The following is a 142,390-nucleotide window of genomic DNA, read 5'->3' as shown; positions in this document are numbered from 1 at the left end:
GTTTGGTTTCAAGAATTTGCTCTGTGACCCTTCTCCATTTCTTTGATTAAATCTCCTATTGTAAAAGGAACATTTTATTCTGCAGTCCTTCCCCACCCTGAGACAAATGTCCTGTAAGTCACAGCTTTGCTCTCCCCCAGGCAATTCTGGAACAGATCCAGTTCTCTGTAACTGTGGAGAGAGAACCTAATTCCTACAAATATTATTTATTTGGAGATGTTAAGTGATGGACCAAGAGGGCACTTGCCTTTTCCACTGAATATAGTTCTTCTGAGTTGCCACCAACTACTGGGCCTCATCTTTGAAGGAAGAAGTTTTGATGCAAAGTGAGATTGTCTCTAATATCCCAGCTGTGAGGCCAAATTGATTGCTTGAAGATAGGATCTTGGGCTCTATCAGTCATGTCTGTTTCCATTCAAGCAGTTGGTTTTGACACTATTGTTACTGTAATGGATTAAATTTGAGATTAAAAGGCAAATCTGTAAAGGGAACATTAAATAAATGCTTAAATGCAGACTAAACCCAAGTCATGCAAAAAACAAAGGGAACAAATAAATAGTGTAGGCATTAAACAATTAATTTTTAACCCTAGTCAGCTGAAGATCTATTCTTCTTTGTGTATGAGGAATATAAAACAACAAAATGCAACTTCCTGTAGCAAGCAAGAGGTGTTTGCTCCAAACTAGGTCCACCTCTGATAGAAATTTTGTGTATGCTGGGATAGTCCTTGTGGACCTCAGATACAGACTCTACTGGTACCTGTCAAAACAAAGAAAACAGTCAAAAGAAAAGCTAGAAGATGATAAACAGACAGTGTGGAAGATTCACAGCCCTAAAAACAGGCTTGTGATCTGAGCCCATCAGCAACTTGCTCATTCCCAAGAGCTTTGTTTTGGATTATTACTACCACATCAGTGCTTGGCAGCTGAAAACAGTGATGGTTCTTACAATATGTGCCATAAGCACTGATAAGTCACTTCACATTGTTCACTTGGAGAATCCAAGGCATTAGAAATGGTGGTAGAGCTGCCAGCTGTGTTTTTACATCCAAAGGGTAGAGATCAGCAATCAGAGTTGGTAGTGTGTGGGGATCAGGCTACTTCATTTGTCCTATGTACTGTCCTGCCCTTTCCCACTACTTCCTGTTTTCCTTTGGCATCTTCTTACCTTGCATGGACCCTCCTCGATGATACGAGGCCCCTCAGGCACGGAATATCTTCTTGTTTTGCTCATTGGGAAGAGCTGAGCACAGAGGATCCTGCATGCTGCCTTTTACCTCTGTTGTTCATCTGCAGGAGATCACCCAAGCCTTTGAGAATACATTTCAGGAACATTCCCTGCCAACACTGCAGGAAGATGGCACCTTTGTCAAAGGCAAAACTTTCCATCACTTGCAGAAAAGGGGGTTGCATGGAAGTGAGAGAGACTCTGACTTGTGGTTTTGCTCTAAATCAGCTGCATTTTTAACATTCAGAAGCCAACAAAGATGAAAGACTCCTGGTCAACCTCTCTAGTCCCTTGGGAAAAAAGTAAAAAGACTTGATAAATATTTTGCATTAATAAATTCCATTTGTCTTATAAAACAAAGTTTGCCAGCTACCAAAGCAGGAAAAATATTTTACATAACTCTGAGTGCAACGTCTAAAAGGTTGCTATGAGCCTGGATTGAACAACTCTTTCCACAACCCAGAATGTGAAGGAATGCTAAGCTTCACCCAAGCTAGGACCGAGCTTTCTGTGTGTGTCTGTGTGTTGGTCTGACCCTGGCTGGGTGCCAGGTGCTCACCAAAGCTGCTCAGCTCAACTTGGGGAAATTAGTTTAATTTATTGCCAATCAAATCAGTATGGGGCAATGAGAAAATGAAAACCAAATCTCAAAACACCTTTCCCCCACCCCTCCCCTCTTCCAGGGACACAGCTTCACTCCTGATCTTCTCTCCCTCTTCCATGGCCTCAGGGGCACAGCTGCTTCACCATGGTCTTCACTGTGGGCTGCAGGGGAACCTCAGCTCCAGTGCCTGGAGCACCTCCTCCCTCTCCTCCTGCACTGTCCTGGGTGTCTGCACCGTTGCTCCTCTCACATGTTCTCATTCTTCACTCTGACTGCAATTGCTGTTGTTTAGTAATTTCTTTCCCCTTCTTAAATCTGTTATCCCAGAGGTGCTACCACTGTCACTGATGGGTGGGTCCATCTTGGAGCTGGCTGGCACTGGCTTTTTTGGGCACAGGGGAAGCTTCAGGCAGCTTCTCACAGAAGCCAGCCCTGTAACTCCCCTGCTACCAAAACCTTGCCATGTAAGCCCAGTACCTGGGTGTACTTTTCTGCCAGATGGTTGGTTTATAGCAGCAGAAGCAGCAGGCTGGCTGCCTTCTGGTGAGTGGGGTCCAGCAGGTAAGAGGTGAGCCAAGGAAAAAGAGATAAAGACATGAGCACATCCCAGAAGCTGTTTGTGAACCCAAAACAGTGTCCCTCACTGTGCTGTTGAGAATGTTGCTTTAAAAGGCAGGAAAAGCACATCTGTCTACTATTATTGTTTTGTTATTAGATTCTAAGTACAATGTTTATTAATCAGTGGAGCAGATTCCCCAGGGATGCTTCTTGGTCTGGACTACTGACACTTTCTGATTCTCAGAGCAGGGACGAGCACTGACTAACCCTGACAGGGTCTATGTGATGGTTTGCATCACCCTGCTCTGATTTCATGTCAGGCTGTGGAGTGTCGGAGATCAGCCACAGCATCCAGGGGAGCTGCAGAAGGCTGTTCCTGCCTTTTGCAAACCCGCACCCTGGATCATGGTTAGCACTCCCTGGCACACAGCAATATGAATTGTTGTGAGTGGTAGAAGGAGAGGACACCCAAGCCTGAGATAAGCAGGGTGCAGTTGAGGTCTGCCTTCAAATGACAGTCTCAAGACCACTTTAGGCTTTGGCACTCAGACCATTCCAAGCCAAGCATGCTTTTTTGGTTTTGTAGGATGCATGTCATTGCAGCTGACCAACCTCCCTCCACCCTTCCCATCAGTCTTCTCCTAGATTATCGGCTTGGCTTGCAGCAGCTGGGGTTGTTTCTCTATGCAGCTGAAGTTTCCTGGTCACCTGTACCTACCTCCCCAAAGATGAACTGGCTGCAGCTTTTTAAATGCTTACACTTCCCTTCTAGTGTCCCTTCGCCTTGGGCCATCTAGCACAAGACAATCTTTTGAAAGGGAGGACCAAAGGCTCCCAAGTCTCTCTCAGTGCCAAGGCCAGGAAATGCTGTGACTTAAAACACAAAGAAAATGAGGGATGCAGCAGCTCTGGGGACACAAGCATCATCTGGAGCTTGGCTCCTACAAGCACTGAAGCCCCCCAGCTCTGCTGCCTGAGATACACGTGCAGGAAGATAGGCCATGGTGAGCCACATGGGAAGTGACCATTCCCTCTTGGGAAGGTATCTGAAACAGTTGGCTAAGGATTTATCCTGCACTAGGGTGAAAATTTATTTGTGAATCCCAAACAATGTCTCCTGTGGAGCTGTGGGAATGTTGCTATAAAAGGCATGAAAGGCCCAGCTGTCTACGATTATTGTTTTGTTGTTAATTTTTAACAATGAGGGCAATTACCCATTGGAACAGATCCCCCTTGGGATGTTTGTTGGTCTTGAGTATTTAAACTATGAGGTCCTGTGAGCAGAGACGTGTCTAGGGCAAAGTGTATGTACAGCACTGAAAACCTCAGCGCCTTCAGCCACAGCTTGTGCAAACCTACTCTTGTTGTGTTGCAGCAGTTTGGGAGGGTGCATGGGGCCAGACATGCTGTCTCAGTAGAGGGGTGTCCTCTCCTGCTCGGGTGGCAGTAAGTCTTAGGAAAACTTGGAGAACAGGGTAGCCTGGAGCACCTGAAATCTTTCTCAGTTTTGTCAGACTGATATTTTACAGCAGAATGTCTTTGTTCAGACTATTTATAGCCAGCTCCTAGCTTAGAACAATTAGTATTTGTTTTAACAGCAACTGAGGCTCTTTGGAAAGAGTTTCAACAACTAAAGGATCAGTCCTTGGTCACCAAGGGTGGGGTGTTTTTTTGGTTTTCTCCTCCCCCTCTCCCCCCTCAGGAGACTCTGCAAGTGTCTTCTCTTTTAGGAATCAGTTCTGGAGCAAATAGAGACTCACCACTAAATTATATCTCTGGGCAGAAAAGCAATGCCAAGCCATTCCATTGATTTTGTAATGTAGGACACAGCCCCCCCCTTGCCCTGCGTGCAGTCATGCACAGACTCCTTGGCAGCTAATTAATAATTTGCAGTTAAGCGGCGGCTGCTTCCTTGCATCATTTCAACGTGGTTGCCAAGTGGAAAATTGAAAAGCAAGAGAGAGCCAAAGAAAGGACGACGACAACAACAACAACAACAACAACAACAACAACAAAGGTTTAAAGTTCTAGGAAATTTCACTATGTGAGGTCAAAATTCCTTGTGTGTTCAGGGGCTGGGCTGTTGGCTGGCAGGCGCCTCAAGCTAACATGGCAAGGCCCTTTCTTTTCAAAGTCTAGTTCTCCTAAAGCACCTCCTGTTTGACAGGAGTTTCTCACATGTACATGTGTTTGGAGAAGGGAAGGATGTGGGGAGTATGCAGAGCTAGGGCAGGCTGAAGGTAAATTGAGTGGGGGTTTTTCTCATGGTTGGGAAGATGAGAAATGCTCTGAGGGATGGGGACAAGCAAGGAAGGATGGTGAAGCAGACCCCCCAGGACAGGGCTGGGAAGAGTGGTGGCACCACTAAGGGATTTCAAGAGCAGAGACTACCTAAGAGTGGGCCTACAGGCAAGAGAGACCTGGTCCTAGCTTTTCTGGATCCTGGGGAAGACATCTTGCCATGTGCCTCTTCTCCCAGTCTGCTGGTAGAGAGCTGGACTGTGCTTGGCCTCTTTCATGGCACAAAAGGGCCTTCCTCTGGGTGGAGGATTTTCAGCACGTTCCAGTTTGAAAACAATAACAGTATTGTCTCGTGAGTTAGGTTTTCCACTCTTTTATGCTGCTAGCCCTGGGGAGAAGCTGGGGCATGCGACATTGTTGGCACAGCAAGAAGTACAACAGCTGAACTGAGCTCTTGGGGGTTTTATACATCTTCATACTTGAGGTTGTTGGAGATGTGAGGAGAAGGGGCCCAAGGGAAGGCTAGTTTTCAAAGCATGTGATGAGCTGCTTTTGCTTTGCCTGCCTTTCTTCTGTCTTCTTCTCTCCATGGAGGAAGCCATGTTTTCCTGACTCTTCCCATTTACAGTCACAGTAGTCTTCATGAGTTTGGCAGCTCCAGGACCTGTGTGGTTGGACACTAGCAATTGTCTGCGGGAGACAGACATAAAAGTTCATCAGTCTCAAAAACATAACCTGTAAGGAAAAGCTGAAAGTTCCGAAGAAGCAAAACCTTTTTGAAAACCTTTTTTTTAAGTACACAAAAGATTTTGCTCCTCCATTTCTGCTTGGAGGAGACTTGAGGCTTATAGACACCTGACATGAGAAAAGATGAGGAAATGGGGGAGGCTGAATCGTTTCATTAAGAAAAAGGTTGTTTTCCCATGTTCACTTTCTGAGTTTGGGGGTTTTCTGTAGAAGGAAGGAACCAATGGTGTGGATGACTCATGGCTCTTTTCTAAGAAGCCCAGTAATGGTGGGCTGAATCACCGGGCGAACACGGGCAGAGCTGCAAATACCCAGAAGTCTTGGCCTTGTTCTGCTGCTCACATTTCATGATTTTTTAACTAAATCTAAACCTGGGGCTCACAGTCCTTTCCAGGGAGGTAAGTTTAACAGCATACATGTATCTTCAGCCACATCTCTTCCTCTTTGCCCTGAGCCTTTGTACATAAAGCAATGATGGGGGGCTTGTAGCTTCTTGCAGTTTCTTGTTCCTGTGGGATTCACGTGGGCTGAGCGTGACTGCATGGCTGCGGTCCTGTGGATGAGAAATGCCTCACACCCTGCTGGCATCCAGAAAGGATTACTGTTCCCCTGCTTAATGCGTTTGTTTAATGCCCATTCCATGGGGCTGTTTCTCAGGCTGTTTTCCTTGCAGGATATGTCTCTGTGTGTGCAATTAGCTAAGAGACATTAGTTTAATGACTTGTGTGTGTCTGAGTTAGGCCCGGCCCTATCTCGGGTGGCTGCCTTTCTCCTGTCTGGAGACTTAATTCTCTGCAGCACAAACTGCTCTGTCATGCTCATCCCAGGCACTGGATGCAGACAGTGGCTCTTGCAGGTCCCCAGCCAAAGGAACCCTGCTATCACACATAATTACCTCCTTGACTCATCATGACTTTTATTGCCCCCCCCCTTCCTTTTTTTTGTTTTGTTTTGTAAGTTTGATTTGTTCTTTCAAAGCTATTGTTTCCATCCCTGTATTCCCAGTGGCTCCAGAGGACTGCAGTGTATTCATGCAGGAATTACTGGGGCGGGCTCTGTGGTCTGTTTTGTGTAAGAGTTCAGACTGAGTGATTGTTTTGGTCTCTTCTGGCTGGTTTCTGAGCTTATGGGTTAGGCAGAGGGAGAGTTATATCTGAACAGCACGCTGCATTGTTCAGGAGCCTGGTGCTGAAGCAGAATCCTTCACCAAAATGTAGATCATCATTTCTTTTAATGAACTGATGAACTAATGAACTGTCTTGGTCATCTCAAGTAGTCCACAGCAGCTCACTGAGCAGTGGCTCAGGTAAGATGACACTGATCATCCAGTCTCCTGAATAGTTCTAGTGCTAGAAATTTTCAGAACCACCTTCCACCTTTTTTTCTCAGTCTTTTCTTTCCCATATACTTCAGCCCCAGCTTCAAAATTCAGCCCAACAAATGTGTCTGCAGAGGGCACTGGTAAAAGACAGTCTCTTCTTTCTCCATTCCTGCCTGGACTAAAACTTTTGCCAGCTCAGCTAGATGGCTTCTCCTCTAGGCACAAATGGATTAAGTTTCCAGAACCATCACTGTGAAAACTGTTTGAAGAGATTGGTCCTGCACAACAACATTTATGGGAAGAAGGGCAAGTAGATATAGGTATCTTGTGGGCTTGATGATAGGTATAACCATGGCCAGATAGTGTTTTTGAACCAGACATTGTCTGCCTAATGCAACCTCTGGTCCTTTCCTTAGAAGTGAGGGCAGGAGGAGTGCTGTACATTTTGGATATAAACAAGACAGTTTCTGTACATCTCTGGCCTTGTGAAAAGTTTCACTGGGCCTGCAGAAGTGTCTATATTCTTTCCAGTTCCTCCGTCCTTGAGCTACTACCCATAGGTAAGGTTTTTGAAGTCATCACCTGCAGCTCTCACTCAGGAGGAGCCTATACTTGCTCCCTTGGTGGAAGCTGAGGAAAAAAAGGGGTGTTTGGGTGGACCATGTTGGATGACTTCCTTCAAGGATTTCTCCTTGGGTACGATGTGTGTGCCACGGAGGCAGCTGTTCTGGAGTAGGTGGTTTGAGATACCGTCTGGAGCAACAGGAAAGTAAGTGGCAAGTTCATATCTTTCATTGCTTTTCCTCACCAATTTGCATTTCTATAGTAGATTTGGCAAGGCATCAGCATCAGACTTGGCACCAGGAGGAACAACTGAATTAATTTACCTTATCTCTACTTTAAAAATTCCAAGATCTATCAGTTTATTGTCATCCAGGAAAGCACTGTGACATTTCTCTTATTGCTGACTACATTGTTCAGGTTAAAAAGTGTCACTCATGATGGTTTTGGATGCAGATGGAAATAAATCAAACACATTCCTTTCATTGATGCAATTAATGAGCTGAAGGCATGGGGCAATTGTTAAGCTGATGAATACTGAAAATTAAGGCCTTCAAGAAAAACAACAAACCCATGTCTATAATAGAAAGGGCAAAGCCATGTCAATCTTGTTTAGTTACCTGGTTATAGGATTCAAGTTCCTTTACTGACAGTTTCAAAAAGACTGTGATCCAGTAGCTCCTACTGAACCAAACTCATATGAACTCTTTCATCAGACGTGCTTTTATTTTCTTACAGAAATTGTTTTTCTACAATGAAAACCAGTCCTTTTTGTGAAGCTAAGTATTTCAAGAGGGCACATCTCTCTCTGAGGATTTTTTCCTAGATTTTTTTATGGGAAACTGACCAAATAACCCCAACTACGAGATTTTTGACTTTTAAATAAAATTTATGGGCCTTTGCTGAAAGCCTCACAGGTTTTTTGTTTCTTCATCTGAAACCTGAGAAACATCTTACAAAGAGGTCAAGAATAATGACATTTTTTAGCATGAAAAAACAACATTTTAACAACCTTTCTTCTGACCAGCCTGGCTAAGTGTTCATTCAAATACCATCAAAAGACTTGAAGAGGAACAAAACCTCCATTTCTTAGGTGGTACCAAACCCAGCTACGTGGAAGGCCCCTCTCAAAGAGCCTGGTAACAGTACCAAAACATTGCCAGTCCCAGCTGGCCAGCCTGACTCATTTAGTTTCCAACTCCCATGATCCAAGGCTTGGGGTTTTGGCCCCAGCAGGTTTCTTTTGCAAAGAGATGAGACCCCCCAGATTGCACATAAGCTCCATAATTTTCACACCTCCAAGGTGATTCCAAGCGAAAGGGGACAAGGACATCTGTCCTAGGGGATGGTCAGGGAAGCCACCAGGAGTTCATGGTGCAGGGACTGGACTCTGGTCCTTGGCTGCTTTGTGCATCTTCCTCCCACAGAAGGCATTGAAGGTCATGCCCACTTTTCAAGGCTTGGCTTTTGTTAAGCACATAGGTTTGGGTTTGCTGTCTCTGGCTCTTCCTGATCCCTGGACCAAGCTACTTCTGAAAAGAAAAATCCTATGAAAAGGACTCTTGGGTCTTTCCCCTTTTAGACCTTGAAGACAAAGCTCCATGTGGGCCTGTGGCCTTCTTTAAATAGAATTGCATCAAAAGATGAGTTTATCCCTTCATTTGTTGGACAGAACAGCCTCATCTCCCTGTCATTCAGGTCTTGCTAAAGCTTCACAAGTGTTGGATGTAGCTGGCTGAGCCAGTGTTCTGCCTGGCCTCACTGCTGCCATGATGTTTTGGGGTTATCCGTGAAGAAGTCAGAACCTTGGATGCAGACGGATGCACTCATGCGCAGGTAATTCCCACTCACACAGACACCACAGGCCAAGCTCCCTTGCTGCCAGTAGGATTTCTCTGTTGGGCTTAGAGGGATGGAAAGGGTAAAAGGGGTGCCCAGGCTGCAGCAAGACAGGGATGGATGCCAGCTGTCCCATGCACAAGTCTCCAGGGTTTTAACCTCCAGACCACAGTGCTCAGCTTCTTCTGAAAAAGGACAAGGCTGTACAGCAAAACTGTGGAACCGGGAGGCTTGCGGGCTGAAACGAGTCCAAAAGACATATTAACAGGCATGAGAGGCCTGTGATGAAATAGCTAAGGTATTAATGCAGCCAGAGGCTGGTAATGAATACAAGAAATGCCCACATTTACCCAAGAGGTCCCAAAGGTCTCTTGCCCAGAACATTGTGATCCCTAAAGAAATCTCTTTAGAAAGTTAAACCACAGGGTTAGGGCTCCAGGACAAAATCTGGACTAGTGTGGTCTCTCAGCTGTTCTGACCTCTTGTCTGATGAAACTCTATTTAGCAGTTTGTGGTTTTTAAAGAGCATGGATATTATCCTCTGGGAATTGTCATCCAGAATCTTGTCAGATGACCATGCCCTCTTGCCCCTAGGGATGGCCTGAGTCTCCCACTGTGCCCCATGGCTGTGATGCAGATAGCAAAGCTTCTCATTTTTTTCAGATGAGATTCTGTCCCCTGGTGACAGGGGAAATCCTGAACACCCAGGTACTACATGTGGTGTACAAAATGCTCTTCTAGTACTTTGCTTTCTCTCCCCATCTCTCAGCTGCTGAAGGAAACCTATGAGGTGCAGAGCACAGGTCAGTGAGGCTAAACTGCCATCATCACAATCTGACCTTCACTACTTTCTGCTTGTTGGCTTGTCCCATTACTTCTTTAATGTGTGGAAAGCCTGGAAGTGGTCTATTGGTGCAGAACAAAGCTGGGCTGCAAGGAGAAGATGGGACCTGGAGGCTGATGTGAGCAGACAGTTGCATGGCTAAGCATCTCCAGTGCTGGATATGATGCAAACACCATAGAAAAGAGGAAACCAAAGCAGGTTTGATGGATCTTCCTCTAAAGTTGATTCCAAACTAGTGCTCATCTGACCTCCTTTTGGAGGGTGGAACCCACCTTTCAGCACTCATGCACAGCAGTCAGGCACCTTTCTGACCCTTACATGGGAGACAGTCCCACCACTGGTGTGGGCAGCTCCTGCCTGTCCCCACGGCTGTACCCACTGCTCAGCCTACACCTGTGTGTCCTTTAGCCTCTCTGTCCTTGCGAATTTGTTCTTCTTTTGTATATGTGGTTTCCCATTCAGGGTGCCCCAATGAGGAAGGGCTGGTGAGTGGAGGTCTTGCTGTATGGTACTGTCGTGGCCCTTGGCACAAAAACACAACCGATGCTGTATTTATTTTGTGCACCTGATGTGAGAGTCCTTACAGCCATTCTTTGCTTCAACCATTTACAAGGCCTGATTTTAGTCCAAAATAAGCTTTCTTGAAATAAAATAGTCATTTTCCAGTCTTCCTGTAGAAGCCAAAAGTATTTTAAGTTGGACTGGACTGGCCTAAACACAGGGTGGGGAGGGAGTCAGTAGGTTGGGGACATTTTAATAATGAAGAGAAGAATGTGAAAGGAAGGATTAAACATGGTGTTTTATGTGTATTTATTGAGTCAATTTATAAGGTGCCTTTTGCAAAATATCTTGAGCACTGCACGAAAAACCACAATGCAAAATATTTGAAAAATTTGCACACGAAGCCAGCGTGTCCCAGCATACAGCCAGGCAGCGGAAGAGAACCTGGCACTGGGAGCACCTCTCTAATCACCAGGCCCCAGCAAAAGGAGATCTGTGTCTGTAAGGCGAGGTGAGCTATCCAGGGAAAGATCTGTTCCCTGTGCACCAGCCAGCCACGGGTGTGTCTCTGTGGGCAGCCTGGAAGATGGGGTGGCTCAGCCCATCAGATCTCCTCCAAGCAGAGAGCCCTGGGCTCACAGACCTCAGTGGAGACAGGGTGACCCTGGCTGATCTGGGAGGACTGAAGGTGACTCATTGCAAGCCCAGCTGGTGAACACACAGTCCACAGGAGCAGGACTGCCTGGATGGGGGAGCACATTGGGGAGTGCAACCACTGCTCCTTCTGTACTGCACAGTCCCCAGCACTGCTGCCCCTGGACCGTCCTCAGGTAGAGGCCAATTAGTAGCCCATTACAGTAATTTCACCCGGCCAAGGCAAGAGCACAGATGTTTGTGGCATGATTTCTGTTATGGGATTTTCTTGCTTGGAACTGAAGGCCAGCAGGATTCTTGACTTTGGCATGCTGCCATGCTGATGGATTTTTCCTGTGAGATGTCCAGAGCTGCCCCTCCAGCTGTGGGGCTCTCCCTAACCCTGCAGAGGGGCTGCCAAATGCTGCCACAGTGTGACTGCCTCCCCCAAACCTCTGGGAAGTCCATGACACACCTATCTATTGAGGAATTCTATAAAGAAAGCACTTAACAAGAGTGCTTTGAAGTCACAGGTAGCTTGGTAACCTCTTGACTTCTTTTGGACGAGTATGTGGAAAAATATTCTGTTGAGGATTTAACTGAATTAAAGAGCAAGTAGAGACCTCAGGGCGAAATTGCAACACCTCTATTATACACCTTTCTCAATCGTTTTTAAGGGTGGTAAGGAACTGAAAATGGGTAAAGTAGAAAAATGACCATGATGATTGCTTTGAGCCATACAAGATGCATTTTTTAGCACCTGTAGCACAGTTAATTTCCTGACACAGTATTTTTCCTGAAAATAGTTTGCTATAATAAAAATGAAGGAACACCAAGCCCAGGGCACAGGAATTAATCTGTACACAAGGACATTTCTTCAGAGAAGGAAGCATATCTACAAGAGGAGGTTTCATTGCAGGAAATACTGCTCACCAAAACGCTTAATTATGCATATTTGAAGAGATAACTTTGTCTTGCAAATCTAGCTTGTGCAGTTTTTGCTGTGGCTTAGACTGGGGAAAATGAGTGAGGTCAATAAATGTTGTGAGTGGGGTGGCCTTCATCAGGTTGACTTCCCTACAGTCAGCCACTTGCTTCTCTTCAAATAACGAAGGAGGGTGCAATACATAAAAAAACCCCAAACCAAACCAAACAAAAAACCCAACAAGAAAACCAGCTCATAAAACTGTATCTGTTGGCAGTGACGCCTAAGACAGCATTTCACTCTGGTTTTAGCTCTTGCATTTGTCAACTGACTGAAGCTCAATCCACAAAGTAGCTCTTTGATTGGTTGGGACATTTACCACATATATTAAAGCTCTGGGCAGTCTCTGTTGGGAAGGGGGTTAGGTGTCCCTTGAGATGGCCCAGGGTGTTTTGGTTGGCTTCTCAGTGGGATGAAGCCATGGTGAAGAGTCAGAGATGCTCTAAACGTGACTGATATATGAGTAGGTTGTCCATCTCCCTGTCTCAGTCAAGAACTATGAAACCCAAGCCTTCTACTGGGATCCTGAATGAGAAGCATGGACTGATACACCTGCATCTTGCTGTGAGAAAGGCAGCATCACCTGGCTTTCTGTCTCATGGTTTTCAGGTATTATTTGGACACTGCCCTTACTTGGAGGAGTTTACCAGCTAGAAGCAGAACTGATTCACAGTCTGATATTTTTCAAAAATAACTATGTGCCTAAAGCAGAGGGGTGCTTGTGTGGAAAATGTTAGAATAGGGGCTGATACTTGGAACTGCTGCAAAGCTTTGCTGGGGGATCTGGCTTGCAGAGGGATTTGACCTTGACCTTTCTCCTGCAGTTCAAGCCGACATCCTCTACCCCTAGGCCTGAAAAATGTTCCTCCCCCTTGTTTTAAAAATACATTTGTTATGTCTAATGTTGCTGGCCAGAGCAATGGCACAGACTTTTACCCGCAGAGCTATGCGGGTCAGGGGTGGGAGGTGATGTGATACGTGAGTGGCTTTAGCTTGGCTGACTGAAGTCCTCAGTGCAGTTACATCAATAGAACTGTTCTCTTATGGGAATGGTTTAATGTCATCCCAGGGGGTGGTGGCTTTATTGTCCCAGTGGGAAGTACAGCCCTGCTACTCTTCCTGGGCTCACACTCAGCTGCAGCAGACACAAGCTCGCTGTGACATCCATGCTGCCAGTTCCAGAGTTGGTTTGAAGGCAGATACCCAAAGCTCTGACCTGCTCATGTTCAAAGGACCTGCCCAAGGGCTCAGGCTCTGGGTGTCTTGGAGCAGTGTCTCTGATCGTCCAGAGCATGTGAGCCAAGTCTTGGATCGTGGCTGCAGAGCTCCAGGCCTTGCATGGGGCATGTGTCGGTGTGGGAGTAATGTGGCTGGCAGAAGAGTCCCATTTCAGGGACAAGTTCAGGTAGAGTGGTCGTGTCCCCTGTGATTCCAAGAGTTAGGGGCAGAGCAGTGATGGAACATGTTTGTCTGCTCCAAGCACAGATGTTACAGCCAGACTGCATGCTCCCCAGCCAGAGCACCAAAGCACCCACGTCCAGCTCCAGAGTGGTTCTCCTAGGAATCACACACACAGCTTCCTCCACCCAAGCTGCTGGGGAGAAGGGAGGCCACTGCCATGCTGCCAGGTGCTGCATGACTCACGGAGCACATGCCCCCCCGCCCTCGCCCCCAAGTCAGTCTAGACACAGGGGAGTCTAGCTGCCTGCAAACACCGTCCCATCAGCTTCCTGGCCAAGCAGCGGTCTCCTGGCTGGCTTGGGTAATTTGGAAGGACTCCAGTGGAGGATTTGGCAGACTGATCTCTCACAATTCTTCCCAGTTCAGACCACTGTGGTGAACTGGTTTACCAAGCACTTCATACTGTTCACTGTGCATTTGCCCTTCTTCGAGTAATGACTGTGTTTATGGGCAAAATGTCAATGTCCATGAGGTGACAACCCTTGCCCTCATGTGAGAGGTTACTGTCATGCCGGGGTGGGAGCATCTACTTGCTTTTGCAGGAGAAAAGCAGGTCTGGAGGGCAACACAGTGATTTTACAAGCAGCACTGTTGGGTACAGGAAGCTGCACAGTTGAGTCCCACCTCTGCCACACCAGGGTGGATTTTCCAGTGAATTCGCAGAAGTGAAGGATCTTCATGATGTCCTAAGAAAGACTCTACCTGCCTGGGAGGATGAAGGCAATATCATGGTGGCATGCGGATCATACTAAACTTGCTGTCAAACCTCTCCAGGTGCTTATCACTGCGGTTGATTTTTTTGATGTGAATAGTTTGTGTAAAGAAGCTGATGTTTTCCAACAGATCATGATTTAAACCTCGTGGCAGCTCATGTGCAGGCTGCTGGAGGTGTGGGTATACAGGAATCCTGGCTGTCTTCCATGCAGCTACCTGCCCTGCCCTGTTCCTTGAAATTAGGAGATGCAGAAGCTGTCTCCTAGGAGATCTTTTGTGTTTATGCTCTGCTGGGTCAGACTGGCCCACAAAAGCCATGAGGCTGGGGTTGTTTATGCATCAGCTAAATGGCTGGAGGAGTTTGAAAGCTGGACATCTCCTTTTAACTGGCTGTGTCCCCATCACCTCTCTACGGAGCAGGGTGATCCTGCTTGGACAGAAGGATAGCAGTATACTCCTGATGTGCTCTTCTAGGCACATTAGTGCAGCACTAGAAAGCAGTGTTAATGTCCTTCAGGGAGCCAGATGCACAAATCTTGAGAACCTGAGCTAGGAAAACTTTGTTTCATCGAGGCATTGGGCAATTCAAAGAGGCACAAGTGGTAAGAGTTATGTTTCCCTGTAATGTTTCCTTTTCTTTTTTTTTTTTTTCTTTTAACTCACCCTCCTTCACTTTCTCTATCCACTCCAGCTCTGTGTTCAGCTTTTCCCTGCCCATTCCCCTTGCATTTCCAGTACATGCAGCCCTGCAGAAATGCAGCACTGGACTGTAAAGAGCTGTCTTGTACCCAGGAGCTGGGCTCATCAAGCTCCTGGCATCCGGCAGAGGGCAAGCGAGCTAAGACAGCAATCCTGTCCCTGCAATCCCTCCTACACTGCGCACACCTCAGGGAAGAGTTTTTGGGATTATTCTGGGCTCTCTGCAGACAAGATCCAACCCCCTTTTTCTCCTCTTCACCTGGCTGCATCTTGCCATTTCTCCTGGCAGCAACACCATATTTTATTCTTTTCTAAATTGGTGTCCTGATTGGTACAGGCATGATCTTATATTCAGAACTTTTAGCTCTTTTTCAGTCTGACAAGATACAGGAAGTAATTTTTTGTATGTTTTTTGTTTCCTCTGTTTATTTCCTGCAGTTTTGGAAGACATCTTCCTCTTTTTTGGTCCACTTTGGAGCACAGGCCCTGGGATCTTGAAAGCTGCTGTTTTCCCAACCTGCCTGCTATAAGCAAGGAGCAGTTCTGCCCAAAGTGTGCACTAACATTACTCAAACTGTGCCTGCTGCTCTTTACAGCTATAGTATATCCATACATTCATGCTGTTACCTGTTGCTGTTCCAGCTGGCAGCTATATAGACCCATTTTCTGCAGGACGGAATCTTCCTAATCAAGTCCCCTTCTTTCTGGGACAGTGCACTGTTCACCCTTACACCTGGCTGAGGTTTAAGATTTAATCAGATAATTAAAAAAATTTAAAAAGCAAGTTTGAAGTGAAGCAGATATTTCTGTCCTCTTTTTTTGGGGAGGCTCTCTCTTTGTTCTAAGGACAAATTAATGTGTGTGCATCCCCAAAGCGAATTAAAGTGTGGTTCAACTCTCAAAAGACACTGCAGAAAACCAGCACCACTTGTTGTGCATTTGCTTCCTGTAAAATGTCAGCACTGGGCTGTACTTGCTGAAAGCTGGGAGAGTTAAAAACGCTGAGGGAAATCATGTACTCATTTCCCTTTGAATGCTTGTAAGCACAGGCTCCTGGTTCTCTTAACCTCTTCTGGAAAATCCCAGCAATGAAGATAAGTAGGCTTTACTTCAGCTCACAGGTGTTCTGGAAGGTAAAAAAGTGAGTAACTAGTTTATTGCCTTCGATAAGGGTGTGTTTGCTCTTGCCTGCTCTCCATTCCCCCCTGCAGCCACACCAGCAGTGCCTGACAGGACAGAGTGACAGGAAGGAGAGGTGGATGCTGGAGAAGGATGGATCCAGCACGGGCAAGAAAACAGATTAGCAGGGTCTGGTTGGGTGGATATCCCAAAAGCCAGGGTGTTGCACAGGTTTGGGGAGGTAGGTTTGGACTCTCTTTTTTAGAGCTGGTGGGTGAGGGAGGAGAACCTGTGCTTGCAGAAGACTCATTAGAAAACAGCTCTCTCTGGTGGGGTAGGTTTCATCTGGAGTCTGCAAGAGACAATAAACAGGATGTCCCACGATGACATTTTTATAGAGCTGCTTTTCAGAGTGGGGCTGCACTTAAAATCCAAATTTAGTTTATTTGAGTGGGAGCATCCTCAGCTTTAATGTCTGCTTGCTTTCAAAGCAATATGATAAAGCTTGGCTCATGCAGCTCTTCTGTCCAGGCAAATCTGTGATCTGTCCCTGGTCTTCCACTGGGCTATGCTGATGCTCATGCTTTGAGATCTTAGCTGTAATGATTTTGTGAAGGGTTAACTAGCAAGCTGTGCTCTGCAACAGAGATTACTTCATTTTAAGGTTTAAGCATCTTTGTACATCAGGCCAGTAAAGTATTCTTGGAAATAGACACAGAGCTATAAACCTAAAATTGTGCTCTACTGCTGAGTGAGATACCAGAATCTTTAATAAAAGGTCTGGTTAATTACTAGCATGTGATGGCAAGTGATGAGGAGAGGCTGCGGGCTGTGTTTGTTCAACCTGGAGAAGAGAGGGCAAGAGCTAATTGCTGTATTTGACTTTCCAAAGGGAGGGTTCAGAGAGGATGGAGCAGGTCTCTTCTAAGAGTGGCACCACAAAAGGACAAGAAGTAACAGGGACAAGTTGCTGTGAGGGAAGTTCTGTTTAGCCCAGAGAGGCTCCATCCCTGGAGATACTCAAAACTGGATTAGAACAGATCCTGACAACATTTTCCAGCTCTGAAAGGGAACTCTGGAGATCTCTAGCTGAACCCTCTGCTTTGCACAGCACCTCTTTGCTTGAGGTGGGGGGCTCCAGGAGGTATTGGTTTGTGGGGTCACCAGGGGATCTTTTCTTTGGGTGAAAGGAATATACAGCCTTGGGCAGTGGTGCCTCACCCTTCTTACTTTTGTCATGCCTTTTCTTTGGCAGGGTGTGCATGTCAGCAAGAAAGAGAAGAGCTTGTTAGTCCAGCTCCTTCTGTGTCACAGTGAGGGTCCAGAGAAGCAAGCCAGAAACCAGCAGTGATGCTTGGACAGAAGGTCACAAAACGGGTCTTGCTTGTGGGCTGCCTGTCACTGCTTGTGTTCACAGGCTGGTGCATATAAACATACTGAAGAAATGGAAAGACTTGCTGCTGTAGGAGTGTCCTGCAAGGGGAAACCCGCCTATCAGAGTGCCTGGCTGTCTCAGAAGGGCTACACCAGTGCAGGAGGGCTCACTATTACCTTGGAGTGAGATCATCCAAATTACCCCTCCCACGCATGTCTTGACAGGTCGTGTGCCTTAAAGCATATGATTAAACATTGTGAGTTGAGGCTCTCTGATTTTCTGTTGGCTCCTTGGTTAAGGACCGTTATTGGTTGAAAGGCCATGATGCTCTTGAGAAATGTTCCTGTGTAGCTGAGAGCAGGAAAGGACACTTTTATTCGGGGTTGGTTCCTCAGCCTTCCATGCTGTTGCTGAGAAGGGCAAGGGGTTTTGTCTGGAGGCAGAAGGGCAGAGTTGGTGTTGCCCCAAGGTGGCCTACAAGTGGTCTCTGCCTTTGCTACTGAGCAGGGTCAGAGCTGGGACAGAGCTTATCTGAGGCCAGGGGAGCTGTAGGATGAGGACCTGTTTCTGCAAGATGCTCTGTCCCCTCAGCTCTTGGCTCCATCTCCCTCTGCCTTGGCCACATCTCCAGAAATGAGTCAGACCCAAGAGGGGTGCAGACACAAGGCCAGGGAAATGGTCCTGGAGAAATTCTTGTTTCAGGAGTTGGTAGGGAGTCAAAGGCAGCACAGCCCTCCGTGCTACCTAGTCCTGGATATCTCCTGTTCTTAAATAGCCAGGAGATTGTGAGAGTCTGGGGTTTCCTTTGTGCTAGAGGTGAATGCACCTTCTCTTGCCCTAGGAGAGCTCTGTGCTCTGAGCTAAGATCTGAATGGCCTGTCTTGCCTCAGCCAAAACAAGACTGTTCCCTGTATTTCTTCCAGTACTTGTTTTATATTGTCCCATGAGACGAATAAAGTTACATCCCCGAGGAGGCTTTGACATAGGCAGCTAGAGACCAGCAGTTGGAGTTTTTAATAATATGTAGTCGCACCACACTTTCCTTTCCTTCATCCTGTTCCATCCAAGCACTTTCCGTGGACTCGTGTAAGCAATCCCTGCTCCCCCTGGGGCTGCAGCCCCTTTCCACTCCATTCCTGCATGCAATGTTGTTACTCAAAGCAGTATCCCAGCATGGTGCCTTGAAAAGAACTGTTTTCTCTCCTGAGTTGGTTCTCCAAAGCTGTTATTACTTTTCCAACAGCAAACACAAAGCAAGTGTAAATGTTGGCTGATGCTGCTAACAAAATTCTTAAGCATCTATGTGTGCTTTTAAATGCTTTCATCCTGCTGCCTTGCTCAAAGGGTACCAGGCACTGAGGGAAAGCCTGTCAGTGTAAATGTCAAAGGGACCTTTAGGTTCTCATATCTGTTAGGGGAATCCTGCCCAGTTGCTATTCCAGAGGCTGGGAGGCTGTCCCAGCCCTCTCCAAGAAGCTGGACCCTCTAGCATCTGGACTTACTGAAACAAAGGGATTTTTAATCTAGTTTTTGTCTGGGGATCTAAATCCCCACAGAAACCAAGGAGCATATTGGAAGACTCGGTAGGTGTATGCAATGTGGTGGCTTTTATGCCACCATGAATTTGCTGGAGCCCTTCTACAACTGAAGGGAAATCATGGTTAAATGGCCTGAAGAGGGAAGGTCTCTGGGGCCAAAAGAACAGGTCCTCAGGTAAGAAGCTTGGGCTGTTAGTCACCAAATATGGACAGTATTAATCCCCACTCCCTATAGGTTAGGGCTGGGATTTTGTGATGTCTGTAAAACTGCTGAGGTTTTAGGTTCTTTGCAAACAAGCCACCTTCTGCTAATATCCTGAGGACTGCCACTGGGAAATGGTAATAAAGAAGCTGTGGATAGTACCAGGTCCTTAAGCCACCCAAGGCCCACTTCAAACAGAGATTTATTTAAAGTAGGAATATCTCTGCAAAGATGTGCTGCTATCTTGGGCTGAGATAAAGGCTCTTCACGCCCCTTCCTCAGCCACATCTCCTAAATCGGCTTGCCAGGTCCTCTTTCAGTAGAAATTAACCCTAGCACCTGCTGAAATCAAGGACAGTCTTCACACAGATCCTCTCTGCTCTTGTTTTATCATCCCTATATCGAGTCACTGTACCTGACCAGCCTCGGCCAATAGTGAACCCTTTTTCCATCGCCTCCTCCTGGTCAGCTGCTTGGTTTCAAACTGCTTTGTACACCTGAGACTAATGAGGGCATCTTTGATGGATGCTTCAGAATGAGTAAGGAGTTTGACTACTGGGGTGTCCAAATACACAAGCCTCTGCTATGTATGGCAACTGCAGACCAGAAAAACTTGTGACATTCTGCCCCCCTGCCCCTGCACCCCCGCTGGAAGGCAGCAATGCCTGGGAGATGGGCAAATATGGAGCACCTGGCCCCTGAGCCTGAGAACCACCACTGCTTTATGCCTTTCAGCTAATGGGTGGTTTTAGCTCTGCTAATCTCTAATCAGTGCTGGAGAAACCTAAACAAACTAGCCTGGACCACTCCAAAGCATTTGTAATTACTGGATCAGGCTCATAGATAATGCATTTAGGGCTGCTCTAAAAACATCTCAGATAGGGTAAATGTAAATAAAGTGGTCTGTAATTGACCCTTCTGCTGACATCTGAACTCTGGCTGGGCTGATGCACCTGGGGAAAACAATGTATGGATGGAGAGGGGTGCCTGGGGCATCAGGCAGGTTCAGACCTACCTCTGAGTGTGACCTGTGGAGCAGCAGAGCTAAGGGTGCAGATCAGAGCTGCAGGAGCTTGCAGAGTATCTGTGCTCCTTGCACAGGAGCCAGCCAAGCTCCGGAGAACAAGAGCTGATGGAAGTATGACACATGCTGATGAGTTTTAGGTGGGGGCAAGTACAAGAGGTCGAGGTGTAACCACAGGTGTAACCCTGGCAGTGCAGGTAAGGTTTGCAGCGAACCTCTGGGCACCTAACCCTGAGAAAGAAGACGATGTGATGCTGGCAACTCATTTCTGGTCTGTTCTTTTATTTCCTCAAAAGCTTGCTGTTTTCACCATGATTGCCTTGAGGAGCAGCTAGCACTGTGGGCAGGATGGAACAAGTGGGTCTCGCAGTGCCTCTCTCCTCCCTGCAGTTCTCTGCTCACCTCACTCCCACCACACCAATTTGGTGGGAAAAGCAACTGAACTGAGGTGTCTGAAGGCAGGTTAAGTTTCATGGGGCAAGGCAGCATGGGGCTGGAGCATCGGGGACCTACAGTCCTGAGGAGTTTGCAGGGAGGGCAAGAGAATTCCCTGGCATCCAATAGCCTGGATTGGAAGGATATTTTGTTCCTTTTGAGGGGGAGTAAGGGTTCCCCCTTCAGAGGACAGGGATCAGGGCAGAGCTTCTTCTGCCCTGATGCTGGCTCACTCTGGCCTTGGGCATGTCCCACCCCCTGGGAAGGGATGGGGGCAAGGGAAGGAAGACCCTTTGTCATCCCACTCTGATGTGCTTCGCTGTGAATCAATGGCAATTCATAGGATCCAGCACCTTGACAAACCTTCTTCTCATGGAAGAAGTTTGCTGAATCTCCAGGCAGAAAGCAGGATGCTGGCCACCAAGTACATCAGTCCCAGCCTTCCTCCTTGCAGCCTCCCCTTCCTCATCACCTGCCTCTCACCATGCCAGCTCTGGGACACAGGAGACTTCCTCCAGCACTCCCATAAAGCACTTTGAGTCAGTCTATTGAAAAGGAGGACTTTAAAAATAATAAGACTGTTTTAATCTTCTTGACTCTTTTCTTTCTTTTCTCTTTCTCTCTTTCCCTTTCTTTCTCTCTTTCCCTTTCTTTCTTTCTCTCTTTCCCTTTCTTTCTCTCTTTCCCTTTCTTTCTTTCTCTTTCCCTTTCTTTCTTTCTCTCTTTCCCTTTCTTTCTTTCTTTCTTTCTCTCTTTCCCTTTCTTTCTTTCTCTCTCCCCCCTGTCCCCCATTACCCATGAAGCAAAAATAGGGGAAAGAAAAAGGCAGAAGGATACTTTGTTTTCTCCCCCCACACACTCAGAGTTGTAAAATACTTCTTAATCATTGTGAGCAAGAGGATCTCCGTGCTGGGCCTCCACTTTTTGTTTGTGAGTTTATTTTTCCTAATTCATCCTTGACAAAGGACAGAGCCATAAAAGAATCAACCAGCACGTCTGTGGGAAAAAACTGCCCTGAAAAGGGTCGGAGGAATACTGTAGCATTTCCAAACAATTCCAAGGGCTAAAGCCTCTGTGAGATGCAGCTTCATCTATAACTTGCCTTTCTAGGAACAAGCCTACATCTGTTTGGCAATGCCATATTTTGCAGGGTAAAATAAACCCTTGAGAACAAACAGGCCAGCTTATCCAGAGGGGTAAATGCCTGGGAACAGAGCTCACTTGTTAATCCTAAAACTGTCAGCAAAGACCCACTGGAGAAATTATAGCTGGCCACGGGCACTCAAGCTGTTTTCCCTCTGCCTCCTCGCCTCCCCCCATCCCCACAACAGCTGTAAAATCTTCTTTATTGTTCTGCTGGAGTTGGAGAGCAGCACAGAGAGGTCTCCCAGCTCAGGCCTGCAGCAGCAGTGGCAGGGGGAACATCTGATCCATTGTATCTGCACCGGTGTTATTGCTTCGGTGGCGGACAAAGAAAATGACGGCGATAAGAGAAGGAGAACAGCCTGAGCACCTACTAAAGAGGCATATGAACAGGAAATCCTGGCTCGTTCCCACATCTGAGCTGCGTACGGTTTCTTTCCCTACAGGATCATTATGTTTAATGTCCTCCTGCAATTCAGGCAGCTGAGCCGACAGAGCCCCCTCCCTCCCCCTCCTCTCTACCTTCCTCTCATCAGATTTCGAGCCCTCCCTGTGGAAAAATGATTTTTGCACAAGCAGCCTACACAACGGTGCTTATAAAGAATTTGCCCCTGCCAGGAGTTATTAATGGCACCCCAGTAAATGCCCCCAGCAAAATGGGCCACTGCAAGCATCAAGTGCCTGTTGAAAAATCGGGTTTAAATCGCCCCTTGGGGAATGACCTATTGGCCACCTAAAAAATGCAGGATTGGTTTGCTGTATAATTAAGTTCAGGCCATCTCTTGTGCTTACGCCTGCAGAAACCCAGATGTCAGCTTGGTACGAGTCAAAGTGCTGGGCTGCTTTTAAAGCACAAGAAGACAGACCGTGAGGGCATAACATTTGCCACGGGAAGAAAACCTACTTTGAATACTTGGAATATTTAACTGACTGCAACAGATAATTAGCCAAACCCTCTTACGCCTCCAAATATAGATTCATTACTCATATAAAAATATCTCATTGGAACCAAATGTGAGTCATTAGTGAAGTCAACAGCAGATCATAAAAAAGGTACCGAGAGCCTCCTTCCTGCTATCCCCGAGAAGTTGTGAGTGTGCAGTGAAAACAGTTCACTCCATTTTCTATTGAACATCTGCTGGCAAGTCTGTTTTAAAGGGAGGCTTTTGAGGGGCTGCTGCTGTGCAGGGCTGTGCATCCCATTTTTCCACTTTGAGATTTGTGGAAGTAATGATTGCAAATTCTGTACTGGGCTTTTTTTTTTTTTTTTCTTTTTTTTTTTCTTTTCTTGGAGACTTCCTTGAGTCACGCAGGCTCTGTAATATAAAATAGAATATGAAGGGAAATAAATGTGAATGTGAAGGGAAATAGAAGTTTCTTTGCTATTTGTTTGTAATTTCAAGGAGACATTTTTGTTGGCTTGGAGTAATGAGTGCTGCTGCCACAGGGACCCCAAAACTAACTGGATTCTTTCCAAAGTGAAATGGGGATGATTAAAATCAGTGCCCAGCTTAAGCAATGTGCAGAAAGCAATGGTGTGTTTTAAAAAGTAAATCAAGGGGGTAGCTCCTCTATGACGAGGTATCTGCAGCATGATGGGCAGCCAGAAAAAAGCACCATGCTTAATTAAACTCTTGTAAAACCCGAATTATTGTTTGGAATGACCCAGGGACTGGGGTGGGATTGCATACTAGGTTCCAGGATGTATCACAGGGATTTCACAGAGCATACTGAATGCTGCAGTCCATCATCCCACCCTGCACTCGTGGATGCCACAAACAAATATGTTGTTGTATAACTCCAAAGCCATGAGTAATCCTGTGCCGAAAGTTGTGTCGCGCGAGTAGTCAACAGCTGCACTTCGCAGTTTTCCTAATTTGAAAAAAAAAACAAAAAAACAACAAACCCAAAACAACAAAAAATTACAGCAGCAAATTTTAATTGCCCCCAAGCTGACATTCCCATGGCTGAGGGAACTCAGGCTGCTGAGCTCAGTGCCTGACTTTAACCATACACCCCACAAAGATATTAACCGCATTTTCCAGCTTCATTAGCATTCCCTTGGCTTTGTTGTTAGTATTTTTTAATTAGGGAAAAAAGTCACCTCTATGTAATATCCCTTGTACTTAAAATCCTCTGCGTAGACTGTGACGGTCAGGCAGCAGGGAGAGTAGTGAAAGGGTTTGAAATGGGTGTTTTGCACCAAAACCCCAAAGCCTGGAGAGCTCTGTCTCTGTGCCTCTGGTTGTACCCCAGTTTTTGGGCACTCTCATGGGGCAGTGCCACAGGGCATGTGCTGAATCAGCTGCAGACAGCTTTTATCAGGAGGTGAAATGCCCTGTGGGCAGCCCTATGGACATGGAGCTCTGGATCTCCAAGGGGTCTTACCCAGCCTCAGGGTCCTGCTCCCATGGAGGCAGGGTGGCTCCCAGGCTCAACGTTTTGTGGGTGACTGGATGTTGGGACTACCCCTGAGCCCAGGTTTTGGCCTCCATCACCATGGTGGGACCTGGGCTGAAATCAGTTTACTCATGCCAGGCCTGGCACTTCTGAGGCAGTGGGGTGAGAGGTGGCACTTGCATACCCTCCAGTTACCCTTCATCTCTCTTTGAGGATGTGGAAATCACCCAGTTCCCCCTCTCTCAGCACTGGGTGTTCCTGTGGGACACGACCCCAGCCCCCTTGTGGAGTGGGATCTCCATCACCCTGGTACTAGATGTCTCTGTAGGGCAGGTCTTGATTACCTCTGTGCTTGGCCCCACTGTATTCAGCGGGGCAGACTCCAACACCATTGCGAGGCAGATCCGCATCCCCCGTGGGGAGACCTTGTCTCCATTACCGCAGGCCCTCGCCTCGTGTTGGTCAGACTCCCCATTTCCTCTTTGGGCCAACTCCAATCTCCTGTGCGGCAGCCCCCAGCCCACTGTGGGTCTGATCCCCGACCCCCTCCGGGCGGGGCAGCCCCGACCCCCGCGGGGGAAGGGGGGCGGGAGCGGGGGCGGCTCTAGGACCCGGCGGCGCCGCGGCGCGCCCGGCCCCGCTCAGCTCCGCTCATCCCCGCTCAGCCCCGCTCAGCCCGCTCCGCTCCGCTCCGCGCCGAGCCGTGCCCAGCCGAGCCGAGCCGAGCCCAGCCGTGCCGTGCCGTGCCCTGCTGTGCCGGGCCGTGCCGCCCGGTTCCGCTGCTCTCCGCCCCGCGCCGCCCCTCCGGGGGGCCGAGCGGCGCGTCCACCTGCCGGCCCCGCCACCCGTCAGTCCCGCCATGGCGCTCGGCGGGGTCGGTCGCGGCGCGGCGCGGGCAGCCTGGCCGCGGCTGCTGCTGGCGGCGGCGGCGGCGGCGCTGGCGCTGGCGGGGCCGGCGCTGCCCGAGGTGCTGTTCCGCTGCCCGCCCTGCACGGCGGAGCGCCTGGCCGCCTGCCCCCGGCCGCCCGCCCGCCCTGCCCCGAGCTGGTGCGGGAGCCGGGCTGCGGCTGCTGCCCGGTGTGCGCCCGCCTGGAGGCCGAAGCGTGCGGCGTCTACACTCCGCGCTGCGCCGCCGGCTTGCGCTGCTACCCCGATCCCGGCGCCGAGCTGCCCCTGCAAGCCCTGGTGCAGGGACAGGGCACCTGCGCCCGCCGCCGCGACACGGCCGAGTACGGCGCCAGCGCCGAGCGCCCCGCAGGTGAGCAGCGCCCGGCCGCGGGCACCGCGGGTCCGGCACGGCGCGCCCAGAGCCGCGCACCGGGCACGGGGCACGGAGCGCCCGGCACCGCGCTCCGGCCACCGCGGACCTGGGGCTGGGGACCGCCCTCCGGGCTTCGGGCACTGGGGACAGTGCCTCGGGCACCGGGTACTGGGGACAGTGTATCGAGCACCGGGTACCGGCAGCTGGGGACAGTGCATCGAGCACCGGGCATGGGGCGCGGGGCATCGCACACTTGGGACTGACTGCCGGGGGCAGCGCCGGGGCGGCGGGGCACCGAAGGGTCCGGGAGACAAAGGAATCTTAACGGGTGACCTAAAGGGGGTCCTCCTGGGGAAGAGAGACCCCGCGTGAGGGCAGGGAAGGGGAATCCCTGCGGGAAAGGAGCGAGAGAGTCCAGGGAAGGACAAAGGGGCCGGAATGAGAAGGGTGCTGGAGAGGGGATGAAGCATGAGCACGTCCCAGGGGGTGTGGGGAATATGGAGTATTTGGGGGTGAAGTTACCCCGGGGGTTAGAGAGGTTTCCTTGTCACGGGACAGGAACTCCAGGGGTGACCTGTAACGGAGGGGAGGATGCAGGGACTGCTCTGGGAGGCAGGCTGGAGGTTAGAGTCTTCTAGTGAAAAAAAAAAAAAACCTCATGGGGACAGATAAGGGTGAAGACTGGGGAGATGCAACTGAGGGGCAGGGGAGTCCTTTGGGGAGCAGAGGGAAGTGGACTTTCAGATTTGAGTTTAGTGGAGGAGTAGAATCCCCCTGAAGGGTGATGGATGCCCCAGAGATGCAGGGAGAGGCAGAGTGGGAGGACCATGTGCTGCCTAGTGGGAAGGGGGTGGCTGAGGGACTGCGGGAGCCCTGCTATGTGAGGAACCCCTTTCCTATGGCTACCCTCCCAGCAGAGCCCACCTTGGAGCTGAGGTGTGCTCTACCAGCTCCCCTGGGGGTCCTGGTGTCCTCAGGCCTTCACTGGTCCAGGCACTGGGTGCAGGGGGAAAAGGAGCATCTCCCGAGGGCACAGCCCTGGGGACGGGGACGCCAACAGGCGTCTGACCTGTTGCTGTGATTGCTGTGGGAGGAAGCGCTCCCGGGATTGCCAATGCAGCAGAGCTTGGTTGTATTAATGCCTACTGTTCCCTGCGATCGGCTGCAAGCTCTTTCCTTTTCCGAGGGATGTTGAAAATTGACAAATCAAGTCTGGAAATAGAAACGACCACTTTCTCCTTTGTAATCACCCCTCGTTGACTTCTGCTTCCTTGCTGGTTTTGCTCCCCTAGCTATGACTGGGGCTCTGACCCTGTTTGCATAACTAGTTCAGCAGCACGACTTTAAATTCCCTCCCTCCCCTCTTGAGGCTTTATTTAAAAGTGCTCTGAACCGGCCTGTATCTCTTAGCTTCCCTTCCCATGAGGATGGGAATATAGCCAGGTACCTGTGCACACTGCTTCGGATACCTGCTCACGCTGCTCTGCTCAAGAAGGAGAGATGGAGAGAGGGGAGTGAAAACACACCAGCATCAGGGAAAACTTTGCACGTTGCAACCTGCTGCTTCATGCACCCAGGCTGCGGCTGCTTCAGTCCTGACTCCTGTCCCTGCTCCTGTCCCTGCTCCTTTGCCCAGCTGAGAAGGGCTATGGAGAACCAGGAGTCTGGAGAACACGTTGATGAGAAATATTCCTTGACTATGGAATATGAGTGTCAAGGGAGTGAATTTTACACTCTCCAGAAGAAGCCAAGGGCATTTAGATTTAAGGAATCTGGCACTGGCTTCCAGGCTTATGCTTTTACAAGAAGTTGGGGGGTGGAGGGCATTGCAGTGATGGACTGAGAGGTGATTTTCTGAGTTAATGCTGCCTTTTTTTTTTAATGGACTTTATTGCAGAATTATGTTACCTTCAGGTGGTATTTTTCTCGATTTTATTATCTTTATTCCTTTACAATAGGTGTGATTTATTTGACCATATCTCTGTGTGTAATACACACAGACATAAACAGCACAGTTTAAGAACACTTTAATGTATGCAGTGCTCTGTAATATCCATAGGGGGTGAGTAATAAAAATACTGGCACATCCCTAACCAGCGTGATGTGAAACATGCAGCTGGAATATTCACAGTTGAGCATGTCTTGGCAGAGGAGTTTGGACATCCAGAAAAGGTTTTGCTCTCTTCAGATTACAAAACTTTTAACAGGTTGTTGTAGCCATTAGGAAAAAAAAAACAACCAAACCAAACCAAAACAACCAAATCCACAACAAAAACAAAGTCGGAACCTGCCAGTTTCACTTGATACTCTTCAGACTCACATCTGCATTGTGCTTGCTAAACGTATAGGAGGGACTCTGAGTTTGCTTTTCGTTTTAAGCAGTGACAGGGAAAGCACTCTGGCACCCAAAAGAGCAGGGACTGGAATTTGCTTTCAAATGCTGATGTTAAGCCAGTTTCAAGAGTGCCCCAAGAGCAGGTTTTTGCCTGCAAAAGGCAGGTGTTGAGGGTTTTTTGGTGTGGTTTGTTTTGTGGTGCCTTTTTTTTTTTTTTTTTTATTTAATGTGCTTAAAGGTATTTACCCTTTTTCCCCTTTCCAGCTTGAAAAGGCTCCTTTGGCTGATTCAGGACTGGAATGCAGAGCTCGTGCTATTCCTAAATTAAGAGGTTGGCAAGTTTTTTTGTCTCTGATGAGAGGCAGAAGGATTGCCCAAATGAAACAAGGAATAAAACTCTGCAAATTCTCCTGCTATGGCTCCAGCATTGTTTAGTCTTCCACTTAGGTCTGTAAAGCCAATCCTGAAATGGTTGTAGGCGGAAAGTAACATAAACCACCATGTAGCAAGGAAGCTGGGGATGTTGTTCATTGCACAAGAGGCTTTGGGTATTTTGGAGATGTTGGGAATGTTGGAACAAAATAGCAGCAGTCTGTGGAAATCAGTCTGAGAACTTCTACCCCCGCCCCTGGGGAGGTGAGTGCATCAACTCCCACCAGTGGTGAGGGCTAGACAGAGGCTCAGCATCTCCAGGGATCAGGGCCTCTCAAATAGTCTCGTATGCCACTGCACCACACTCCTGCACAGTTTGTTTCAGGTCATGGTGTAACAAAGTGACGTACTGCTGCTGACTGGAACCGCCTGACCTGGGGACAGAGTGCTGTTACTGTGCACGCAAAGCTCACAGCGCTCATGCCAGTCTCGAGTGTGTTTATTCTCCAGCACCTCAGCCAGATTGTCAGGCCGTTTTGCAGATGGACTAAATGATGTGACTGAGGTCCTTCAGGACACAGGGAGCAGAGTGAGAGCTGTCTTTTCATCGTGTTAGCAGTCTGTGTCCTGACAGATGATGTCCCAGTCCCTACAGCCATCTTCTATTCAAACAGGTCTAGGGTGACCTAGGACCAAATGGGTCCTGGAGACACCGTGTGCTTTCAGAGGCATTTTAGGTACCACTGGGTCTTTCAACCTCTCCAGTCTCAGCCAAAGGGTAGAGATGCTGCCTTCTATTTTAGCCATGATGAACTAGAATCAGGGGCTTGTGTGATGTTGTCCAGCTCTCAGCTGCCATAACCTTCTGCTGGATTCAGCTCTCACCTTCTGTCAGAGTAAGTTGGTTCAGAAGCTAGTCCTGCAGCAAGCCAGCTCCAGAAAACAGGTGTCAGATCAATGACCTAAACTGGCTCAAGGTGCAAGCAGGGTGCCCAGCAGGGTGACAAGTGCTGCTCTAACGTGGGAACTTATGCTAAGGGGTGAAGCAGGGCAGATCTTAATGATCTCAGCAGATGTCCTAAATATTCTTGCTCAAGTTATGAGAATAGCTGAAGAACATCCATCTTCTCCTCATGGAGAAAAGATCCTAGGAATAAAACTTGTTCCACTCTGAAAAAAAAAGGTTTTTAAGCCACTGTTAAAAGCTGACCAGTTCAGGGAATTTGTTTCCCCTTTGACAGTGCAGTTCAGTTGTGTTTGTAGTACTGTTTATTTTGTTGTTGGGACACTTGTACCATTTCAGTGGGATCTGCCTCAGAACTCACTACTAGCTATTGAGTCCTGCTTTGGAATCTCATTTATTTATTGAAACAAATGTGGTTTTTTTAGTCCATGCCAGTGCAAAGTAACCTTTCCAAAGCAAAAGAGAGCTGTGCAAAGAATGTAACTGCAAGCAAACTTGAACTTGGAGGGCTGGGGTTGCCTTGTTCACCTGATCACTTTGAAATCCCATGACACAAAAGAAGCATCAAAATAGTTAACTTAAAAACACAGCTTCTTTTAGCATCCAACTAAAATCCTTATTTGGGTAGCTCCAAATGCCACACATCCTTCCTTACGGGTCAGATGTCAAAACCTTCATTTCCCTTTGGCATGCAGCTGCTAAAAGACAAGTTTAATGTATTGCTCCAAAACACAGAAGACTCTGAGGTTGAAGGTAGCATAATGTAAGTGGAATTTTAACAGCAACTTGAAAACCATGCCAGTAATGCTATGAATGCATTTTTCATGTCCACTGAATTGCTGGGAAGACTTCTGCTTTTCTACTGATTTTATAAGGAAATGAAGCCTCGGTCATGATCTGCATGTGCATGTGGGTATCTGTCCTTCTGCTCCCACAACTTCTGACCCTGTCAGTCAAGTTGGTGGACCGAATGCAGCAGTGGATGGCCCTGAAGGCACTGTGTTGCTAAAAAGTGGTCCAGGGGTAGAGGAGAGCCAGGCTCATCCTGTGCTAGATGCCTTTTGAGACAGAAGCACAGGAGCAAGAGGGAGTTTAGTTACAAGTGCAGCAACCAAGTGTTCAATCTGGCTTATGCAAGGTTGGGCATCACCAGATGCCAAAGAAACCAACTGCAAGAACCAAATCCACCGTAGTGTGTTAATATGTCCACAGCCACTTGAAGCGTCTCTTCCCAGGATAAGCTGAATGCCTGCAGAGATCCTTGCCTTGGAAGAAATTATTTAAAGTGAAATGCAATTAGTAACAGGATAAGTAAGGATGATAAGTGAATGAGAAAACCACTCAGCTCATCTGTCCTCGCTGCCTCTGGGGCTTTGCCGGTAGGTGGACCAGGTCTCCACGTTCCTTTGTGGTAGCTGTGTCTGGTCAAGAGCTCACCTGGTTGGGCTCTGTCATCTTTTAAGACAATAAATAACATTAATGTTATTTATAATAACATTAATAACATTAATGTTATTTATAATGTTATTATGTTATTATTATGTTATTATTATTTATAAATAACATTAATGTTACTTAATAAATAACATTAATGTTATTTATTGTGAAGCAGCTTCTTGAAAATAATGCTACCCCCTGCCTCAGTGGCACTGGTGTTTGCTGTGCTGGGAGTGATGCTGGTGTGAAAATGGTGTTTTGGAGGGAGAGGGAAGCCTGGGAAGATTTCAAGGCTCTGACCCAAAGCAGAAATGTGTTTTCGTGCTGTCCCTTGGCAAATGATCTGTTTCCTTCTTGCCCTTTGCAGTTGTTTCCTTTCCTCTGGATTTCAGGCTCATACTCCCTGAGTATGGTATTTGTCAAGGGAACAGCAAGAAGCCCTGTCTGTGAGAAAGTCCATGTCGTTTGTTTTATCCACATCCAGGAATTGAGCCGAGATAAACAATTCAGAAGGCAAAACAGTGAAAACTGGAATGTGAGAGGTGTCTTTGTGTGTGGCTCTGTACTAGACCTGGCTGCAGTATCAGCTGGGGCTAATTTATCTGCCCAATGGGCAGCTGTCGCTGTTACCCACAAACACAACTGGATTTGTGAAGGCAGTGTTTCATCGTAGTGGCCAGCAGCACTCCAGTACCTGCTTTTCCTGGTCACATGTTCTTCTCCAAGGAGCTAGGAGGAGGAGTAGTTTCCCTGGTGGATTTTTTGCATTTCTACTTGAATTGGACAATTCCTGCTTTCTGAGTGTGGTCAAATTGGCCTTCCCTGCTGGGATTGCGATTCCTTCAGGGAGGATCCTTCGCTTTAGGCAGACAGAGTAAGAGGAAGGCCAAGGTAGAATGTCAAGATACTTTGTTACAGAGCATTTCTGTTACAGAAGGAATCCGGCTGAGCTGGGTGGTGTACTGAGTTTGCAGGCATAAGAATTCCTGTTTTCTTTCATTGAATCAGGGTGAAATACGTAACTGTGATCCTGTGGCTACTTAGCAGGCCCCTTCTGTTAGAGCGATGCAAAGCCATTGCCATTGCATATGCTTCCACTATCACTTCCACCCGTCTTCATCCCAGCTCTCCCTTGGGGAGGTCCTTTAGGACACCCATATGAGGGTGTCCTTTAGCAGCACATACTGAACACAGTGGGCTTGGCTTTCCGACTCGTCCTCGCTGACTGTTTCCATCTTCCAAAAGGGGCAGGTTTTCCAGCGTTAGTGCCCCACGTCTTCCCATGGGAGGGAGCTGTGTCCCACGTGCACCAGTGCAGCAGTGTGGTGCCTCGTGTGCCTTGTGTGCTGTGGGATTCCGAGGCTAACCATGGTGCATGGTCCTGCTGGGGACTCGTGAGAGAAGGAAAAATCCTTGCTAGTGGTCCTGACATATTCTTGGTTGTGTTTCATCCCTGCTGAGCTGATGTCATGGCAGTTGTGCCCCACTCCCTCCCTGTCCTGGTACACATCCTCATCTTTTGTTGTACAGGTCTTGGATTTTGTTTGGACCCCAGCTGAGCAACCATAGGGAGTTAACCCAACCAAATCTTCACTTTTCTGGAAGGATGAGTTTTCTGCCAATTTATCAGATTGCAAATGTAGTATTATTACTATTTCCACAAAGACAAACTACCTTCAGCAGACTGAGTCTGACTGAAAAATTTTTTCCTACTTTCAGAAGTCACTACCAGCAAGCTGGGAGGTGTTTCTCATTCACAAACTGGCCAAGAGTGACCTCATTAAACGGCAAGTTGACACCTAATTACAAGAACACGTGATGTGGTGGCTATCCTAGGCAAAAGCTTAAGAGATAGGGTTTAGGGCTCAGTTATTGGAGCTTTGCAGCCCAGCATTTGACAGCTTTTTGTAACTGCATTATTGATTGATTTCTGCTCAGTGTTTTTCCCCACACGTGGGAAGATAAAGTCTCCTGCTGCATCAGCTTACAGTAGAAATAAATTGTTTAATCATGTACCTTTCTTATGGACTGAAATGCTGGGAAACATCAGGTCACTTATAAGCCTTAAACTATCCTTTGACATTGCAGCTTTTATTCTGAAGAAAGCTGCACTGTGCCTCTTGGCTGGTAAGGGAACAAGTTTGCTGCCTGGTGCTCTCTGTAGTCAAAGATCCCATTAATTCTGCCGGCTGTGAGGAACGATTTCTTGGTATTTCATTCTGGACTGTAATTGAGAGTGACACAAAGCACTGGTGGGAATTGGGCTGTGTTGAAATCCCTGCTTTTTCTTACAATTCTCTGCAGATAAACCAGCTCAGGTAGGATGAGGGGATTTCTAATGCTCTGCCCTTGAAATTAATAACATTTTCAACACCTTACTGACTGAAGGCAATTTTAGAGAGGGGTTTTTGTGCCTTCTTGCAGGTTGTTCTTGGGTGATGCAGGATGCCTACAACAGTGACACACAGTGCATTGCAGTCACTTGCATGACAACATCTATGGGAGAGTCCTGTAGTCCTATAATGTCATGGAAATTCATGAAACTTCACCCAGTATATTTGCTTGAAACTACAGCAAGATTTCCCCATAAGATGTTGCTTTTCAGTCTTCAGCCAGAGCAATCTGTTCTCAGCCCTTCTGACTAGTTGTAGAAGACACAGTCCAAGCTAATGAATTTCTCTTGGCTTGGTGAGGAGACTGTCTGAAACCTTCCCATGTTTTCTTCTTGCTGTTTTCTAACTAGAAAAGGGTGGGCAGCTGACATCCATCTCTTAGCAGTTCTTGCTGGGATGAGGAGGGAAAGAGCAATGGTTGGCTGTGGTCAGGTACCTTTTCCTTTGGCCACAGTGAACAGAACTGCTTCCATGGCTTGTGCAGAGGTGGTTTGGGGAGAATTTTGTTTAGAGTTAGAAATCCAGGTTGTTATAGATAGTCCATTACAGAGAGCATTTGAGGCAGAAGATCTGTGTTGCTGGTGGTGTTCAGGGAATATTGCCATTCCTGGAACTGGATGCTGGGTCAACAATAGAGGCACTGTTTAGAGGCTAGCCCACCAATCCATCACTGATTTTAAAGAGCACTCCAGAATTGGGAGAGAAAAGTGAGACCATGGCAAAATGGTGCCTTCTGGCACAACAGGTCATCTCCCTGTGGGAATTCTGAGCCATTTTGTTGTTGATTTTAGTAACTAAAATATGTTTATTCTCTACCTTTTTTCCTTGCCAGACTCCACAGACCCTGTCACCCCCAGCTTGCAGGGAGTGAGACAGATTCCATTAATTCTTGTGCATTATTGAGGGATTTTGGTTGATTAGATTCTTGCCTGGAATTTCTCTGTGGAGGAGCCTGGCTTCCCACTGCCTGCAGATGGGACCCGTAAAGCTCAACCTCCTCACACACCCAGCTGGCTGGTGGGAATACAACTTCTGAGGTCTTCAGGACAAATTTGGGACCCTTTTCCTTCAGGGCACCTGTTACTGAGAGCATGGCCAAGGCTGGGCAGGTGGAAACAGTTGGTCTGCTGAGCTTTGAATAAAGTCGGAATGCCTGGTTTGGGCTGACTTTGGAGGTCTAAGAAGGCCTAGACTTCTTTGCACATGACTGAGGCATGCTTGGTCTGGGGGCACTGGGAGGAATTTGGCATGGAGCCCTCTGAGGTAACTATCTTGTCTAGTAAAACTCAGGCTGTGGGAGTTGGGGTGAGGAAATAACAACATCCACTTTGGTTTCTGCAGCCTCTGTCCCGGGGGCTGGTTGGGTGTTGCAGGAGGCCACAGGAATCCTGCTTGTGACCACAGCCAGATTAATGGCCACACTGGCAGCTTTTCAGAAGTGAGGAATTTGTCCACTTTCACAATAATGGCTAGAAATTCCACAAGAATTAATTAGTTTTATTATGGGACTTGTCCTTCCTGTTCCTCCAGGGCTGTCTGAAACACTGAACTCATTACATGAAGAAATGAAAATAGTACTAAAAATAAGAACTGGTATCCCAAGCCTTTGTGAGGAAACACACAAGAGTATACCGACGTCCTCCACCAGACGTTCTTCCCAAGCTGTGGCTTTTGGCCACAGATCTAAACTCAAGTTTTAGATCAGTTGAAGCCACTTAAGCACCCCAGCCTACTCCATGAGGGAGTCCTCTCTCAGCTTGTTGTTCCCTGCTCAGCTCAAGCTGTTCATCTAGGCTTCCTAATTACTCCCACAGTTTCAGTTTGAGTTCAGATCTGACCCCTGGATGTTGTACACTGGAGGCTGCAGACCTTCAGTCTCCTCTCCCCATTAGAATGAGTTTCCTACCTAGGGACACTTGCTTTTATGATAGTGAAGTGCTTGGAAATACCCTTGAAGTGCTCTGCACTTGAATTTTGGTCAAGGGTATGCCATAAAAATGACAGCATGGGACTTTGGAAAGGTTTGATCAAGTGTAGTCAGAGTAATGTTAGATTGAGTAAATATTTTGGGAGCTCAGAGCTGATAACTTTCCCTTGCTTACGTTTCTGGGGAGTAAGCCTGCAGAAACTTACTGCCTCTCAGATGGCTTTTAAACAAAGGTTGTCCATGGACTCAGTGTGCTTTTATTTTAATCCCTTTTTAAAAGTGCTGATGTTGTCTTGAGGTTTGCCTGCTGGTAAGGGGCAGGTGTGCAAAATGCATGCTGCTTGCTGGTCGTTCCAGTGTTTGCTTTGTGAGTATTGCTTCAGATACTTGTGTTTGGACAGGGATTCTCTTTTTGAGTGTAACCCCTCCTTTCTGCTCAGCCCCACCTTTGTGAACCAGGCTTGACTATTTTTTTCCCCCTTGTTTTGGTGAAGTGAGTTCAACATGAGAAAGCTGACCAGTGAGGAGGTAAAGTTCCTGCAGGTCCCACCACACAGAGTGGCTTGGTTGGTGGTCAGCTCTTTTGAGAATTGTGACCCTCATCTTGCACGGACTAAGGCCAGCTGAACTGACAAAGGGTTGAAACACAGAGTTTTCAGCATTAACAAAATGTGCCCTGTAAAAAGAGTCAGAAATCGAAATGCAGACATAGATTCTTCTAATCTCAGATGGTTGGAAAACTTTGGTCTTTCTAGTAATGTTTGTTATGGATTTCATTTGCTTTTGTCCTCCATTTTTCTGTTTATTTTTTTATCAGGCTGGTTTCAAGGATTTGTTACCTTAACTCCTGGCCGTTAGGCTGGTCCTGCACATGCTGAAACTGACCTTTGCAAATGCAGACCATGCTGAAAATGCTCAGGCAGTGGAGATATGACTGGGCAGTAGACCAACCTGGTCAAAGGTCCATCACACCCATAATCCTGCCTTAGGTGGTAGCCAGTAGTGCACACACTGGGAACTTTTGAAAAGAGTATGGAATGAGCCTTGAGAGGTGGGAACAGTGCTATGGAAACCCATAATGCTGCCAGTGCCACTCAGCCCATGATTTCAGGGATCTCCAAAGCACAGCCTGGTCTGCCAGCTGCTGCTTCTGTATTGGGAGAGCTGCCCTCCTGACTTACAGCAGTGGGGTTTCAGGTGCTGTGGGAGGCAAGCAAACCCTTGCCCGTGCACATCGGTGCTTTGTCTTGAGGCTTTGGGATAGGAAGAACTCCACGTACAAGACCAATTTGGGGTTGTTCCTACAAATCCAGTTGGCTACCTGTTCGTGTCTCCTGCCACCTTGTGTGTCCTGGAGCAATAGCCATGGTAAGAAGGGAGATTCCATCACTTGGGCTGTGCCCAGTGGAAGCACAGCCCTGTCCAGATATGGCTTTATCTTGAGTTACATGCTAGGAGAGCTCAGCCTTCAGGTTGCTGTTGTCGGAAGTATCCTGTCCCCTGGAGTTGATTTGCCCTATCAGAACTAAAATGTTTCAGCTGACCTCAAAAACTGCTTGAGACTGAAATACAGTGGCCCCTATAAATATTTAACTGAGTCTGTGGTTTGTTGTAGTTTTTTTTCCCCCCAGTTCTTCTCTTTTGCTTTTCCCTGCCTATGTGGGGATAGTCAACTGAGTGCACATCCCTTCCATGGCATCCTGTGATGACATGGCATTTTTGGCAGTTAAATTATGTACCTTGCTTGTCTCCTGTCATCATCAGCCATGTTAAAGACTGACATCAAGCTCAGTGTTGAGAGTGTGAATGCTCCCGTGGGAACGTTTACACCCCACTATGGACTGCCCACTGCCATACAAATCACATTCTGAGAATCTTTGTACAGGCTGCATTAAGCTAGTGCAACTCTTCTGTTGAAGCAGTGGACTCTCAATGAATTTATAAAACCTTTTAAATGGGGGAAGTTACAAAAATTTTGCCCAAGAAAGAGCTGTGGATGGGTGGGACTTCAGGCTGTGTGGCAGAAAGAGCCTGCAATGCAAGAGTGCAGTTAGTGCAGTCACAGAGCCACGAAGGTAACCTCTGTAAGCAGGGGCAGAGTGGCTGAGCTTTGGAAATCCCTGAAATCGCAGGCTGAGCGGTGTCTGTGGCATGTCTGACGCCGGTACCTGGGGCTTGTTTCTGCAAGGTGTGCAGCCCACCCTGCACTGGAGTAGCCCTCAGCTGGGCTGCTCTCCTTTCTCCAGCTGTGGAAGCATGCATGGTGCCTGGAGGGCACAAAGCCAAAGTCTGGCAGGGATTAGGAGATTGCAGATCAGATACTGCGCCCGTGTGGGAGCTGGGAAGTTCATCTGCATGCCAGCTCCAACGCCATCGAGTAGGGTCACCCACCATCGCATCTAAAAGTGGAGCAAACGGGACTTCCCTGTCCTGACGATGGTGAACAGCTGCATTTCAGAGCCAGAGAGGTGGCGTCGATTCCCCTATTCCCTGAGCTCTGCCGGGGCAGTTCTGCCATCCTGTCCTGGCTGGCGTGTTGTGGAGAGAGTGGGACTCTGCTGTTTTCAGCTGGGTTGCAGGTTTGCCCTTTTCCCAGATAGAGACATGCATCTGTTTTAAGGTAGCCAAGGCAAAGAGCGAGCGAGGCTGAATCTCCCCAGAACACCCCCAGTTTCCCAAGGAGCCGAAGCAGGGACTGCGGGACTGGGTTTAGACACCGAAGTTGGAGCAAACATATGTTGCAATGCTGCCTGGAGATACTTTTGTCCAAGGGCTTTCCTGTGGAGAGATGTACCCGGGAAGAAGAAATACCAAGTGACTAAATGTCACGGTTACACTCCTGCCATCTGAAAAGAACTCCCTATTTTCTTTTGGCTGTGAAAATTAACTTCCCTTTTCTCTTCCCTGAGCGGGCGAGCTGGCTCCCGGTGGCCGTGCCCCCGTGGCGGATGCACAGGATGGTCCAGGTCAGGCTGAAAGGAAAACTCTCCAACTGGGGGCTTTTCACTGTTGTGCTCCTTTCTAAAGAAAATGTGCAGGGCTTTTCCTGGCCCTTGTGAAGGCCAAGATGCAGGTTTGTAGCTGGAATAGGGTAAGCCTGGCCTCATTTGGGAGCTCCTCTGGGTTTTGAGCTGCTCGCTTCCCTTCTTCATTCCTGCAGAGCTGTATGGGGTGGGGGCTGGCATCCGGCTTTTTGTTATTCATGTAATTAATCTCATTCCCGCCCCTCCCCCCTCCACCCCTGACTGTGGTTCTGCAGCCCCCAGGCACAGACTGGCTGTCTGGCCTCCACTGCACCGTCAAAGCTCCACCTGGAAGTCTAGGAAACTGAGGCAGGTACTCTGGGTGTGTTGTTCTTGGGCATGCTTATCTTTTGGTCCTGGAAGACTCAGTAATGGGACTGTGTCTTAGGAGAGTTTCTTAGACTGAATAGCTTGCTAGTTCCTCCACTGATGAGCACTAAAAAAACAATAATGATGCTATGTGTTGTCCACTTCAAAGATGCCAGAGTGTGGCATGAAAAGGCTCCAGTGAAAAATTCCCTGGGATTTTTTGGAGATTTTTAAAATACTATTTGCAATAGGACAAGTCTGGATTTTTCTAGGATGAAAGCCTGATGGGTAAGGAATGATCCAGCAGCTGCTGCACCTGAAGTGCAGAGCTTGGTCCTGACTTGCAAAAGGCTTTTGTGGGCCCTCTGGTATCTCCTTAGTGCTGAGAAGAAAATATGCATCATTATACCCGTGCTGACCATGTGCATTCAGACTGGCATATTCATCCCAGTCCCTCCTGCCTTCTTCCTTTGCTGCTGTTTTTTTTCCCTAGAGCCCTGTACATTTTTCCCATTGCTTTTTTTTTCTGGTCAACAAGTTTATTATTTTCCTGCTATAACATTCTGCATTCTCTTTCTTCCTCTTGTATTCTCTTGCTGCATTTCTGCCAGCCTCACCTTCTCTCCCCTTGCCTGCTCTCATATTTACTTTGCATATTTTTAGCAGGGTGCTAGAAGGATCATTTTGACCTGTCTGGCTCAGTGAAGACCTGTTGAAACTTGCCATTGATCCAGAGAGAGGAGCCGTCAGGGGATATCCTGCTGGGGTGGGAGGGTCAGGGCAGAGCTCTGCATGAGCATGTCTGGGAGCTGTGGAGGTGACACACTCTGGGTTTGGAGTATGATGGAGTGCACATGTTGGTTCCTGCTTGGGACTGATCATTTTGGTTTGGCTGCCAAGCCACTAAAGAAAAAAAAAAAAAAAGGCAGCCAAATCTAAGGTTTTATTCTGGTAACTTTGAAATATTGGCATTCCTCCTTGGGAACACAAAAGAACCTCAACACAATCCTGCAAAGATATTTAGGGAGACCAGCAGCTAAAAAAGTTCACCCCTTGAGCACCTTTGAAGAAAGCAGAGGGAATGAACATTCACACTCTCAAGAGCAGTGCGAAAGAACGTATCACCGGTTTACCCAGTGACCCAGGACGTGTGAAAAGTCACCCCATACTCTTCCTTTGTCTGATAGGTGAACATAAGCTGTCTGAGCTCCTGCACTGTAACACTCAGGTTTTGCAAAATGCTGACATTTCAATTGGTGTATGCAGCTGGTGGTGTTTGGGGGAGAGCCTGGAGGAGCACAGTGATCCCGCTTGGCTTGATGAACTTCCCGAGCAGCAACTGCAGGAGCCGAGCAGGATCTCTGGCTCAGTGGGTGTGGAAGACTTTAGTCCCAAATGGCCAGGCTCTTGGTGGCTTGTGTTGTCATTGCTCTTCCAGTTTTTGCTGAAATTGGACCATAAACATACCTCCTTGGTGGAGCTGCTGGCATGCGGGCTCCCCTCCACCCAACTGGCCCCAGTACTGACCGCAATCTTCTATTTCTTTTCCCTCTAAAAGGACCAAAAAGAAGCCTTGGGTTTGACCATAAGCCAACCTTTCTGACTTGGTCACTGTTACTGCTGTGATTAAACCCAAACAAAACCAAAACCTGGAATGTTTTCTATATGTCCAGTTTTAGTTCTTTTTTTTCCAGGTCATCAGCCAAACCAAATGGCCCCAAACAGACCCCAGGTGTTTGCACTGTCCTGCTTTTCATGAAAACGCACAGTTGCTTTATAAAAACATGTGCAAGAATTTGGAGGTTTTCTACTTGCTCTCTTTCTCAAGGGCATTTGCAGAGAGATTGCCTTCTCTGTTGTAGCTGTACTGAGGTGTTTTCATCTTGGCACTCTCCCTCCAAGGTGGGGCAAGGAGAGGCCATCATGAAGCTGTGGAGAGAGCAGTGTGACTGAACCCAAGTGGACTTTGGAGCAAAGCCCTGTAATGAAGTTTACCTGGGGGTGGTGTTGGCCCTCTGGATGGGTTAAATGCCTGCATCTGTAGCCACCCCCTTTCTTCCCTCCTGCAAGCTGATCAGGGCTTTCCTGCGAGCCCATCCCAAACTTGGGCTGGTGGCTTGCTGTCACATAGTGTGGTGCAAATCCAGTGCCTGGACTGCACTTGGACCAGGGCCCATCCAGTTTCCAGTGGATGTGGGGCCAAGTCCGCAGGAAAGTTTTCCCAGGTTTTGGTGAATTGAATGACCACCGTGGCACACAGGCTGAGACATATGTGGACCTTCATCTCTTTTCCTGCGGTTACCTGAGGTGCTGTCTTTCTCCTCAGCATGCAAGTTCCTCTCTGCTTTGCACTGCTCTTAATTCAGACCAGTGCAAATCGCTCTCCTCCTCTGCTGATATCTGTTTTCTGACTTAGCATTTCTGCTGCCGTTGAGGTCTGGCCTTCACCCTTTGGGGGTTGGCACCCACTGAACCCAGCTGAGAATGTGGCCCTTTGTGCCGGAGCTGCTTGCAGAAGCTGGGGAGCTTTGCCTTCCCCGCTGCGAGCCTTTTTGGCTGGAGAACGCGTGCCCTTTCCTGGTGGGGAGGGATTTAGGGGTGAGGGGGAGGTGAGAGCGCTCCTTGTGCTGGAAGAAAAATGATGAATGACTCTCTTGTGCTTCTGAACAAAACCAGGAAATGGGGGGGGGGGGAAGCAAAAAAAGAGGAAATGAGAAACAGTAAAGAGGCCTCCCCCGCCTTCATATAAGCAATCACTCCACAGCATCTGGAGCCCAGTAAAAGGGCTGTTCCCAGGAGACCTCACACTTGCCAGCCACACAGATCTCCTTTATAGCAGGCTCCTGGAGCTCTGCACCCCCACACCTCCCTTGTGCCGCCCCTGCACCCAAAATCAGCCTAGCAGGGTCAAAGTGAAGCTTGGTTTCCATGGCCATCGACACCAGGGATGTGCGAGTGGCTTGGCTGGCAGATCACGGTCTGGATCCATCCCGAGGATATGGTTGTGATGCTGTCAAAGCAGCCGGAGCACCTGCATACTGTTTGTGCTGGCATGCTGCCTGGCAGCAGCAGGGCACAGACAATGCCATGCTCTTATCTGGTGTGAAATCTGCTGGAGTGGAGTCACCTCTCCTGCCCTCTCCCCCAAAATTGTATTGGATGCAGTAGATGTAGGAGGGATGAGCCCAGAGTGAGTCACTGGCCATCATGGTTTGCATCTGATTTTAAGCACCCTCCTTCACTGGTTGTTAAAAAATGTATCTGCTAGGGACCTTAATAGGTTAAGGTCTTTCTTAGCATAACCTTTCTGCTGTTACTGGTTTAGTCATTGTCGAGGGGCTTGTTGGTAGTGGGAAAGCTTTTCCTGAGCATAGCTTTAAAATCATAATGCAGGTTTTAGAAACACAGATCCTGTGAGGGGAGTGGTTCTCACCCATTTCCAGCTGGAGGTGATCACAGTTGATCACTGAGCATATTCATCATCCCAGCTAAAACACTGGCTACTAATTTTGTTGTAGTTCTTATTCCTCTGTTATCTTCATCGAGTCCCACCTGAATTTATATGTTAGGTGAGAGTGGATTTGCCTGTTTGTTTCTCCTTCCTGAGCTGAGAGGAGCTCTTCTTTCCCTGGATGTAAGTCAGTGTGGCTTTTCCAGCTGTTGTCCTCCAGTCTGGAGATGGTGTTTCTGATGTGGCATTTAGAGCTTTCATGGGAATTTTCAGTGTTCAGGGCTCTGTAGGAGAATTCTTAGTCACAGAAGTAATGCAGGTACTACAGAACCTCTGTGCTTGATGGATGTTTTTGCTTCTTGTATCTAGAAATTCTATTTTCATCCAGCCTTTAGGTCTCTGCTTGCTCACCTGCTTGTGACCCTGTTTTCATTCACACAAACCTGGAGGATCGAATGCATTATCTGAAAAATACATTTGCTCTCCTGTGTGGGCATGGGAAAAGAAAGTGTTCTCTTGTGAAAAGGTACTTCATCACTTTGGATATTTGCAGGTGTTTTTGAAATCCCCTGTAATCCTCTCTTGTCAGCAGAAGGGAATCCTTATCCTTTTTCACAACTGCAAAATGCAAAGTGGTATCTTCAGGTTTTCCCTAAGCAGTCAACAGTGGTGTTGGTGGTGATGCTGGGGATTTGGGGCAGTCTCCATGTCAGTTGGCTGGACAAGGGAGGAAAAGCAATATTGCTCTTGAATTCAGAGCAGCTCCTGGGGTTGCTCAGCATTTAGAGGAGTTTGCTGAGAGGGACAGTACTGTAAACCCCCTCAATTCTTCTGCCTACAACCCACAGGGCAGTGCCTTCCTGTCCTTACTCTACCTTTCCTCTTGTGTCCAGTGTTCTGGGTGCTTTAGGAGGCATGTGGGAAGCCAGGCAGGGCCTCCACTCTTTGTACTGCCTGTGTGAATCCTGGGGTTAACCTTGGAGTGACCCCTGATCTGCACAAATTTGGATGCACTGCTCAAAAAAGGCATAATAAGCCCTGTCTGCAAGGTCTGAGCTGTGCTGCTGTAGGCTTCTTAGCTGGAGAGCAATGCTGTGCATGGCAGGTAGCAAGGATAGACTTTGTATTTGGGACACTGAATGGTCAGGGACCGGGCTGGGAGCTGGTTATTTTTTGTTCAGCAGTTATGTTAAAATATGTAGCAGAGATGTAGTACTTTCTCTTTGTGCCAGCAGTGCCTACTGGAGACTGGTGGGGGAGTGACCAGACGCTAAAGCAGGGCAGCTTATGATTCACCACAAACCTCCTTTTGGTTTTCCACCAGCGATGCTTTTAAAGCAGGGTCCCTGATGGCCAGGGAGGGGGGTGTGCTGAGTCAGCACCTGTTGCTGCTTCTGTATCAGACCCTGGGCAGGGTTGCAAAGTTTTGGGGATGCCCCAGGGCATTACAGCCTCCTCCTCTGGCTGCCCCTGTTTGAGGGAGACCTTGTGCTCTCTTTAGCACAAACCCACAGCATTTGAGCCTGCTGAATTTACCTTCTCTGGGAGTCACCTGATCAGAAACCCTGGGCTGGTTGAGTGGTGACTGCTGCATTTTGGTCCTGAGCAGTTAGATGGGTCCACTCAAAGAGAGAGAAATCTTTGGACTCTGCTTCCTTGGGAAAAACTCCCGAGGGAAGTCTGACTCCTCTGTGGTTTCCATAACACCATGCTGAGGTGTCTGCGCGTCCTGATGTCTTACTAATTTGCCAGTGATGATTTTTTTTGAGTTATTTTTAACAGGCACATTGTGCAACTAATGGGCTTTTTATTGGTGGTAAACAAGCCGAGCTAGGCAGGAATGCTGCCGAGGCTGGAGTGGCAGGCTTGCCTCTTGGTGCTGGAGAAATAACTTGTTCATTTTTTTCCTTATAAAAAAAAAAAAAAAAAAAAGGAAAGAGAACCCGTGGCTCTCCTATAGCCTGATGCTCCTACCAGCCTCTCCCATGACAGCAGTGGCAGAGCACCATACCCTGCACCTCATGGCCTGATTTTTGAGTCTAAAACTGCTCTCTGCTTTGGTTTAAGGGACTGTAACCTTTAGTGGGAAGGAGATGGCTTTGCCCACCCACCAAGAGCTGGGTTGTGCATGGCCTAGTCCTGCCTTGTCCCAGAGAGCTGCTTCCTGCCAGGCTGTGGCTGGGATGCTTGGGGCTGAATGCATGGAACTAGTGGGTCTTGGTGTAGGGGCTGTGGAAAACCCCATCTCTTATTATGCTTCTTGTTTGATAAGCTCAGAACTGTCTGTGGACACACAGCCTTTCAAAACACTCCTGGAACGGGAGTGAGGTTGGGTAGGAAGCCCGTACAGTTGGGAATTGCAGGTACTGCCACAAAGTGTGTGGCCATTGCCTGGAGCAGGCCTGGTGATGCTCGGTGTGTGAGCCCCAGCCTGTCACTGCAGGGCTGTGCTTGGGCCCTGGGACTCACACCAAGCTCAGAGCTGCCTCAGCCTCTGTCCCTGCAGTGTGTGTGCCACCACTGTCCAGGATAACCTCAAGTGAAAAGTATCAGACTTCAGTGGCCAAGAAAAGAGTGCTGACCTATTTTGGACACTTATTTATATTCAAGTTGCTTCTCTCTGTCTCTGTGAAAAAGCTGTAGTGACTTCAATACTTTAAAGAAGTTTTTCCCCTCCCATAGCTTTTGTTTTGAACAGGATATGATCTAGAACTAACATCTGTATTTTCTAGTAGTCCGAATAAATGTCTTATTATCTTTTCTTTTATTTTTCTTGCTGAAGCAACACTTTTACAGAGCAGAGCCCAGCTCTGTAATACAGCTAAGCATTTAGTTGCATTGTATCTCAATTTTTACAAGTTCTCCTTTTATTAAAAGTCCTTGCTACAATTCATAGTTTTCAGACCAAAATGGAAAAAAAGTTGAAAATATGTCACTGCTGTTTTTGATCATGAGCCATAACAAGAAGTCATCTCATTTAGGGTCATAAAAATTATGGAAAGCTGGTTTTTTTTTTTTTTAATTTGGTTTTGTTTGCTTGGTCGGTTTTGTTTGGTTTTGTTTTGTTTTGTTTGTTGGTTTGACTTTTGTTTGTTTTTTGGGTTTGGTTTGGGTTTTTTTAAGTACTGAAAAGATCTTAGTGGTGAAAATGCTTTGAGGTTTTTTTTGTCTTGTTTTGACAGCTATTCTCTATATGCTACACTTCACAGTTAATTTCTGATGTTTTGTAAACTGAAACTATAATGTCTCTGACAAAATTGTACCACTGGAATAATCATAAAATTTGAACAGTGCAGTCAGTGTGGCCATGTGCACTAATCCTAGATGGATACTTGTCATCCTGTAGATTTTAGGACTTGCAATTCTTACTGTCAACAGTAGGAATCTATGTTAGATACTTAATCAGCAAGAAAAACAAAGGAAAATAGGCAAATGCTATGGATATTGTCATCCATATGAATGGCGGTTGTACTAGTCCATTGTATTCCATAATTTTTCCTACTTTAGGAGTTTTTTTGTGTGCATCTGTGTTTTTGTTCCTGGGGTTTTTTTTGTTTGTTTGTTTTGGTCTGGTCTTTTGGTTGGCTTTTTGTATGTGTGTGTGGTTGGGTTTGATTTTTTGCTTGTTTTATTTTGTTTGGGATTTTTTTTTTTTTTTGAGTTTTAAGACTTGACAGAGCAAGGATGAAAAAACTGGGAGTGGTTTGCTTTATTGAAATTGCAAACCCTTTGGCTTCACTAGCCAAGCTTGCAAATTCACTGAAGAGCACCAGCCTTGTGCTTAACTGGCTGTGCCCTGTGTGAGTGCATCTATATGAATATCACATGCAACTCCCAGAAGGTCAGTTGGGAGCCTTTCCTCATCATCCTTGCCTGCAGTTGGATTTCACCCAAAGTGTATCTGAGAAGGATTAGGGAACTTTCTTTATTACACAATTGTGGTATGTGGGTTTTGTGCTTTTGTATTTGTGCTCCTGTCTTCAGAGTGTCTGATGTGAAATTATGAGTTCATGTACCCAGACAGACACACAGTACCCCCTGTGTGCACTGAAATGTCCCTGTGCATCGATGTGGCTGGATTTGGGACGATCCCACTGCACCATGGCAGAAAGGCTATGCTGGCCCCAAGGCTGATGGCTCTGTGGTTGACATCAAGTATAGCTGCTCCCTGAGTGTGGTCAGGCTGCAACTGTCCCTGCTTGTGAGGTGGGTCCTATGCAAGGAGAGCAGGAACAGAGCTCTTCATTGATACAGCAAGGGAAAAGAGAAATATCAGCTGAGGTCTGTGGTCCCTGATCCAAGACCTTGTGCTGATGCATAACCGTCCTGAGAAGCTCAGCATCACCCTTACCAGGAGTAGGATATGGCATGGCTCACTGAATTACTCTGTGCTTTATGCTAAGCTTTGAAGTGTAAAATGCTCTTCAACTTTGTAAACATTTGTAAAGCTCATCAGAAAGGAAGTAGGTCTGAAGGTGAAACTAGTTCCTACTGCTGCTGGGATCAGAGGAATGTAGCACCTGTGTGTCCCGAGTGGTGTGTGACTTGGGTTTGGTTGTTCAGACCTGGCCATGGAGAGACCAGACTACGACCCCTGCAGTGCGAAAGAAATATTTTTTTAATATTTTTGTGGGTGTATCAGTGTTTTCAATGGACAGCCTTTCTTTGCCTTCAAAAGATCTGTTCTAGGTGACCAATCACCCTAACAAATAACATAACTTAAAGAAATTATGTGCTCCTCAACAGATGCTTATTTTGTCTCCTGAGTACCTCTGCAGGCTGCTGCAGTGGAGCAATGCTGTTGGCATTTCCTGATCAAATCTGTTGGGGTGTTTTCACATCAGCAAGGAAACCAGAATTTACCAAACTCATCTAGTATTTGCTGGATTAGATATGATGAGAAGCTGCTGAGTCTGGATGCTCAGAGACTCTCAAGAATTAATGATGTGTATATAGTCTGGATTAGTTTTATCTACAGAAGTTTTAACGCAAGATATTTATTGGGAATTGAAAAGTTCCTAGTTCAAAGTGAGCAGAATTCTACCTGCAAGGCAAACTAGGAGGAGTGATGCTCTGTACTGGGTTGGCATGTTTAATATGATTTAGCTACTCCACTGTGACTGAATTCAGATTAAGCTTCTCCTGTGTAAAAAGTCAGGTGAGGGATTTTGTTGTGTGATGAATTGATGCAGTAATGCAGAAGCTGTAAAAGAGTTGCCCTGAATACAGGGAATGTCCCTGGGGCTGGCAGCATTGGCAGAACTGGGGATGGGGAAAACTTTGGGCAGTGCATGAGACTTTCCACTTCAGTGCTTAGCCTTCATATATCCCCTACATGATATATCAGATCTGAAACCACAATTTTTCTTTTTTTGGAAGCACATGAATGTGGTTATTCCATTTTCCTTGAGTCCCTCAAAATTCAGTCCTTTGTACTTTGGCTTAGTTGTCTTCATGATTGCTGGTGGTCTTGTGCACACATGGCTCCACACCTTACACACCAGCATGTCAGCAGGGTCAATTTTTTATAAAGTTACTGGGGAAAACTTATAGTATTCTGTATTGTCAGTTTCTTGGAGACATTTGGATCCACATTTGAGGCTTGAGTGTTCTTACCCTGTGTTGCTGCCTCCATATTTGTCTCTAAGCAGGAAGACTGATTAAATTACAGTGCACCTCTGCTAATGTGCACATATGGCAGCTCTCTAAAGTTTCATATTAATTTTTATTTTTCATGTGGTAAATAATCACCCATCCAGAGGGTTGAGGAAAGAGCAGTGTACAGTAATTGCTGGATATGCATTTCAAAATTCCCTGTGGAAGACTGTCTAATTAGATTTAATGAGCTGGCTGATGAGCATGCGTGTGCAAATGTGCTTTCACCACCTCTCTTGAGCTAATAGGATCAGAAGTGTTAACGTGTGTCCGAGGTGAACTGGAGGAGTATGCGGGAGAGGTGTTTTTGCACTTGGAGAGTGCAGGTCTGAAGCAGACTTTTACCTGTGTTTCTCATGTCTGTGCTGTAATGAGGGACTTCCACTGTGAAGATGAAGCATTTGATAATGCAGGTGGTAAATTGGAAGTGGTTTTGCCGTGGTTTCAGCCGCTTAAGTAAGGAGGGTGGGAGCAAAATATCTTTGATAGTTGATATCCCTTCCTCTGTAATGTGTTCTGAAGAGCTGCTAGTGCAGGGGATGGCAGAGCTACAGCAGGTCACGAGATGTGTGCCACCAAGCTACCAGGGGAAGTGTTTCACTTAGCTGGCAACAAGCTGTCAGAGGGGCTGGGATTTCTGTGAGTGAGGTGGATGACAGCCATCAGGTTTGCACATTGCTTTGCCTCTGATCTGCTGGCTGGTTTCCCACCCTTCCATCACTGGCGACAACCCTGAGTTGGCTGTGTGTAATTTGGCTTTTTTGCAGGGGCATGGCCATGGGTCAGTGCTTTGTTTCCAAGAAGGACGAGTCTGGGTAGAAAGTCGTACCGAGAGGGTGGCCATTTTAATGAGGGGTTCTCTGGTTTTTTTTACTTTTTTTATTAATTGGCCTTTGTTCTCTGTCAAGAAAGTTGTCCTGAAGCGTGACTTAGTGAGCCAAACATGCCTGGACAAGGGGAGTATTAAGCCTGCACAGAGGGAGGGGAGAGGGTTACACCTCTAATTACTTTGTGTGCATGTAATTTTTTTTCCCCTCTGGTGACTGATGGGTCTTGAAAGGACTTGCTGGGGTTGGTATGTGATTCACCAGGGCAGAGCGTGTTCTGGGCTGAGGCTGCAGGCTGTCTGGGCCCTGGATGCCAAGGGCAGGCGCTGCCCTTGTGCTCGTGTTGCTCACGCCTGAGTCAGCACTTGTGCAGCACAGCTGCTCCTCAGCTGGGGGTCAGGCCGTGGGGTCACTGCTCACGCCCCAGCCGAGCTGGACAGGAGGATGGAGAGGTTTAGTTCTGTCCTGAGTGGGGTGGGGTGGTAGCATGTGGAGCAGCATCTCCTGGTAGCAGTGTGGGTGCTCAGAGCCATCCTGAGCAGCTGTGAAGCACCAAGCAGCCAAAGTACTTCTGCTGACCAAGGGGCCGGAGAACAAGACAGTCCTGAATATCTTTCACACATCCCTATGCCCAAATAGGGACACAGGTAGGGAAAAAGGGATCAGTGCTTCCCCACCCTCCCAATAAGCAGCAGCCAGCAAACTACCCCACCTGCCACCCTGTCTGGTCTTCCTGCCTGGTCCTGGAGCCCTTGGTACATACCCAGGCTCTCCTGAAAAAATGGGACCTGGCTTTGCCTGGGGGGGGAGTTAGAGCTCATGATGTTCATGTGGGAAGCAAGAAGAGGGAAGAAGGGGAACTGGGGTGAAGGAGGAAAATGGGTAATAAACAGTTGTGAAGATGGTGCTCAGGGGAGAGGAGGAGAAGCTGGGGCTGCCTGGCAGAGAGGAGGAGGAATTTGTGGAGTGGGCTGCAATCCTGGTCTCGAAGCGGATGGATTAGGAGGGCTTGGCAGGGAGTTGGGGATCTGGTTTTAGGCAAAGTGTAAAATATGTGGAATTCAGGGAGAGAGCTCCAAAGCCAGTGGGCTTGGCTTCTAAAGTTCCCATGGGAGGGAATGCATTTTAGTCTGATTTCTGTAAAGGTTTTCCCTTTCCCACTAGTTTTTGGATCCATTGACCAACTCCTTGCTGGTGGGGTGGTGCAGAAGTCTGACCGATGATTTTCTTGAAAGTTTGGTGAAAATCACTGGCCAGATAGAGAGGTAAGGGCCCTGTTAGTGCCCTGTTACGGTTCAGCATGGGTTCAACTAGCATCAGGGCATCTAAGTTGGTGCTAGGGGCCAAGATGCACTCATTAGTAACGCTGCTCCTGAGATGGCTGGCTCTCTCTTTGGGAAACAATGCACTTTCTGCACCAAAATAATGGAATCATTTAGGTTGGAAAAGACCCTTGAGATCATGGAGTTCAACTTTAAACCCAGCACTGCCAAGTTGACCACTAAACCATATCCCTAAGTGCCACATCTACAGGTCTTTTAAATACCTTCATGGATGGTGACTCCACCACTTCCCTGGGCAGTCCTTTCCAATGCTTGATAACCCTTTCCATGAAGAAATTTTTCTTAATATTCAGTCTAAACCACCCCTGCTGCAACTTGAGGGCATTTCCTCTTGTCCTATTGCTTGTTATGAGAAGGGCCAGAAGAGATTATCACAGAGTTAGATTTTGCATATAGAGAAAGCTTAACCTTGCCATGGGAGGTGAGAGATGCAGGGGAGGGGGCCCTTCCTCATGCTGAGTGGTTCCAGGTTTGCATCCTATAGTTTGAGAGATGGGGTTTCCCTGCTTCTGGGCATGCCTCTCAGTAACTTAAGTAGGTCTTACTATTGGGACTTTTTTCTTTCCCTGTTTTTCCAGCCTACCCTTCTTCATTTCACCAATTTCTTTTTCCTCCTGCTTTAATAAATCTCAGTGGTTGAGAGAAAATATTTGTCATATCTTCCCCATCTCCTGAAAGGATATCTCTTACATTGTTTTTATTAATGAAAAATTGTCTCTAGCAAAAGGGAATGGGAATCTTTCCCATTTTGAGCAAATTCCTGTCCTACCAGGGTGGGTAAATCTATCTCTAGCATCACCTGCTTGGTTGGTTCCACCACCTCTTTTCTGCTGATGGAAGATCAGTTACATCTTGCAACTGAGTTTGGTTTTGGTGTGTTTTATTAAAAAAACCCAACAAACAATGAAACCAACCAAACAAAAAACCCAAACTAACAAAAAAAACAACCCCAAAACCCCAAGCCCACCCAACTTTTTGCAAGTTCTTCCATTAAATGGAGCTGAGGGACTGCAGCAAGCTACCTCTTTTGCAGGAATCCCCTTTGGCTTGAAAGGAATTATTCATGTAGTTATGCAATCCACGCTGAATTTTCAATTTGTCATGGTTTTCTTCTACCTCCTTCCTTTTGTCCACTAGCCCAACTAGGCTCCTGCTGAGTCTCTTCATTGACTGACATGCTTTAGCAAGAGTTCTAATGTGTAGGTGCAGTCCTGATGCAGCAGCCCTTCATGCTCTGAGATGCTTGGAGCGAGTGGCTGCAGTGCACAATGAGGGTCTAGTGTCTCTCCCAGTTTAAGATTACCCCTTCTGGGAGGAAAAGTCATCATTTTTCATCATGAATTCTTTTCTAAGAGCCTGCGGTTGCCTGGTGTCTCAGCTTTCCTCCCTTCATCCGTGGGGGAAAGCCAAGCGGTTCACATTCCTCGCAGGAAGAAATCTTGGAAGAAGAGAATTGTGTGATCCTCTGCAGCCATAACCTGAATGTGGTCCCAGTGCAAAGGTACTGGGAAAAGTTCAGGAGCCTTCACTTCAGGAGTATCTGCTCAGACAGGTGATGGGTAGTGGCTGAACTCAGTGTTTTATTTTTCTCAAACAATTTCAGATGTGGGATGGAGGTGTTCACTGCTCATCCTGATGTAGGGAGCTCTGCCATCTGCAACAGGAACCTGAGCTGCTGCTGGCAGCTGTTAAATTTCAAATAGAAGCCTGTGGTGGGTTGGTGCTGTCTGGATGCCAGGTGCCCATGAAAGCTGTTCTATCGCTCCCCTCCTCAGCTGGACAGGGGAGAGAAAATATAACTAAAGGCTCCTGGGTTGATATAAGGGCGAGAAGAGATCTTGCACTGCTGCTGCTCTCTGGTCAGGGTGATCCATGCACGTGCACCCAGGTGGGATGGCAGGGAAGGCTCCTCCTGCCCCCTTGTTCTCAGTGCAGAGCCCAATGTTTTCAGAGTATCTGTAACAGGAATATGAGGATGGGATTGTGCTGAAAAAATAGTGAGTGTGGCTCCTGATCTCTCTCCTTCACTCTCATGTGTTGCCCCTCTCCACTCCCCATGGGAAAGTGGATCGCTCAGGTGGTCTTGTGCTGAAGGAGCTGTGCAGTGGATGATGCCTGGGCCACACCAGCACATTTGGTGATGTAAATGTCCATGAGATGTGGGTTTTCATTTTACTCCTCCCATTCAATACTCTGTTGGGATTACAGCTGATAAAGCTATCTGTTGCTGTAAACAAAAGCATTTTCTTTCAACTCTCTAAAGGCTCCAGCAGAGAAAATGATAAAAATTCACTTGCTGTTCACGTTTCCAGGGTGTTCATGCCTTGGAGATGCACCGAGATGGTGGAATAGGAAGATCTAAGGGAGGGTGTACATCTCCTGGGACTGTGGTCAGGAGTATTAAAAACAGTTTACAATAATATAAAACAAAGCATAGTGAAGCCAACAAACCCTTCCCCAAAGACCACTTTTGCTGCTTTCCCTCGGTACAGCACCTGACCTTGTTCAAGCAGGCCTTGAACCTGACCCCCCATCTTTCCCTGTGCTGATTTCTGTTACTAATTTCTCTTGCTGCAACAAGTGTTAAAATCCCAGCTGCTAAGCAGCAGGTCTGGGCTGTGTTTCAACACTCCCCCCCTCCCCTTTCCCAGGAGCTGTTGACGTGCCTGTGCTTGCACCCTTCATGCTGTGTCCTCCATCCTGACCCAGGTTTTTCCTCTCCTCTCCCTCTCTGTCTTGATGGGTTCAGGCTGGGGATGTGATGTGTGCGGTGGGATCTTTTAGGAGTATATCTGCCTTGACAATGTTCCTTGAAAACTGTCCCAGCCTGAGTAGAGCGGAAAACTTGTGAGAATATTTGAATTGCTGCCTAGTTCGAAGGCTTCTCGGATGATGTTGCACAGGGGCAAATGCTAGACAGACACTAGACTTGGGAGGTCTCTTCCCTGCAGAAGGTACCCCTGAATTCCTCAGCTGTGGTGAGGCCAGCCCAGCCAGCCCACAGGGCCCCCTGGACCCGCTGTCTTTCATCTGGGTTCTAAAGTTGCTTTCATTCAAAATTCATTCCTCCTGCTCGGAGCAGCTCTCTCCCTGGGTTTCCACTAAGTGTGATGTGCTGGAGTCATGGGAACACCTCCAGGCCAGCATGGTGTTTGGAGTGAAACACCCCCCTTCTCCGAGTGGGGCTGCTGTGGGTGCTGTCCCGTGGGCACCGTGGGCGCAGGGGCCGCGTCCCGTTGCCGTGGCAGACGGGGGCAGATGGGAGCAGGCCTTGCCCGCAGGCTTTGCAAGGTGAGCAGCAACTGGCTTTCTGCTTCCCCGCGGGCTGCTCCCTAACATGTCTGTCCCTGCCTGTTTGTGCCACCGCCTGAGCCCCAGGGCTGGGGAGGGCGGGCGATATCCCCGGTGCTGCTCCAGGACCTGACTCCGAAGCTCTCGGCATCCCCGCTTACTGCAGGCGAGTGCATGCATGTTTTTTACGAGGCTGAGTTCACCATGCCCGCTCTTTGTCTCTCCCCACTCCTTAAAATTTCCAAATCTTTTTTTTTTTTTTTTTTTTTAAATCCCCATCATATGAATGCACATTTCATGCATCCAGGGCATCTGATCACAGTCAAAGAGCAGATCTTTTTCCCCTTTAACGCCTCTACAGTGTGTTATGCCGTATTAACTGTCGGGAGGTTATCTGGGCAATAAAGTGCAAACATGGTCCTTGTTTAGTTCTTGCACTCAGTACAGACTTCTCGTTTTAAAGCAACGTACTGGCTGTCCCATTTTGAGCCTGGCTTTCTTCCAAATGAGCCTGTGTGTGGGCACGTGTGGATTATCTTTGTCTCTATGGCTACCCTGAAAACTTCTGAACCAGAAAATTCAGTGGAGGGATTGAGCTCTAAGATACTGGTTTCCTACAGCTTCTATGGAAATAGTTGCTGGGTGGTAGGACTGTACCTTGTTCATGTCTCCTGAGGGGCTGAAGCAGAAACTCAGTGTTAAACATCAGAGAACCAACAAAGAACTCACACTCGCAGTCTGAGGAAAGAGATACATAAAAAATCCCTCATAAAAATCAGGCTTTGTTAGTTCTATCACTCAAGTGTATTAATATTAATTAGGTCATTTTACTAATTACCTGTTCATCTGTATGTAAGGGGCAATTGATAGCTTGCTGATGGGTCCCAGCTGGAAACTACAGAGCGTGAGAAACAGACCTTGAGAGTCACGTGCGTGCAAGAGGGGCTTGATTATTACCTCCAAGAGCTCTTGTTAGCTAGGGCTTTAAGTCATTTTGGCAATTCCTGAGGTTTCATGTGGGATGGAGAAGTGCTCTCTCTGATGAGGGTTAAACATGTGCTTTTTAAAAGAATTAGTGCATTTAAGCTATTCACTGGTGTGTGCTTGCTAAAAGCTGCTGTCAACATTTTGAGAAGATAACAAATAACAGCAGTTACAAATATCATCATCATCAGTCTTATTATATTTAGTCTCGTTTCAGGCACTTCCCCAGTTGGGGATTTAAAGATGTTTCTAATTAGTCAGTGTTTCAGGCTCTGGGAGATGACTTGCTGAGAGACTGTTGTTGAGATGTCTGTATTTTGTCCCTCTCTGGAGCTTGTTCTGGGGTGAGCACCATCTCTGCTCTCCTCATGAAGGTCACACGCTCTGCAGTGAGCATAAGGAGCTAAAGCAAGGGATTGGAAGGGAAACTTTGTGTTTCACATTTCCTATGGGCTTTAGGTCTCCTAGAGGGAAGACATTCACTGGAGACTTATTGGCTTGTTTTGCACCAGCAGTTGGATGTGCCAAGTCCTTTTTCTTTCTCTGTCTTGTCCAGGTGCAGTGGCACAGAGCTACTGTGTGGCATCAGTAGGTTTTCCAGTCTTACCATGTCTCTGGGTATTTTCATGCTAGGCTGGACTCTGGGGATAGGTAAAACTTAGGAAGAAATGATTTGGTGGTAAGCAAATGTATAGTCAGTATAGTCTCCTGTCAGTCTCTCTAGACTGACTACAGGAGTCAGGTCCTATGGCTGATTTTTTTTCAGCATGTTTTTAAACATAAGTGGTGACATTTGTCATGTTGCAGTCATTTCATGCCTAATGTAATAATCTTTGGAGCCATTTAAACTATTTTTTACTCATTTAGTGAAAATTGGCAGAGAGGCTTTTAATTTTTGTACTCAAAATACTAAAAATTTGATGTCAGAGAACCAAATGGAAAGTATTCATCTGTGTCAGTCCCCTGGATGGACCTCCTTGGTTCTGCTCCCTGCAGGACCCACTAGCTCATTGTCATTTTGGGCAGAAGAGATGCCAAAACTGGCCTCATCCTCCCCCCAACCTAAGAGTAGTTTGGCAGAAATCTGGCCATTTTAAGGCAATTGTTTTGTTCTGGCTTGTCAAATCTTTCCTATTACTTGCATTCTCCTGAAAGCTGCTGCTGTTTACACCCCTGCTGATAGCAGGTTATCTGTCAGACTTTCCTAATTCCTTCCTCAGCTCCCTGAGTCCAATTCCCTTTTTCCAAGTGTTTCTTGTTCATGCAGCACAACACAGCCCTCAAGTTCAGACTAAGCTGCCACAGAAAATGCTCTAGTTCCCAGAGGTTCATCAGGTGGGAATTGTGATTGTGGAATGGGTCTGAACTAGTGCTTCTTTGGCATCAGAGCAGAAGGAAGGACAGGGTCACAAGCTAATGTTGCTTTCAGAGAAGAGACACTGAAGGCTTGGTCTGAGATGTGGAAACATGGAGGGGAAAGTGTCCTTCCCTGAAACAAGAGCTGCTGTTGCTCAAAGCAAGGAGTGAAATAACATTAAATATAATTGATGATGTGGCAAAAGTGGTGGAGACAAGGCATGGAGGTAGCTGCCTCTGGACATCTGCACATGAACAAACAGCTGTCTCAGGAAGAAATTCATTTGCCCTGGGAAGAAATTACTCTGGATGGGAACTGGTTAGGGCACGTTTACTTCAGCACAAGGCTTCATCATGCAGCCTTTTTTCCCTCCCCTTAGGCCATCTGGGGATTTCCTGGCTAATCCTGTTCATGCTGCTTTCTCTGGGTGCTTGAGAGGTCTCTAATAGGTGCTTGTGAGCAGCTGTGATGGAAAAGCATAGAGCTGGCCTAGCTCATTAAGGGAAAATGGGTTCAGAGCAACTAAGGTGATCTGGGGACATTAATTGGTGGAAGATAAGGACTGGGTTTTTTCTTTTCATTACAGCAGCCTTCTGAAGGCATGATGGGATCTGGTGAGATAGGTAAATGGATGCTGTGTTCATGGAAGCAATGAAATAAGATTCTCAGTGCTTTTGGCAAGGATCCTTTGCCCTGCTGTGTTGCCTTAGTGAGGCGTGCTCATCTTCCAGTCATTAGTCATTCACTTGTTATTTCATTTTGTGGAAGAGATTATAACCAGCTGAGGAGATAGGGCAATGTGAGAGCCCAGACTGCTGTCTTAAACCGCTGTATTGTTCCTTTGTCTTTGCTTTGTCCTCCTTCCAAACCCATGGCCATCCAGACCATACAATGGAGAGCAGGCAAGAGCATTCTTTAGGAGCAGACAGCTTGGATTTGTGCTAGTTGAGTTGCCTGACACTGGAGTTATGTTATTCATTGTGGAAAAAACAAGGGCTGGAGTCTGGAGCCTGGGACTTGATTCTCAGCTCTGCCACTGATGCCTGCACGATCTTGAGCAGATGACCTTCAGTTGCTCCAGCTGTCTGATGTATGTAAGTGTTGCGATGGTGCAGCGTTGATTTCAGAAAACTTATAAACTGTGATGCATTTAAGGAGAGTGAAGGCTCAGGGCTGGAAGACTTTATCATTTAGCTGGTTACTGCAGCCTTTGAATCAGCCAGGCCCCAGCAGGTGGATTTGAGGGAGCTCAGCGTCAAGATCTGAACCTGAAGACTTAGAGTAGCTAATTCAGACACGAAACAACGAGATTAGGGCTGTTCACACTTTGCCTTAGAATCTGACTGTTGTTTTTTGATGAAAAAGTCCTTAGGAGACAAGATTATCTCTAAATGAGTCTGTTCAGCAAATTGTATGCTGCGACTCTGTTGTCCTCGAGGGACCTCAGATCAACACATTCATTTTAAGTGATAATAGCACCTGATCAAGTAGCGCAGGTGTAGAGTTAGATTTATCACTTCTAGGAGGCAGAGTCTGACCTTTGCTCCCAGGGTCTTACAAGTCAGGACCAAACCTTAGTCTCTCTGAAGCTGTTCACCTAACTGGGAGAAACATTCTCCCCAAGAATAAATAGGTTATTACTGCCTGACTTTTCTCAAGGGCAAGTTGTTGCCTCTTATGTGCCTAGGCTCACGTGTGTTTTGGCACGTATACCTCTTTGATATGAAAAATGACTGGGTTGAGAAAATGCAAATCACTTCTGCAAAAATGCTGATTCTTGTTGTATGGGGAGGAGGGGGAAAACCGCACCCAAATCTTTCCTGAAAGTCTCAAGTTTGAGGAGTGTGCAACCTCTGGCATACTTGGTAATCACAGTGCCTGGTGCCAAGCAAGAACAGGAGATTTGCAGCAGGTAAGAAGGTGATGGTGAGGTGGACTGTGTTTGGTGGTGTGGGGAAACATCTGTGTTTCCCCCACCTTGCTGAGTGGTTTGGAGTGGAAGACATGTCAGGGTGAGCATCAAAGGTAGCTTTGTCTCCTGGGTTTCTTCATGGGGTCAGTTTTGCTTAATTTGCATAGCCTGAGTTAAAAATCAAGTCAGATGCATAGCTCAGGGTTATTGCCTGGGGTTGTCTTAGTTTGGGCAGCTGCAGTGCATGAGGTTTTTTGTGAAGCAATTTTTGAAGCAAGGTAGGTGAGGTAATTACCACAATCCTTTTCTTGGATTTTGCTAAATGCCTCCAGCCTTTGTAGGGCTGAAAGGAGAAAGAAATTGGACTTTCTCCCCACCCCCTGCCCCTTCTTACTTTAACTTGTATATTCAGAGATAATAGCATGCCAAAATAAAAGGGAGTTATTTATTTTGCACTAAAAGCACAGTCAGTGTCAGAGCAAGGGACTTGCACCTAAATATCTATTCAGTGTGACTTATATGGCTGTCCTTGCCATAGTTACAAGGACTTTCCTCTATCTGCTGGCTTGATGCTAACAGTTATTCTGTCAAGGATGGGATTTTTATGATCCCTTTTTCATAGATGTGTACTGCTGGACAGAGTGATAAATTTACTTCCTCAAGGTCTCTTAAGGATGGAGAAGCAGGGTAGGAGAGCCTGAATCCAATTTTCTTGAATCTTAGTGCACAAACTTGGCCCTGAGACTGTTTATGGAACCTTTCTGGTGTCAGGATTGACTTTCCTGAAGTCAACTTCATTGTACCAGCACAAATTACTTTAAGCAGATTATGGCCAGGGCCACATTAGCTTCTTTCAAGGACTTTACTGTGAAACAGAGTGTACAAGAATTGGAGTGGGATCGGGAACAAAGAAAGTACCAAAAACAAAGCTCTTTGGCCTCACAGACAGTAAGGGAATGGGCACTGAGACTTTCTTAATCTACCAGAATCCATTTTTTGTCTTTGTCTAATTAATCCTCTTTCATTTGCATTTCCCTTTTTTTTTTGGCTAACACTGGTTTTGATGAAGAAACATGCCAGAGCCTGTGACTTTCATGACAAGTCCATTCGCAGTCTCTCATGTTGAGCCAACACTACTGACTCTATCTCAAACAGACCAAAGATGAGGATACCAAAGATTTCAAAAGCAAAAATTAAGGAAATTACCTTCTATGGAGAAAAGAGAGAGGGAATTCACCATCTTTTGAACATGGGATTAGCTGGGAGGAGGCAAGACAGAACTACAATAGGCAATAAAGTCAATCTCCCTGTTGAAACCAGGATTTCTAGTACCTAGCAGAGTTATAAATTCTTGTTTTCAAGCTTGCCTTTTGAAAGTGTTTTATGGGTCCCTTTTGAAAACCAGGGCTGAGAGGTCAGAGGCTGCCCAAATAAAGGTATGTACTCTTTCATAGCATCATCTGAGTTGTAGGACTACTTTCAAGAGGATGCTGTAAATGCTCAAAATTTCCCAGTGCTCAAGGAGAGACTGGGGAAGTTAGTGGGGGTTAAAATCTCATGGAACAGTCTTTGATCTCCACCCAATTTTGTCAACTGTAGGAGATGAGGCTATGTGGACCTGTGGTCTGAGCTGATACAGCTATTCCTGTGATGGGCTGCTTGTTTTGAGAGACATCCCAGTGATAGGGCCACTTGAAGGTATTCATGAAGTGCCTTAGAAGATTGCAGTTCATTTAAGTAACTTGGGACAGATAGAGCGGCAAACTGTGAAATGAGGGGTGGCAGAGGATAAAGCTCTCTGTAATGTTATTGGAAAGATAAATTTTCCAAAATAATATTGCTGTGGGAACTTAGGAATGTATCTTAATATCTAGGAATACACACTGGCAAACAGATTGTATTAATAAGGTAAAACAGATATTCCTGGATGTGATAGCCCAGATTTTTTCATTAAATAGAGCACCAGCAAGTGGAGGTGCTATTTTAGGTTTTGTTTTTGTAACTAGTGTTGATGTTAAGAGGGCCTGGTTGTACAGAGGAATCTTGGACTTACTGCTCATAAAATGGATTCCTTTTAAATTAAATGGAAGCCTAAACAAAAGTAGATCTGGAATTAGGATACTTGTCTTTGAAAGGGCAGACTTTCGAAAATGAAAAAAGCTGGTGGGTGAAGTCATCTGGGCAGAGAATCATGAGAACTTGAATGCAGAGCCTCTCTCTAATTCAGAGGTGCAGAAACTATGTGGATCAGGGATCCTAAGTAAAGGAGAAAAATAAGGCAGGAAAGGGCTCCTTGCTGGAGCTGGTAAATAGCCACCTTAAAAGGACAGTTGGGATTAAACAGAGAGTCTGTAAGGAATGGAAAAAAAAGATGAATTGGCAAAAAAACAATGTCTTAGGGGTCAGGAAGGGTAGGGATAAAATGAGAATTGCCAAAAGTCAAGCTGTGTTAGGCCTGGCAAAAGAAATTAAAACAAATAGCAACAGGTTTCTCAGCTACATAAATAAAAAGAGACTTGAAGCTGCTGTGCAGCGAGAACCAATTGGAAGATCAAAGATGATGTAGGTATGGCTCCAGTATTAACCAAACTTTGCTTCAGTGTTCAGTACAGTTGGAAGCAATGAGGACATGGAACTCTTGGAAACTGGAGAAAAACTAAAAGTCAAATAATTAAATTGATTAAAATCAGTCAGAGGGCAGGAGCACCAGCCCTGGTGTAAACTGTATGTGTGAAGGTGTTGAATACCTGTGATTGTCCTGAGTTCATTGCTACGAAGAGAAAAAGACAAGAAAACTCGAGGATAAATGATGTGGATGGGTGAGAGGGTCAGGAATTGAATAAAAATGAATAGCACAGAGTGCTGGGATGGGCAGTGAAAGAGCAGGCTGGAGCCTTTGATGATTGGGACTTTTGCTAGAGAAACCTGCCAGGGGATAGCTAAGACCTGTATGTTTCAATCGATCCCAGGGTGAGGGTGGACTGCCGTTCCGGCCCTGCTTTGCAAAAACCACCCAGGCTCACCCTATATCCAGAGAGAAGTGTCCCATGGGGAGGGAAGTGTTAACCCCTCTGAAAGCAGCTGGCAAGCCCTCAGCAGCAGTCATGAGCTAGAAAAAATGGATGTGGGCAGGCACAGGTGCAGGGAAGAGCTCCAGGGGAGCGGGAACATGTGCCATGGGGAGGGCTTGGCAGGGGAGGGCTTGGCTGCTCCCACGAGTTACAGGAGGAAAACAAAGACAGGGAGGGGGAAGAGCACTGTGAGCTAGAGAAGAGTGCTGGCTTGAGGACAGCATACCATAACTCAGCCCTAATAATATCCTGTCTAGAAAATACAGCATCTTCTGCTGGCTGGAGCACTGTCCTTCTAGGACATCTCCAGGTGATACCACAAGGGCAGGGTAGATACTTTTCTGATCCCAGTGAGGGTGGTGTGATGTGGTTGATGGCAAGTCTCATGTCCAATGGCTCATGAAGCCCTTGCACTGATCCCAGGCAGGATTTCATTTTTTCCTTAAACGAAGAATTTTCTAAAATGTTTTCGTTCTTTTCATGAGCCCAGCAGGTTTTGTCAACACACAAGGAAACATAGTGCTGACCTTGCTGTGCTAATGCTCCTTCAGCTTGGCAGAAGGCAAAGTTTTGTCATGGAAGGTTGGTTGTTAAAGATCAGTATTGATCTACCAAATTGCAAATAAAACTGTGCTCTCAGAATTTGGGGTCTCAGTCAAATTGGAGTTGGGTTGAGGCTAAAGCAGTATTGCTGCTTCACAGTAAGTTTTACTGAATTTTCAAAGGGAATGAAGACGTGTTTTTCCTGTTGCTGTTAATACTGTTTTCTAGGTGTGGATCCTTGGTCTGCCTGGTTTTTTTTAAATTGATTTTTTTTAAAATTGTAGCAAACCAGGCAGCATGATGTGCTCTGACCTAAAGCAAGTTTCCATTATTTATTTATTTACTGAGACTTTATTGCTCAGCATTTCAGGGTAGCAGAAGTGTCCTGTGTGTTTGTTTTCTTTAGGCTCCAGAGTTTGCCCTGCAGCCAAACCAAATTACTCCAACTTTGTGGGGGTGGGCTGAAATGAGAAAATCTGTACTTTGTGACCCTAAACTTTCAGTGAAAGGGGATTTGGTGAATGGAGAAGTGGCAAGTGATCAGAAAGCAAATATTTGCAATGGAGAAATGAGGGAAGACTTTAAAACAAAGCCCTTATACAATGCCAATAACTAGGTAATATGGTAAAGTTAGGAATAGAGATAGAGAATAAGTTGCTCAAGAGGAGGTATCAGGTACGTTGTCTGAGGCCAACAGTCCCAAAAGAAACAGGGAAGAGGATTAGCTGGCATCTCTGATACTTTAATTGTGAATGAAATAAAAGCTGGCAGGAGAGAAACTGAGAAGTGTCACATGCCTTTAAGGTCTCCAGAAGGCCCTTCCCCATCTTACAGTGCACCTTTCTGGAGTGATTTATTCCTATGACTCAGTGAGGGTTGGATTTTAAGCATTTGCTTCTCTCCACCTCCAAGCTCCCCCATCATGGCCGTGCTGCTTTTGGGGCAAAGGAACAAGATGCACTTCAGAATATTTATGGCTCATTCTACAGTTTCATTCTGGGAACATCCCAAGGAGGCTGATGGCTGTTTTGATGCCAAATATTCATCAGCCTTCTGCCATTTTCCAGTTAATTTGTCTGGATGACTCCTCTGATGACTTCTCACCTTTTCTACCACCTGATGCTCTGTTAAGAGGTTGTTCCTTTGTCCATCTCTGGGGCTGTTTCACTGTATAGATGCTGCTTCATCTTCTGTTCTGTTTAAGGATTTATGCTAACCCTGTCAGTCACAGCAACTGATCAGGGCCACTTTTGTAAGGAATCATCATCTGGAGACCTCCATCCCAGCTCCACCTCAGTAGGTGTGATCTGAGCACTGTCCTTTTCACTGGTGGAATTTCTATAAAAACTATACCAGTGGCTAATTATTTGGATTGTCTGTTTGTCTAATGCAGTAGTCTTCATCTCAGTAAAAGTTGTGTATTTAGAAAATTTTTATAAAACTTTTGGTCTTTCTAGACTTACCTACAGGTGAATTCAGATTTTCCCTGGTTGCTCTTTTTCCCTTCTAATATCTTATCCAACCAGTCTGTCCTGCTTGCTTCTGTGGTGCTCCATTATATATTTTAGGAATGAGAAAGAAGCTTGTATGGAATTTTCTCTACAAGTTTTATTCTCTTTTGGTTTTCATTATTGATAAGCAGTTTCCATTCTCCTCTTTTCTTACACATCATCAATAGTAAATATTTATGCTGCCCCACCAAAGGGCAAAGCCCTGCCCTACTGATTTCTAGTCTTTCCATACATCTCCCATGCTGCTGTGGGTGCACTGGGAGCAGAGGTGATACATTGTTGAAGGGAAGGATCCAAATACTGCAGACACTGGGTTTATTTTGCTCCTTTGGAGCAAACGGGAATGGAAGACCTTCCTAATTCTCTTTCAAATAGGGGAGGATATACCAGCTGGTTATCTTCTGTTCAGAGAGAGTGGAAGTGATCTGAAACTGGACATGCCCATTCTGCCTTCTCTGGTGCTGTAGCAAATCCTATTTTTGAATGCAGAATTTGCATTGCCACTCCTGTGAGGTGTTAAATGCCATCTGTAACTCTTCCCTGCTGACTACAAAACCTTCCCTCCAGGGCTACCTGTTTGCTGCTCCTCCAGGCACGCTTTCTAAGTGATGTAGGAGAGAGTCGTAGTGAGATGAGTTGTTAGCTCTTGCAGCTTTAGGGATGTCTCTGGTCTGGAAGAACTTGATGTGTAGGGATCAGCCCACGGAAGGTGGTAGAAATGAGATCAGCCCAAGGATTTTCTTACCCTGGTATTCAATAGGAAGAGTCAAATGCAAATATGATGATTGCAAGCACATGTGGCTGTGGCTGTCCATCTTGAGACCTGTTCAGTGAAAACTGGATTTATCTGTTTGCCAAGAGCAACATGCTTTTCCCTTTAACCCTCAGGAAGCCTTTCAGCTTTAGTCTGGCTGACACCATCATGGTTTATTTAGCAAGGCAAAGCATGGTGAGGCTGAGGGCGTGGTGTGAGAGGCCACAGCTGGGCTTTGTGAAAGGCAAGGAGAAAAGAGAAAACAATTAGGAAAAAGCAAGTGTTTTGGTGCAGAGTTTTAGAGTGGGACTTGTAATGTTCAGTGGTAAATATCTGGTTAATCAATGCCAGATTGTCTCTTGGAAGGCCTCTTAATTACTTCAGCCTGTGCCAGACACTGATATCCTTGAAACCTGAAAAATCCCATTAGAAGGTGCTTTCCTTGGGGCTGAGCCAGCATGTTTCACTGTGTGACAAGAGCAAGTGCTGATGGGCTGGGGCTGTCAGGACAGCAAAGGGGGTGGCATTGGAGGGGTCTCTGTCTGCATCAGGGCATCCTGTGCAGCTTGTCAGGAGCTTGCAGCGAATCCCTCACTCTAGGGTGGTGTCCTGGCTCTTCAGTTAGACAGGCAGTGGTAAGAACTGCTGCTGCTGTTTTCCATGTGCTTTGGCTTTGTTCCTGTGCCCTCAGCCTGTGCCAAAGCCTTCTGTAGTTCTGAAAAGGCCAGGCATTTTTCTTTCATTTCAAAGAAGAGGTGTGGTGGCTCCCAGCCCCTCGCCAGGGTTGTAGTTGATTTTGGAGGCATGATGGAGGTGTGCATGGCACACAGCAGGTGCACATTGCTTTCTGAAGGTCACCTGTTGGCTTAGGGGTCTTCAAAACCTGTCTCAATGGGGTATAAAGACCTGCACTATGGTGTTTAGGTCCTTCTGCTGACTTGTTCCTTTGGGCTGAGAGGGAGAACTATGCCATTGTGAATAGGGGGAGGAACAATAAGATCACTATTTTTTCAGTTTCATTCAGCATCCCATGAAAAGATCGAGCAGGGCACAGAACTGAACCATGAAGGTCATTACTGTAGTAAGTTGGAAATGTCCTTGATATAAATGGCTTCTGAAAGGAAGCACAGAAATTCATAGATGTGTGACTGGCTATGAAACAGGTTGATCCTTGTGCAGCCTCTGTCTTGGAAAGTCCCTGTGCCAGTGGTTTCCAGAAGCAGAGGAGATGATCAGTCCTAACACTCCTCCTAACATCAGCTGCTGACCATAGCTGTAGCTGCTTGTGGATCACAGAGGTCAGTCCAGTGCTTGAAAAGCACACTGGTGCCTTGGCAGAGAGACATGAGGATGTCTTATGTGCTGGGGCCTCAAACAAGTTGCCTGCAGCTGGACAGATCTGCTCTGCTCATCCTTCAGCCTCTGTATGGATGAGCCTTTGTGTCATAGAGTCATGGCTGGTTTGGTCTCTGCATAAGGAATTGCCACAGCTCACTCCCTGTCTGCTCCGTGTCTCACTGGGAACTGTTTTCATCTCCAGTGAAACAAGAGTAACTATCAAACCCACAGCAACACCCACTAACAGTTTGGGTTAGGAAGTGCAGAGTTTAATTACATTTTGACCCTCTTTCACTTCACTATTCATATATTTTTTTCCTGAGCTTGAAGTCTTGTTGGGCTGGGACAGGAAGGACCACGGGAGCTCATTCGGCTGCTGCTAATACGCCTTGCTTTTTGCTCGCTTCAAGGGTGGCTTTTGTGTTTAGACATCTGAGAAAAGATACCAGGCAGTAGGGACAAAAGATGGTTGGACTCGGCACTGCAGCATGAAATCAAACTGGAACACAGCACTGGGAGAGCTGACAGTGCTTTGAATATCTTATTCTTGTAGGAAGGAGGGCAGGCAGGACATTGATGCCTGCTTCCATTAGAAGAGCTGAAAGCCAGAGTTTACAAGGTGTGATACTGGCTGAACAGGACTCCATTGTACGTGGTGGGCAGGAGAAAAAGTAGCTGATGGTCAGGGCAGAACATGCGGGGAGATGACTGGTGAGGGTTCAGGAATGTGCTTGATCGGCATGAAAAGCAAGTAGTATAACTGAGGAGCTTGATTCTGAGTGTCTGGAACAGATGGTGGGGAGTGCTGCGTCACAGCCATGACGTGTGGTGGTGTGATGAGGCATCACTTGATCTAGCCACTTACCCTGAAGCTGCAGTAGTCCTGGTTTCTGCAGGTTGCTCTGCTTTTAGCAGGTACATATTTGTGTGCATTTGGTGCTCCACAAAAGCCAGGCTGCCTGCTGAGCAGCCCCACCCTCAGTCTGCAGGGAAAGAAATGTGACTGGGGCAGCCCTCATGCCATATCATGGCCTGATAGCTGTGAAAGGATGCTGGGCATGGGACCCTGGGAGGATGCAGCAGACCATCGATGGTGCCCTAACTCCTTCCCCCAGGTGGCATCAGTCCTGTTGTTCTCCCAGTGGCTGGGAAGTATTTGGGGTGGCTTAGTGGGAAAACAGCCAACTTTACAGCCAGTCCTCCTCTCTGTTCCCGACTACTTTGTGCCTGGCTTCCTGTTTCACAGGGAAAGAGGCATCTTCCAGCACAGGAGCTTGCAAAGGGGCTCTCAGGTAATCTCTCCTTAGTCTAGGGGCATGAAGGACCTCTGTACTTCCTGGAAGGGATTTCAGGCATCCCATGCATCGAATGCAGGCCTCCTGAGCTGGCTTTTCTGTTGTTTAGGCCACCTGGAAGGATGTGCCAGAGGAGTCTTGCAGTGTGATTGTTTGTGAGCAGTAGCTGGCACTAGCACAGGCTGCACTGGGTGGATGGAGGGGGACGTGGGGGCTGTGTTTTGATTCTGCTTTTCCTGTTTATTGTAACTTGGCAGAGGCAAAGTTTCAGAGACTGCAGGGGCAGCAAGATTCTTTTCTTTTTCTCTCTTTTTGCCCTGGCATGTACTGCAACATCTTCTGCCACTAACTCTGATTTTTTTTTTTTTTTTTTTTTTTTTTTTTTTTTTGGTGGAGGACAGAGTGGGAGAGGAGGATTGGTGTTGTTGAGGCTTTGCAGCTTTGAAGCACATAAACCGGAATATTTAGGATGGGTTCATTGTCTAGAGAGGAGACTTTCCTCAAAACAGCCCCAGAGCATGGGAACAGCTGTCACAGGGCTTTTGTTCCTGCTTCAGGTGGGATTTCAGTGGAAAAAAAATTTAAAAAGGAAGAAGGAAAAAAGAAGCAAATTTCAGCCACACAAAACCCTCTCCCCACAGCCTGTTCAGAAAACAGAGATAAAGCAGCAATAGTCAAGTGCTCATTTAAGCCAGATGTACGTGCTCTAAAGCACTTAACAGATGGGCAACAAAGCACTAATAGATGTGGCAACAGTGGCTCTAATGAAGTGGAGTTTTATAGACCGAGTTCGATGGAGGTGGGTGTGGGTGCCCATTGCTTCCCGATGGGCAATAGCTCAGCAGCACTTTTGTTCTGGGGACTGATGAAAGGAGGGTATGTGGCTGCTTGGGTCTGGTGTTTCCCACTGTCTCCTTGGCTCCTGCCCCTTTGGCTCTGGGATGGCTGTGGTTACAGCGCTTTTCAGTTGCGGTGGTCTATCTGAGAGCAGTGTGAGTGGGTTAATTATAGCACTCCAGGGCAATTTATCTAATGACAGCCTCCCACCTTAGTGCTTCTGGGAGGTTGTGAGGCCCCCTTGATGTGCTCCTTCCCCAGACCCTGTGCCTGGGGAGTTACCTGCCCTCAGATGACTGCTGCATTTTGCTTTGCAAATTTGAGGGTTCAAGAGTACAGTAGATAAAGGCCAGGTAAAACCTGTTATTCACATGCTGTACAACTCTGGCAGTGCAGTGTGAGTACCACCTGCTGCAGAGCAGCTGGCTGGGCTGTGGCTGGGGAGGCTCACCTGTGCAGGCTCACACCATGTGCAGGTTTGGTTTGGAGAAGGACATAAACCTCCATATGCCATGAACCAGCTCGTGTCTGGCATTTTGGGGTGAACTCCATTAGAATGCCAGTCCTTCTTGAAGCCAGGGGATCCCCTGCATTTCCTTGCAGAAGCTCAGTGTTAACTATTTGGCTTGTTTATCAAGGCATAGGTCCCTGACTTAGGGACCATCCCACCACCATGTATCCCTTTCAGCAGCTCCCACCTTTCAAGGGCTTTTTGCCACAAGCCTGGGTGTCTTCCAAGCCTTTAAGTGGTATCGAGATCCTTCTGCCAGGAAAGGGGTGCTGTGTAGATCAGGTGCACAGCAAACATGCTAGGGCACTTGATGTTGAGCGTGCTGGTTGGCTGTACACGAAATGCTTCCTGCAGCTGTTGGAGTGGAAAGCTGACTGTTGCACATGCCAGCTTCCCTTCCAGTGGTTCAGCTGGCTTATCACATCTGCCTCCATGGTCTGGTTTTTGTGGTGGTCTGTTTTTTAAGCTTTGCAATGCCTCCCTCCTCCTTGGGAATGCAGCCGACTGGTGTTCGTTCCCCTTTCTTTTCTTTCTTCCTCTACCACAGTTTTATGGCTCTCTCTTCCTGCCTTTTGCTCAGCAGGAGTCTGCATACTCCTGAGGCTGGAGCTTGGGCAACTTCATGGGTGGCCCAAAATAGAGAGTCATTTGCAAACAAAGTGAGATCCAGCCCCTTTTTGTATAAAGGCAAGAGACCAAAGCAATGACATCAGAGAGAAGCAGCAGGCTGCCTGGCACTGCTTCCCTTCCACCTGTGGGAAGGAAACTTCCCCTTCTGAAGGGTGACATTGATGTGGTCACGCTGTAGGCTCTGGAGGTTGGAAGTCACTGAGGGACTGTAAAGGTAACTTGCATTACTTGCATGTGCATGGTCCTTGTTTGCCACAAACTGTTATTACAGATCAGCCCATCTGCGGTAAATTGCTGCCTTCTGGTAGTCCATCCATGAGTCTGAGCCCTTCGTGGTGTTACTGCACGTGTGCACATGCTAGTCAGCAGTGGGATGAATCCACAAAGTCTTATTTTGGCAAAGCTCTTGTTTATTTCAGTAGTAGTGTTGTATCAATGAAGACTTCATGCTTAGAGAGTGGCAGCTGCCTTGTTTCAGTAAATGAACATACTAAGATAAATAGTAAATGTGCATAATAAATACACATGCAAGACCAGGTTCAGTCCCTTGTCATGGAGTACTCTAACATGAGGGTTCAAATTCAGTCTCTGCCCCTAGCTGGAAGAAGGATAAAGAAATTGAGCAAAGTGACTGCAAAACTGAGTGAAATACTGCCCCAAGAACAAATGAACAAAGTGTTTTGACATAACCTGAAACAATTGCAGTGTTACTTAGCTTGAACATCAGATGAAGAAAAAACCCCAAACAATCTGGGAACAGCTTAACCTGTGGCTTAAGTGTGGGATATGGTAACTCAGTAATAGTCCTCATCAGGAGGGAAGGATAATGCCTATGAGTGCTGGAGGCTGCTGGGAGATTCTGGTGGGCAGAAAAAACTCAAATTACAGCAGATACTGCCTCTTTTCACCTACAGTTCAGTGCTCTGGGTTTATTTGGAGGCACTTATGCTTTGTCCCTGGGAAGTGCAGGTTTTGAGAAAAAGCAAACACAGAGTTGGCTTTGAGGGCTGGTGCATGGCTCAGGGGCTACATGGGGACAGTAGGTCCAGCAGACCTCGAGGTGACACTGGTGGTAATTGCTGTTGGGCTCTGGCAGGGCTTCTGTAAAGATAGGAAGGAATTACTGTAATAATAGTGTGTTTTGAAAAAGGCAGACTTTGAGGAAATGTGCAGTGAGATTTGGGTGGGTGGTGAGGGGAGCCTTGGACTGAACTGCCATCTGGAAAATTGACTGTGGAAAAGTGAGATGTTATTTAAAAACTAGTAATATAAATGACTGAAGTTCATTCCACTTGTGTGCATAATAACTGGAGAAGCCAATGTGGCTGAGAAGGGAGTGGGGCAATACCAGAGGTAGGTGAGGGATGGCTCTCACTGGCAGAGTGGGGCACTGCTCTGACCTTTTAGGGGTTCTAAGTATTTTTCATTTTGTGTTTGGGTTGTTGTGTTATGGTTTGGTCTTTTTCTTTCCTTCCTGATTTTGAGGCTTTCCCACCTTTCTGCAGGGTGGAAGGTAGACTTTTGGCTATGCTTCATGTGGCCTTCCCAGATGGTGCACTACTCTACCATAGGCTCCTCTGGTCATGGTGCATCCAGAGCCATTTCCCTTCCAGCCACTGATCTTGATGGGGGTTGTGAACAGGCATCAAAGGGCACAGTTGGGCTTCCAGAGCCAGAGGACACCTTTTTGGTGAGCTCCTCCTTCCTTGAGGAGCCAGAACAGACAGAGGGCATTGCCAGAAAAAAACACAGACTATCTCCCTTAACTTCTGATGTGATAGAACTCACAAAATTTCTCTCAGCCCAGCTCTCCTTGGTGCAAGATGTCTTGTATTTGGCTAAAGCACCCTATCCAAGAGACATGTGGGTCTGAAGACCCAGATGGACAGATGTGAGCACTTCCTCTTGTAGCACATCTTTCCTTTGTGAAGGTTCAAATGGATTTTTGACTGTGTGTCTCCAGCTAACATGGTGTTTGCTTGTTGCTGCCTGCACCTAGAAAAGTAATAATTTAAAAATAGAATAGTCTGAAAAAGTCCTGTATACTCTGATTTTTCCAAAATGTGTCAGGGAGACAGAAACGTTTAGTGTGAATTCAGAGAAGTGTTCCTTGCTTGTGATTGTGTGTCCATCAGATAATAAGTCCTTCATCAGCCCTTCCTGGCAGGCTGCAGAGCATCATATCTGGGAATCAGCCTTGTTGAGATTCACAGCTCCTGTAATTCTGCCAGCCTCTGGCTCTCTTGCAGGAAAGAGAGGTGCAGCAGCTCAATGCCAAATAGAGATCATCTAGATAATAATTAACATGCAGGCACCCTCATGGAGGCTGTGGTAAGGAAACCTCTTCTGTGCTTGCATGGTCTAGACTGTGGGATGCAAAAGCCCCAGTGAATTTGGGCTTGGGGTCAGAGATGAGCCCATGTTTCCACTGGGAAAATAAAGGTAATTCAAACAAAGCAGTAAAACCTGTAGGAAATGAATGAGGTGGTTTTGTGGTCTGGTTTCATTCTGGAGATTCATAGGAGCTGTGGATTTAGGAGCCGAGCTTATACTATAAGTTGGTGTAGGCATTTTAGGGTGTTTGGGGCACTGAAGACCACACAAATGCATGTGAGTGACTGGGGAAGGAGAGCAGAGACTTGGCCCAGTGAGATTAATAGTTTGTTTCATTCAGGAAGAAGCCCCTAATGACTAAGTAGTAGCTATTCTGGGGAGTTTACAGATGGGGTCAATGTCAAATTGGGAAGCTGCAGTGCAATTAATTCAAACTTGAAAGTGTTTTCAAGTTAGTATCATTTGGTTCTTCTGGGAAGGTTGCAGTTTTGCAGAGGGCTAATCGGAGGAGTGTGTTGAAAGGGCTGAGATATGGTTCACTAGCAAGGGGGAATGCTTTCATGGTGGCAGGGAGCTTGGAGAGCCTCACTCAGCAAGACCTTCCAAACATGTTAAGGTCTTTCCCCTGAGCAAGCTGCCTTCAGACACGTTGAGGTTAAGCACAGGCACAAAACCACTGTCATCAGCTGTGAGATGAGACCCTTTGGCTGCTCAGCTTCAGCATTTAGGTGAGCATGGAGAGTTTCCACTGTAGGTGTGCACTGGGATGCTCAGCAGCCCCATGCTCAGGGGAAGTGGTGAAAGAAAAGCAGGATTGCAAGTGGAAGTTCAGTAAATGAGGGAACTTGAAACATTCCCCTGCATTTTTGAGGGTCCTGAACAGCATTTTCACTTACCATTCTTGGCACACAGTGAACAGCTGGTGCAGGAGGGAGCAGGATGTTGCAAGCAACACGTGCAGGCTCACTGCTGGCAGGAGGAGGACTGGAGCAGACCTTCCCCAGTGGTGGTTTGTGCTTCACTGTGTCTGCACAGAGTGGGCTGATAATGTGCTACACGGCCCGTCAGTCAAATCCTTTGGAAAGAAAGCTAACAAAACAAACCCTGCTGTTTTATGTCTCTTCAGCCTGGTTGCACTTTTCCATGAAATGGTGGAAACTTACTATTCTTGAGAATTGTGTTCCTGTTTGAGATGCAGTTGGCATTTGCTGACGCTTTTGTAGATATATTGAGAGGTGGAGGGGGAAGAGAACTAATAGGGAGACAGGCAGTCATGCAAACGTACGCACATGCAGAAACACATAGAGGCAAGCTGTGTAATTGCACAAGTTCTGTATCCTTGGGAAACCGGTCTACAAATATGGTTAAAAAAAAAAAAAAAACTGTTTGAAATAAAACCTGGTGGAAGGGACATTTCAGTTCCTCTCCTTTTCCTCATCTGACATCAGCTCCATGTCACTATTACTTCTGTGGTTGCTGGGTGCCAGCGGAGTTTGTGTGCAGAGGGGCACAGGTGTGCTAAAGGGTACTGGGCAGTGGTAAGAGGTTTTCCTCTGACTTTGGACTTACGTGGATGAAGGAGGGAAAGCTAAGCTCTCCAGCCACCAGGAATAGGCAGAGAAAAGAGAGCAAAGCAGGCTGCTGAAAGCTGTGCTGCCCTGAGTCAGTGTCCCTGGCACTTGGGAAGAGCATAAAGCATTTCCTGCAGGATGCCTGAGTCAAAGGGAAGCACTGGTGCCCCTTGGATCACCCCTCTGTGCCAGCTGCTCAGGGCAGGGACAGGAGCTTGCTAAGCAACCCCTGGCCAGAACATGCCGTTCCTCCCCAGTCCTGCCCTCCCTGCTGGTAGAGATGGGCTGAAAAGATCTCATGACAAAAAAAAAAAAAAAAAGGGTGTTTGCAGAGCCGTAGGGCTCTTGGCCTCAGGGGATCTCAGAGTGCTTTGTGGACAGCTTATCGCAGAGGTAAAACAAGCTCTTGGAGACCGATGCAGGAATTTTCTGGCTGTGGTGTGCAATTCCTCACTGTTACTGAGCAAGCTGGCATGATGAAATAACCCTGGGAATGCAGGCAGGCAGAGGGTCCCGGGAACCCGCCCTAAGGAGTGCTTTAGCAGACAGATCCTCTGAGCTGATCTGTGTCTCATGGAAGCCTGTGTTTCAGAGAGATTTGAAAGACCAGCCTTCCTGCGAGTCCTCCCGAGAGCTGGATGGCACAGACACCTCTGGGCTACCCACTAATGCTGGTTGTATGTCCTTTGCTACCAAATCAATAGTTTAAACATCCACATGTTGCCGGTGCAGAACTGGATGAGACTAAAGCAGAACAGACTGCTGGTTGAGGAGAGGGGAGCAGTAGGGTAGTATGAGCAGTCACTGTCCTTGAATCCAGAAGGGATTGTGCAGGGGGTTTCCCTGTTTAGGACTGTTAATGGATATTAAACCCAATCTAGATGAAATACCTTTGGTTCCTGAACTGCTGCTGGCCAGGAGGAGAGCTGGGGAAGAATTTCACTGTAATCGTGTCCTTTCTTCTGCTCCTCCCCTGAGCATCCATGGGTGGCCTCTGTGAGAGATGATGTTCCAGGGTGGAGGTGATTCTTCTCTGCTCTGTACCCTGTCTCCCACCACCCCCTCTCTTACAGAGCCCATTACTCATGCTCCCTCTGTGGCATTCCCAGTTGCACCTTTGTGCAAAGGGAAGAGTGAAACTTGAGTGGGTGTTTGGTTTCATCTGCCTCTGTAGCTGCATCCAGAGTGGCTTGATTATGCTTGTGGCCAGAGCACCTACCATGTTTTCCCTCTGCCACCAGCTGAGCACTGAGGGATGCTGTGCTGTGGCTCAGTGCTTTGCAGTTTGGCAGTGGTAACTGGCAAACCCCGTGTCCTTTTTGGGCTATGATGGGCCAGAGGGCTTTGGGGGCACTTTGTGCTTGGCATCTCCTGCCATGAGGAAATTGCAATGCCAGTATTTTGCTGGTATTTTAAGAATTATTTTTTATTATTTAATAGTTTTAATTATATTATTACTTTATTATTTTTAATATTTTTTAAACTGTAAAGCAAAATTTTTTTGAAGTATCCGAGCTCCAGGTCAACAACAATACTAGAGCTGTTGCACAAGAACCTTTGTCCAGGGTTCTCCTTGAAGTACTTGGCAGACTGATGAAGGAGAGGTCACAGGGGCTGTGGTCAGGGTTTGTCTGCTACTTCCCCACCTTTCCTACATATGAAAGGTCAGGTTTAAAGGCTTAGTCTGCTCTCTGGCTGCAGAGGACAAGTGCTGGGTTCCTGTCACCCTGGGACAGGCAGCTCTGCTCCTTAAAATAAAAGCAAAGCAAAACCCAGAACAGGCACTTAAATTATCCTGAAATGGTAGAACTTGTGGACACAAGAAGCTAAAAGTGTTGGGGGAAAAAAAGAGACAAAACCAAACCTAGATAACACGGACACCACTGCTCAGGGTGAGAAATCTCTCCATGGATGGATGCGGCATTCCCACAGCCCTAGCTGTGCTCGCTCCTGTGCATGGTGCAGTGCCAGTCCAGGACTTGGGCTTCTGGATTTGCCCATTTGCTCCTCGCATGGCTTTGGGCAGCACTCTCAAGTTTTTCAGAAGGAAAGTGCTGGCCAGCAGAGTCTGTTTGCTGCCAGAGGGAGATGTAAGCCCTGTCCAGCCCAGGGCACAGTTGGAACCCCAGTTAGTGGGGCTTCAGTCAGGGGTGTTGAAGGCCACTTGCGTGGAGCTTTTTGTGGGTCTGGGACCTTGATCAGCACTTCAGTGCTATGCAAACACCCTGGGCAGATAAGCAAATGCACGTGAAACCCTTTGGGCAAGCTGTCGATGAAGGAAAGCAAGTGCAGAGAGGGAGCGGGTGCTGGGGAGGGCGCCTGTGGTCCTTGGCATGGTGTGTGCTCCCTGTGATACAGGCTGGCCCTCCCGTGCTGAGTGAGTGCTACTGGCTTGATCCCGTCCTGCAGGCCAGATACGCTCCAGGGCCCTTCAAAGGGATAATGATATATTTTTAACCTGAGGCAGTTGCTGGTTTTTTTGTATGGTACTTTTTTTTCCCTTGTAGCTCTGGAAGTGGCAGGTTGTTTTTCAGCCCTTCTGTTTCTCAGCTGTCTCGTCAGAGGTGTCTGGAGGTCTCAAACCAGATTCCCGAAAATTTCAGAAGTGGAAATGGGTAGCCGCCTTTGAAAATGTTGGCGAGACTGTGCAGCTCCCTGCAGACATAAGCTGATGGCCATTTGAACACGCTTTTTCCTCAGCCAAGTCCTCGCCCCATTGAAGCCAATGGGAATTTTCCTTGAAAAAGGCCATAAAGAAATCATTTTCTTGGCAAGGAGAGAGGTGTTTCATGGGCTCAGCATCAGTGTTCAGGAGAACTTCAGCTATCTGCTTAGATTCCTGCCACACTTGTCCCACCCTGCACAAAGCTCTCTACCTTTTGATCCAAAATAGCACAGGAGATGTTTTCCACATGCCATAGGAAAATGGAAGAACTATAAAACATAATTGTTTTGGAGTTTGGCACCACTCCCTTACAGATATATTTAGTGTCAACTGAAATGGGTCAGCAAAAAGGCATTAGCCAGGATGACAAACAGATTAGGGTTGTGTATCTTGAGGCAATTGCGTACCTGCCCATCCCATGCTGGTAGGATTGGTGGGTGGCTTCATTACTTCATGGGTAGTCATAGGCAAGCATGCATGACTTGCAGCTTTTGGGCACCATTAAAAAGTATTATCTGTCTGTAAGAGGTGTTGTTTGGCTTGCAGCATGCTCTGTGTTCTCTTGACCTTGAGTCTGGATCTCTCTGCTCTGCTTGTTGCTACCCAGCCCATTTGCTCTTTGAAATGTGTCCCATCACACCTGATTCTCAGCCTCCTCCTGTGCACAAAGTTTGTCCTGAAGCAAATGCTGGTGCTTTGCACATGGGGCCAACCTCTTCTGTCTCAACTCCCTTCCCCTGTGATTGAGCCACCCCTGGAAGCCTCAGGTCAGGAGAGCTTCCCCTAAGAGCAGCACCGGATTTGGGAGAGGAAAAAGCTGTGATGGGTCTCTGGCATCAGCCCCAGGTGAACCGGTCCAGCTTGGCAGCAGGGTGAGGGCAGGGCTCACCATGGCTGACTTGGTCTTGGAGAGGAGAGCTTGCAGTCAATAGCAGCTAGACCTTCCTGGCCTCTGATCCAGTCTTGCTCCTGTGATGGTGTGTGGGGAGCCAAGACCAATCTCTGCCGTCCCTGGGTGTGTTCATGCACATCGGCTTGCACACTCCACTCCCATCGGTGGTTTTCTTTGGGCTGATATTTGTTAGCATTGGAAAGTGAGAAAAATGAGCAAAAATATTATCAGAAGCAGGTTTTGTGAATGAATCAGCTGACAAGAGGCTTACCAGCTCGCCTGCATTTACTAGCACAGTGCTTATTTGGGCAGATGTCTATATATTTTAGTTGGAGGGAGGAAGGAGCAAGAATCAATGGGGGAAGGCACCACTTCCAGTTTGCTGCTTTTCTGTCAGTTTGTACCATCATTTTTCTGAATGAAGCAGGGGACTGCAATGTGTCTGAGAAGCTGCCCTGCTGCTGTGCTTATTCTGCTGTTGCTGACAACTTGGTTGGGACACCAAGAGGAGCACAAAAGATGTCAGAAGGCTAAAACTCTCTTAAGCAGCTCATTGAGGATCAGGACCTGGCCAGCCTTGCCCATCTCTTCATGGTGCTTTTTTTATTTGATCCTCTATAAAGGCGGCCTCATGGCCTTCTCTCTTCTCACTATGTGTTTCTAATTAGCGAGGAGACTGGTGTATAAACAGAAGATTCCTGCTCAAAATATTGCTTGTCTGGCTCCTAGGATGATGGCCAGATGGCAATCACCAGGCAGCAGCCTAGACTTTGAGTTCGCCCATCTGGCTATCAAACCTGGTCTCAGTTCTCATCTGGAACCAATATTGAGGAAAGTAATGGACTTTGCCAGATTGGTTTTGCCCCATATTTGCTTTTCAATTGCTACCTAAGCAGCTAAAAACCTGCACACCAAACATATTTAGTATTTCTGGAAGTGGGATGATCCCAGTATTGGGATATCTGAGGCCAAAATGTTGAAGAAGTTGAAGGAGATATTGGACAAATCCATTGATTGGTCTGTTGGTAGCTTTTAAATCCTGTGGGTCAGATGCAGTCTCCAGCCATGAAAGTGCTTTTATGCTGGTCTGCAGCACAAATTGGGAATGGTTCTTCTGGTGTGTCCCCTGGCAGCTGCTGATGGTCTCTCATGAATGGCATGCTGGAGGGGCATGATCCAGCCCACTTGGGCCATCTTGCCATCAAGCAGCTGAGTAAGTTCAGACAAAACTCTTCTTGCAGTTTCTCCTTTATGAGGTTGGGGTTGTAATATCTGAAAAGAGCTTAAAAAGCTGTGGCAGAAATAAAACTCTTGCTATTATGTTTTTTCACTCTTTGTCAGGACAGTAGAGCTATGTCCTGACAAAACATCCTGATGCAGATTCTGAAAAAAGGAAATGTTAACATCTGTAAATGCTCTGCATGCTTGGTCTTCTGAAAAGCAGGAGAAATCCAGAAATTAAGCATTGTTGTGTAAGCTAAAGCATTGCTTGTTCTGCATCATAGATTTTTATGTGATTTCTTTACCTCTGTGTAAGTGTCTGAGTTCCATAATACTGAAAAGCTGGAGGTGCTGGAAAGAATGCTGATGTTGGGAGGTTGGGTGCTACAGTTCTTGCTTGGAATATGCGAAAAGACACTTCACGTTTATCATCACCACCAGAACGACCTGGTCTGTCCCCTGGTGGGGTTACCTGTGGACCTGCTGAAGAGGTCTTCTATAGAGAGATATATACAAAGATGCATATAGCCTGGGTTATTGCAGTGACAGGTGATGTACACGTGTGGGTTGAATGATAATTTGGGCTGAATAGAACCTCTGGAGGTCTTGGTCCAAGCCCCAGCCTAACACAGGACCAACTTCAATATCAGATTCAGTTACAGTGTTAGATGTGCTTGCTCAGCCAGATCAAACCAGGCAAGGAGGAATCAGCTGTCACCATTTGGAGCAAGCAGGAGGACTTGAGATCTGTCCTCATTGCAGTGCAAAGTCTAAAGGGACTGGTGTCTGCAGCACTGTGACCATTGTGTCCTGCTTTGACAAGGTTTGCTCTCAGAAATTCCCAGTGAATTGGGAAAATAAGTAAAGCAAAGAGCAGAGGAGATACAAAAAGTCCAGTGCTTATCCCCAGATTTCTGCTAACCGATTTTGAAATGGCTGAACTAGCTGGGGATCTTGTGGCTTGCAACAGTGGCAAAGATGGGACTGTTCCACTGTCAGCGGAAGTGGCCAAATGCAGAAGTAGGTAGAAGCTAAATGAGTAACACAGTGTATGACACACAGTGGGAAAAATGGTATGGCAAGGACGATCACTGAAATGGCAGGATCTCCAAGAGAAATTAGGGTGGCCATAGAACAGAAGGAAGGTATTTTTGAAAGCAGGGTTGAGAATTTATTTTAGCACTTGAATACTGAATAAGTATTCCTGGAGATACTCTGGGGGATGATAGATGGAATCAAGGTATTGTTAATAATCACTGTGGTTTTAAGTTTTGGAGCTGCATCCCTAATCCAACTGGACTTGTGATGGGAAAATTACATTCTCAGGAAGTAATTTAGAAGGTCAAAGAAAAACCAGAAAGAACTTCTCCAGCAGCGATTTCCTCTGCTCTCTAAACTGTCTTTTAGAGTGGCAATAACTCCAGAATGAAAGGATCTATTCTCACCTCCCAGATGAAAGGGCTAATGCAATTTAAAAGGTTTGCACACAAAGGTTTTATGGCTTGGTAACCAGCCACATTTGAAAATGATCCAGGGCGGGATGAACACGTGAGAGAGCGCCAGACTGAGCTGGACCCTTTCCTTGTCTGCCCTTCTCCTGCAGATAATGGTGATGACCGGTCCGAGAGCATTCTTGCCGAGAACCACGTGGATGGCACTGTGGGGATCCTGAGCGGAGCTGGCGGGAGGAAGCCCATGAAGACAGGCATGAAGGAGCTGGCAGTTATGAGGGAGAAGGTGAACGAGCAGCAGCGGCAGATGGGCAAAGTTGGCAAGGCCCATCACAACCACGAGGACTCTAAAAAGTCACGGCTGTCGACGGGCAGGGTGAGAGGGCAGGGGCTGTGGGGGGCTGAGGGGTGTAGTTGTGGGCTCACTGGGAAATGCTGAATGGGAAACCTCAGTAACATTTGCAATAAACTGTCTTAAAAAGATAAAAGAAAAAAAAAAAAGAAGAAAGAAAAAAGCAGGGCAAGGGAAAAAAGGAAAAGCAAACATTGCTTTTGGCCTGAAGCTGGGGCTGAACACACCATCTGATGAACTTTGATGTGCTGGTGAGGAGGCATTATTTTCATTGCAGCTTCACCTCCTGATGGCAGAGCTGGGAAAGGGGGGCTCCTACTGGCTCAAAACCTACCTCTGCAGGGGTGCAGCAAGCCCTTTGCCCGTGGATTGGCTTTCTCACACCCTTTTTCCCCCAAGCAAGTGCCAGAGATGGCCCAAGGGGATTTGCGGGGGTAAAGGGGTACTGTCTGCCTGCTGCAGAGCAACCCCAGTCCAGGTTAGGGGGGCCACAAGCCCCTAGGATGGGCTGTGCGACTGTCTCACAGCAGCGAGTGCTCAAAGTCCGCCCCCTTCTTGCCTGTCCGCCTCGATGCCCTCCAGTCCTTGGCCGTGGTTTCCCTCTAGTGGGCAGTTTGGTCAAGGCAACTAAATGGGATGGGATTGGGGATGGAGATGGAAACCCACCCCAAAAGGTCCTTGTAAACATATAGAGTATTAATATCTGGGGAGCACAGGGACAGAAGGGGACTTTTAAAGAGAGTCCTCGATGCCTTCCAAGGAATAGGCAAAACAGAGGTTCAAAATAAGGTGCAGGCACCATTAACTTTGAGAGATCCCACACTGCTACTGCTCCTTTGAGGGGGAAAAACCCCAGCACCATCCACTGCAAAAACAGAGGTGTGGACTCACTTTGGCTCACATCAGGTGTAATTCAACGAGACTGCCTTGGTGGGGAGCCCTGTATGGAAGCTGCTGTGGAGCAAGAGAGATGCCTCCAGAGGCTAGCTTTGGGTACTGTCATTTCCAGGGCTTCCACTCCACTCCCATGTGTTTCACTTCTGGGACAAAACTGTGCCACAGGTGTGGGAACTCATAGAAACCATCCTGGTCTGTCTGGTCTAGTCCTGCTTTGTGTCACTTGTCATCACTAGTGGGACCCACAGTTAGCATCTCTAAGGTTTCTCCTCCTCTTGTATCCAGGTATTACGTAGGCTCTTGGCCATGTCAGGCATATGGAAGAGACATTCATGTCCACATGTGGCCGTGCAGCACTCTGATTTTGGGTGTCTGCAGGGGAGGTCTGTAGCAGGACCCAGTGGCAAACCTGTGCCATGAGGAAATGAACACAGGTGTTCATCCTTACTGCTGTTTCAATTGTCCTAAGTGATGATCTTGAATGGTACCATTGCCCTGAATTTTTTTTTCCTTTTTCTTGCTTTCTGGCCTCTTTTCAGACCCCTTGTCAGCAGGAGCTGGATCAGGTCCTGGAACGCATATCCACTATGCGGCTGCCAGACGAGCGAGGTCCCCTGGAGCACCTCTACTCCCTTCACATCCCCAACTGTGACAAGCATGGCCTGTACAATCTCAAACAGGTAAGTGTGGAGAGTGGGAGCTCCGGGGTTGGCTGTACTCCAGCAGCAGCCCTTATCTCTCTGTCTGTCCCCACCGTGTGCAGCCACAGAGCACAGGCACAGATCAGGCTGGGCTGACACTGCACACACGATGTGAGGTGTGGGGTAAACAGCAAACACTGTACATGGCATGAACAGGTTTAGTAGCACCTAAGTGCTGCTGCATCCAAGGGTGCTTAGGTGCATCTGCAGCCATGGGTTTGCCAGTGGAGATGAGATCCACATTCCACGTGTGGCTGTGGACAGCCCAGAATCTGTTTATTCAGAGCCCCTTCTTCCCCACAAGAGCTACTTATCTGTCCAGGTCTATTCTCATGTACTTTGAGCCAAGTATTGTCCTGGCTGGGCCCTGCAGGAGAAAAGCAGAGAGAGACTGAATGTTGGCCCACCTTGCAGACAAAGCGAAAGCACTTCTGGGGTCAGGAAGTTTTATAGTGCACTTTACTGGTTTTCCTCCACAAATCAAGGCTGGTCCCCCAGCTCTAGGAGGGATTCCTTCCAGGTGAGGTGGGGTTTGGGGTGCAGCATGCTTCTGAAGGCATGTATGGGACCCAGAAGGACTCACAGAACTTGTGTGTCTGAATTCTGACTTCTTGGCTTTGTCTGTAGAAAATCACCAGGTGTCAGTGGCTCAGGAATGGGGAAAAAAATGCCAGGAAAAACAGCAAAACCCCAGCTTGTCCAGAGTTGACTGCAGCTGTGTGAATAGTACTTGGATATGAGGATCCCTTATAGCTGAGCCTTTGGAGGGGACCCTAGAAAACCTATTTTTTTCATGGCTAAGTATTTTACTCAGGGCTACTTCTATCGCTTGATCAGGAGCATTAAAAAAAAAGTATGATGCTCTGAGATAACCTCCCTCTGTCCCTTCTCTTGTCTCTGTGCCATCTGGACCCTCACCCTCCATCTCTCCCTGAAGAGCCCCGTGGGCTGGCTGGATCCTCCAGCATGAGCACACGTGAAAGGGCTGGATGGAGCAGAGCTGGCAAGTTGCCTGTAAGGAGATGAGCCATGTCTGGGGAATGAGCCCAGACAGTGCAGTGATGCTTTGTATGTTACAAAAGAGAAGACAGTCTCTGCTGCTCCTTGTCCCTGGGAAACAAGTCAACTTGCACTGAAGGGTGCAAGTGGGTTACACACTGGTCACTACTGCAGAAAAAGAGAGAGGACATAAATTGTTTTCTCTTCTTCCCTGCACCTCCCTGGTTGAGGGCAAACAAGGCAAATGTGAAGTGATACCGATTTCCCTCCATCTAGGAGTTGAGCTCATCTTCATTTGCTGGCAAGTGAATGGCAACAAAAGCACTCCCAGTTGGTCACACCCCCCTATGGGCCAGTACTCAGGTGGAGGATGCACTCTCATGCTGGGGAGGCTTTTTCTTCCTCTCTTTTTGTGCTTTTTTTGTTCCCACGAACAAGGCTGCATTTTGACTTCAGTCCAGCTTCAAAAAATGGCTTAAATTCCACTTTATGGAGTGCCCACAGAGGATGGCCTGCTTGGAGTAACCTCTGCGTCTCCCACTAGACTCTGTCCAGAAATGTATATGCTGGGGATGGAGGGGTGAGCGTCAGATTCAAAGTGCTTGCAGCCCTGTGAGGCAGGAGGTGGATGATAACATTTAGGGCAAGAAACCTTTCTCTAACAGGACTGGGAGGACCGAGTCCAGGTCCAGATGCACCATGGTCCCTACCTCCATTCTAGAACAGAGTGAATCCCTGTTTGGAAGTATGTTTAGGTCTGGCTGTGGGGGCCTTGATCTGATGTTTCATTTTTTAGCTTAAACTGCAGGGGAGAAGAAGCTCATACACCTCCTCTGTCAGTCTATCTCATCCCTCTTTCCCCTGGGATTCTTGACTCTCTGGGTGCTTTTATCCACAACTGGAAGAAGGTGATGCATTTCAGGGACAGCTGTCCTTGAGATTCATTAAAATTGGCTTCTTGGTCCTCGGCACAGCCACTGGGGAAAGAGGTTCAGCCCCCAGCCTGGACTGATGGAGAAACACTGCTGGTGCAGCACAGACCCTGGGGTGTTTGAGTAAGGCATCCATGGATCTTGCCTAAACCCAGACTAGTGCCAGATCACTGGAGAAACCCCAGCTTGGCCTGTGTTTGGGCTTTGGGCTGGTGGACCTGGGAAGGGGGTTGTTTTGTCCCTGTCTTTACTCTGATGCCTGCCCTGTCCCTCTCCATGCAGTGCAAGATGTCTCTGAACGGGCAGCGTGGCGAGTGCTGGTGCGTGGACCCCATCCACGGGAAGGTGATCCAGGGTGCGCCCACCATCCGCGGGGACCCCGAGTGCCACCTCTTCTACACAGCCCATGAGCAGGAGGACCGGGGAGCACATGCCCTGCGGAGCCAGTAGACAGACATGATCCTGCTGGCTGATGGTGGCTCACTGTGGCCCCAGTGCTGGATTTTACATGGGTTTCAGCGTGTCTCTTTAGGCTCTGGAAGAGACTGGGGTTGGGTCCTGCGTGCTGCCCTCCTTCCTCAGCTGCCTGATTCCTGGGGAGGGGAGGGATTACGGGAGGGGAAAGGCGGTGGGGGGTTTGCAAGGAGAAGGGACTGCTTTCTTAGTCTTTCACCCAACATAAACCAGAGAACCGGTCTTTTTTGCTCCTCGCCCTGCAGCCCTGCTGTCCCTGCTGCTTCGCGGCATTTTCCTCTACCCTCCAGCACAGAGTGCCATGTGCTCCCTGACCCCTCCCAGGGGGAAAAACCCCTTGCCATGGGTGGGAGTGGGTAAAAAAAACAAAAGAAAAAGCCAAGCCTTTTCCCCTCTTTTTCTCCTTTCCCCAATACCAAAGACTGTAAATACTGTCATCTGCCTCTTGTGTCCTGTTGGTCCCCTGTGCCTCAGCCCAGCCATCTGTCCTGGCATGGGATGTGCTGTGGGAACATACCACTGCAGCTGGGATGTGTTCCCTAAGGAAGCATCGGTGAGGGAAAGGGCTGAAGATAAGACAGCTGCTCGCCCCACCCCTTAAAAACACTCCTGGGTGCTTCCTTTCGTGGTGCTGGGGCACAGCCAACTCCACAGGGACCTGGCTTCAGCCACTGGTCCAAGAGCATGGGGCCTTTAGGTGACGACAAAGCTAAATGCTTGTTTTTCAAGGGGATTTGAAAGGCTTTTGCTGAGTATTTCTTAGGATCAGCTTATACCGAGGGAGCTAAAATGAACTTGCTGAGGCTGGGTGGAAGGATGCCCGTGTAGATTTAGGATAACAAGCCAGGGAATGTCTCTCTCTTTCTCTCATTCATTTTTTCTTTGTTTCTAGATAGAAAAAAAAACAAAACACATCTAAAACTTGTGCTCCCAAGCAGCTGCCCTTGTCCCTTCATTTTTGCTTGGGACTGGAGTGAGCAACTGCTATTCAGCACATAACTTTTTCTTTTTGTAAGTAAATTACAGTATATATCTTGCTTCATAAAGGCCCTGACACACACACACACACTCCTCTGCCCATATACACATTTGTATTGATGAAATCCAAGTGATTCCAGGTGCTCTGAGAGATTTTGCGCTGGACATGCTGTTCTGAGGAGAGATGTGTCTCTGCTGTTAATTCACCTGTTGATTTCTTTCTGTACAGAACACACCGATGCTGAGAATAAATAACTTCCCCATTGCCTAAGCAAGGAGATTTTATTATTTTCTTCCTTTTCTTTTTTTTTTCCTTTTTTTTAAAATATGGATACCCTTTGTAGAGCAATTGCAAAAACCCTCTCCTAAAAGTATTGGGCTTTCTTTAAATGGTTTGTTGCTTTTTGCCCTGCTTCTTGGGCCCACATTTCAGATCCCAAGTGTGAAGGGCACAGGTGGGCTCTGTAACTTAAAGCCTTTGTGACTTTTTAGAGGTTTGGATATGGCAGTGGAGGAGACAGGGGAAGGACCCCCTTTGGAAAGTCAGGGGTGGGCATATGTGGATGTCTACAAACGGGAGCACTAGAGAAGAAGACAACACACCTCCACGCGAAACCAAGTAACTGTAAAACTGATGCTGTTTTCTGTTAACATCTGAGGGTGTTCTGCTTTTTCATATAAACCTTGCACATGCTGGCTCTCATCTACAGTTTGTACTTTCTGTTTTGTTTGGGAATAGGGAAGTTTTCTTATGTGTTTGTCTTTTTCTCTTTTGGAAAAGCTGAGCTGCATAAAGTTGGAATAAATTAAATGGGATGCCAGAAAACTGTCATCTTCCCCCTCCCCACTGTTCACAGGACATTTCCTTGCCTGATGCATCACACGTAAATTTGGCCCTGTTCATCCTTTGCCCACGTGGTCTTGCAAACACCAGGCCTGACAGGCAGCAATGGGAGTCAGGCTTTACATTGTTATTGTCCCAAGTTGTGTCAGCAGGGAGAAACTGGTGTCACTCATCCTTTGGCCCGCTGTGTTCCTGCTATACACGTGGGACCTTGTGAATCTACAAAATGCAACTGGGCCCTTGAGTCAGCATCTGGCCAGTATTTGTGTGGAGACTGTCTCCCTACCTGACAGCAGCTAGATTTGGTGGAGAAAGGTGGTTGGGTTCCACTTTGCTGGGTGGAGAGGATGGTAGTGTGAATGTCCTACCCAGTGTGATGTTCATGGAGCTTCCTGAACTGCTGCGTGGCTATGTGAGAGTGGTGATTTCCTGCTCCTTGAGCAGGGAAGCAGCTTTCCAAGGCAAGGTCCCTCCTACCCAGTGCAGGGACCTTGGCAGATGCTTGGGCAAAGGCTGTAAGGACAACTCCTGTGTTGTGTCTCTGCTCTCTCCAGCTTCCCAGCCTTGGTATTTCAGGGGCTTCTGGAGCTGATAGTTGCATCCACTCATGCTGTTCCTGAGCTGGCAGATGGGCCTGTCCTCCATGAATCATCCAGGCTCCTTTAGGTATCTTGCAATGGTTTTGGTCTCCACTACACACCATGGAAAGAGTTCCTTAGCTGAGCAGGATGATTCAGAGAGAAAGCGTGTGTGGTTTCCATGCAGGACACTCCCAAGGACTCTCCCCTTTGCTGGCACAAGGAGAGCAAAATCTGAGCTGGCCAGAAAGCTAACTGTAATGTTTCCAAGTGAAGCCTTTTTGCAGAACAGTCTGCTGGGAAAGTGCAGGGAGGTTTGAGCTGTGTGTGGGACCAGAGTTTGACTGAGCTGCTTCACCCAAGGGGCTATGGAGACAGGTCCCTTGAAGGTCCTGCACCTTCTCCCAGGGTGAGAAGTGCTGCCAAAGGGAGTGTGACAGCACACCTTGGTGCTTGGGGCGCCACAGGGAGGCAAAGAATAACTAATAATAATAATAAAACTCCACACTACATTCAATTGAAATTTCAGCATTGAAGGAGAGGCCCCATGTTGGCCCTGACATCCAGCGTCCAGGTGGCTGTGGTTTCCCTTTGGCCTCCCCAAAGGGAGGCAAAACTACTGGGTTGCTTCCCCTTCTGTTTATTTTCTACCCCCTGCCAGGAGTTTGAGTGGGACTGACACATGCTGAGAGGCGGGGCAGTGGCTGGGGAAAACCAGGAAAATGCCTGGGAACAGTAGGCTTGCAGGGGAGGGAAAGAGAACAGGCAGAATACGGGGGTAGCTGAAGGTGATGCTGGCGGTGGGGGGATGCCAAGTGCACTGTGGGGCACAAGGGAGCTCCAGGCCAGGTGCTGCCCAGTGAGGGCTGAATGTGACAGAGATGCCTGAGCCCAGCCATGCCGGGGGCCACCCTCCAGTTCAGGGGCTGGAGGTGAACAAACAGGAGCCCACAACCCAGCGAAGGGAGCTCGCAACTGGCCAGGCACCTTACAGAGGGGGACGGCAGTAAAGCAAGAGGAGTAAAAAGCTTCTGGTTAGGCTTCCCTAGGGTTGTGATATGACCTTAATGTCTGCATATGTGTGTGCATGGGTTTGATGGTTGTCACTGCTTTGGGGTTTCATCCGGGCCAGATTTGTGCCATCCGCATGGTGGGGCACGAGGTCAGGAATTGGGACCGTGCCAGCTTCACGCAGGCTTCTAGCCAAAACCCCAGCAGCTGTGGTGTATGCACACAGAGGTATCTACACTGGCAAGTGACAATTTTAATAGAGTGGTTTGGGCTGTAAGGGACCTTAAAGATCCGTAGAGTTCCAGTCCCCCTCCCACCAGCCCAGGGTGTGCGAATGCTGCGGGCAGTGGCGCTGCCCCTTGGCGGCTCCTGCCCCGTGGGGTGCAGGCTCAGCTTTGTGGGGTGTCCATCGGGGACGGGGGGCTGTGCCAGCCCCAGTTGGCGCAGATAGAGTGGGAGATGCGCGTTAGCACAGCCCTGACAACCCCAGGTCTCGCCAGTGCAGTGGCAAAGGGGATGTTTTTGCCTCCCACCCTGCCCTGGGCACATGGGGATGATGCTGGGCAGTTCAATGGAGGGGAAGAAGGCACAGGAGGAGAGAGATGAGGGGACGAGTGGGAGAATGAAATGTGATGGCTGTGTGGGCAGTGAGGGAGGGTCAGATCTGGCACTGAGGAGGGCACGGGGCAGTAGGAAGAGCCACCAAGGGCTACCACAAGGTGATAACTATAGCCTGGCTGGGCTGGGCTGCCCCAGGGATGCTCCTGCATGCTGGGACAATGGGACAAATCTTCCAGTGGCCCTGCGAGGTCTGAGGCTCAAACACTGCATCTGATTCCAAGCTGTGGGGCTCAGTTTGCGATAGCATTTAGGAACTTAACATCACTGATTGCCAGGTACTTTCTCCTGGTAAGCCTGCTGAATCTGCATGCTGTACCACACTGCCACATCAATGTGACGAAAATTCTAAAAAAAATAAGGTAGCTCTGCTTTTAGGATGCTCTAAACTCAAACGTGCAATTTTGCTGCTCATCTCTCAGACTGCTCTGGTATCAAAAGCTCTTCTAAACCACTGTGTCCATTTTACTCCATGCCCTGTACCTCCCCAGGCACCCTCATGGAGCTGGATGAGCCCCCTCAAATGACCCAACACCACCCGCTGTGGAATGCTCAGGGCTGGAACAGCTCACTGGCAGGCCTCAGCACACAGGATGCTCCACGAGGGTCAGGCAGAAGCTAACTGAATGCATAACTTTATTAAATAAATGCTTTGTCATGAGAAAAGACAAAGATCAAAGAGTAACATAAATTATAAGTTGAATAAATAGTATACAGCAATCTTCACTTTTTAATAAAATGTGAGATTTTTTTTTTTTAAGTACAAAATGCTAAACAGAGCATTAAGCTCTTCTTCCATTGTCAGTTTTTCACAAACTGCTTTTTTTTTTTTCCCACCAGTAAGATTATGAGTATTTCTTGTTTACTGGAAAAAAACCAAAACAACAAAAACAAAACAAAAACGAAACAACAGAGCTACCGTATGTATGTAAAGCTATAAAAAGCTACCGTAAAATGTGTAGTGAGTATTGCTTAAAGATAAAAACCAGGCAGGAAACTCGGAATCTGGTGTGTTTTTAACAACTGTGTTACAACGGTGGGTAACGTGCACGGTGACGTCTGTCCCGGCGGCAGTGGCAGGGGGCTGGTGGGGCTGGGGAGAGGGGCACAGTAGGCAGGGCTCCTAGCCAGGGCCAGGACAGGGGTCTGGAAGCGAGGTGAACTGTTGGTCGTTAAATATACAATGCTCCATTTGGGGGATGGCGGGGGGGGCGGGGGCAGAAATCAACAACAACAAAAAAAACCCCAAACCAACAGCAAAGAAGTTTCCATGGGGAAGGTGGAGAAAAAGGGAAGGGGGGAGAGAGCGGAGAAATAGTGCAAAATGCTCTTGTACTAGTGGTTTTCGAAGTCCACTGCAGTACAGACAAGGGGTAGCCCAGCCGCTGAGCGCCGCTCCCTGGGCAGATGTGGTGGAAGGGCTGTCCTGACCCCTGCGCCATCCTTGTCCTCTCCTTCCCAGCTTGCATCCTAGATACTGGCATGGGCTCAGCTCAGATACTGTAGCTGGAGACCCCTGAGCCTCACACCTCCCCCGATGCACGAATTGCCAACATCTCCCCATGTGCCTCAACCCCCCACATTCCCCAGCTCCCAAATCCACCCCTTTTGGTTTTCTCACCCTAAATGCAAAGGGGTGCTGCTGGGTGCTGAAAATGGGAGCACTTCGTCACTGCCAACCCAGGGGGTGACCAACCCCTCCTGAAGTCACATCCCCAGCCTGACCCGAACTCCAACCCCAGTCCTAAATATTAGTGCAGCCTACAAACAGCCTCGTCCTGCTGGGGATCCTTGAGGGAGCGGGCAGCCAGGGGAGTCACTTGGTGCCCCATCCCAGGAGCCAAGGTGATGTGGGGAGGTAGGGGTGGTGCAGCCCAGACTTCCATCCTCCTCCCTACAGGTTGGTGGGGACAGTACAGGCAGTGCTGTCCCAGCATGGGATGCACAGTGGTGAGGGAGGCTATGTGGGATGGATTTTGGTGCTCTGGGCTCCTGGAGCCATGTAGACTTGCTTTGCAGGGAGAGGTCGGGGAATCATCCTGCGTCCCCCTCCTAGTGCCATTGTAGTGGCCTTGTCATGACACCACCACAAGGCCCTGTGAGCTGACCCTCGCCCTGCAAAAGCATCCTCCCCAAAAGACAAGGCCCATGGGGAGCCGCAGCCCTCTGCCTGTTCCCATCCCACCCTGGCGGCACGTTTCCTTTCTCTGCAGCCAAAGGCTTTCAAGTTTTGGGAAATTAAACAACAAAAGAAACAAACAAAAAAGCAAGAAAGAGGAAGAGAGAAGGAAGGGCCCCGGGAAGGTGGTACTGGCCTGTAACAGTCAGGAGGTTTTGCACGGGGATCAGCAAGCGGACAGGGGCCCTTGTGGTTGGCACAAGCTCCTCCTCCTCCTCCTGTCTTCACCCCACTTTCACCCCACCATTAACCCACCATCCTGGTTAAATCAACCTTGCTCCATCAGCCTTGCAGAGCCCAGAGAGGTCCCTCCCGCCCTTGGCCACAACACCCGCCATTCTCCCCTTCAGCAACACGGCGGTTACCCCGCTCCAGCAGGCTTTTCTGGGGGGCAGATCTGCATTTGGTGACACACTTTGTTCTTTTCAACAAGGGAAGGTCCTTTGTCCCCAGGTCCAAACATGGTCTGCTGGGTCTCCATGGAAGTCCATCGGCAAAGTTCTCCCCTGCTGTAACTTTGAGGGAAATAACCGCAGGTGTCCAGTTCTGCCCTTGACTGGGGCAAGTGTCCTGATGGGGGGCCCAGGGGCTGCTCAGGGGAGTGATGCCATGTCATGGGAGGCTATGAGGCCTCCCAACCTGTGATGGTGAGAAGCCTTCACCAGAGCCTCTCGACACTGAATCCCTCTTGTCCATCCCCGCTGGTGGGAACTCAGTGGTGCTGTGGACCTCCTTTTTTCTCTGCCAAGGTTCGGGAAGCTCAAAGGGGCTTTGGGGGTGCAGGAACTGTCCCCCTGAGATTAGTTGTGTCCTTTGGCCAGATCCAGCTGTGGCAGTGGGAAGTGGTTCCTGGTGGGTGTGTGTTTGCCCACTGGGACCACAGCACCCACACCCCACCGCTCCCTTTCCTTTCCTTCCTTCCCTTCGCTGCAGGATCTCCTCCCAGCACCAGCATCGTGGAGACCCTTGTCATGGAGAAGCAAGAGGCAACAGTCCCAAAATCGAACGTAAAAGTTAAAAACACCAAATAAGTCAGGAAGGCAGACGAGGGTTGTCCCACCATGCCTGAGGCAGTGGGTCTCCGTGGTGTGGTGGCTGCTGTCACTCAACAAGGAGCTGGGTCCCAGATTAAAGGCCATCATAGGATCTTACTGCAGGATGGTGGGAATCAGCTGTGGCAACATGAGCAGTATCCTCAAAGTGAAAGGATATAGGCTGGCATTTTCCTACCCACAGGGAAAGCTATAAACTAGCCTTAACAAAAAACCATGATCAAACAAAGTAGAGGTTTGGTTGTTTTTTTCCCCTGGAGCAAACCACGTTTCTGGCTGTGGAAAAAAAAGTCTCCATAGCTGGTCATCTTTGTGGTGGCAAAGTGTGGTGAGGAGTTTTAGCCCTGATCTCCCTGTCCTCATGTAGGGATACTTCAGTCTGGACAGTGACAGAGTAACAGCAGGGTCAGCTAGGATGCAGCCCTCAGTGTTCATGGGGCCCTGATCCCACAGGCACTGATGCTCCTCTGTAACTCTGCTCCTGTGCTTAGTCCAGCAGGTTATTATCAGTTTTTGGGAGGGGCAGCATTTCTCCCCCTGATTACATATTACACTGAAACCTCGAGATTGCAGGTTTCAAGGTGAAGTTTTGCAAGGAGGAAAAGCCATGTCAATGCATACACACACACTCGTACACATGCACGCAGGTGACAAATGCTTCCACACCTAGATGGACAACAGTCAGAGTCCTGCTTGTCCAAAATGATTTCTGACCTTCTGTTCAAGAAGAACTGGACAGAGAAGAATATATTTCCTTTTTGGATGATTTTTTTTGAAGTCCACAAATACTTTTTGGGGGTATTTGTGCCGTTGCAGGATGTGTGTTTCCCACCCCAGCTCATCTCCAGACACAAAGCCAGCAATCTCACGCCTCCCCCTGATGTGTTGAAATCTGTCTGGATCGGGGGCAGTCATTTGAGACAGAAATCAAATTGACTTGAGTGAATCCCAGCAGTGTGGAGAGGACACTCCGGAGGACTGCAAGGGGAGTGCTGGTGGCCGCAAGGTTTTCTCTCAAGACCCTTTAGAAATCAACTAGCTAACACGAAAAAAAAAATAAAAATTAAAAATGAACCTGCCCAAAACCCATACTGGAAATTCCCCAACTCGGAGAGCTTCCTACATCAGGGTGACCTCTGCTTGTGGCAGAGGGTCACAGGCAGCATTAGGGAGAGGTGAGGAACGGCAGAGAGGCTGTGGCTGGTTTGTCTCTGGCTCTATCCTTTCCTTACTGAGTCCTTGTCAAGAGGCTGCAATAGATTCCGAGTCCTCAGTTTCTTCAGGGTTTTCTTTTATCTTTTCTTTTCTCTCCTCTTTTTCTTTTCTTTTCTTTCTTTTCTTTTCTTTTCTTTTCTTTTCTTTTCTTTTCTTTTCTCTCCTCTTTTCTTTTCTTTTCTTTTCTTTTCTTTTCTTTTCTTTTCTTTTCTTTTCTTTTCTTTTCTTTTCTTTTCTTTTCTTTTCTTTTCTTTTCTTTTCTTTTCTTTTCTTTTCTTTTCTTTTTTTCTTCTCTTCTCTTTTTCCTTTTCGGTTTTCTTTTCCTTTTCTTTTTTCTTCTTTTCTTTTTACTTTCTTTTCTCTCTTTTTGTTTTTCCTTTCTTTACTTCTTTCTTTCTTTCCCTTTCTCTTTTTTTCGTTTTCCTTTCTTTCTCTTTTTTCTTTTCCTTTCTTTTTTTCTTCTTACATGAGATGAAAGGAATCGGAGTCCTGGGGCGTGGGGAGGTGCAGAGGGGAGGGTGGAAGGGAGCCTGGGTAGGTAGTGATGGGGTGGAGGGAGGGGATGCGACTTCACTCCACATTGCTGCTGTCGAAGGCATGGCACTGAAGGTCTCCGCTCAGGTAGTCAGTCCCCGGCAGCTTCATGCCGTATTTGTCCACACACCAACACAACCCACGCTTCCGGCCTCGGGAGGGCTTGCACTGGGGAGACACCCAAGGGCAGAGATCAGGAGCTGGCTCCCTCACGCCGGGGATCAGGATATCAACCCTGGCCTTGCCCCTTTAACCCCAGCGATGAAATCCCCTGGGTAGGATCTAATCCCTGCTCTCTGCTTTCAGCCCATCTCTGCTGCTACCCCAGCCCAGGGTTCTCTGACTTTTCCTCCTCCCTCACCAGCTCCTTCAGGATGCTTACTTCAGGCCAGATGGCACTTGGAGCCATCAGCAAGGCCACCCACCACCAAACATGCCTGGCGATGCTTACAGCAACATCCCCACCAACTCAGCAGAGGAAAAACCTCCATCCCTCCCATCCGGGGCAGCGGCAGAGAAAAGCCTTGCTGGGTGGGGAGCATCCCTCCTTTGTGGGGCTCTTACCTGCTTCCTCTTGTAGAAGCCCTTGCGGTCGCAGTTGGGGAGGTGGACAGCACGGGGGACCATCCGCTGGCTGCTCTTCAGCTCCTGCAGGGATGCCTCCATGTGCCTGCGGCAGGGGCCCTGCAAGCAGGAGAAGATGGAGTGTGAGAAGAGGAGCATGCTCACAACAAGCCTCCAGCTGCAAAAGCCCCCAAGTCCCCTCTTCCCTGCCACTGGCACCAGCTGCCCAGGGGTAAAAGCCATTCTGCAGTCACCTGCCCATGGGAGCCCCGTGGAGGGAAGGTGAAGGCACCCACCAGCTCAAACTCTTGCCGGAGCTCGGGGATGACGACACGTGGGTGCGCTGTGTTCTCGGCCATGCCTACAAACTTGGCCAGGGTCAGCTTCTTCCGGCGGTCCTTCTTCAGGGCTTCAGCTTTGAGCTCAGAGAGGCGCCCATGCTTGGGCCGGTAGGCCTTGGGCGGGTAAGTCTCCTCTGTCATCTCCGATGTGGTTGGCTCCTCATGCTCTCGGGACTCTCGTTCTGGAAGAGAAGAGGTACCAAACTGTCAGGTCTCCATGGGCTGCGTGGGGCTTGCTTTTGCACGGAGAGCCTCCTGCCCAACCCCAGAGGGCATCTTTGCACCAAGCAGGCAGGATGAGAACAAATAACCAAAGAAATACCTTTCCCTGCCTACAAGTCTGGCTTTATCCCACTGTGTGGGACTTTGCAAGACTTTTACGTGACCTCTGAACTCAGGACAGGAAGGTGTCATAGGACATGGAGGAGCTGGAGGTCTAGGATGGACTTCTACATACAAGGGCTGTTACCGTTTGTGTGTCACTGGAAAAAGACGCGTGAGGGTCATCCCACACCCAGAAAGGGCTAGATGACACACAAATGAGGCAGAGAAGCCCCTCTTTATCCATGATGAGAGGATTAAGTGACAAATTTACACTCCACCCTGCCTTTCAGATGCCAGAGCAAAAGCCAGGAATGCTCGAAGATGAGACAACTCCAAAGTCAAGGTCAACAACACAGCAAAGCCACCAGGCGACAGGGCAGGTACTTCAGCAGTGATACCAAAGATGCAGCTGACAAGTGCTGGGATCTCCAGAGTCATCAGCTCACTGTCCCACACTCATGGGAAACCAGCCTCCATCTGATGGCATACACCAGTCAGAGAGCAAAGCCAAGGACAATGCTGCCAAATGATTCTGCCTGACCGTAGCTGCCACTGATAGTAATAATAGTAAAGGGGGAGCATGTTTAGGTTCTGTCCACAGCAGTTGTCTTCCTGTAGACCCCCCCAGATCACCTCAGTGTAACCTCTGCCAGCAGGATACAGTCAGGAGCCCCATGCAGTTTATATTTAGGAGCAAGCTGGTGACAGTCTAAACTTAGATGACTTGTGACATTTAGTACAGCCACCAGAGTGAAAAAGGGCTATTTCTGTACTAAATTTGAATAGAGTTTAAAGCTCCTGAGGTTCCCAGTCTCCTGACCCCTGGTTCCCAGCAGTCCAGTGCTGATGCCAAGTCTCTGCTGAGACCAACGAGTGACCATGAGGAAACTCACTGCAGCAGAAGGAAAAGCATCAGAGTTGCTGAAATCCCTTCATGAACAGCATCTCCTGCAACTTTGATGCCAGTGAACCCAGCTCATCCCCTCCTACAAGACAGAAAGAGGCTTAGGATTAAAATAAAAGCAGTTTGAACCCCCCCCAACCAGGCAAACAGGAATCTCCTTGCAGATTGACTGCTCCCTTGAGCCCAGATGCAGCTCCAAAGGGGAGGAGGACAAAGAGGATGCCTCTGCCCAATTAGATTATCCAAGGGTGGCCAGTGAGGGGGACAGAGGAGATGCTCAGCAGCAGATGGCAGCACCAGCCTGTCTCACACGCCCCAGATGGGGCGTTTGGAGGTGACGGAGGGGAAAGGTCGCTGTGTCCCCAAGCCTGCCACAGATACCAGTCTCCTATTCTTCCTTGCCAAAGTGAACTTGCACTCTTCCATCAAAACCTGGAAAGTTTTTCATGGCCACTTATTCATTAAAACAGTCCTTTTTTTTTCTGTTTCCACAAGAACAGTGCTGGATCAGTATCCCAGACTCAGCACCCTCCTAACTGCCCACAGCAACATAAGTGACCCCCTGCACCATCCCTGGGACTCACATGGCTCCCCAGCATGAGATTACTTTGCCATTTTTCCCCATGGTGCTCATATGCTTGGTGTTTTATTCCTTGTTGCAGGACTCAACTGCTTCCACAGGTCAGAGCTCCTTTATTCTAAGAGGGTGACAGATAAGGGATAGGGAAGAGATTGAGTAAATTTGGAATGACCCCCCAGGAAATGAAACTGTACGAGGTGCAGTTGAAGTGCATCCATTGCCTCAAAGATATTGTGGCAACTCGAGGTCCAAAAGAAGACCAAAGACATCCACAGTGACTAAGTCCTTCCACGGCAGTGAAACACACCATGTTCCATCCTAGGAATCCCCTCTGGCACCCACTGCCAGGGCTGGAGAAGGCAAAGCCAGATCATCTCCCTGGGCTGCGCTAAGATAATAAGGGGAGGGGAGGTTTCACATTGGTGCTGGCAACCCTGAAGTAACACAAGAGGAGCACAGCTTGTTACCTCTGCAAATAAATGAGGAACAGCTACCCCTAGCAAATAAAAACAAATAACAAATGAAGGGTACTATGTAGTGAGAATTCAGCCAGAAAAACAGTATGGGGTGTCCAGTCCCCAGGACTCACTCTGAAATGGGTGTTTGCAGCAGCTCAGCCTGCTCATCTGGTCAGGAGCTTTAGCAACAAACAAAATAAGGTAAAGGTGTAAACACCTTCTTTCTCCTCTCCCTACAAGCTGTCAGCAAGCCAGAGCGAGTTGTGGAGCCCTCTCAGCAAGGGGAGATGGGAGCCACAGGAGCTCTGCAAGGGAACTGAGGACTGGTGTGCACTGAAAGCTGCCCAGCTCCCAGCCCGAGTCCAGTGCTTCCTGCGGGGCTGAAAAAGCACCTGGAACTGACCCCCTTCACTCTCTGTGGCATGCACTTGTGCCCCTCAAGCTGTGATATGACAAGGGATGGCTGTGGTGGGACTCCTCCATCTGTCATTCAGCAGTGGTGTCTAGTTTGGGTCTTTATATCCTAGTGAGAACCCCATATATGCCTTGAAGGGATCCCTTTCCTCCACCCTCTAATGTTTTTTATAGCCTAATTTCCTTCAGCAACAAGGCTGACGTAGCCTCTTCTCATGCACTCGATGATCTGTTCCCTAATTTGATACTAACAAGCCAGTTTTGACAAACTGATGGGCACAGGTCTCTGACACAGAAACTCCTGACAAGCTCTAGGCAGCTGGCGAGAGACCTTCCTGGTGCCAAGAGGAGAGGGAAAGGCAGAGCCAGGACATCCATCACCCATGCAACTCCCCTGCTTCTCTTCCTGGCTGGCCCATCCACCTCAACCTGCAGCTGCCCACTGCAGCCAGGACCAGACACTCACGTCAGCATCTCCAGAGCTCCTGCCTCCGCCTGCCCATCCTCACCCACCAGCTCATTAACTGACCTCTGACTGCCCCAGGGCTGGCTCGTGGCAGGCAGCATTGGCACCGCTGTGCCTCTGTGCCTGAGGAGATGCTGGCAGGAGCAACACCCAGTTTGCCCAAATGAGCCCTACTTGTGTCTGTCTGGGACTCAGGAAGGAGGCTGGAGTTCCTCCTCCCTTGCTGTCAGGTTCTGGCCTGCCACACAACCCCTTCCCGCCTACTCCCATCTGCCTTGCCAGCCTGTGGCTGGATTTCAGGCAGGCAGCTGTCTGCAGAGGCAGAACACACTGCACAGCTGTGGGCACAAGGCACAGGCAGCAAGACCCTACTCGTGGTGTCCCCAGATGAGTGACAGTGGGAATCAGGAGGTGGGTGGCTCACGTGTTTCCATCCCTTCTCCCTACAACTCAGTAGAAGGTCACCTCTCAGCAGAGGTCCCAGGCTCTCTGGCCACACAGAAGAGAGACATTGCTGGCCAAGCCGAGGATGCCTGGCTACCGTGGAGGTGACAGCTACGCTGCAGCCACCTACCCCTACAGCCAAGGCATGAGACTGAATTCAACTCTGAGCTACCCCACAGCTTCACGTCTGGTCTGATGCTGTGGTGCCCAGGGAAAGAGATGCAAGCATCTGGAAAGGCTCCTGACCCTGGCCACGCCAAAATGACTGTGCTGTTGACATCCTAATCCATGAGTTCTGGCAGGCAGAAAATACCCATAACAGAGCACGTGGGCTGTCCTCTGCCCTGGGCCGAGGGCATGGTGTTTTCTCCCCACTCCAGGCTAGCCAGAGAGAGCTATTTGCAACTCTTCTACTCTGCCCTCCAGAAGGGACAGGGAGTAGCAAAATACCAGGCACTGTTTCTCGGAAGCCACAAATTACTCCTGTCTGGCTGCCTGCTGTTGCCTCCAGATACCACCCAGAGCAGACTACCCACTGTCCTGCCCCTGGACAAAAACCCAGCCTGGGTGCTTCTGGGCTTCAGATACTTTGGACCCATGTGAGGTCCCCGTAAGGCAGTGGGTGCATTCACATGGGGGAGCGGAGTGTGTGGGAACACTGCCTTCCTGCCTGCTGATGTTACAGAGTGGAGCAGGAAGCTTTTACCAAATGGCTGGGAGGTTCGAATTTTTGTAACACATTTTCATCAGTTTCTGGCAGAAGGGTAGGAAAAAGATCTATTGACCACTGCTGCTAATGATCCTTGCTCATCACAGCCACAGGCCACTGCTAGAGGACTTGCTGTCCTGTTCAACACCAAAATCCACATCCACCTAAGAAGGATATGCACAACCACAGTACAGCTTTGCTAAACAGCCTTATTGATTATTATCATGATCGTTATTATTTACAGCATAGGCACTAACATACACCACTTAATAAGGAAGGTGTTAGAGAAAGACTTAATGGGGATCTCAGTTAAATTTCTAGCATAGGGATGACACAAATGTCAGTGGTGGAGACCTTGAGAAGTTGCCCAGTCCTCCATTTGCCCCCAAACAGCCATCTCTATTCAGAGGCTGATTGCATATGGGTCTTATACAGGAAATCTGTGCTCAGGTACCTGGCTGGTAAAAGCCCTCACTGAGTCTTTCCCCCAGCTGCCCTCCCCATTTGTCCCCACTCCAGAGCAAGGGACACACTTGACCTACACCAGAACTTCCTGGGATAGGCAGGCAAGTTCCTACTTGTCCTGGACTTGCACCTGTGACCATGAGGGGAAGATAAAAATTCCTCCTTCGTGGTCAGCACAGAAGGACAGCCACTGTGTTTACATTCTCAAAATGTAGTCAGGGAAGGGATAATGCAGGCAGGGAAGGGATAATGCAGGCAGGGAAGGGATAATGCAGACAGGGAAGAGATGCAAAGCAAGGAGTGTCATCTCATCTCGAGCCCTTTGGCAACTGGAAAGCACATCCAAGCAAAAGCATTCCTGAACTCCCCAGAGGCCACCAGAGCCAGCCCAGGCAAAAGGGAGCTTTCACCCACCTAATGAAGCACATCTCTTCTACAATCCCGTCGCAGGCACAACCCCCAGCCCCGTACACAACCTCGCAGGGTGGGCAGCAGAGCTGGCCCGGGCACGGTGCCCGGGGCTGGGGTCACTGCTCCAGACCCCCGCCCTGGTGAAGTCAGGCAGTGATCTCAGGCGACCGCCCAGCCCGAGGCCATCTGGCACCCACTGGGGGAGGAGCAGCCAGGGCTGGGGATGCAGGCTCTAGCCAGTCCCTCCGCTAGCCCAGGGCGTTGGCTGCCGGAGAGCCAGCTGCAATGTGCCTTGGACTTTCGACGAACTTTTGTACTCTGGTGGGGACTTGGCATCAGGCCAGTGCAGCCTCTCTTGGAGGGACTGGCGAGGGAGCGTGCTGGTGATGCTTGCAGGTGATGAGAGACTGGGAGGAGACACCACACACCAAGGACAGAAAAACAGCAGCCCTGCTGGGACTGCCACCCCACCTCCCACAAGTCTCAGCAACGCGTCACAGCCACTTAAAACAAATCTGTGTCATATAACACCCGTCTGCTAACAGAGGTGTTCTGGATGGCTAAACTCCATGTCTAAGTCATTGCAGAGATGCTGCACCCTCCAAAATGTGACCAGCCCCATAATTTGGCTTGGTGCTGATTTTAGGGTGGAACAACATATCTGCAGAAATTCCAGTCTCTTCTCCTGTGATTCCAAAGGTCACACTTAGGCCTCCAACAGTCTGAAGTAAAGAAAGGTAACTCCTACCACCTCTTCACTATTGTTCCCCTTCCACCTGTGATGTCATTCTCATGGGTGACAATGCCAAGCTGTTTTGCAGGCACAGGTGCAGTAGTAAGAAAATACAGACCCTATATCCTTCCCTGGGAATTAGGCACCTCAACAGCTGCCACAGGCAGCAAATCACCTTTGTGATTTGCAGAGTGTGGAAGGAAGTCTTTAGCACTCAAGGCATTGTGAAGCGCTCACAGGAACACCCACTGTGCCCCACCACGCCCAGTCACCTACCAAAGATGTATCATCAGAGTCCAAATAGTGCATGGCTCAAAAGCCAGACAAGCTTTTGGAAGGGAGGCTCTGGGGTTTCCAGAGCCTTATATTCCTGTGACAACATGTTAAAAGTTAATGGGACCTCACTCCCTTGTTCCACAGAGACACCTTTTAAGGGAAGGATATGGGTCAGTAAGACCAAACTCAGAGAAGAGATGGAAAAGCAGCCTAAGGGTCAGAAAGATTTAACTCTAGGTTAGGAATTATCTCCATTTTATTAAACCAAGAGCCAGAAGAATGCTTGGGAACAGCTCAGGAGTATCTGAAGAGCCTCAGAGAGCAGGCATTGATGGCAGAGGGATATGCTATACTGTGGCCTTTTTTTTTTAAGTTATTGTTTGGACTTTGCTGAACTAGCCTGGAAGACCAGCTCTTTCTCAGGTGATTAATGTCTCCTCAGCAGAAACCTGTGGATGCAGATTCTGCTGTATCAGCCAGGGCTCACCTGCAGAGCGTGAATATCAGGTGCTTGGGCTGCCCCCAGGTTCACATAGGATTCATGGGAAAGGGAGATCATCATCCTGATGACCTCAGTATCCTCATACAGAGCTGGAAGGTGGAGAAATGCAGCTCAGCATGTGGGAAAGGAGCTCTTAAGGGAACCAGCTCATGTTTTGGTCTGGTCTGGAAGTGCAGGGCCTATCTATAGGAATGGATCTGTGGGTCAGCACCACTTTTCCGCAGTGCCAACAAATGCCACAAAGCAGGGAGAGGTTACAGCTATGGGAACTGGAAGCATAAAGATCTGCGTTGCTATGTGCCAAACAGTACTTTCTGAGCTACCCTTCCCTGCTGCAGCCACAAAGTAGAACACTCTGGGAGCAACTCTCTAGAGCAAGGAGAAAAGCAGGTTTAGATATGGGGAGTTCCATGACATAAGCTCCTTCCCTACATATTGCTAGTTGTTTGTTCAGCAGTCTTATCCATGCTGTCCTGGAAGTCTTATCCATGCTGTCCTGGAAGAGCCAAGTTTGGGCTCCAGCTGGTGCACTGCTCTGGTGCTGCTTTGAAATGTACAAGCAAGGATTGGGGCTCACCAAGAGATGTTGTCTTTGTCAGTCTCTTCCTCTCCAAGGAGTTCTCAAATCTGTCTACAATCAGTTCTCCATGCAGGTGTGGGAGTTTGCAACACATATACAAAACACACCAAGACCAGGTGAAGGTCTGGGTCAACATGCAGCATGGCCAGAGAACTTTGGCTTCCCAGTGACAGTGGTTTCTGGCCAAGAGAGAACTCAAAATGTCTAACCAGTAAAAGAATCGAGAAACTTCCCAGAGTTTCTCCCTCCAGTAAGATGAAGAACAAACATCCATTCATTTCAATTAAATGATGCTGATGTGCACCATCTCGCAAAATTGCAGGCACTCGTTGCTAGATAGCTGCTTGTATCAGCCTGACATTTCCTGAACAAAGTTATCTTCCAGGGAACTGAATTGGCAAGTGGAGGGGAAGGAAGTATTGCAGGATTAGATTTACATCAAGAAGCTCCTGTTGCTGATGCACCGATGATAGGAAGATAAAACGTACTTCCTTCACATCATCTGGAGACTGCAGATGTTCCCCTTTCCATATGCTGAAACTGGAGAAGAAGCTAGAGCTAAATTATGACCCAGAGAAATCTAAATAAAACATTTATCAATATCATAGTGACCAAGACATATTTTTCCTTCCTGGGAAGGATGAAATAATTCAGCCTCTCTTGGTCTTGTATCTTTTCCAATAGATACAATCTAGTGGCAGATTTCATTGGTTATAATAAAGGAGGCAAAATCCCCATCACACTGCCAAGGAATTAAGAGCAGAAAAGAGCAAAGAAGGAAAACTCAGAGAAGACTGCATGACAGTTTCTGCCTAACTGACAATACAGGTGAGGAAAATCTGGATTAGCTCGTGACAAGCATCACTGAATTGTTTACCAGCAGTTCCTCTCTGGGGTTTATCAGTGGCAAAAAGATGAAAACACACATGCTTTAAGGTTTTCTGAATGAAAACAATGTTTGTTTTCATCATCTGGACCCCAGAGATGACTTGGAAAAAATTTTACTGTGTCCTTAGAAATTAAATAGGTGTGATGAGTTGGAAGAGAACCCTAATAATGTCCATCAACTATCATTGTATGAGAAAAAAGTGGGAAGGGGGACTTTCTTGGATGCAGGTAGCTCGACACCAGCAATGAAGGAAGCATAACTAGGGAGAAGGAGTAAGTACTTGTGCTCTCTTGGACTGTGTGGGGCCTGTCTCTAAAACTCAGATGAACATTGCTGTCAATATACATGAGATGTCAAGAAACCTGGACTTGAAAGCAGGTGCTGACAGGATGCTGATGCTATTTCAAAAGAATGCTACTGGTAGCTATCAAAAGCCGGGCTGTTAGTGGGAATATTGTAGCATTTTACTCTAAGAACAGTATGAAATTAGGAGGAAACCCCTGTATTAAAGGAGATGATCTTGGGAAGAGGATGTCCTACCAAAGATATAGTCACTATAGGTTACACTAAGATCTCTGGTCTGCTTATGGATGAAGGTGCCTTTTGGACAAGGTTTTGAATCTGATTTCGTATCATACTGAGCAGAAGCTTTTAACAAATGTCCTATTGGAACTGAATCTGGTAGTTGCTGCTCCCACTAGAGGCTGGTAGTCTTCATCAAAAGATCTGTTCCTGCAGATAGTTACTGATGGTCTCTGTTAGCCTCAAAAGCAGTCAGGAACTGGCAGAGCCAAGAAAGCCAAACCCTTTGTTTGCCCCCAAAGAGAGGTAAAGGAACATCAGGTGGAGTATGGAGATGCACCTGTGTCAGGTGCTAGACCAAAACTGGTCCAACGGCAAAAATATTTCAGGTGTGCAGCTGTGACTGCAAACTCCAGCCTAGCCTGGATTAATTTCAAGGCCTTCAGCCTGACTTTCAGAGTTTTGCCTTAAACCAGATAGAATAGCTGTGTGAGATCATCCATTGCTCATCTCTGTGTCAGCACCAGATGACACATCATCACATGTACCGTCCATTGCAAGCTCTCAAGGTTTCAACCCCTGCCCTCAGGACTCCCTTCCATCCTAATGGCTCCTTCTCTCAAAAAGCCTTTGCCTGGAGTAGGCCATGCTGTTATTCAATCATTCAGTCCACTTAAGCAGGACCACAAAAAAGTACCCGAAGTTTGACATTCACACTCTGACAATATTAATATGCAGGAACTTGCCCAAGCTTGATCCTAATGGATGACTCTTACTTCTCCTAGCCATTTTCCTCCCTGAGCTGTACTATTGCATACACTACCTTGTTCTCTTTGGTCCAACATAATGCAAAGATGCTTTTCAATGTTAAAAAAAAATCACAGGTCTCTTGACTGAGAAAATGGTACAGACCTCTGGTTCAGGGTCTGAAACTCCAAGAAAGACAACTGATCACCCCTTGCCCTTCTGGAGCCTTTCTGGAATGATAAAATCCTTGTTGACTTTTTGTTTCTCCTGCAACCTCAAGCCACCTCTGCTATTACAAAACCAAATAACTGAACACTGAAATGGTTATGAAATGATGCAGTAAAATTTCACCCATATCTGCTATTTGTTCAGGAAAGCAGGAGTCACAAGTGAAAGCAATGTGACTGTATGTCATTTTCTGTTGAGATGTTAAAATATATTAAGACATATATGTAGCTGTGACTGTGGGACATGAAGTTCCATCCTAATAAAACTTTTCTTCTTTTCCTTTAAAATCTCCTTTAAACTAAAAAGTGAAAGCCAGGTTTCATAGTTTTCACTGGCTTATTTAATTACTTGATTTTCATCATTAGTCTAAAACGTAACATCTGATTTCCTAAGCATGAGTAATAAATGGCTCTGTTGATTTAATTGTCTTCTGAGGATGAATCCCATCTGTATTTGGAAAAATAAAATATTTTGACTGTTTTTCTACAAAAAAGAATGATGAATATTGGCCAACTTTGTCCCTAAAGTTACCTCTAAGAAACATTCCTTCTCTCATTTAGCTAGGGAATCATTTCCTTAAGTATCTGTCAGGATTACCTTCTTGCCCTTAAACAGCAACCAGAGAAGTTATCTCCATCAACATAACAATTATCTCCATCAGCCAGCCAGCTGTGTCCATCCAACAAGCAAACAAACCTTACTGCAACAACAGCCCTGGAGGCTCGAAGCTGGTAAGAGCCCTCCAATCCTAGCAAACCCTACAGCACACAGTCCTTGGAGGAAAGAGGCAGCTGATTCCCACAGAGGGGGTAGGTGCCCAAAAGCTAATGATTCTCTGGGCCTGGAGGAAAGATGCTCAGCATCTTGCAGGATCAAGGCCTACTGGGCTAACAAGGAACAATGTGCCAGTTTGCTGGGGGGGTATTAATGCCCCATTCTCACATTCTGCATGAAAGAGACAGAACTACTGCGGTGGAGTTACTATGAAAAAAAATGGGAATATCAGAGGGGTCTGGAGAATGAGGGCAGTAAGTGAGAGCAAGGCTTTATGTATACACACACAAGAAATGCCCACTGACTCCACAGGCATAAATTTAACATGCTTCCTCAAAGTTTAACATGTTGACCACAGTCTCTCTCTTACACTTGTCCTGGAAACATCATAAACAGACAGAAGACTTACCAAAACATGCTGAGAAACTGATTCCTTGAGAGCAAATTTGCCCATATCAAATCACTGAGAGTTCCAAAGTTCTGCAAACAGCTGGGTACTGCTGGTATTAACTTCAAGCAGTGGATTGACATAAACACTAAGGGGTCCCCTCAGATCACTGGCATCAAAGAGCCACCTCAAAAACAACATCTTGCTGAGAGTTGCCTTGGCTACACAGCTGAAGGAACACTCTGTGTCCTGTGGGGGTAGAGGGGTGAGGGGATGGGGGATGTCAGTTCTTCATCACCAGATGTGCTGGGACCCTTCCAGGATGAGCTGAGGCATGAACCATGACCCATACCCAGTGATCTTAAACAGGCAGCCCCAGGACCCAGGAGCACTGGCACAACTGCCACCCCACTCTGTAACTCACAGGCAGCCCTGCACATCACCCTGGGGAGACCAAGTGTTGAGGCTCATGCTAAATGGACCCAGTGGGTCCAGGTTTTAGGAGATTCCAGCATGGGGGGTCAGGTATCCCTCCCTCTCTTTCTCTCCAGCAAAGCCTCCTCATACTTTTGGTGAAACCTTTCCTGAGGATAAACAGATAATATCTAATTTTTGCCTGTAAAAAATCTCCTTATAAATGATGAAGTGGTTATCAAACTGGCTGCCAGTGAGTTCACACAGGCCAATGATGATCTTTGGATCATCTCTGACCTCTTCATGCACTATGTCTTCAGATGCTGTTGCTTCCTCCTCTCAGTGCTGGAGGTTGTTTCTCCTGCCCTCAGCTTGCCACATCTCAGAAAATTTTTCATATTTTCCCAATTCAGTTCTTCTTGCACACCTTCCCAAAGGCCATTTTTTGCTGCCTGGGCATAGAGAAATTTGCAGGATCCCAGAGACCTCAGTGCCCCTGGCACCATCTCCTCTACTGATGCCATCAGGCACTATTGCCCCCACCATTTCCCCCAGCCCTGGGACTGGGTAGGAGGTGGACTGACTGCCCTCTGCAAGTCACAGCTTCTCCACACCTTCACTCAGATGTATCTCAGTGTATTATCTCAGTCTGGCCAGAAAACACAACCCACCTCCAAGCACAGGGGATGAGTCTGGATCCACACAGCTGGCTGATCTATCTTCTTTCTCACCTCCCATTGTTTGATATGCTCACCTGCTGCATCTCATTTCTCAGCCCTTAGTGGGAGGAGAGGGTAGGTTGATCTGTATGCCAATATCTGTTCTTGATGGCAAAATACCGATGTGCCAGTCATAACCAGAACCACTGCACCTAAGAGAAGTTTGTGTGTGCTGCCTGGAAACCACTCTGCCTCCAGAGACAAAAATGCTCCGTGTGTGTGCTTGCACACATTAAATGTTTATGCAGGCGTGCGTGGGTGTGTGAACACGGGTACATGAGTGCCTATGCTCACACATGCATATCTTTCCTGTGCACATTAATCCTGCTGCTCTGCAACCCACATCGAGGGACAGGTGTGTTCCAGCCAAATTCCCCACTTATGTCTGGCCTTGAATTTGCACTACTAAGTGCTTGGTAAAAAAGAAACAAAACAAAAAGGCAGGATTTGCTGTACCATGGACCCTTTTATCTGCCCTGTGACTTTGCACAGGGGAAATAAGCTGCAACTGTTCTTAAGCAGCTCACCCTGCTGAGCCGAGGACGACAAGGCTCCAAAGGGCTGAGGTTCCCGCCCCCCTTCCCAGGCTGCTCCCAGGCTTTTCAGTTTGCATGAAGAGTTCTGGGAAGTGCTACTGCTATAACAGCTCCTGCAGCTGCTCCTACATCTGCGATGTCTTCCGACTCAGAGCAAGTAGAACTTCCAGCGGACGTTAGGAGGAAGCAGAGCACCACGCTCCATGGGAGGCAGCGCCCGTGCGCTGCTTCTCCTCTTCTTCCTCCCCCTCTGCTGTGACACGTGTGCCAAACTAAGCGACAAAACACCCGGAGGGATGTCTTGAAACTGGCACAGAAGGTACCAAGCTCTCCTACCCCTTCTGCTAAGGCTGAGGGGACACCTCACTCCGCAGTAAGGCAAATGCTTCCAGTCGCACATGACTCTGCCACTCATGCCACTGACGTGCCAAAGCCGCGACAGTCGCCTGGGCACAGGATGCACAGTATCGACACAAGGAGGCACAATGACTTCCTTCAGCATCCCTCAGGTTTGCAGAGGTTCCCGTTTGAGATCAGCCCTTGTTCTCTGCTGCAGTGGTGCAAGCTCTGGAGGGGCTCCCCTCATTAAGCTGGAGCGGGTCCAGGGCTGTGTGGAAGCTTGGGGCCAGCTCTATCTCTCATGCACGCACGCACGCACGCACGCAAGCACAGAGCCACGTCTTTTCTCCGGTGAACTCTGCTGGCACTCGGCAGGAATTTCATTTGGATCAACTACTTAATATTCTCCCTCCTTCCTTAGAAACCAGGCTACTGAAAAATCCTTCCAGCCAAGGCCCCTCCTTTCCTGTTTGAACCACCCCATTCCTCCCTCCCCCATACACACACACACCGCAGAAACCCGACTCACTTGCTGGCACCTGATGGATTTCACCTATTTTTTTTTTTTTTAATATATTGTTGTTGGAACTCCAGATCAAAAGAAAAATGGAGATTTTCCTGTTTCGTATCTGAGGTTTTGCAGGCCTGTTGATACTAGCTTTCACCTTGACATTTCAGGAGCTGCTTCGCACAAAGGACCTGCCGCTCACAGCAGCCGGGTCCCTCCCCAGGTGACACATGTGCACAAACCAGTGTGTCCCACAGCCTGCTCCCGTGACTGCTGCCCTAACCCTCACCCTCACCCTGGATGTGAGGAGTGTGTGGAGCTGCCTACCTGCCTCACCACATCCCCATCACTCACCCCTGAAGCCCCGCATCCCCAAATGTGGAGAGTAGAAGAGCATGGGAAGGAGGAATGGGCTGGAGGGGAATATGTTGGGGAGCAATAAAGGACTGCACCGAACACAAGCTGCAGGAAATCTGGGCTCTGCAGCGCTCCTCCTCCGCCTACTTCCAGCTGACACAGCAAAGAGTATTTTCTTAGGGCCAATTCTGCAAGCCCCCGCCTTTCCCCTCCTGGTTATCGTTGGCTCACGGTTTTGTGAGGAAACTTGCCAAGTCTTGCTCACTTTCTAGAAAGAGAGCAGGAATGAGAGAGGAGAAGGAAATATTTGACAACCTTTGTTTTTCCACTAGCCTTTTTAGGGCAGCAGGCTTCAGTCTGTGCCCTCCGCTCCCCGATGCTCGGCCTGACCTTGCTGTCTCAGCAAAAGGAAGTCTGGCGGGAACACAGGGGAGAAAAATGGAAAGATGTGGTATATTTCAAAGGAAAACTAAACAAAACAGAGAAAACCCAGAATCCTGTAGCCTGTGCCATAAATGAAGCTCATTCATGTTTTTTTACCAGGAACAGTCAATTATAGCCGTGATGTTTGGCTTTCAGTACAGGACAGTGTCTGACTTGTGGCAGGAAGGACTACAGGGATCATCCTGTCAGTACCTACATATCCATCTGTTTAAAATGAGCCTTACCAAAGCCCTCTAATCCCACACCTGCTTTAATTTCAGACCTCTCAACAAACCAGGAGCACGTTCTGCTCAGTACCTCCAGCATTTCTCAGTGCTACTGTGCTCAGCATATGTATGAGGAAACTGAGGCACTGTACCTGCAAGCATCTTATCCCTAGGCAAGACATCTGCTCTAGAGGAGAGCCAAGCCCAGCCTCCCAGACTTGGGCTCTTACAGTACTGCTTGATGCATCTCCACCTCCGTAAGGAGGAAAGCATCTGCAATTTTAAACTTGGCCAGCGCGAGGGCAGGAATAGATAGAAATGCAGTTTGATCTAGTCCTCGCCACTGTCACATAGTTTATTTTGCAGAGTGCTGATTCTTTCTCAGCGGTTCACAGCTCAGGGCCAATTTTGGTCATTGATAGATGGGAGGGCCAGGCCAGCATCCCCAGCACACAGTCCCTATACTGCTGGCCAAACTGGCAGAGGCCAGAAAGTTCAAGTTAAACTTCATTTCTTTTCTTGCCCTGTTGCTTAGGAACACGCCTATGAAAATATACTTTGTTCTCACACGCTACCAGTCTAATGCCAAGTGACTTTTTTCCCCTCTCCCGTCCTCAGGAATTCCTGATTTATTTTTTATTTCTTTTTTGCAATCACACAAATCTCAAGAGGAGCCTGCTGGTCTCCCGTGGCTTCTTGCAGCAGCCTTTCCAATCCAGGCTCATCTCTCGCCTGCGAACAAAACCTGCCGAAAAGAGGCCCCTGCAGCGCTTGGGGAGTCCAAACTGGAAGTGCAGGTAGTGCCAGGGGGTTGGTTTTGCAAAACAAACCTGCAACCGCTTTCCTATCCCTCTCCTTGTTCACTCAACGGGTGCTCCCCATCGCAAGAAAATCAAAAGCAGTGGTATTACAAGGGAAGTGGCTAAAGTTTTCACGCAAAGCACCTTTGGGAAGTGCGAGGCAGGTGGAATGAAAGGAGATTCATGTTGAGAGCCAAGCGCCAAAGCTTTCTCAGGTGCCTTTGGCCTGTGTGGGGGAACCCTTGCACAGGTGCAATAATAGGCCCTGCTCTCCCAGCCACTGCTGGATTTCAGTGGCATGGCTTTGCCTTCCCCACCACACTGCCTGCCCCTGGCCACGCATACACACATGAAGAGTAAATAAACACTGGGATGACGCGCTCTGGGATACTTCACATATCTCTGCTGCCAGCGGTTACTACCCTGCTTCCTGGGCTCCACGGCAGGAACATGGTTTCTGGCTTTAGCCTCTGTTCCCTGTGCAGGTCTGCTCCCAACCCTCATCCCTTCCAGCTTCCCTTCAAAAAGCCAAGCTCAGCTTTGCTGTTTCTGGCTGATTTAAGAGAGTTTGGACATCTGATGTCATTCAAAGGAGGGGGGAAGTTATGCACACAGAATTTGGTTTTGCTCTGAAGGATGGAGTGTAGCAACCCAATCACTGCCTGCAAGCAGCAAAGGGGAAAAATAATAAAAGCATCAAGATTTACTAGGTGCTAGAAAGGAGAAATGGATTCCCATCGCGTGGGTATAAGCAGAAGCTTGGTAACAAGTAGAAATTACTTTTTCATGCTCCAGAAAAAGTGAGGGGTTTGTTTCTGGGTTGGTTTTTTTTTGCCAACTGGTTCCCCGGACGTACAGGCACCCTCTCTGCCTCTCTTTCATACTGTGGCAAATACCGATGTATTTGGAGGAATATAGGGAATGTGTCCTCACATGAGCTAGAAGATCCAGAAATGGGAGTGGAATGAGAGCCAAAGTGAAGGAGTGCTTTCTTTCATGCTTTTGTCACGTGCAAGAGGCAAACACTTCAGAAGCTTGGCCTTGCACTAGTGCTGCCATGCCTGCCTTCATGCTTGCTTTTAACCTGTTCTTTCTGGTTACTAGCCACACCATTGTTATTTTTTGCAATCACATATCCTGTCCCTAATGCACCTGCTCTCTTCACCTCCCTGGGCTAAAACCCATCACCCAACAAAGACAGCCAGCAGCGGGCAGCCAGGAAGAGCAGGCTGCAATGATCCCAAAAGAGAAAGTGGGAGGCTGAGCAACAAACCCATGGGTTGCTGAAGACTTTGGGAATGGGGCAGTTGGTTGCAAGGAGGTGCCCTGCCCTCTCCTGTACTTCATATTGCAGACGTCAGCTCGGACTCTAGAGCAAGGTGGAAGATATGGGGAGAGAATGGGGTCAGGAAGAGGGTGAAGACAGGGATTCAAAAAAGATGTAAAGGATGTAACTAAGGAAGGACTGGGATGCAGCTGTGACTAAGAAGGTGCATCTGGGAAGTGGGGGAAGGAAAGTTTTCCATTGGGGATGGGACAACTCAGAGGTGATGATAGAGGGGGGGGAGGTTGTGAGATGATGCAACAGGAGGTTTGACCAGAGCACGGGTGGAAAGAAGGATAGGAAAAGTGGCAGGGGGCATGGAAGAACAATTGGGGTGATGGAAGAGTACCTACAAAGATGGAAAAGCAACTGTGTAAGAACAGATAGAAAGATGTAAAAGTAGCTGGAAAGGTGGAAAAGCAATAGGGGGGTGGAAGAGCAGCCAGGGGAAGTGGTGGTGGAGAAGCAGATGGAAAAGATGGAAAAGCAACCAGAGGCCTGGAATAGCTGCTGGTGGAGGGGGTAGGGAGGGAAAGGAATGGGGAAATAGCTAGAAAGATGGAACAGCAGCCAGGGTGTGTAAATGTGTGTGCGAGAGAGAAAACTCAGGCAGAAAGGCAGAAAAGTAGCCAGAAAGATGGAAAAGCAGCTGGTGGCGGTGGAGGGGAATGGAGGAGCCGGGAAGGCAGAAAAGCACACTGGGGGGAAGGGGGCTGGAAGCGCAGGGGGGGAGGGTGTGGATGGAAAAGAGGGAGAAAAGATGAAAAAGTAACCGGGAAGGCAGAAAAGCAAGCGGGGGCATGGAAGAGCATCTGGGAAGATGGAAAAGCAGCCGCGGGGGCAGGGAAGAGCAGCCAGTGGGAGGGAGCAGAAAAGCAAGCGGAAAGATGGAAAGGGAGCCGGAAAGACGGAAAAGCAAGCGGAGGGTCATGGAAGAGCACCCGGAACGAGGGAAAACGCAGCCGGGAGCTGGCAGTGGGGTGGAAAAAGCCGGCGGAGAGACGGAAAAGGTGGAAAAGGCGCCGGCAAGGCGGAGAAGCATCCGGGAAGGCTGCGAATGGAGGAGCGGGGTCACTCACCAGCCTTGGCTTGCTCGCGGTAGCTCTTCTCGCTGAGGCAGACGGCGGTGCCGTGGAGGAGGGCGTGCAGCGGCTTCTCCTCGCCCTGGCGCGGGAGGCAGCGCAGCCCGCGGGCGCAGCGCTCGGTGTAGACGCCGCAGGGTTGCCCGGCGGGCAGGGCGCAGGTGAGGCAGCAGCCGCAGCCCGGCTCCTTCACCAGCTCGCAGCCCAGCGGCGGCGGCGGGCAGAGCGACAGCGCCTTGGCATCGCAGGGCTCGCACTGCACGAAGGAGCCCAGGCACCGCGACAGCCCCGGGCAGGCGCCCAGCAGCACCAGGAGCCGCAGCAGCATCGCGGCGGGGATGCTGCGGGACGGGGCGCGGGGAGCTGCCGGGGGTGGGCGGCGCTGGTTTTCCGCTTGCCCCTTCTGGGGCAAGGAAACAAAAAAAAAGAAAAAAGAAAAAAGAAAAAAATTAAAAAATAAAATTCAAAAAGGAAAGCGCAGCCCCTGCTTGCAGGCGTCCCACTCTGAGGGTTATTCTCGGGGTGCGAGACCCTCCCGCTTTTCTTTTGGCGTTAGGAGAGTGGGGGCGTCTAGGTTTGATTTTTTTGTCTTTTTTTTTTTTTTTGTCTTTTTCTCCTTTCAGCTTTTTCTAGCCTCGAAAGGGGGAATTCGCACGGCGATCCGCGGGAGCGCAAAAAGAGAGGGGGAGGGAAGGAGGGGGGAAAGGGAGCGAAGCCTGCAGGGGTTGCACAGCCTACAGGTTGCAGGGGAGGAGTGGGGGAGCAGGGGGGTTTGGGGAGGTGGGACGGCGATTTCACACACGCGCGCACACACACACACACACACACACTTCCCAAAGGACTGGAAGGAGGCAGGTTGAGAAGGGAGCAAAGTTCCTTGAAAACCAGTGTCCTGCTATTATTGCATCAAAGCATTCAAGAGGGCAAAAAAACCCCAACAACGCAGGAGAAGGAAGAGGGGATGCAGAGCTCCCCTTCCCTCTCTCTTCTTCTGCAGGAGGAGAAAAAGTCTCTCCCGACGCAGCGAGCTGCTGGGAAGCTTGGTATGAAGCAAAGTTGTGTTTCGATCGGCTCTGTTCAACTCTCCCGCTTTCCTCTTCCAAGATTTGCAAAGGAAAAAGAAAAAAAAAAAAGACCAAAAGAGGAAAAAAAAAAAAAACCAAAAAACTTTTCTGCAAAGTTGGAGTGTTTTGTTGCAAAGTCTGCAGAGGAGCGGTAAAAAATCAGGGGGAAGGGGAAAAAAAAGAAAAGAGAGGAAAAAAAAAAATCCACTTTGTAGATCTCCCAACACTTTTCCCCTGGAGAAGTTTCTAAAGAGACTGAATACTGCAGAACAGGCTGTCTTTTAAATAGACTGCCTCTGGCTGCCTGCCAGCCCCTCGCTGCAATTTGAGATCCCAATGACACCTCAGCTTGACTAGGTGCCAGCAGCGAGGGCCCTATCAGTGCGCTCTCGGGCCGTGGGGGTGGGGTGCGCAGCTCCTGACTTCTGGGCTTCAAACCCCGGGCAATGATCAAGGATAATATTATGAGGAGAGACAAGGGGAGGGGGAGGGGTAAGGGGGAAGCCGACGATCGGGGTGGGGGGAAAGTTCAGATCTTCACGGGTTAAAGGGAGGGGAAAAAAGAAAAAAAGGCAAAGTGGTTGCCATTGGGTTGCAGGGCAGTCTGGGCTGCAGGGAGTCTGGATGGGAGAGGTCAGGGCTCTGAGTTTGGGGAGGAAGTAGGGAACTGAGTTAGCAGGGCCTGATCCTGCATGCTGTCCCCTGTGCTGGTGGGGCAAGGACCCCAATCTGCTGCCTGGGTAGCTGGAAGGCTGGGAACCCTCTGAGTGGGAGCCGGTGTGCACAGCACCCACCAGCTCCAAAGGTGAGCGCAGGAGGAGATGGCTGGGTGCCTGCCAGGGAGCTACTCTTGGGTCCAGGAAGGAGCCTTTGTGTGTGCAGGGTGCCCGGCTCTCCTCTCCTGTCCCTCTGCCCCTGGGCTAGGTTTAAAAACGCAGTGAGGCTTTGCCCAGTGCCAGGATGCACCCCTGACACCCCCAGTCAGCAAGGGTTAACGCGGCCGGACAGTGAGCAAGAGGGAGGGCTGGGTTGCTTATAAGAGCTGTGTTAGATTCCTCTTTGGAAAAGTTCGCTGTTGCTTAGGGCATGCCAGAAAACAAGGGGAATTTTGCCATGTGAAGTCCAATTTGCACGTTTTAGCTCATTCTTCTTCTGCCTCTTGCACTGCACAAAATGGGGAGGAAGAAGAAAGAAAGAAACGACAACAACAAAAAAAGCACTTTGCAGTGCTCATCCCCTGTCCTGGGCAGCTTGGGGTTTGTTGTCTTTTGTTCTACCACCGCTGCATTCCTCAGGGTTACAGTTCTCCCGGCCCTGGTCCCTCTCCCTTGCCTCCCTTAGTTGTCATTCATCGCTAGGAGCGGGGAAGCTGGAAGCGTGGGGAAGGGAATCTCCAGCACTGGGGTGTGCAGCCCCGCGGCCGCCCCGGCAGCTGTGCTCAGGGGTTACACCTGGAGCAGGGGTACGAGCTGAACCCCGCTGAGCCAAGGGTGGGAGTCCGCTCAGAAGAGCAAGCACAGGGGCATCTACCAGGGCAGTGGGAAATTCAAAGGGATCAGCTTGTTCTGGGTGAGGTTTACATGCGAATCAAGTCAACCCCCCATCCACATAGGCACGCACTCCTCCAAAGCTTCATATTCCCCAGGTTTCTTTTTAGATCAGTCATCTGTGCAGCTGCATTGCATGGATTTTGCCACTAGAATGCACCCTTATCTATGGTAAGAGAACGGATGGTTGCTTAAAAGCATTAACTCCTTCTTCTCCAAAATTTCCATGCTTAAGGCTTTTGTTTCACCTCTCAGGTGTTCCTGTTTTACTGTCTTTCTACTCCAGTAGTAAAGATCAAATCCCTTCTGTTCCTACCCCTTGCCCTTCAAAAAAACAAGGCCACATTGCTAAGCTTGGTTGTATGGTTTTTTTTGTTTTGTTTTCTTTCTACCAAGAGTTTTCCCAGAGATTTTATTTAATACTAACTGAATCTCTGCTTAGATCACAGTTAATTGCAAAAAAATAGGCACCTTTAACATAAGAAAAGCACCCCCCAGGGATTTTATCTATAAGTGTTTTTAAATGGTTTCTCTAGTTGACACTTAGGACTTTTACAGCACATTAATTGCATCCTGCCTCTGGTTTTTATGAGAATCTGCCACTGGTCTGAATGGGTGCTTTGCAGAAAATAGCACCAGGCAGAGAGTAAGTGAGCACTGTTCACCTGGAGTTCTGGACACACTTTGTGAGAGAGCTTAGGGCAGGAGAGAATTTGCTTTCCTCATTCTCTCCACCACCCTGTAAGAAACAGTGTGGCCTGGATTAATACTTGGTACAGAGACAGCAAGAGTACCGGAGGGGTGGAGGAGAGGTTTCACTCCCACTCCAACCTGCGAGACGCAAAATGGTGAGGCGTGTAGAGAACTGCCTCCATCAAGCCCAGCTGCAAGCCCTGGCATGGAAGGCTTGGGCATGGCTGGATTGCCATGGGGCAGAGATCCTGTAAGGGATCCCGGGGAAAGCTGCTCTAATTTAGGGCTGTCCGGGAACTTTCTCTCCAGCTTTCAGGCCAAAATCCAGGTGGTGTGAAGTTGTCTTGCAGCCACCCTCATTTTGTTCCTAGGCTGTTTTGCAAGGACATTCATCCACAAAAGCTCACCTGGAAACTGAGTCATATCCTCAGCCAGAAGATTACAAGATTTTAGCCATGAGATGTGCCTTGATGGCAGATTTTCTTCCATTTTATGAAAGTAGTTTCAGCCCTAGCATCTTTGGACCACCACCTGTGTTCAACCACTGAGCCCAGCAGTGGGATGGAGTTGCAGCTGACCCTCTGGCACGTGCTCTTCATGCTCCCCATTTTTATGGCATTTTTTGCTGACACTAACACCCCCCCCCCCCTTACCCTGGGAACATAAGACAGCCATGGAACAGTGTGCGGCGTATGGCTGATCGTGAGCTGTAGGAGAGCCTGCAGCTAACAAAGATCACATTTCTCCTGGCTTGTGCTCTTCCAGTGGAGATCACAATCATGTTTTATGTTTATAAGACATGCTTTCTTGTTTCGAGGGAGTGAACAGAGAGTGTTCAGAGGAAACCAAGGTTTCTATTAGTGTCTTCCAGTGTATTTCATTGCTATACGCTCTAAGTGTTACATATGGCTCTGCTGCAAAAGAGAAATAATTATTTGGAAAGCAGTTACTGTTCCTAACATCTCAGATATGTCACACTTCATTATGATACTCTCTATAATGTGCAAAAGCACTGACTTTCCTGGGTATGATAAAGAGGATGGAACACATACTTTTATCAGTTTGGGCTAATCTGTGTTTTGGAGGCACTTAGAACATCAAAAAAGTTCAGGCAATCTTGAAAGATTAGGAGCTGAATCACAGATACAAGAGTGAGATATTTTTTTTTCTTCTCCATTCAAAACCACATTCCAGTTTTTGTACATCTGAAACACATTAGCAAAATAATGCATTTACAGGAGAATGTATAATTTTTTTTCATGAGCAAGTATTAAATCCCACAAAAGAGTTGAGAAGTCAGGTGCCTGAAGCATCGCTCTGAAAAAAAAAGCCAACACTTCAATTCTTGGAGGAAAAAATGACAAGCAACAGAAGTGGAACTTATGGGACAAGTCTGAGGCAGAAGTGCAGAAAGGAGAGATGAGCAACAGCAGGAGGTGCAGATATCAACATGATATTTCACTTTGCATGGAGACTGCATTGAGTGTCAAAAGTAAAATGCGATTTCTTCCCGATATATTTGTTCTTCCTTTGGACAGTGCCTTCTTGCTTGCGATGATAACCCTAACAAGTTTTCACAGCTTCATGCTGTGAGCCCCTTTCCAGCAGGATCCATCAGCCCATCCTGCAGAAGTGGATGTAGTAGAGCTAGCGAGGGCTAGGTGGCATACTGGATACATTGGAGAGTCACCTCCAAGGACTTCCTTCCACATCCAGCAAGGGCTAGGCTGAATGAAATTATCTCTTTGCAAGCAGCTTTCTGTGTCATTAAAAAAACAAAGCAACCGATGCTTCCAGTGAAGACAGCATCAATGTTTTGCTTTCTAACATGCCTCATGGGGGTATCAATTTTAAACCACATGTAGAAATGGAGTCTCCCCCCACCAGATCAGCGCCTGGGTGTTCTGCAGGGCTGTGTTGGCTCTGTTTCACATTATCAGGGCTCAGCTGCCAAGATTTCCAGTGGTGAGTGGTGTCTGGGGTGCCTCCATCTCCCAGGGGAGGCACGCATCAGCTTGGGGTGCAAAGTGGGGGGATTCATTAAGTGAGGGACATCAGATCCTGGGCATCAGAAGGACTTTGGAGTCTTTTACAGAGACTGAAGCATAAAGGTTATGCTGGGTGTTTAACTGATAGAGGCAGAAATAGCTCAGGGGACAAATTCCTCTTGCCTGAGCACAGATGAAATTAGAAATCTTCTGCTAACGGGGAAAAGACAGATGTTTCATCATGAGCAGACAACTGAGGTTCCCCTTTGCACCTTTCTGACAAGAGTGGAGAGCAGAGGTCATTGCATTGCTGGTGGCTCTCAGAGAACCTGAGAGGAGTCCCTGAGTGTGGGGCAAACAGTTCAGTGTCCCTCCCTCCCTCCACCCCTCGTGCATGGCCCAGCAACGAGCAGGTGCTGTGACTCTCCTGCTCCACTGGCCATGCATGGCACAGTCATGGGCCTGTGTTATGTTCCTGCTTCCCTGGGGTATTGGGAAAGTGCAGTCTGGCTCTGGGGAGAGATGCTGGATGACTGGGGGTGAGTTGCAAAAGAAGCATCAGTTTGCCCTGTCTATGCAACAGGGCTGATGAGGCTTCTGTGTCTTGGTGGGGACAGGGTGGGCTTAAAGGGTTGCCTCTGTAAGTGGCTGGAGATCTTGTCAAGGTGCTCTGCAAGCTGGAAATAACCCTGTGAATCGCTCACTTTCCACCTCACCTTCCCCCGCTCCGTGCTGCCCACATTGTTTTTTTGTTATTAATTGTTTTAGATTCAGACAATGCCTCTCCTTTGGCCTCAGGCAGACGCACTGGCTGAATCACTAAAACACTTTAACACACATCTGCTGAGGCAGCAAAACCCAGTATCTCTCTCCTTCTCTCTCTCTTTCACTGCCTCTCCAGTATCACAGTCAAAAGGTGACTGAGACACAAAGTAGATCTGAAATTGGCTGAAAAGGGAAAGTGCTCCCAGCTGAAGTGCAGAAAACACCTGCATCTAATAAAAACAAATGAGAAACATCATCAATAACCAGGAGAAAAAAATAGTGTAAATAAAAGGAAGAGTATAAATTCAGATGGTCTCTGGGGAACTTGAACAGATGCCCTAGCCTGCTGTCTTTTGGAGGTATTGTCTAATTATTTACCTTGTAGTGCAGTAAAACACAGGGAGTTGCTGTATGTCTCTGGCATAGACTAAGGTGCTTTGGAAACCTTTCTGTGCATGTGGATGCCATGGTGATGGGTGACACAGAAATACGATAGATTGTTGCTGTGTCAGGAGAGGGGCATCTCTGAGAAGAAGGAGTTATCCTAAGAAGGATACTCCTTTCTGCCCTTGTAAGGTTTTGCATGTTCTGTTGTGAGCATGGGGATAATGATTTAGGGTAGAAAATATGCTCAGAGTTGATCGAGAATCCAGAATTCCCTTACAGGATATTCTGTGTGAAAATGGGATGCCCTTTGCCTCTGTGATCACGTATGTGCTGCCTGTCCCCATGAACAGCAGTAAGCAGTATTTTAGGTAGAGAAGATGACTTCTGACTGTGACCATCACCTCCCTCCAAGCCTGCTCTGTGCACGTTCATTCCTGAACCTTTGCATAGCGCCTGAGGAGTTGGCATGAAAATAACGTCTTGGAGCCCTGCTGATTTTATTTTTCTTTTTTCATCTTTCAACCACTCTGGATTCCCTTCTGCTCTGTGCATGAGCCAAGATAGATTTGAGCTTTTCATCTCTTTTTGCATTGCCATGTACCTGGAAATGTTCTTGTCTGAACCAATATGACCACCAGGAACACTCCAAAACCTCTGTCCAAAGGGCAGGGAGGTGTAATTTTCATGGAGAGTCTCATGTGTGGGTGTCTGGCTGCACCACTAACGGGAATGTGTATGGATGGTTTGGAGGCTTTCTAGGGATGAGGAGACATGACCTCTATAGCCTGATTCTGAAGAGCTCTTGGAAAGCAGTCTCTCTCTTCTGTTGAGGTGCTGCAGAGGGACATCCAAAACTACTCCGGGATCTGGGCATAACAAGTACTGGCTGTTACCATTTATAGTCCTTTTAAATAGGGAAAACTCTCTCCTACCTGTGACTATCACACCTTGATTTCTTGCAGAGCTTTCTGCTGGTGGGATGCCTGTGTGCAGCTGTCTTCATTAAATACCCACAATGAGCAGTCATATCGTTCGAAGGATGATTAAGATCCTCACCAAACAACCCAGGCTGCAACTCAGAGCCTCAGCTTCCCTGATGTGAAAGGAAAATATCCTGTCTAAGTCCAATCCGAGACACATGCATGAAGCCTCATCCCTGAAGGTCTGCAGAGTTCTGTAGGGTCAGAAATGCATGTAGCATTTCTGGGTCCTGCTGAGACACCAGGGACAACAGGTTCTGTGATGGTGACGCAGGCTCATGCAAGACTGGATGGAGACAGACCCAAACCAGAGGGGCCTTCAAACCCTGCTTGGATAAATCCTCTTCTTAGCCGCCAGTAACTGGCCTGGATGTGGGCTCATGATTATATCCCTGAAGTAATTCCCTGGACTTCTCCTTACCCCCACTCTATAATTATTCATAGTTATTTTCTAATGGCTGTCCTACCACTTGTTTTCTTTCTGGCTTTCTTCTTCTTCCGAGTAATGAAAACACATCAATGGCCTTTCTCCAAGAACAGTTATTAAAGCCATCACCCCTGCCTATCCCCCCTCCCCTCGTTTAAAGCCTATCAAGCTCCATTGGATTTGTGGCCAGAGTTTGCATCAAATTACTATTTTAGGCTTGCCAAAATAAGCACAACTAGAAAGTTTGGAAGCGGGGGGGTGGGCGTGGGGGGGAAAGAAGAATAGACAGAGAAAGTTATAATCTTTCCAGATCACTATTAATTACATTTATAATAATTATACTTTTCCAGACGGTTACACTGCTGACAAGTGGGAGGATCAGCACTTGTAGGGCAACCTGTGTCTGTATTTTGGCCTTTGCTTTTCCTCTACAACAAGTCCTTTGTGACTTGCAGCTGCTATTAGGACACCTCTGTCCCCAGTGGGATGGAGAGGACAATGCGCCTGCGCAGGGAGGGTGGATGGCTTCACTCCCTCCATGGCAGAGCTTGCTCCCACAAACAGGTCCCAGCTTGGCTTGTCAATTTGCCACGTCTTCTGAGGCTGAATTTTGTTAACCCAGTCCCCTGACAGTCTGGAGCACAGAAGAGGTGGGGTGCAGGATGGAGAGCTGTGGGTGACTGTCTAAAGCTGCTGCTTGAGGCATAGAAGTATTAAGGGGTGCCGTCTCATGGCTCTGTGCTGAGCTGTGCCTCATTCTGATCTCCTAAGAACATGCTCTTGCATAGGTGAATCTAATGGGTGAACACAGCAATTTGGAGTAGCTCCTGCAAAGTCAGACTGTTCCCGATTTGTCAGAGGATATTTATTTAGAGGGGTGTAGCAATTAGGGAACAGAACAGAGATGTCAAAAGGCATTTGGCTTTTCTTTTACCAGCCTCTTCTTCTGGTGCATTTTCTGAGGCCACTGTCCTCCTCAGTCTCCTGAAGTGCTGAAATCGCTCACAAGTCTCTCCCTTGCACCGCAGCTGAAGTTATTATCTCCTTTCATTGCCTTTGCTTGGCATTTCCCGCTTGACACTCCCTTTCATATCCTAAGTCAGAGGTGTGAGGTCCCAAATACTCATCAGAAGCAAAACCTCAAAAGCATTAAAATAACACATTTTGTCATTGACCCAGTTATCTGCATTTTCAGAGCTGTCTCACTTCAGACCCATCAAAAGCTTTGGATCCCACATATTCTCACCTGTAATGTGATATATTTTATGTCTTAAACTAAATGCCCTCCTTAAAACTGCATATCACACAGGCCCCTCAGTGGAGAACAGAACCACCCACTTACCAGGGGGAAAACATTTTTATACAATATCCACTTTATCTCCAGCCTGTGAATCCTGATTCTCAAGGGTAAGCTAAAATAATACTGACTCTTGAACTAAAATTCATGACTCTCCTGCCTGTGACAAATCACAGCCTCAATAAGAGATATTAATTTTATGTCATATTACAGCTTCCACTACAATTTACCTGTCCCCCAGGATCCTAAAGGCAATAATTATCTCTCTGTCTGTCCACTCAGGACCAACAGCCTTCTTACCTCCCCTTTTCCATCATCCTCTACTTTTCAGTTGCTGGCTCCCTTAAAATAGACAGGCATCACAGCAGACAGACACAGGTGGTGTTTGTAGGCCAGGGACAGATGTCCCTGGCACTCCTGACAAGTGGTTTGCACTCGTGGTCCTCTTGTTCCCTCCCTTGTACAGTAGTAGCAAAAGTGCATAGAGCAAGAGCTGTAGTGCCCTGCTACCATTCTGCTGCTCCTATCTCCTTGGTGAGGGGAGGCGTTTTCACGCTGTGAACAAGACATTCTTCCCCTTGGTTTCCCTAGGAAGCATCCCCACTCCCTTTTCTGCCCTGCTGGCCCCCTGGCAGAGCAGAGCATTGCTCGTGGATGCCCCAGCAAGAGTCCTTGCCACTGTTTGATGAACGTTCCATAGGCTTGATACTGACCCGTGAAACCTATCCTTTTTTCACTCAGTATTAAAAGAAATAATAAAAAAGTGGTGTTAAAGTAGATGCATAAAAAGTAGTATTAAAGCATATGCCTAAAAAAGGTAGTTGAAATAAGAACAGATGCAACAATCCAGGAAGGCAGTGAGGGAAAACAGAGTCTGTGCCCAGTACAGAAATAGTGAGGCATTCAACGTGCAACTGTCTCTTGGGCTCCCAGACTCAGAGCACACATCAAAGGCCTGAACTGGATCCAAACCATCATTTCTACCCCTCCCCCCACTTTTTTTTGAGGAGACAATCTCCACAGCCTCCTATGAACCGAGTTTCACAACCTGGGGCAGGCATGTGGCTTTCTCTGGACTCTTCATATTTTCCTTTCTCAGCCATGCCATGATGGGCTGAGAGGGAGAGAGAGAGAGAGATGGCAAGTCAGACCCACTTCTGCCTTGGAAAAGTCACTGGCAGGTCGAGCAAAGCACATGGGTCTCACAGCAAGAGCCAGCACCCTCATGGATCTGTGCTGGGAAACAGCATATGAGCATATGAGTCTTGTGCTCTTGCAGCCTGGGGAAATGTAGTGACTCAACACAGTCATGCCAGTGGGTGACATCTTTGTGTTGGGATGCATGTGTCTGCATCAGGAATTAATTCAGTATTCCCCCTGCCTGTCAGGCTGACAGGAACTCACTCAGACCGAAGGCGTGTTCCAGCACACGTGACGTCGCGTCTTTGAAGGCACTGCTTGCAATGGTCTCAGGAAAATGCCAGCCAATTCTGTGCTGCTTGGCAAGGGGAAGGTAATGGCAACAGGGCAAGAAACCAGAACCATCCTCAAATGAAAATTCTAAGAGAGCTTCTACATAGCTGTGGGTCTCACATTCCATTGGGATCCGTGGACCTTTGGTCACCATTCCTCTGCCTGGAACAAGTCTGGTATAAATGGTGCCTTAAAATATTTGGCTTCCACTAGGACAGTTAATTTTTACGTTTCAGATAGGAGCCTAAGATTGAACCCAAAATGGGCAAGAGAGGATTGAGGGCTCAAGTGAAATGTGGACCAACTTGACAGGGTAGACTGAAAAGACAGTGCCATGAGGAGCAGGCAGGTACAATGGAGTTAGGAAGAGGAGCAGGGATCTCCCTCTTCTACAGCATAAGAAGGTCAGAGAGCTCCTTTCTTGGTGTTGAAATGTCACATTAGGAAGGAGTGGAGTCAACAAGCATCGTGGCAATGATGCCAACTCTGCCAGCATTCATATATCAGTGATGGATTCTTCCTCAGGACAAGAAATTCATCTGTGGACAAGAGCCTGTGCACAAATTTAGGTCAAAGGAAAAAACCCATGCCTCCCACGAGCCTTCATTTTTTTGGCCCATTCAGACTTTTTTCCTGGAGTTTTCAGCAGCCTCTTCAGTCTTCTTGCAGAAATCCCTGAGGACAGACTGATCCAATATAAACTTTACTGTAGCAGCTTTCCCAGGTGACTGGCTCCTGTAGCTATTCTCTGCGCTCCAGCTCTGCCTGAAGTCACTACTTGTTGCCAGATTCTTGATGCTTTTCTGAGGTCTCCAGCTGTGTGAATAGCATGTTGCCTGACTTCCCATCTCTTCCATCATGTCCTTCCTATCTGCTCCTAAATTTTCATCTTTTCAAAGCGTGGCGAGAGTTTTCATATCGTGCATTTTATGTCTCACTGTCCACTGAAACCTTCCTAACTGTGAACGTATTTCAAGTGCAGTGGTGCAAGATTTTGGAGGAGGTCACAGTGAGAGTCCTGTAAGACCTTCATCTCCATCCTTCCACCATCTCATCCTCAACTTTACTCACACTTGTAGAATCACAGAATAATTTGGGTTGAAAGGAATATTAAATATCATCTTTTTCCAACACCCTGCCATAGGCAGGGACACCCTCCTCTAGACCAGGTTGCTTAAAGTCCCATCCAACCTGGCCTTGAACACGTCCAGGGATGAGGTATCCAGCACTTCTCTGAGCAACCTGTTCCAGTGCCACACCACCCCATAGTGAAGAAATTAAAACAACTCTTCCAAATGAATGTAGTATCCTGTACCTCCTAAGTACCTATCTTTGCAGACTCCATCCCACCTCTCCTTGTACATTTAAAAGTTGGTTGTCTGGTTGAAAGTACTTGTGAAGCTCTTCCATGGTTAAAGATGGGTGTAGGGGGAACTGAGATGCTCCCAGATCTGAGAGCTGTGATGGATGTTGAGAAATCCTGTCCTTTCCAGGGTCAGTTAACTAAGTAGTGAGTGCTTCAGTCCATGCAAGGCTAATGCCTTCAGTCCTTCCTCCCAAACAGCCTGGCTTTTGCACCTTGGACTTCACTGCTTTCCCAGTAGGTTTAAGAGCCCTTTGGCTGATTGCTGCTCAGCTTCCAGGACTAGGCAGGGGTAAGTGGCTTCAATCCCCCTGATACAGCTGCAGACTGCATGGGATGTCTTAGGCTCAGTCATACCTGCATCTGTTCCAGCTAGTGGACAAGCCAGAAAGGCCACTCTTGTAGCTGAAGGGGTAGCTGGAGAGTGACCTTAGACAGAGTTTGGCCTTGGGACTCCTACTCCTGGAGCTGCCTGGCTGCTGTTTTAACCAAGCATGATGTGGCTGCCAAGTTACCATCACTAATCTTTTTCCTCTCTACCATAACCAGTTTCCATAAGCATTGTGAAGCCAGCTCTGAAAAAAAAAGAAAAAACAACAACCAAAAAACAAACCAGGAAAACTGCTCTGTTGAGGGAAAAGATTGGTTAAGCAAGTACATTCCCTGTACCTCAAATGGCTGAAGATATACAAGTTTCCGAATTTCTAGGGCACTATAAAATGAAACACAATAGGAAGGGGGAACGAGATTAATGGGAAAAACGTCACAGTCTGCTCTTGGCCAGAGCGGTCCCACCAGAAATGATGGGACCTTGCCAGTGAAGGCATGAGCAGGATTTGGCCTTGAATCATTTAAATGAGGACATTACCAGAGGACCAGATTTCCCAGCCTAATTCTCTGAAACCAATTCTTCTAAAGTAGAAAGGATTTGTTAGGAGGCTGCAAGGTCAGGAAAGCAAGATTATTGGTTTAGCAGCCTTCTGCTGTGTTGGGGACCCCAGGCGATGATGAACACAGTTCTGTCCAGCATTTTACATCTTTTGCTTTGTCATTTAAAGACTTGCAAAAAGGACAACAAGACATTCTCCTTTCTTTCTCTTCAATATTTGCACAGTTGGAGTAATTCTAACTCTGTGCTTTTTTTTTTTTTTCCCTCCTCAGAAAACAAGTGCTTCAATGCCCTTATTTTCTAAATAAACCGAACATGCCCACACAAGTGCACCCACGAATATTAGCAGCCCAGAGCGCATGACCACAACAACGAACCATTTTGTAGTGCAGTCTTCATGAATATCCTGTTCAGACCAGCCAAGCCCCCTCTTCATAAACAGCTCTATAGTTCCTATTAACCAGCAGCCCTCCAGTAATGATCTGTTCTGTTCAGCCCTGTACCCTTTGGTGACCTCCCAATAAAAGACCCCACTATTGCTGCACAGCTTGGCCACAATTAATCAACGTAGCTCAGGACTTGCAAATTACTTTCACCCTTGCCAGCCATTACTGTCAAGTGACCCTACAATAACAAATCGAGATCCACTACTGGCAAAATAGTCGGGGTTGTTTGCTTGTTTTTTTTTTCTTTTTTTTTTTCAAATACCTCAAAACAGCTCTCTAAATACATTTTTTTTCCTATCCATTTCAGAAGGTAAAAGGTACAGCCAGAACTTTGATTAACCTGAGCTCAGAGAAATAGTAATTTGGGGAAAAAGACAGAGATCACTTTTAATAGGTTAATTGTCCAATCAGGAAAAAGAAGGAATTCCCACTGTCAGTCTGGGGAATCCAAGTCACAGGTCACATCAGTGTGTGTGTGTTCCCACCCAACAGAAGAGGATGTCACCCATCTTGTGCCTGGACGTGTCTCTTGCCTGAGTGATCCCCATCTGAAGGCTTGGAAGATGCTATGACAGCTGTGATGAGGAGTGTGCTCATGGTTACATAGCACTGTCACATGCCAGTGTTTGAGCTCCTGCCCTCTTTAACTTGCTTGTGCAAGTGCAGTCACAACCTCTGTTTTGTGCATCCCCCTGTCCCCCCACCCCTGTTTCTTGGATGGTTTCACTGGTGGCCAATGCTGCAAATGAGTCACTTTTTCCTATAACAGGTAGTTAATTTCCAGCTCTTTCCTTTATCTGGTTGCCAGTTTTCAGGAAAACGGTAGAAATGTTGCATCTTTGAGCACCCTGCAGTGGTGTCAGATTGGGTTGATATAGGCCAGTGGGTTGAAAAGCTATTGTAAAGCCATGGGGGCATGGAAATGCCCATACCCTTAAGCATAAATAGCATAAATATGACTGAGCACCATTCAGTCTGGTGTCACAGCATTGTGGTGGCATTTTCACTGTGTCCTTCATAAGCATCTGCCAAAGTCAGAGTCTGGAATTTGTCCTGTTTCACCTTGTTTTAGCACCTGGGGTTGAAATGAATTTTAAAACCAGAGGGAAGCACAAAGAGCTGGCACACAGTGGGGTCCTGGCTCTGATCTCTCCAGAGCCACTGACTCACTCTGTGATCTTCAGCAAAGCTGTTGACCTGCTCATGCTTTGTGCTACACAGCTGGAAAATGGAGTAAAAAAAAAAAAAAAAAGAAAAAAAGAAAAAGCAATGGGAGCTTTACTCAGAAGAACAGATGCAAAGATTTTCTAAATAAACAAATCATCCAAGCCCTTCCACTCCAGTCTCCCCAATCCTCCTCTCTTCTTTGCACCTTACCGTTCAGGCAAGAAGCAGTTTAAAGTGAAAAGTCTGGGGCTGTGTTTTCTTACACATTCTGGATTCTCCTATAACTGTGAAAATGCTCAAAGTGAAAACTTGACCTGGCAACGGTTTCTGAATGACCTCGCTTTGGCTGTGAAATCCACTTCAGCTTTGCAGGAGCAAATTTTTATAGTCTTTTCTGGTGGAGGAACAAAAAGATTTTTATTATTATTATTATTTTTCTTCAAGAGGAAACTTTATACAGACTGTGTGTTATGCTTTCTCCCAGCGCTCAAGGTCAAATCAGCAGTTCTGTTCTCAGTGTTCCCCACTCACTTTATATCACCCAAAAAAATAAATCCCTTCCCTGCTCTCACTGCAGATACTCTCATCAGCAGAGGGGAAGGACAGAAGCACAAGCAAACAACGTGACATTTCTGCCATTGCAGCCATGCACAGTAAAGCACACATCTAGGCAATGTGATCATGTAGCTGGAAGTTGCTAATTATAATTGCTACCTCCTAGTTCAAAGGAGCAGTAATTCACAGGAACCCTGAGTTATCCAGGACTCCCAGATCCAAGTTCCTTATACTACAAAGAGATACGGACCTCTAGGGGATTAACTTCAAACCGTAACTCAGAAGTGGCCAAAGGACACCACTGTTAAAGATTTGATATCAACTTCTCTCCAGCTCAGTAGTGAGTGCAGGATCAGAAGCTATGGCTGAACGTCTGGGGCTCAGCTGGAGCTAACTTGATCCTCCTCAAGCATCCAATTCCAGAAGCCCTCTACTGAACACTGCAATGACTTGCTGCTGGTCTTGTTCGCCAGGGCACTGTATGCAGCACCAACCACGCACTGGTTGAGAACGAGCATTTATGTTTGCTGAAAAGGCTTCCCTGTGCATGGCAGTGGTTGTTTGTGTGTGAAGTCCATACGCCTCACACCTCGTCAAGACTCACAAGTGCATGCAGCACAGGACATTATTATGTATGTGCCTGCACACTCTTACAAAGCTGAGCCTTAGGCAGCAGCTAATTCTGAATGATGTGTTAAAAAAAGGAACAGGTATGCAATAAGGACTAATCCTAATCCGAAAAAAGTACTTCTTTTTATCTCCTGGTGTGACCCTTGGGCAGGAAAGCCTGGCTTCTGACACTGATTTTCCCAATGGCCATAGGCAAGTTCTTAGCTTCAACTTCTTAGCCTTAGTCACTGGGCTTAGTAAACATTTCCTTTTAGTTGGCCAGCCATACCTGTGTTTCATAGGCTTGGCCTGGGGGATAGCATGTCCCAGGGCCATTACCAATAAGGACTGTGGAGGTGACTAGCACAGTATTGAGAAGAGAAGGGAATTTAGTTATGAGCCAAGCTGAACTGACTTGTGCCAGGCAGACTCCAGAGTATGGTCCTTGATCTCCTAGTTACAAAGATATATAGGGCTTGCATTTCCAGAATTGTAAATGAGACATCACATCATCAGGGCTGAGAGAGTAACACGCTGAGTAAAGGGAGAAAAGCCAAGGACATATTACAGTATTATCTTATTATTCTTTCACACTCTCTTTCAATCAAACTGCATTCCCCATCCAGTATTTTACACTTGATTATGAGATCTCTGGGGGCAGAGGCCATCTTCTAGAGGCCGCTGAAACAATGAGATCATGTCCTTGATGAGGAAGAATTTCTGCACGCTAGGGATGCTGATGATGCCAGGATGCTCACGGGAAGGGTGAAGGGACACTCCCCTGCTGAGATGCTATTCCATAGCAGAGTTGAAGATCTATTTGCTTGTCTCACTCATTCCAAGTTGGCAGGGGTTTGGCCATGGCCAGAATATGCGCATGAGATTTTGCAACCAGACAGTTCATTCCTCTGCCCACAGAGATGTTTCCACATTGGAAAATGCCTCACCTGCATAAGAATCGCTCCTGTCACTAGAAATACCTAAATGTATAACTAAAATGTGAGATCTAGGGAATATTGTCAGAAGCCTCTTTAAGGTAATTTTTATTAGGTGTTAGATGTCCTAGTTGAGGGTTATTTTCCCTCTGAAAGGCTAACATAGGAAAGAATCACACCATCAGCTCAGCCCTCCCATGAACTGCCAGCAGACTGTGTTCACAAGGGAAATGGGGGTAGTGGGATGAGCCATGCTAGATTACAGAGTGTGGACAGATGTGCTGAGGAGTTTGTGAAGCCTGTTCTTGGCTATGGGTTTAACATGCATGAGGGTGCTGATGTAGCTGATCCTTCTGTGGAGCTGGAGCTTGACGTTGCTTTGAAATTGTCTCTTCCTGTCTTGCTTGCTGTGGGAGACACTGCACCTTCACTGTGACATTGATGGCTTTTGGGGCACTCTCTTTGCTCTCCCCATAATTCCAAGAAAACTTTTCTTCTGCAACATCTCTGATGTCCACACTTGTCTTTCTGTCCATCTAGAGGGTGTCCTGTAGCTTTTCCTTCTGCCCGCTGTTTGCCCCAACACTGTGTCCCAGACTACCTCAACCAGAGAGGCTAAGTGGGTTAGGGAGGGAGGAAGGGAAGCAGAGCAGGGAGACAGAAGTTGTGGTGCCTTGGAAAGGCTGTTCAAAGGCACTCAGAAGGAGTCACTTCACTGTGTGCACCATTCTGGCCCATGCTCTACAGTCACAGGCAGGCAGTGATGGAGAAAAGTGTCTGGATGGAGGCATAAACTGCTCTGAGCTAAAATTTTCTCATATATCACCCCCAGCAGAGCAGAGGAGAACAGGGTGGTGCATGGATGTTATGTACCTCTGAGAAGTGGGTGATAAAAATGGCTCATTATGCATTGGCATGCATCACATGCTGATCTTAGTTACCCCTGGTACTCGGGGACTTGATGGAGGGTGTGAGCTGGTAGGACAAACATAGCCGTTCCTACTCTAAATCCACTTTCATGCTTGTCCTGGGGATTGGAGACTTGGGTCACATTTCTGTACATTCTGCTTAACCCTGCTGCCTGGTGCAGATAGGCTAAGGTCCTCAAAGAGTGACTGGTGTGTTTGCACAGCTACAGATCGCCCTGCAGGCCATGCAAATTGAGGCATTTTTGAAAACCTTGTCCACCAGCCCTTCAGTTCTGGCTGGTAACTTCTTACAAAACCCTCTGAAATCAAAGAGGAAGGAGTCAGGCAGCCCCTGCCCAGGACAAGCCCCAGTGACTAGCTAAAAAGGAACAGTCCCCAATTAGCAGCTCGTGCAGAGCCATCTGTGCTTGTACATAATCCGCTAGATGTGGACCACATGAGGAAAGGAGAGCCTGGTGTCAGCTTGTGAAACCTACTGTGACGGCAGGACAGCAGGATAAACTTTTGGGATGCTTATGGCAGGATGAGAGCGGCCAGTTCCATATGGGCAACATCATGTCAGGCAAAACAAGTGGGGAAGGAGGTGGTAGGGAAATTTAGAAGATGTATTGGTGTGATCATGGTTGTGTCTGGGATAGTTGTTCAGCTGAGACCTGGAGAAGCTGTCACAGTTGTTACATCACAGGTGACAATTATGGGAGAGAGGAGAATGGAAGTCCATTGAAACTATAGAAGACAGTACTCTCAGGGTTATATCCAGGAGAGAGCAAGTGGAGGTAATCTCCATTGGTAGCAGTCCCACAGTTCAGTGTTTCTCTTTTTCTTCCCCTGGGGAAAGGAAAACAGTTGAAGGGGACTTTGGCTTCTGTTTTGGACAGAGTTGGACATTTCACCTGCTTTATCTAAACCAGTCCACATTTTGCAGGGTCTTATCCTGTGGCAGCATTTACACATCACTAATCACAGTTTTGTTTTGGTTTTTACTGTTGTTGCACAGATCTGAACTGTTTTTGCTTTTCCCAGAGGGAGAAATAAATGATGAAGCGGTGAGGTTTACACTGTATCCAGATGTGCCTGCTAGGCAGTTGTGCAGTGTGTTATGTTTCTGTCTTGCATTATCTCTCAGGTTTTGACCCCAGTGATGCAGAGCAGAGCACCTCAGCAAGCAGTACACTCAGACAGAGGGAAAGAGAGAGAGCAGCAGCCTTGGAAAATCGTGCTTTGTCCATCAAGTGCTGGGTGACTGCATGAGACAAGGCCAGATTTTGATGCTTTTTGTTTCCAGTAGTGCCTGGGGTTTTGGCCCATTGCAGCCATCTTCACCCACACAGATTTTGGTACTGGCTCCCAGGTCTTCCTTCTAGCAATCAGATTTCCTTCTGCCTGAAGTCATGCTCAAGCCTGAGTGATAATACCACATTCAGATGTTTTTCAAGGGCTGGATCAAACTGTAGAGGTGACTGAACCTAGGAACAAATGTCCTGTTGTGCACAGAAACACTGTTGAGCTGATTTTTGATACACCCACTTAGTGCAGCCGGGGTACTGGCAGGCAGTCCGTGTTTGGTTGGTCCTTTATGGGGCTGCAGCAGGGAATGCAAAGCTGTGGGAGGTTGGGTTCTCTTGCTGAGAGCACCGTTTGTGATTAAAGCCCATAAAGTGGCCGGAGGTTGTCACCTCTCTTTAGCATGAGATACATAACCAGCCAGGAAAAGGTAGTAACTGCTGACTTTGCCATTTTACTAGTCTGTTTGCAGTCTTCCAGCTGGCTGTTAACTCTCACAGTCATGTTGTTTTCCAGGCTGTGGTGTATTAATTGTCTCAAGAGACCCAGCATCAGCTGCTTTATTATAACCCAAACTTGTGACGAGTAATTCATTTTCTCTCGCTGTAATTGCTAGTAGTAAAACATTATTTCCACCCATCAGTAGGTCTCAGTGCAAGAGACAGGCACTCTTTGGAGCAGTTGTGGCAGTCCATCAGAGAAGAACCTAGTGTTTGAGACTTAAGTGCACCTGGATTTGTTGGTGCCAAACCCAGCACACGATACCACAGAAAGATGGGAGCTGACATCTCTCTAGCAAAAATTTGTAAGGAAATGGATCACAGCTCCTACCTGAGGCAGTTTTGAATAGACTTCTAGCTGTACAGGGGTCAACTCCCCCCAAGGCTGTCAGTCCTCTTTTCATACCCTACTTGATGTCCATTTTCCTGTTGGGTTCCTTTGTTGTGCTTAGATTTGGTGGGTTCCCTCAACCACGTAGCCCTGGGTGATTTAGCAGCATGTTCATGTGGTTTACAGTTTCTGAGCTGCAAGATTTGCAAGCTATTATAAACGGAAAGGCCCAGCCAAATCTTGCTGCTTGACTGAGCTATCAACATCTCTAGATGTGTAGGAGAGGCCATCCTTCCCTCATGTATTTGCAACACAAGGGAAAAGAAGGAAGCATAGTAAAGCTTAGTACCACATAATTTACTGAAGAGTGACAGCTAATTTGCATTTTAGCTAAGACATCCAACAGCAAAATGCAATTGCTTTCACACACACTCCAGGATTCTTACTACATAATCTTGGACACGTGGATTTGATGGACAATAAGTTTTGGTGAAGCCCATTACAAATAAGGAAGAAATGTGAAGAGGCTACAAGGAAGTGTTGGGTGTTTGTGTGAGAAGGTTTGCATTACAGAAAATACCTGTGAAAGGTATCCTCATGTGAGCTCAGTATTCCTCCACCAAAAGCTTTGTCTATGCCTCTCCTGTGAGGTGGCCAGTTGAACAGTTCTGTAGGTGGATGCTGAGAGATGGACAGAAGGAAGCTGTCTGAGAAAAAGACTCCTGAAGAAAGGACTTGACTGTGGGATGAAGGATCAGGCAATTGAGACTGTGCTCATTTTACACTGGTGTCCTCATTTAGAAATCCACCACTTGATGGTCATTTTAAATCTTTTGAGTCAAAAATAAGGTTTTTAAAATCTGACTTTCCATACTATCTAGGGAAGCTGGTGTAGTACTGTCTGCCTTTTTTTTTTTTTTTTTTTCCCCTGAGGAGAAAAGTGTCCTGACAGGGAGACCTAATTTTGGTGTGTTATCAGCCAAGCATGTCAGTGGAAATCTCTATGTTTCATTATCTACTTTAGTTTTTGCTACAAGGAGCAATCTGTGATCTGAGTGTGCTTCTGCCAGACCAGGGGGCTCAGTGCCTCTGGTCACTGGTAGTCAGTGTGACACCCAACCATTACTCATGACAGATCCTTGGGCTGAGGTTCAGACTCAAAATCCTTCCGCTGGAAAAGAGGCATGCATCTCACTCCAAAGAGCGACACTTTATTTTCCTTACCATCAGCTAACTCAAAAAAATCCTCATATTTTGTCCCTCCAGGCTCTTTTGAGTGCTGGATGTGTAACTCTTTGCCACCCCTCTGAAACAACTCCAGCAGGGACACAGCTAAGTCCAAAAACTGAGCCCTGTTCCTTCTCTTTCACCAGTTAATATAAAAAAAAAAATCAGGATTCGTGCACCTCATGCAGGGCCATAGTGTCTACTTTCAGTTGCTGTTCCTGGGGGTTGTGTGTGTCCAGTGTGTCAGTCCTGGCTGGAGGTGGAGGCACACCCTGTGGAAGACATGATAGGACCATCCAACTGCACCTGGGACCGTAACTAGTCACAGTTGGATGGGTTTCTGCTTTCAGACCAGCCTGCTCCAGCCAGCTACATGCATCCTCCAGGCAATTTTAATGTTCCTGGAAAGTCCTCCCAAAAACAATCACATCATCCAGATCAGCCGAACATGTGGCCCACTGAACAGCTGCCAAAATCAAATCCATGCGCCTTTGAGAGGTGCTAGGGGAATTGCAGAGACCAGAAGGCGTCACGTTAAACTCAGAGAGTGAGACGCTGTCTTTGGACAAGTTTCTCGGTGAGTCTGCCCTTGGCAGAAGCCTGCAAGCCCATTTGGAGAGGAGCATCGCTCTGTGGTGCAGGCAAGTGCCTTGGGCAGCTCCTCTGCCTGCTTATTTTTCCTTGTGCCTTCACTTTTGGTGCTTAGCCACTTGGAGGAATGTTGGCCCCTCAGGTTTAGTCTCCCCAGAAGAGCACAAGCTCTGCTGAGACCACCCAGTGGAGGGGCTGGGTGCGAGGGAGCCCCTCTCCTGCTGGGTTTGGTTACCAGAGCCCGTCTTCTCCTTGTTCTGTTAATACAGTGCTGAGAACAATAGGACTTCAGTCCCTGCTTTGGTCTTGAAGTAATGAATAACAGCATCATCAGCTGAGGCGGTCAGGCCATATTTGGGGAGAATGTGCTCTTTTCTTCCAGGAAATGAGTCTGTGGAGCAGGTCAGCCCCTGTCAGCACTCTGATTGTGAAACCTGTGTGACAGTAATGTGTTGAAGACCTTCATCCCCCCTTTGACTTCTCTCTGCACTAAACCCTCTGCATTGCCCTTGACACTCATGAGAAGTTTTTTAATAACCAGGAGTATCAGTGACCCTCAAGAATATTTTGGAAGATGTGGCATGCCTACCTTCTTACGAACAAAAACCCTAAACCCATAGTTTTCCCTAGTTGCTTTGCCAGTCAGGCTTTTCCTTGCTGGTTCTTGAGAAAGGTGTTTGTATGTTGCATTGAAGTCTTAAAAAAAAGGGATGAAAAACACGTGACCCTGTGTCCTTGCAAAGAACTTATCTGATAACAATCTTCTCCTGTCACTGGTTTGTCAGACTTACAAGCCAAAGGAATGTTAGCAAAGAGGAGAAGGGACAAGATGTCAAATCTCCCGTCTCCCCCTTTCCAACCTCCCTTTCCACCTAACATCTGCCAACACAGGACTGTATGCAGAAAAAATAAAGGCTACGCCTGCCAGATGGCTGATGGATAATGGTACCATTGTAAAAATTGGCCAGAGCAGCTCAGACAGCATCCCTGCCACCCATCACAGCGTGGGACAAGGGCTCAGATGGCTGTCATTCATCTCCAGCCATAAAGCAGGATCTTCCCTCCAAGACTCGAAAGACTTCATCCTGCCAGGTGCAAAGCTGTCTGCAGTCTCCTGATTTAAGTAGGATTGGAGGGTGCCTTGGCATCTCTCTGGAACAAGCATTAATCCTTTTGGATTTGCTGTTGTGGGGGTGTCAGGAAAGGGATGGCTCTGATTGTATGCTGGGGTAGGCTGTTGCAGAGAGAAGGTGCTGAGATACCTCTGTAGGATGTTCTCTGGGGCTGTTAGTTCTGATACATTCCTATCTTTCTTTTTTTCCTTCCATCTCTTCTGCTCATTTGTGCTTTCTTGTTTTGCTGCCATTGAGGAAGGTTTTTATATTCGTTGAATTTATACTTCAGTGACTCAGCACCGGACCTAACCATAAACTCAGTTGCCCTGAGGAGATCTGGATGGAAGAAACGATTGTGCGTGTGAGTATGTGTTGGCAGGGGGCAACTTCTTCCCCAGCCTCAGCTATTAATGCACTTTGATTTAGGAAAGCCTGAAGAAAGCTTTCTTACTTCCTCCTTACTCCTGCCGAGCAGAAGCAGGACCAGACGTCATGTTCCAACATGCTGAGCCATCTCCTTCCTTCTTGCTCAGCGGCTTTTCTCCGGGTGCACTCGAGGAGATCTGGGAGAACAACACTCCCAGCCAGTTTGTAACTCTGAAATACGTCAGCTGATCACTATCTTGTCTCAAATACCTGTCTGGTACAGACCATGAGTGGAGTATTAACTCTGCAAAAGAGGGGCTTGAGCACTGGAGCAGGATAGACAAGGAGCTGATCTTTAACTCTTTCTCTGCAAAGGTCCCTGCTCACTGGTTACAGCTATCATATGTTAGTAGTACCAGTGCAGGGGGATGCAGAGCCATTTGTGAGGATGCATGAGGACAGAGGAGGACACTTGTGAGGTGGGCACCAAATGGAGCTGGAGGGGTCATGTCAGAATCAGATGAAGTAGGCACTTCTTCCTGCCACCTGTAGTCAGTCTGTCAGATGTATAGCCAGAGGATATCATGGACAGAGAAAAGCTTCCACGGAACTCTGGATGAGTTTGTGAAGAGGAAATTCACTAGGGATTAATAAATTTGCAGAGATTAACATGCTTAGGTAGACCTGGAGGGAACAGCATATTTACTTGTCCTGTTCTTACTTTCCCTGGATTTCAGGGCCAGATGTACATGTAGTCAGACCCAGCTCAGCTGCCTAATGTTCTTATACAATCTTCTAGCTTCTTGGCAGCTGCCTTTAGTTGAACATTGCCTGGGATAGGCCACAGACACTAAGTATGCCCTTCCTGGAACTGCCATGAGTTTTCATGAAGAATACCAAATATTTCCCTTTTGGTTGTCATTAACAGAATGAGGGGGAGAAATGTTGCTCGATGACAAGCCAAGATGTTGCCCACAAAACAGTGTTGCTTAAACACACTGGGGGAAGTTTCCACACTAACCATGAGAGCTGAATGCTCTCCCTTGGTTCCTGATGGGCAAAGTGTGTATACAGTTAAGCCTGTGTCCTGCTATAGGCTGTATGGCACTGGGTGACTGTAGAGCCTCACTACCTTCTAGGCACTTTGCTCCCACCAAACTAGATGTGTCCAGTGTCCAAACAGCTATGTCTAATCCAGAGCCTCCTGCTCCATAGTAAGTGTGGAGCAAAACACAAATTAATAGGCTTACCCTGGCTCATTTATTGGACCTGGCACTGCCATGCAGAGGCACTGCAAGGGTTGTCAGAGGTACAGCCAGGGGGCACAACAGGAATTTTAGGTGTTGGATGGTGGGAAATGTGACCTGCCCCAAGCAAGGGTCAGGAGCCACTCATCTATATGTTATTGGAATGGCTAGGTAGAAGATACTGCTGGCTGGATCCCCAGGCATACCCTGGCTGTTAGCTCAGGACTTAGTACTAAAATGATCTCCTTTTGGAACTTTCAGGCATTTCTGAACACCTTCCTCCTGTTCTGTAATCCTGGTTAAGTTTAAACTCTGTAATCACTTGGAAATGAAGAGGCCAAAGCTCACTTCTAATGCATCCTGAGAGAGCAACTGATGTTTCTACTGCCACAGAAGATCTTTGTATTCTCCTTGTTCCAAAGGAAACCCACAAAGCCAAACCTTATGCAACACATTTGGCAAACAAGGCTGTGGTGGGGCTGTGGCTTTGTGACCAGATGAAGTGACACAGGGAGGGAAAGTCCCAGAACTCAACCCAAGTGCAAAAGGGACAGATGTAGAAAGGAGAGAAGACTGCTCTTGTGGGGACAAGATCTACCAACACAGTGAAAGGCCACGAGGGGGAAAATATCACATCAGACAACAGCAAAATCACTCTGCTGTCCCATAGGCATCTGATAAAGCTTTACCAGAGAGGAAATAACCCAGCAGGTTAGAGAAACAGGATAGAATGAAGGAGATAATCCAGTCAGTGGTATAGTTAATGTTACATTAGAGGGCAGTCTCAAAATGTGGTTGATCTCTAAATTGAAATTGTCTAGTATTTAGATATTTGCTACAGCAGACTGTATAGCTCCCAGTTTAGGCAGTGGGGAAAGATGTGTATCTCTAAGGAATATTTATCCCAGCCTATCCCAAAGATGGAGGGTATTCCTGATTGAAAATGCCCACTTTTCTTCATGAACAGAATAATCTAGACAGCTACTTAATTTAGGCACCTAATTTCCAAATGGCTAAAGTTAGTGGGAAGAAATCAGTGTAGATAAGAATGAATCCTTCCAGCCTTCTCCATCTGATTCATTACATAAATATTCTCCTGCACCACATTGAAGAAGATACAAAAGTTGTTTTCACCATGTGAGTAACAATAAGTACTTGACAACACTGCAGAGGACCCCAAGGCCTTTGTGCTGTATTGTTGACAAAAGAATTACCAATGTGGACTATTTTCTTCTTTCCTTTGCAGCTAACAGAAGACAAAACAGCTTTCCAAGAATTCTGGTTTTAATGTAAATGTGTCAGTAATTTTTTGTTTTGGAGATGACACAGCCTTTTATGAAACTAAGATTTTTAAAGGCAGCTTCCATATACAAATATCTCACGACAAATGACTTTTGTATAATTTCTACAGCATGTATCAGCCTCTTCTGAATACAAACTCCCATTTTCTTAGTGAAATTGTTCCCCATGTATAGTGATAGGGACCACTGTGTGGTGTGGAGCAACTGAGGGTTGTTAGTTTGCCTAATGCAGCACAACTAGATAGAACTTTATTCTTTGGTCTAAAATGCTCTTGAGGGAGGGGCAGAGAGGCACCCCCAGTGTACATAGGCTGGGTCCAGTGTCATAGAGATTGAATTTATCTGAAGAAATACCAGTTTCTGGTTTGAAGAAACTAAGGCTCCAGGGATGGAGATAGGATGAGTCAGTGGTTGGTCTGGGGTGGGATATCACAACCCCTGCTTGGCTCTCCACAGAGCCCCACTGCGGTGAACAGGGCTGTCCACTTGCTGTTCTTCATGCTGGGGCATTGACTCAGCAGCATCCTGAGGCAGGTGCCAAAATTTCAACCTTATGAGTAATCCATGAAGATGTGACAAGAACAGTTCGCATATTTCAAGCTAGACATGTGCTTCAGAAAGAGCTGAAAATCCCTCATTCTGGGAGTGTGATGAGGGCATTAGGTACCTTTCAGTCATAGTTTTATATTCCTCTCTTGTATTGTATTTGTCAATTATCTACATCAGAAGGCTCCTTCCTGTGTGGAAGAAGTCTTTTCTTTTTGGAAATCCTTTCATGTTTCTGCTCTAGATCTTCCTTGTTTATATTATATGTCTTCTGAGAGTTGGTGATTCAAACTATGTTTGAGGTCAGGGAGTGCTGCTGTATATACAAAGGCATTTTAGCACTTTCAGTCATGTTTTCTAGCCTCTTCCTAAGAGTGATGTAGTCTCTGTTGGACACCAAGACCTTGAGGCTACAAAGGAATTTGGCACAAGACTCAGGGAAGAACTCTCCGAATTTCCCTTTGGAGGTGTTCTTTTCTCAGCACACCTCATTTCTGTCTCACTGAGAAGGCAGTTTGCTTTCACTGAGGTCTGGGGAACTTTTTACAATTTCCTTAGGGATTTACATATATAATATACAAAAAACATGACTATAGCTAGGATAGAAGGTGGCAAAGAACAACACCGCTTAAGTATTTCTAGTGTGGAAAGAAGGATGCTCTGTCAATCTCAAACCACAAAAGGGATTCAGGAAGAAGAATGCAATTTCTCTGCAGTAACTCAGCCAGAAAACCAAGGCTAATGAGATTTTTCCTACTAAATGCAGGCTGGAATCCTTCACTGTCACAGACTGATGTGGTCTTTATTTAAGTCCTCAGTCCTCGGGGTACCATTGGACAGAGACAGGGTGTTCAATTCCTAGCACTTCATGAAAAAATAGAGAAGGTAAAGGAGTATTTTATCTTGTTCACTGCTCCTTATAGCACCTGATCATTGTTTGACCCTATCCATTTCAGGTTAGCCAAATGAATTCAAGGAGACTGATTCTTCCAGTAAGATACTTGAACACTTCTAGGCCTCACACAGGGAAGAATCTCCTGGAACTTTCCTTTCTGACAGATGTGGATGTACCAAGCTCAAACATGGAATTTCACTGGGAAAAAGGATGCTCCTAATTATCTCCTACTCCAGGGTATTCTGGCTTCAAAGAGGTCCATTGCTCTATGCAGGATGGAGTAGCATTCTCGAGGTATGCAATAGCCTCCTTTTCCCAGTTGGTGTTTGCAGGGATATGTGCAGCTTTCAGAAACTCTGTGTTCTGGTTCAAGCAGATTAAGTGGTGGTGTCTCTGAGGAGTTGTGATGAGGTATCATCAGGGACAGAAGATCCTGATGAAGAATATTTTAAATGCAACCAATCTGTATGACTTAAGACAAAAAGCATCATTCACACTCACACACATCCAATTGACAAGGTCTGCCAATACCCACACAACAGCTCATGGAGATGGATGCTTTTGCAACGACTGAAAACATTCTAAGAAGAAAAGAATTTCAGTTCTTCTGTTAGTCTGAAAACACATGAGTTTTTAGAGGAACTGTTAGTATTCCAAACATATGCAACTCCTTGCACTGCCTGGGGAAGCTCTTGGCTTTCCAGTAGAAAAGCTGTTAAACCAGTAATGGGGGACTGGGTGTATCAAGTGTTTATGAGTCTCCCATCTGTAGGCCAGACAGAAACATCTCATACTGACTGTTCTGCAGTATCATCAACCCATCTGCAGAACTGCCTGTTTGACCCCGGGTATGTGATGGACTTGGCAAGAAGCAAGAAAGAAACAAGGATGGTGGGGGGAGTGAGAGGTGAAGAAAGGAAGATGGGTGCAAGAGGAAAAGATATAAGGTGAGTAATGTAAATAAGCCTGTTCAAATATCACAGAACTGACATCATTATGTTTCTTCACCAAAGTCCTTCACTCTCAAACTGATAAACCAATTAGAGAAATGCATTTTACAATTCCCTCACCCTACTCCATTAAAATCCATTTTTTCAGCTGGTCTGGCCAAATTCTGAGGAGGAGTCCCACCACATGTTTGCAAGGGAAAGTGTTAGTGCATAGGATGGTCAACTATGTAACTGGAGGGACCTGGTTTTTACTGGTAAAGGAAATAAACAGCAAAGTCATTTTAGTTTTAATTTTTTAAAATTTTCTTTTTTTTGGCTTTGGGCAGCGCTGAACTTCCCACCCTCTGCAATGCTGTCAGCCTGAACTATACAGACATCTGGCATGCAAACAAATTATAGCCCAAGCAAAGGCTGTCTTGTAGTTAAATTTATCAGTCTCCCCATCTTGTTCTTTCTCTTTCTTTCCTTTTTCCTTTCTTTCTCCTTCTTTCTTTCCCTTTCTTTCCTTTCTGTCTTTCCCTTTCTCTTTCTTTCTTTCCCTTTATATCTTTCCTTTCTTTCTTTCCCTTTATTTCTCTCCTTCTTTCCTTTCTTTCTTTCCTTTCTTTCCTTTCTTTCCTTTTTCTTCTTTCTTTCTTTCTTTCTTTCTTTCTTTCTTTCTTTCTTTCTTTCTTTCTTTCTTTCTTTCTTTCTTTCTTTCTTTCTTTCTTTCTTTCTTTTCTTTCTTTCTTTCTTCTTTCCTTTTCCTTTATTTTTGTTTTTCTTTCTTTTGCTTTTTCTTTCTTTTTTGTTTTTCTTTTTTGTTTATTTTTCTTTTGTTTTTTTTCTTTATTTTTTTGTTTTTCTTTCTTTTTCTTTCTTTCTTTCTTTTTTGTTTTTCTTTTTTGTTTATTTTTCTTTTGTTTTTTTTCTTTATTTTTTTGTTTTTCTTTCTTTTTTTTCTTTCTTTTTTCTTTTTCTTTTGTTTTCTTTTTTCTTTCTTTCTCTTTCTTTCTTTCTTTCTTTCTTCTTTCCTTTATTTTTGTTTTTCTTTCTTTTTCTTTCTTTCTTTCTTTTGCTTTTTCTTTGTTTTTCTTTTTTGTTTATTTTTCTTTTGTTTTTTTTTTTTATTTTTTGTTTTTCTTTCTTTTTTCTTTCTTTTTTCTTTTTCTTTTGTTTTCTTTTTTCTTTCTTTTTCTTTCTTTCTTTCTTTCTTTTCTTTCTTTCTTTCTTTTCTTCCTTTCTTTCTTTTCTTCCTTTCTTCCTTTCTTCCTTTCCTCTCTCTCTTTCTTTACACATCTGTGTTTGTAATAAATTAGAGGTCCAGTCGCCTTCAATTATCCCAGAGAGAAAGAACTGGAAGGTTACAGTGTGATGACACCCCCATGGCTAACAGCTAGACTCATAAAACATGTTCTCATTACAGCATTTCAGTTTTTATGATGGAAACCAATCTATCACAGTCAGCCATGGAGTCTTAAATACAATTTCATTTCTACTAAAAAGGCACTGACCTTGACAGTATATGGTCAATATATTCTGAACACGCTTCATGATTTTTAAGTGGCAGGGATGTTTACAACAGCTCGTGAAATCACTGACAGCTGTTAATACCACACAGCCATCCTTACTCTTTTCTGATTACTGAAACAATGATCCTGGGAAGGAGATCCAATGGGTTTTAATCAGCCTGAACAGAACTGGCCTGAAGTTATACAGCAGGAGGAGGGGAGCTCAGAGTCCTCCTTCAACTTTCATTTTCTTTTACACTTTATCTGTTTGATACGATTCTACTAATAAGAGAGGTGATGTGGGCAATCAAAGTCCTCCTTTTATTGAACTATATCTCTAGTGCCAACATTAGTGCCTCTGAAAGGCCATTTCCAAGAAAGAGGGAATCACTGTTTCCAGCCTGATCTGCCCCATCTTATTCTTTAGAGGACATTTTATCAACCTTAGCTTTTCCACAGAACTGTCTTTGAAAGTGAGTCAGAGGATAAATGCATCCCATTTAAAATGGATGTTATGAATAGGGTTTAGTTATAGTCATTTGTGTTCATGAAGTTCATTCATAAGCCAACATTAAATTATTTGATAAACTTCATAATCAAAAAGATAACCCTCTTAAAGAGGGGAGACGGAAAAATGAATAGAGCTACTGAACAATGAGAACTATGAAATGTAATGATCAGGTGCCTCAGGATTTTAGAGATCTAACAAGAGACAGCCTTCCATGTTATGAAGAAGGGAGGTTTTAAAGATGGATTTCAAGAAAGATAACATCGCAACTTTGTATATTCATACTGCACTCCTTAAAGGGATGTGGGAGCAAAATATGAAAGATGTCTTAAAATGTAGAAAATCTTTATATAGTAGTTGATTCTTTTTTATAATTTGTTTGTAACTTATTTTTTTAAAAAATTTATTAATTTGAGGCCATGATTGCTGCCAGGCTCGCTGCTGGCCCTCGCATGTGCCCAGTGCATCCTAGCAGTCTTGGCTTGTCTGTGCATTCCAGCTGAGCTGGGGAATGACAAGAATGGAGTGGCATGCACAAGGCAACCAAGAGAAATATGGATTCATATTGCCCTTCCAAATCTTCAAAGTACTGCATGAACTGGGGCTGATACTGGTTATTGGTTTGGAAGCAAGTCTAATTCATTGCTGGCAGGGTTTCTGCCTGAAACCAAGGGAAGTTGCTGAAATGTGAGTGTTTGGAACTGATTGTCATTGGAAGAGAGAAGAACAGGTGATATCGAGAGCGACTTTGCAATCTTGGGACTACTGGTTAAAAGATGAGGAACACAACTAGTGTTATTCTTTATCCTTCCAGTTTCAGGGAATGATCAGGGAAGAAACAGGAAGGGCCAACAGTTCAATACCTGGCTCTGAGCCTGGTGTCACCAGCAGAATGTGTTTTTTTTTTGATCAGGGGTCAGTTTACATGCCTGCTGGCAACAGCCAGGGCACACCTGTCTCACAGGGGTAAAAGGATCTTTGCATAGGAGTCAGCAGGGATCTAAAGGTCTTTTCTAACCTAAACAATTCTATGATTATATGATCTAATTCAAAGAGGGAAAGCAAGACTTGCCCAGATCTGCCTTTTCTTCAAAACTGCTGCTTTTATTTATTGCAAGAGCAGAAGAGCTGTTTTGGTCATGGAGAGTGAACTTTGCTTCTTTTTGCTGAGGTTCCAAGATGAAGTCTCATTTCCAGTGGGTGGAGTGGCGAAACACTTATTGCATCTACTATATTTAAGCAGAGAACCTCCATTTCCAGGGCTGTCAACTGAACCTTCTTCACACTATGAAGAACACTTCATAAATGCAAAAAAAAAAAAAAAAAATTGAAATGTGATCTTGCTGGAATGGGGATGTATTGATGTATTCAAGAGAACGGTACTTGGGGTTGTACAGCCTTCACAAGGAGTCAGAACAAATATCCAGACTTCAATGAGACACCAAACAGAGTTGCTTGGTCCCTATGGAGATGACATGTAGAACTGGAGAATGTAAACAGATGTAGAGACATTTTGATGCATTTTTGAAAAGACAAATGACTTTTGTGCTGCTATATTTTAGAGTTCACTCCATCTCCTTATCAAAAATATGATGCAAAAAACAATAGTCACTTCATTTACATTTCTCAATCTGTCTGGAGAGCAAAGGCATAGTCATCTAGTAGATGAGGTAACAACAGTGCCTAACAACTGTTGGGAAAGACTTGGAGAGATTAGGACACTGAAGAAAAAGGAAAGAACTATCAAGAAAGTAAGAGTCCGAAGGAAAGCACTATGATAGACTGAGATCTTGAAATAGCATGTATTTATATATTCTTGCAGGTGGGTTGATTAATACATGAGTGATTCCAGCACAGTCTCATCCATCTGGAAAAGAGAATGCAAATCATGAGTATCCAATTAACCCCATATGGATATAAAGATTCCATTGAAACAAGAAACTACAGGATACAAAATAGGTGGAACTTCAGCTTCATAATCTCACCACCTTTTTAGTGCAGGGGAGATTCACTCCATGAAAAAGGTAAGTCTGACACAGTAAAAGTCTGGAATATTCTCAGCATCTGTGGAGCTGACTTCTGAGGGTGGACAGGGGATGTGCCAACAACATCTCTGTAACTAAGGGTGCAATGGCAAGACCCGTTGTTCAAGGATATCTCAACCAATTTCAACTAACCAATGTGGTCTGTTCAGGGCAATATTATGAACAGCAATAAACAAGAGGACACTGTGTCTCATCAGTCTCATGGATATAACTTTCTGCTTACAGCTGTATTTGGCAAAGGCCCGTAGGTGGTTATGGACTTTGAGTCAGTGGCTGGGCTTGGATGGGAGCCTTCTGGCTTACAGTCCTTCACTCTAAACATCTAATCTCTCAGCCCAGAGGAAATTGCGGTGTCCCTTTGGGCCCTTGGTAAGACACCACAGCTTTGTTTGTTGAGTGCTTAGCTTTTGATGGGGATATTTGAAGGTTTCACAGATGGCAGTCAGTGACTTTTTCTACCTGGAGGCTGCCAATGGATGGCAGCAAAGAGGCAGGTGTTAGAGGGACATCGGGATACAAAGAGAGGGGGTATGTGCAGTAGAGGAACTGCTGGACTTGCTTTTTCTTTGAAAGAAAGGCATACCATTCTGGCAAACAAACTATCTGGAATACAATATTTTCTGCAGTTTGGTGCTGCTAAAAAACGCTGCACTGGCATCTCTGCAACATGATACTCCAATGCAAGAATATGGTTTGTTATTACATCTGTGGCCAGAAGGACTTCATGGTGGTGAAGGAGACATTCTCAGCTATGGCTGAGTGTTTAGTTTCCATGTCCCTGCTGTCCTAGGGTAGCAGTCAGCAATAATTACTTCAGTGGTTTCTACCCTGCAATTCATAATCTCCAGGGACTACACTCAGCTCCACAAATTTGTTCCATGCAAGCCCCTTGTAGCAGGATGATGATTTCTAGTCTCTGCTGAACTTGGGGCAGATTCACGTGGGAAAGCTGGAGAAGAAATGCCAGTTCACTGGGGTGGCCAGTGCCAGGCCAGCTTTCCGTAATGAGCCTTCCACATTTGGAAACAATCC

General features: G+C 47.3%; 2 protein-coding genes across 2 annotated transcripts; one reads left to right on the top strand and one right to left on the bottom strand.

Moving 5' to 3' along the window:
- The first annotated feature begins 25,030 nt into the window (after positions 1-25,030).
- On the top strand, positions 25,031-83,244 carry IGFBP2 (insulin like growth factor binding protein 2). Its single transcript, XM_050339601.1, is given in 5 exon segments — positions 25,031-25,184; positions 25,187-25,429; positions 77,789-78,012; positions 79,425-79,565; positions 81,800-83,244. Coding segments are annotated over 5 exon segments (930 nt in total). The 3' UTR covers positions 81,968-83,244.
- Positions 83,245-86,639: 3,395 nt separating this feature from the next.
- On the bottom strand, positions 86,640-110,752 carry IGFBP5 (insulin like growth factor binding protein 5). The gene is made up of 4 exons (XM_050339602.1): positions 109,446-110,752; positions 91,861-92,087; positions 91,565-91,684; positions 86,640-91,168 (listed from the first exon to the last, which is right to left on the bottom strand). Exons 1-4 carry the CDS (start codon positions 109,774-109,776, stop codon positions 91,037-91,039), a joined length of 810 nt encoding a protein of 269 aa, XP_050195559.1. The 5' UTR covers positions 109,777-110,752; the 3' UTR covers positions 86,640-91,036.
- Between the last annotated feature and the right edge of the window lie 31,638 nt (positions 110,753-142,390).

Source organism: Myiozetetes cayanensis, unplaced genomic scaffold (genome assembly GCF_022539395.1).
Source record: "Myiozetetes cayanensis isolate MyiCay16 unplaced genomic scaffold, myiCay2020 scf9, whole genome shotgun sequence".
In the NCBI taxonomy this organism is placed as follows: Eukaryota; Metazoa; Chordata; class Aves; order Passeriformes; family Tyrannidae; genus Myiozetetes; species Myiozetetes cayanensis.
The sequence above is the reverse complement of the archived record's forward strand: the minus strand, read 5'-3'. Positions and strand labels throughout refer to the sequence as shown.

Coding starts and splice junctions, on each gene's coding strand:
- IGFBP5 (XM_050339602.1), bottom strand. CDS start 109,776: ATGCTGCTGCGGCTCCTGGTGCTGCTGGGCGCCTGCCCGGGGCTGTCG. Junction 92,088..109,445: donor CCGCGAGCAAGCCAAGGCTG/GTGAGTGACCCC, acceptor CTTCTCTTCCAG/AACGAGAGTCCCGAGAGCAT. Junction 91,169..91,564: donor GCTTCTACAAGAGGAAGCAG/GTAAGAGCCCCA, acceptor GTGTCTCCCCAG/TGCAAGCCCTCCCGAGGCCG.